The sequence below is a fragment of the Cetorhinus maximus genome, chromosome 8 (genome assembly GCF_964194155.1).
Source record: "Cetorhinus maximus chromosome 8, sCetMax3.hap1.1, whole genome shotgun sequence".
NCBI classification, from domain to species: domain Eukaryota; kingdom Metazoa; phylum Chordata; class Chondrichthyes; order Lamniformes; family Cetorhinidae; genus Cetorhinus; species Cetorhinus maximus.
In genome coordinates, this window is record NC_135886.1 from 54,063,168 (window position 1) to 54,207,346 (window position 144,179).

Here is a 144,179-nt window from a genome sequence, read left to right on the forward strand (position 1 = left end):
GCACGGGGATACATACAAAGAAATGCTCCCTCTACACTGTCCCCATCAACCACTCCCAGGACAGGTACAGCACGGGGATACATACAGAGAAATGCTCCCACTACACTGTCCCCATCAAACACTCCGAGGACAGGAACAGCACAGGGTTAGATACAGGGTATAGCTCCCTCTACAAAGTCCCCATCAATTACTCCCAGGAAAGGAACAGCATCGGGTTAGATACAGAGTAAATCTCGGAAATACACTGTCCCCATCAAACACTACCAGGACAATTACAGCACGGGGTTAGATCCAGAGTAAATCTCCCTCTCCACTGTCCCCATCAAACACTCCCAGGACAGGTACAGTACGAGGTTACATACAGAGTAAAGCTCCCTCTACACTGTCTCTATCAAATGCTCCCAGGACAGGCACAGCATGGGGTTAGATACAGAGTAAATCTCCCTCTACACTGTCCTCTTCAAACATTCCCAAGAGAGGTACATCATGGAGTTAAATACAGAGTCATGCTCCGTCTACGGTCTCCCCATGAAACGCTCCCAGGACAGGTATAGTAGGAGGTTGGACACAGAGTAAAGCTCCCTCTACACTGTCTCCTTAAAACACTCACTGGACAGGTACAGCACGGGGTTAGATGCAGAGTCAAGCTCCCTCTACACTGTCCCCAGGAAACACTCATAGGACAGGCACAGCATGGGGTTAGATACAGAGTAAGGGTCCCTCTACACTGTCCTCATCAAACACTCCCAGGACAGCTACACCATGCTGTTAGATAGAGAGTAAAGCTCCCTCTACACTGTCCCCATCAAACAGTCACAGGACAGGTACAGCACAAGGATATATACAGAGTAAAGCTGCCTCTACACTGTCCCCATCAAACACTCCCAGGACAGGTACAGCACGGGGATACATATAGGTTAATGCTCCCTCTACACTGTCCCCATCAAACACTCCCAGGACAGGAACAGCACAGGGTTAGATACAGGGTATAGCTCCCTCTACAAAGTCCCCATTAATTACTCCCAGGAAAGGAACAGCATCGGGTTGGATACAGAGTAAATCTCGGAAAAACGCTGTCCCCATCAAACAGTATCAGGACAATTACAGCACGGGGTTAGATCCAGAGTAAGTCTCCCACTACACTGTCCCCATCAAACACTCCCAGGACAGGTACAGTACGAGGTTAGATACAGAGTAAATTTCCCTCTACACGTACCTCATCAAAATCTCCCAGGACAGGAACAGCATGGGGTTAGATACGAAGTAAGCTCCCTCTACACTGTCCGCATCAATTACTCCCAGGACAGGAATAGCATGGGGTTAGATACAGAGTAAAGCTCCGTCTACACTCTCCCCATGAAACACTCCCAGGACAAGTACAGCACGGGGTTAGATCCAGAGTAAATCTCCCTCTACACTGTCCCCATCAAACACTCACAGGACAGGTACAGCACGGGGTTATATACAGAGTAATTCTCCCTCTACACTCTCCTCGTCAAACACTCCCAGGACAGCTACAGCACAAGGTTAGATACAGAGTAAAGCTCCCTCTACACATACCTCATCAAACACTCCCAGGACAGGTACAGAATTGGGTTAGATACAGAGGAAAGCTCCCTCTACACTGTCCCCAAGAAACACTCCCAGGACAGGAACAGTATGCTGTTAGATACAAAGTAAAACTCCCTCTACACAGTGCCCATCAAACACTCCCAGGACAGGAACAGCATGCTGTTAGATACAAAGTAAAACTCCCTCTACACAGTGCCCATCAAACACTCCCAGGGCAGATACTGCACGGTGTTAGATACAGAGTAAAGCTCCCTGTACACTGTCCCCATCAAACACTCACAGAACAGGTACAGAACGGGGTTAGATACAGCGTAAAGCTCTCTCTATACTGTCCCCATCAAACACTCCCAGGACAAATACAGCACGAGGTTAGATACAGAGTAAAGCTTCGTCTACACTGTCCCCATCAAACACTCCCCAGACTGGTACAGCATGAGATTAGATACAGAGTAAAGCTCCCTCTACACTGTCCCCACGAAACACTCATAGGACAGGTACAGCACGGGGTTAGATACAAGTAAAGCTCCCTCTACACTGTCCTCATCAAACACTCCCAGGACAGGTACATTATGCTGTTAGATGCAGAGTAAAGCTCCCTCTACACTGTCCCCATCAAACACTCCCAGGACTAGTACAGAACAGGGTCAGATACAGACTAAACATGCCTCTACACTGCCCCCTTCAACCACTCCCAGGACAGGTAAAGCACGAGTTTAGATACAGAATAAATCTACCTCTACACTGTCCCCTTCATACACTCACAGAAGATGTTCAGCATGGGGTTAAATACAGAGTAAATCTCCCTCTACACCATCTCCATCAAACACTCACAGGACAGGTACAACACGGGGTTATTTACAGAGTAAAGCTCCCTCTACACTGTCCCCACCAAACACTTCCAGGACAGGTAAAGTACGAGGTTTAGATACAGAGTAAAGCTCCCTCTACACTGACCCCATCAAACACTCCCAGGACATGTACAGCACAAGGTTAGATACAGAGTAAAGCTCCCTCTACACTGTCCCCATCAGACACTCCCAGGGCAGGTACAGTACGAGGTTAGATACAGAGTAAACCTCCCTCTACAATGTCCCCAGCAATTACTCCCAGGACAGGAGCAGCATGGGGTTAGATACAGAGTAAAGCTCCGAAATACACTGTCCCCATCAAACACTACCAGGACAAGTACAGCACGGGGTTAGATCCATACCGAATCTCCCTCTACACTGTCCCCATCGAACACTCCCAGGACAGGTACCGTACGAGGTTAGATACAGAGTAAGCCTCCCTCTACACTGTCCATTCAAACACTCCCAGGACAGGTACCGTACGAGGTTAGATACAGAGTAAGCCTCCCTCTACACTGTCCCCATCAAACACCCCGAGGACAGGAACAGCACAGGGTTAGATACAGGGTATAGCTCCCTCTACAAAGTCCCCATCAATTACTCCCAGGAAAGGAACAGCATAGGGTTAGATACAGAGTAAATCTCGGAAATACACTGTCCCCATCAAACACTACCAGGACAATTACAGCACGGGGTTAGATCCAGAGTAAATCTCCCTCTCCACTGTCTCCATCAAACACTCCCAGGACAGGTACAGTACGTGGTTACATACAGAGTAAAGCTCCCTCTACACTGTCTCTATCAAATGCTCCCAGGACAGGCACAGCATGGGGTTAGATACAGAGTAAATCTCCCTCTACACTGTCCTCTTCAAACATTCCCAAGAGAGGTACATCATGGAGTTAGATACAGAGTCATGCTCCGTCTACGGTCTCCCCATGAAACGCTCCCAGGACAGGTATAGTAGGAGGTTGGACACAGAGTAAAGCTCCCTCTACACTGTCTCCTTAAAACACTCACTGGACAGGTACAGCACGGGGTTAGATGCAGAGTAAAGCTCCCTCTACACTGTCCCCAGGAAACACTCATAGGACAGGCACAGCATGGGGTTAGATACAGAGTAAGGGTCCCTCTACACTGTCCTCATCAAACACTCCAAGGACAGCTACACCATGCTGTTAGATAGAGAGTAAAGCTCCCTCTACACTGTCCCCATCAAACAGTCACAGGACAGGTACAGCATGGGGTTATATACAGAGTAAAGCTGCCTCTACACTGTCCCCATCAAACACTCCCAGGACAGGTACAGCACAAGGTTATATACAGAGTAAAGCTCCCTCTACACTGTCCCCATCAAACACTCCCAGGACAGGTACAGCACGGGCATACATATAGGTTAATGCTCCCTCTACACTGTCCCCATCAAACACTCCCAGGACAGGAACAGCACAGGGTTAGACACAGGGTATAGCTCCCTCTACAATGTCCTCATCAATTACTCCCAGGACAGGAACAGCATGGTGTTAGACACAGAGTAAATCTCCGATATACACTGTACCCATCAAACACTACCAGGACAAGTACAGTACGAGGTTAGATACGTGTAAACCTCCCTCTTCACTGTTCCCATCAAACACTCACAGGCCTAGTACGGAACGGGGTCAGATACATACTAAACATCCCTCTACTCTGTCCCCTTCAACCACTCCCAGGACAGGTAAAGCACGAGTTTAGATACAGAATAAATCTACCTCTACACTGTCCCCATCATACACTCACATGAGAAGTTCAGCATGTGTTTAAATACAGAGTAAATCTCCCTCTACACCGTCCCCATCAAACACTCCCAGGACTGGTACAGCATGAGGTTAGATACAGAGTAATTCTCCCTCTACACTGTCCCCACGAAACACTCATAGGACAGGTACAGCACGGGGTTAGATACAAGTAAAGCTCCCTCTACACATACCTCATCAAACACTCCCAGGACAGGTACATTATGCTGTTAGATGCAGAGTAAAGCTCCCTCTACACTGTCCCCATCAAACACTCCCAGGACATGCACAGAACAGGGTCAGATACAGACTAAACATGCCTCTACACTGCCCCCTTCAACCACTCCCAGGACAGGTAAAGCACGAGTTTAGATACAGAATAAATCTACCTCTACACTGTCCCCTTCATACACTCACAGAAGATGTTCAGCATGGGGTTAAATACAGAGTAAATCTCCCTCTACACCGTCCCCATCAAACACTCACAGGACAGGTACAACACGGGGTTATTTACAGAGTAAAGCTCCCTCTACACTGTCCCCACCAAACACTTCCAGGACAGGTAAAGTACGAGGTTTAGATACAGAGTAAAGCTCCCTCTACACTGACCTCATCAAACACTCCCAGGACAGGTACAGCATGGGGATACATACAGAGCAATGCTCCCTCTACACTGTCCCCATCAAACACTCCCAGGACATGTATAGCACTAGGTTAGATACAGAGTAAAGCTCCCTCTACACAGTCCCCATCAGACACTCCCAGGGCAGGTACAGTACGAGGTTAGATACAGAGTAAACCTCCCTCTACAATGTCCCCAGCAATTACTCCCAGGACAGGAGCAGCATGGGGTTAGATACAGAGTAAAGCTCCGAAATACACTGTCCCCATCAAACACTACCAGGACAAGTACAGCACGGGGTTAGATCCATACCGAATCTCCCTCTACACTGTCCCCATCGAACACTCCCAGGACTGGTACCGTACGAGGTTAGATACAGAGTAAGCCTCCCTCTACACTGTCCATTCAAACACTCCCAGGACAGGTACCGTACGAGGTTAGATACAGAGTAAACCTCCCTCTACACTGTCCCCATCAAACACTCCCAGGACAGGTACAGCACGAGGTTATATACAGAGTAAAGCTCCCTCTACACTGTCCCCATCAAACACTCCCAGGACAGGTACAGCACGAGGTTATATACAGAGTAAAGCTCCCTCTACACTGACCTCATCAAACACTCCCAGGACAGGTACAGCACGGGGATACATATAGGTTAATGCTCCCTCTACACTGTCCCCATCAAACACTCCCAGGACAGGAACAGCACAGGGTTAGACACAGGGTATAGCTCCCTCTACAACGTCCCCATCAATTACTCCCAGGACAGGAACAGCATGGTGTTAGACACAGAGTAAATCTCCGATATACACCGTACCCATCAAACACTACCAGGACAAGTACAGTACGAGGTTAGATACGTGTAAACCTCCCTCTTCACTGTCCCCATCAAACACTCACAGGCCTAGTACAGAACGGGGTCAGATACATACTAAACATCCCTCTACTCCGTCCCCTTCAACCACTCCCAGGACAGGTAAAGCACGAGTTTAGATACAGAATAAATCTACCTCTACACCGTCCCCATCATACACTCACATGAGAAGTTCAGCATGTGTTTAAATACAGAGTAAATCTCCCTCTACACCGTCCCCATCAAACACTCACAGGACGGGTACAGCACGGGGTTATATGCAGAGTAATTCTCCCTCTACACTCTCCTCGTCAAACACTCCCAGGACAGCTACAGCACAAGGTTAGATACAGAGTAAAGCTCCCTCTACACATACCTCATCAAACATTCCCAGGATAGGTACAGAATTAGGTTAGATACAGAGTAAAGGTCCCTCTACACAGTGCCCATCAAACACTCCCAGGACAGGTACAGCACGAGGTTAGATACAGAGTAATGCTCCCTCTACACAGTACCCATCAAACACTTCCAGGGCAGGTTCAGCATGGTGTTAGATACAGAGTAAAGCTCCCTCTACAATATTCCCATCAAACACTCACAGGACAGGTACAGTACGGGGTTATATACAGAGTAAAGCTCCCTGTACACTGTCCCCATCAAATACTCCCAGGACAGGTACAGCACGAGGTTAAATATAGAGTAAAGCTCCCTCTACACTGTCCTCATCAAACACTCCCAGGACGTGTACAGCACGGGGTTAGATACAGTGTAAAGCTCCCTCTACACTGTCCCCATCAAACACTCCCAGGACAGGCACAGCACGGGGTTAGATACAGAGTAAATCTCCCTCTACACTCTCCCCATCAAACACTCCCAGGACAGGTACAGCACGGTGTTAGATACACAGTAAGGCTCCCTCTACACTGTCCCCATCAAACACTCCCAGGACAGTTACAGCACGAGGTTAGATACAGAGTTAAGATCCCTCTACAGTGTCTCCATCATACGCTCCCAGGGCAGGTACCAGTCATCATCCAGTCGCAGCAGCAAATCACATTGAAATATTCTCACAGACAGCAAACCAAGAAATTGCCAGCACTAATAATTAACCTCTTTAAATTAATTCAGAGAGCAAAATAAAGACTGGGGCATATATAAAGATTGAGCGGTTCAGGAAGAAGCTAAAATGTAATGGACAAACTTTTACAAAATGTTTTTCTAACTATTTGAAAGATCTAGTTCCAAAAATCTTGTAACAAATCATATGTAGACATTAACAACATTCCATAAATAGAAGTTATTTTTTCATGCTCTGATTGGTTTTCAGCAGTAGTTCCTGCTCAGCTCACTGTTAAAAACCTAGTTACACCTTAATGAGCAAGGCCTAAACTCCTTATGGAGTTTGTGACAGCACCAGGGAAGGGGAAAGGGAAGGTCTCACCAGATTTCTCCCATTGTCACACCCGGGGTCGTTGAGAGGTTGGGGGTGGAGGTGGGAAAGGAGGTGGCACAGTGGAGATGGGGGTCCACAGCACAGCCTGTGCTGGAGTAGTGAATGACAGACGACAACTTCAGAGTTTTCATGTTAATCCTCACTTGCAAAAATCCTAAAATATTTAGTCAGGATTAGATGAGTATTGATGGCAAACACTGACACTTTGTCATCAAATAAACACAAATTTTGGCCAATAAATTTGCATTATTAATTCTAGCTCCCTTCACAGCATCGGCTCGAACAAGGAACAATCGAGACCAATGAGAGACTCAAAGATGGAATGAAACTGTGAGTGCTTTGGGATTAATGTTGACCCACAGTCTATCAGAGCCCTTCATCAAATAACTCTTACATATTGGCTCATGATATTTTTCTCTGATTTTCAGACAGATAAGATGGGAAACAGTAAGTCGAGTGTCTCTAATGTACTGCACAAAACCTCCCAGGGTGTGATCGTCATTCAGTCACCCTTAGTAAGTAGCACATTTCATGCAGTATATTCCACTCATTCACTTCCCTGTTGATAACCTCCCCTCCTGATACATAGGAGTTGCACCATGCAAACAAGCCATTCAGTCCATCTAGCCCATGTCCGTGTTTCCCCTCCGCACGAGAAAATAGTCCTAATCACAATTACCTGCTCAACTCCCATACAAAAACAGAATTACCTGGAAAAACTCAGCAGGTCTGGCAGCATCGGTGGAGAAGAAAAGAGTTGACGTTTCGAGTCCAATGACCCTTCAACAGAACAGTTCTGTTGAAGGGTCATTGGACTCGTAACGTCAACTCTTTTCTTCTCCACCGATGCTGCCAGACCTGCTGAGTTTTTCCAGGTAATTCTGTTTTTGTTTTGGATTTCCAGCATCCGCAGTAGTTTTTTGTTTTTATTTTTGCTCAACTCCCATATTCATTTAATGCTTTTTCCTTCAGGCTATCATCTAATCTTGAATGTTGATGTAGTTTCTGCCACAGTCACTGACCCTGGAAGTGTCCACAGCCTCACAGATGTGTGTATGAAGTGCTCTATTGCCCTCTATCCTAAACCTCTTACATTTAATCTTCTCTCTCCCTGTCCCATCCTTTCATATGCACCTCAGGAAAGATATACTGGCCTCATAGGGTGCAGTGCAGATTCACTGGAATGTTACCAAGGCCGAAATGGTTAAATTATGTTGAGGGTTACATATACCTGCTTTATATTCCCTTGAGTAGAGAAGGTTGTGGGGTAATCTAATCAAGGTGTTTACGATGGGGATTTGAGAGGCTAGCTAGAGAGAAATACTTTCCTTTGGTGCGAGAGTCAAGAGGGCACAATCTGAAAATGAGAGCCAGGCTGGTCAGGAAGAAAATCAGGAAGCATTTTTTCTCACATAAAGTGTAGTGGAAATCTGGAACTCTCTCCGCAAAAGGCTGTGACTCTGTGACTGCTGAAGGACAATCAGAACTTTTAAGACTGCCATTGATAAAGTTTTGTTGGGAAGGGTATCGAGGGATATGGAGATATACAGATCAGCTGTGAGCTAATTGAATGTGGAATAAGTTTGAGGGGCTGAATGGCTTCCTCCAATTCCCACATGTTTCTACATTCCTAATCGAGGTTTTGAAAATGATGAAAGGAATTTATAGGTTAGATACAGAGAAACTCTTTCCTTCGGTAGGAGCATCCAGACCAAGCGGACATAACATTAAAGTTAGAGCTGGTCCATTTAGGGGTGAAATCAGGAAACACTTTTTCAAATAAAATGCAGTAGAAATCTAAAAAACTCTCCCCCAAAAAACTATGAATTCTAGGGCACAATTGGAGCTTTCTGTGCTAAGGTTGATATTTGTTGGGTCAAGGTATTGAGGGATATGGAGGTAAGATGAATGTCATTGAGGTGCAGATCAACCATGATCTAATTGAATCTTGATTGAAACCTTTAAGATCCTGAGGGGTCTTGACAGGGTGGATGTGGAGAAGATGTTTCCTCTTGTGGGAGAATCTAGAACCAGGAGTCACTGTTTAAAAATAAGGGGTCGCTATTTTAAGACAGAGATGAGGAGAATTTTTTTCTCTCAGAGGGTCTTTGGAATTCTCTTCCTCAAAAGGCAGTGGAAGCAGAGTCTTTGAATATTTTTAAGGCAGAGCTAGATAGATTCTTGATTAACAAGGGGGTGAAAGGTTATCAGGGGTAGATGAAAGGTTACAATCAGATCAGCCATGAACTTATTGAATGATGGAGCAGGCTCAAGGGGCCAAGTGGCCTACTCCTGCTCCTAGTTCATATGTTCATATGGAGCAGGCTTAAGGTGCTGAATGGTTTCGCCCCTACTCATGTATGAGTCTCTCCTGACCCTGAGTTTCACTTGGTTCAATCACAGAAGTCCTAATGGCAGAAGGTCTCTGTGGGTGAAGTAATTCCAAAAGAGAGTCCTTTTGAAATCTCACAGCTGAAAGATGTGGTAACTCAGCTAATTGTGAATGATTCTTCGAACCTAAATTACTGCCATCACCATGACCTAACATAGTTCTTGTATACAACAGTTGGAAGGATTTAGAACAAGGACATCTTGTTGTGGGGATACAGGTCTACCTCTGTGGCCCTGTGACAAAGCTGGTTGTCCCTTATCTGGTGCCTCAGAATAAACTCCAAACTCTCTTCAGCTATTTAATTCCTTTTGTTTTGCCTCTTCTATTAGATTGTCTTCAAGTTTATTGGCAGCTGTCACACTTCAGAATTATAAGGACACCTTCTTCTAGTTCTGTTCTGAGGCTGCTTTTGGTCTTTATTTCATTCTCTAATCTATTCAAGTCACAGACTATAGTTGCATTTTGATGCCTTGGGACTCTTACTCCGAGATCTCCCTCTTGTACTAATAGAGGCTCTTTCTCCAGTATGTGATCGTTTTCTGACACAATCAGTACTTTCACTGCACATTCTTACTCTCCATCCTTTCACCTCATTCTGCAAATCCATGGACCTCGCTCCTGGGCCATCATTCTGAACATTCACCCAATATTTTGCCAATAGCTTTTCCTTCACATCGTACAACTGTCACATTACTCCATTCACTAGACCTCTTGGAATATGTCACCCGAGTATCCAATCTGGATGATGGACCTTTGGGTGTGATAGCACTGTCCTGTTTGTCATGGTCACTCACATTACCACTGTCCAGCTCTTGGTCGACTTTATTCTGTTCCTCAGGAGCACTTGACATACAAGGTGCATCAGTTACTCTGATCTGTTGCTCAGTCCGACATTTTCTCATTAATTCTGACTAAGCATGAGCCTTAACAGTTTGATTGCCCTGTTTGATAGGCATTTTCTTACCATCATGAAGTATTACCTTACCAGGGCTATTCCATTCCCTATGATCCTCTCTTTTATAATACACAGAATCACCTGAATTAAATTCTGTCTCAAATAGCCTTATACGATGCCTCAGCACTCTCCAAATTTTCCCTGAGACCTCAGCCTTGATGAAAGCCTATCTCGCTGCATGTAAAGCATTTAAATGTGCAGGAAAAGTGAACTAATAGTGGTACCTTCTGGAGTAGGAGGACTATTACACAGAACAGAAGGTAATTATACATTAATTAATAGGACCTAAACACTCTAACCATCTGGGATGAATTCTTTGCATGAATCATCGATTCCAGGAAGGTTTCACCTTGCAGCCTGTTTATCAGCTAAAATATTATGCAGCATTTCATCGATCACCTCAGGACTCATTTTCCTAGAGCCCATTGCTGAAAAGACTTTCAGCTAATGGTGTTCATGACCATGATGTTCATATTTAACACATTTCTCTAAACTCATCATTGGCAAACTACCCTTCACTATCACTCAGAAATTTGGCATTGCCCCAGGCCTGGCCTCTATCCATTTCTCGATGATTTTTTCTATACTAGCCCTTTGGTCTGTATTAAGTAAGAACATAAGAAATAGGAGTAGGCCATTCGGCCCCTTGAGCCTGCTCTACCATTCAATAAGATCATGGCTGATCTGATTATGGCCTTAGCTTCACTTTCCTGCCTGTCCCTCAATAACCCTCAACTCCCTTGTCCATCAAAAATCTGTCTAACTCAGCCTTGAATATATTCAATGATCCATCCTCCACTGCTTGCAGAGGAAGAGAATTCCAAAGATTAATGAAAAGCTGAGAGAAGAAATTCGTCCTCATCTCCATTTTAAATGAGACACCTCTTATTTTGAAACTTTGTCCCTTTGTTCTAGCTTCCCCCACGAGGGGAAACATTCTCTCAGCATCTACTTTGCCAAGCCACCTCAGAATCACCTCAGAATCTTAGATTTTTCAACAAGATCATAACTCATTCTTTTAAATTCCAATGAGTATAGATAGGCCCAACCTGTTCAATTTTTCCTTATAAGACAACCCCTTCATCCCAGGAAGCAGCCTAGTGAACCTTCTCTGAACCACTTCCAATGCAAGTATATCGCTCCTTAGGTAAGGAGACCAGAACCGCACACGGTACTCCAAATGAGAGGGAGGGTGTGGGGGTGTGGTGCCCTGTCCTCTGACTTAAAAGATGGGAGAGAGCCTGCCTCCATATTGCCTCAGAGAGTGAGATTTCCACCTCCATCGGGTAGGAATTCCTTTCTCTCAGAGCTTCTGGCCAATCAAATGGTCAGCAGCTCTGTAGACCTACCGAGCAAGGTCACTGCTGGGACTACAGGCAGTCTCCATGAAAGAGAAACCATGTTGCCGACTCTGAGATAAGTCCAGGTTTTCCCCAGGGCCAGGTTGGCAGGATTCAGGTTCTGCAGGGCAATGGAGAGGGAACAAGCAGGGTAAGGGGATCTACATTGGGTGAGCCTCCATTGGGCACTGAGTTCCCGAGCAGGCAGCACTGCCCCCCAGCCAGCAACAAGGCTGCCAGATTTCATTTGGCAGCCTTGCCATGTGGCCCGTAAAATAGCAAAGGTGGCAGGAGGAGGAGGGCCTTAAGTGACCATCAATTGGCCCACAGGTGAGTGGGCACCCAATGCCTTCCACAGCCACCATTGGTAAAATACTGGCAGTGGCATGTAGCTGACAGGCATGGCATCAGTGCCAAGGTGCTCAATTGTATGCCCCCCTGCCTGTCAGCCTGCTCCAGGGATGGCAGTGGGGAGGGGAGGGTGTTAGTTGGGGAGGTGTAAAATTCAACATTCAATTCATCAATGCCCTGTGCAGTTGTAGCAAGACTTCCCTACTGTTATACTCCATCTCTCTTGCAGTAAAGGCCAACATTCCATTTGCCTTCTTAATGACTTGCTTTTCCTGCGTGCTAACTTTATGTGATTTAAGTATAAGGACACCCAGATCCCTCTGTACCCAGAATTCTGTTCTCTTCTCCATTGTGATAATATTCTGATTTTCGGTTCTCCGACCAAAAGTGGATAACCTGACATTTTTACATACAATATTCCATCTGCCAAATGTTTGCCCACTCTGTCTACACTCCTATCTATTTAACTTACCTATATCCCTCTACAGACTCTTTGGGCAGAATTTTACAGCCCCGTCATGGTGGGGGTAGGACTGTAAAATCCCACTGGTGTAAAATTCCACCCTTTGGGGCAGGATTTTCACCTCGGTGGGCGGACGCATGTCTGACCCGCTCAAGCGTGAAATACCACACGTTGACGTCAGGCGAGCATCCCAATGTCAACACGCACTCGTGCGATAGTTCAGTCGACAGACACAAGCAGGAATTGGCAGCACGCCCACCGACAATTAAAAGGCCTGTTAAGGCCATTAAAGTGTCAATTAAATTAAAGTTGTCACTGCCTGTCCAGGCAGGCGAAAAGGCCAAGCAGCCTTTGCATTTTTTTGTAAACCTCAACCACGGGTGGGATGAGGTTTCCAAAAGCAAATAAAAACAAAATAAAAGTTTTAAAATTTAAATAATAACATGTCCCTGCTTGCGTGTTGGAGTCACATGAGGGGACATGTTTTATAACATTTTTCAAATCTTTATTTTTTTTTAAACTCTTCAGCTCCCTGACGCAGCTCTGTACCTCAGGGACATTCGGAAATGCGCATTCACGTGGGTGCGTGAAGTTTGCACTCGCCCCACTCAATCTCCCCCTCCAAATCCCTGCTGCCGCTGGTGTTGCATGCTGGGTGGGCCTTAATTGGCCCGCTGATCGCGCTTTGGGTCCTTCTCACAACTTGTTTTCCTACCTGTCTTTATGTCATCAGCAAATTTGGCTACAATACATACAGCCCCTTCATCCAAGTCATTAATATGGATTTTAAATAGTTGAGGCCCAAGACTAATCCCTATGGCACTCCATGTGTTACAGTTTGCCAACCTGAAAATGATACATTTATTCTGACTATCTGTTTCCTAATAATTAGCCAACTTATTCATGCTAATGTATTACCCATAACACCATGATCTCTTATCTTGTGTAGTAACTTTTTATATGGCACCTTTTCGAATGTCTTTTGGAAATCCAAATACACCACATCTACTGATTCCCCTTTATCCACCCTGCTTGTTACATCCTCAAATAACTCTAATAAATATGTCAAACGTGATTTACCTTTCACAAAACCATGTTAACTCTGCCTGATTGTATTATGATTTTCTAAATGTCCAGCTACTACTTCCTTAATAATGGATTCCAACATTTTCCCAATGACAGATGTTAGGATAACTGGCCCATAGTTTCCTGCTTTCTATCTCCCTCCTTTCTTGGATAGGGGCTTTGCACTTGTGGTTTTCCAATCCACTGGGACTTTTCCAGAATCTAGGGAATTTTGGAAGATTACAACCAATGCATCCACTATCGCTGCACCCACTTCTTTTAAGACCCTAGGATGCAGACTTGTCAGCCTTTAATTTCATTAGTTTTCGCAGTACTTATTCTCTTGTGACCATGGTAGTCTTAAATACCCTCCTTTTTGCCTCCTGTTTTTCTACTGTTCTTGGGATGCTTTTAGCATCTTCTACTGTGAAGACAGATAAAAAATATTTGTGCAAAGTCTCTGCCATTTCCTTATTTCCCATTATTAACTTCCCAGCCTCATCCTCCAGATGACAAATCTTACTTTAGCTACTCTCTTACTTTTTATATACTTGTAGAAACTCTTCCATTCTGTTTTTCCATTTCTTGTTAGTTTACTTTCATATTCTAAGGTGTCCCTCTTTTATTATTTTTCTAGCTGTCCTTTACTGGTTTCTAAAATTTTCCCAATCCTCTGGCCTGCCACTAATCCTCGCAGCATTGTACACCTTTCTTTCAACTTGAAACCATCCTTAAATTCCTTAGGACAAAAACAAAAATACCTGGAAAAACTCAGCAGGTCTGACAGCATCTGCGGAGAGGGACACAGTTAATGTTTCGAGTCTGTATGACTCTTCAACAGAACTAAGGTTTTTCTTTCTCGTAGATTCTATTTTTTCTCAATAGAAGTTTTATATGTAAAAGGACTAAATCTTTTTGCCATATTTACAAACTATAGAATGAGAATATATTCGCCTTTGCCCCATTTCCTTAGATCCTTAGATGGCAACTACCTTATTAAAGTCAGGTGCCAATGGATAACGGACAATAGGATGTGGCTTTCATCCTCCGATTTCACATTTCTCACTAATCGCTTCCATTAGCCCATGTATGCTTCATCAACTACGCCTGCATCTTTTAGCAGGATTTTTAATCTTTGACAACTTGGGTGAGAAAATTGTCAATGTAACTTTAAGAGAATTTGCTTTTTTCCTCTTTGATTCTCACTGGCTGATGCCATTAATATTCGTTTAACACTCTGATGAAAAACATCAGGCTATGTTAATGGGAGACAATATTGTCCTGACTGGGAAAACTGCAGTTCCAGTGAATTTCCAAAAATAATTGCTTTTTTATGTTTCATGACAAGTTTGGCTTGTGCCTTTTTCTAGGAGGTTTACTCAACAGCATAGGTATCTCAGTAGTGAATATATAAGTACTTATAAAATGGCTTGCTTACCCCAGCTATTTTACATGGAGTTACAACTCTCTTTAGTGACTTCAATGTATTGTCATGGCCAAACCTAAAGCAAGTAATACATTTATATCCTTTAATCTCACTCAGTGAATCAAGTAACAGTTCAACCAATATAAAATAAAATCAGAAAACGCTGGAAAGATTCAGCAGGTCTGACAGCATCAGTGGAGAGTGAAACAGAGTTAACATTTCAAGTCTGTATGACCCTTCTTCAGTTCAACCAATCTGTTTCATATATTGTCAAAGTACAAACATTATCTAGTACAGTTAAACACGTCCACAATTAACACATTCATGACAGAATTAAAACTTCTTCCGACCAGTTCAATTTGTCTGGATTCATCATTATCTTCATTCTCTTTTTCAAGTTTCTCTGCATCATGTGACATATCAAGATCTCTGCCTCTCTGATTTAAGAAGTTCATTACATAATGCTACTTGGATCCACATCTGAAACACCTATTAACCATGCCTTGGGACTGCTGGCACTCATTCTCCTATTACTGCTGATTCAGTTCTGTTTTCTGCTATAATAGTCAGATCTGCTAAACGTGCCTTCATCCTCGCTCTGTCTGTCCATGGCCCTTCCATCAAATTGAAATTTGTCTCCAGTATCTGGATTTTTTGATATTTGGCAACCATTGAATTATTTTTGTCACTGTTCTATGAAGGCTGAAGAAAACAATTGATTCTCCAGGACTTTCAAACAGCAGATATCTGATCCAACAGGATCTCCCTCTCCTAGAACCAAACACCCGTTAGAATCAGGAGTCTGCCCATATGAACAACCTTAGCACAATTCAGCAACTTAAACACCAGTGCTGATCACGGGATCCCAAAGTTGAAGTTTGTCAGTCCTTTTATTCCATTATTCTGTTTTCTGAAACCTATCAAAGTCTGACCATGCTTCATATGCATTTAACAGATCATCTTTCTTGTAAATGTCATCTGAGAACACTAATAGAAGGTCAAAATCTTAATCACCATTGAACTGATGGGCATTCGTCTCATAAAGTATTTTGCTTCTGCTTTTACTTCTGGTAGGAAGCAACAATGCCAATGCCATACTTCTTTGATAGGGATGTAACCCATGCCCACATATCCACTTCATTTTTCCACTGCTCATATGCTTCTGACTTTGGAAATATTGGAGGGTAGTTAGGTGCCCCAACAATTGATCTTACTTTCTGCCATTTGTCGAAATGGCTGCTGGGCTTGTTGCTTTCTGTCTGATTTTTTTTTCTTGGCTTCCAACCTTAACTTTTAGGCATTCATCCTCTGCTACCATGTTATATTCCAGAAAGCCAGTTGGTGAAGGATAGAACTGAAGCCAATCTTTACACACTTTTATATTTATTTACAGAACTACACATTACAAGCATACACCTCCTAACCCAATAACCGCAGTTTTAGTCTGTGTCTATTTATAGGTGTGCAAGTGAGTTTCCATTTAATGCCCATCACCCATAAACAATTAAGCACAATGAACATACAGCTAACTGTATGTGTCCATGCATAGATGTATGTACATGTTTCTATGAATCTGTGCATTTGTTTGTATTTGTGCATGTGTGCACCTATCATGGTCCCTGAAATCTGTTTATTGTTGACATAAGGAGGGCCTGTGCCGCCTCTCCTTTGCCCATTTTTTGGTGATTTTGTCCCATTCTGATCTGAGGCCGTTGGAAACTAATTTTGGATTTTTGCAGCAGTTTGTCCGAATGAGTTTTAGAAAACCATCATTTGTATTTTGTTTATACCTCCAGGAATTGACTAGCGATCTTGTTGACCCCATTCCTGATACTCCACCATCAACAAGCCCGCCTGAAGCCAGCTGTGGAGACCATGAGGTGCCAAAAACATCTTTCATAAATGCGGAGGGATTCAAAAGCATACTTGGAATAGGACCATTAACTGAACTTGCAGAACCAGGCAAAGTTCCTACAGAACCCGAGAAAGTCCCTGCAGCAGCAGAAAAAGTCCCCGTAGAACCAGACAAAGTTCCCCCAGAAACAGGGAAAGTCCCCTCAGAACAAGACAAAGTCCTTGCAACTCCAGAGCAAGTTCCTGCAGCATTGGTGAAAGCTCTCACAGAACAAGACAAAGTTCCTGCAGAACCAGTAAAAGTCCCCACAGCACCGGACAAAGTCCCCACAGCACCAGACAAAGTACTTACAGAACCAGGCATAGTCCCCGCAGCACCAGTGAAAGTCCCTGCAGCACCAGTGAAAGTCCCTGCAGCACCAGTGAAAGTCCCTGCAGCACCAGCGAAAGTCGCTGCAGCTCCAGTGAAATTCCCCACAGCACCATACAAAGTTCCTGCAGAACCAGACAAAATCCCTGCGGCACCAGCAAAAGTCCCTGCAGCATCAGTGAAATTCCCCGCAGAAGCAGACAAAGCCTCCGCAGCATCAGTGAAAGTCCCCGCAGAAGGAGACAAAGTCCCCGCAGCATCAGTGAAAGTCCCCGCAGAAGCAGACAAAGCCCCCGCAGCATCAGTGAAAGTCCCCACAGAAGGAGACAAAGTCCCCGCAGCATCAGTGAAAGTCCCCGCAGAAGCAGACAAAGCCTCCGCAGCATCAGTGAAAGTCCCCGCAGAAGGAGACAAAGTCCCCGCAGCATCAGTGAAAGTCCCCGCAGAAGCAGACAAAGCCTCCGCAGCATCAGTGAAAGTCCCCGCAGAAGCAGACAAAGTCCCCGCAGCATCAGTGAAAGTCCCCGCAGAAGCAGACAAAGCCTCCGCAGCATCAGTGAAAGTCCCCGCAGAAGCAGACAAAGCCTCCGCAGCATCAGTGAAAGTCCCCGCAGAAGCAGACAAAGCCTCCGCAGCATCAGTGAAAGTCCCCGCAGAAGCAGACAAAGTCCCCGCAGCATCAGTGAAAGTCCCCGCAGAAGCAGACAAAGTCCCTGAAGCATCAGTGAAAGTCCCCGCAGAAGCAGACAAAGTCCCTGAAGCATCAGTGAAAGTCCCCGCAGAAGCAGACAAAGTCCCTGAAGCATCAGTGAAAGTCCCTGCAGAAGGAGACAAAGTCCCTGAAGCATCAGTGAAAGTCCCCGCAGAAGGAGACGAGGTCCACTCTGGCCAATATATAGGAGCTGAATCCAAAGTGGTGAGCATAAAAACAATTCCCTCACTCTCGCATGCAACCAACTCAAGCTCAATCACTCAAGCACCATCTAAAAGTTCCCTGAGCTGGGAATCAACTGTTCATACCTCCATCACAACTACAGGGACTGTGTCCCACAAGCTGTCAGTACTGGAGTCCGCAATCTCAGCACCAAACCTGGCGACTCCCAGCAAAACCTTACCTTGGCGAGACGCAGAAGATTTCAGAGAGCCACTTGACTGGGTCCCTGAGGCGGCAGGACCACACCCTCTTATAGCAGCAAGGAACCTAGCAATCTCCAGCTCTGCTCCCCTCCTGTCAAACTCTGAGCAGCAACCCAGTGTTGAGCGGATGGATCAAACCCTGTACGATATCCTGTTCGGCACTCCAATGGCCGTGCCAGATGGGATGCTGGCTAGCATGCCTGAGGAAGATCATGAGTACTGGGGTGTGCTTCACTTCCACGGGCTGGAGGCAGCCCGAGATCTAATAAGGAAACGGAAGGATGATGAGGACAAGAAACTCAAGAAGAGGAGACCAGTTTTATACCCATACTGAGAATGGAACATTTACACAAATTTAAAGAGCACCTCTTACACTGTGGATTGACGTGTATCGCAGGGTGTTCACCAGTTTAAAGGAGGAACAGAGTGCCTTCAATAGTTTGGACTGGGTGTCTGAACCCCAGGACTGACCATTTCCCAGCAGATCTTTGTCAGTTAGCTGAAGAATTCCTGGTCTTAGACTTTGTATTGTTGAGAATGGCACATGTCTCTCTCCCCCTCTCTCTGCGGTTTGGCAGCCTTGAGTCATCTACATTAAAGTGTACAAAAGGATTGATGTATTACAGATGTAAACTCTGTCTCAGAATTCTCCCGTGCTTAAAAATGATCTTCTCTTGCAATGTTTGTCAAATAACCAGGTGGTTTGTGTGTGTCTGTGGTGCTATCTTTTATTTTGAAATAAACAATAAAAGCTCCAATAAAAAACTAGAGCGAGCGCTGCAGGATTAGTTGGTAAATGATGTCACTGTTGAAGACTATGCTTGTCTCTTGTGTGAATGTCAGTGAATGGGATGTCTTTGCTGGAAGCTCGATGATCGGCATTGCAGAACTGTGGGCCCACAAGTCATTGGATATTGGTTGAGAGCAGCCACCCAAACTAACCATGTATCCCCTGTCAGACAACAGTAACATTCTCTCCAGCCTGGCATGATTTCTGGGTTGACAGAGTTGCATGGGGAAAGCCCTAACAAAGCTCCACAGTTTCCACAGATCACACATTGGGCTGACACAATGTACCAGAACACAGGCCTCAGCGAGCTACTGCACTACACTGCACCCACAGGTCCCAGGGTGAAAGGACACTGTGCTGGTGCATGTTGATGTCCCCTCTAACTTCTTCAGTTCCGAGGAACAGTCATACAGACTTGAAACATTAAATCTGTTTCTCCACAGATGCTGTCAAACCTGCTGAGTTTTTCCGGCATTTTCTGTTTTCATTCCTCCTAACCTCTGTTTGTTGTGTGCAGCCAGCTTGCTGCACTGCACTGTCCCTTTAACAAAGACTCATGACCCCATATGCACACGTCAATGGGAATGTTGCTTGTGCTTCCCTAATGGCAAATTCCTGATTGCTGAAAAACTATGCAGCCATGTAGTTTAGAGGGAGCATTGGTCCAAGGAGCTAAAGGGTACTGTGTTGGTGCTGCACAATGTACATCTCATTCCTCTTCTACTGGTTATTTTCCAATCAGAGTTCACACAACATGATTCAAAGTGCAGCAGCAGGCTCTGTTTGGCCCCGTTTCCAGTGCCCTCCATCACCGACGCACATTCACTCTCTCCATCACTGACGCACATTCACTCTCTCCATCACCGACGCACATTCACTCCCGCCCGCACCGACATAGATTCACTCTCTCCATCACCGACGCACATTCACTCTCTCCATCACCGACGCACATTCACTCCGGCCCTCACCGACATAGATTCACTCTCTCCATCACCGACGCACATTCACTCCCGCCCTCACTGACATAGATTCACTCTCTCCATCACCGACGCACATTCACTCTCTCAACCACTGACGTACATTCACTCTCTCAACCACTGACGTACATTCACTCCCTCCACCACCGATGCACGTTCGCTCTCTCCACAACCGATGCAAATTCACTCCCTCCACCACCGACGCACCTTCACTCCCTCCACCACCGACGCACATTCACTCCCTCCACCACAGACGCACATTCACGCTCTCCACCACTGACGCACATTCACTCTCTCCAACACGGACACACATTCATTCTCTACATCACCGAAGCAACATTCACTACTTCCCTCATCGACGCACATTCACTCCCTCCACCACAGACGCACATTCACTCTCTCCACCACTGATGCACATTCACTCCCTCCAACACGGACGCACATTCACTCCCTCCACCACCGACTCACATTCACTCTCTCTACCACGGACGCACATTCACTCCCTCCACCACTAGCACACATTCATCCCCTCCACCACCAACTCACATTCACCCCCTCCACCACCGACGCACATTCATTCTCTCCACCAGCGTCGCACATTCATTCCCTCCACCTCCAACTCACAATCACACACTCCACCACGGACGCACATTGATACTCCACCGCGGACGCATATTCACTCTCTCCACCACCGATGCACATTCACTCCCTCCACCACTGACACACATTCACTCTCTCCAACATGGGCACACATTCACTCTCTACATCACCGAAGCACATTCACTACTTACCTCATCGACGCACATTCACTCCCTCCACCACTGACGCACATTCACTCCCTAAACCACTGACGGACATTCACTCTCTCCAACACGGACACACATTCACTCCCTCCACCACGGACGCATATTCACTCCTTCCAACACCGACTCACATTCACTCCTTCCACCACCGATGCACATTCACTCCTCCATCACCGACTCACATTCACTCCTTTCACCACCGACGCACGTTCACTCCCTCCACCACCGACGCACATTGACTCCTTCCAACACGGACGCACGTTCACTCTCTCCACCACTGACGCACATTCACTCTCTCCACCACTGACGCACATTCACTCTCTCCACCACTAATGCACATTCACTCCCTCCACCACTGATGCACATTCACTCCCTCCACCACTGACGCACATTCACTCTCTCCACCACTGATGCACATTCACTCTCTCCACCACTGACGCACATTCACTCTCTCCACCACTGACGCACATTCACTCCCTCCACCACCGAAGCACATTCACTCCCTCCACCACCGACGATCAATCACTCTCTCCAACACGGACACACGTTCACTCCCTACATCACCGAAGCACATTCACTCTCTCTACCACTGACGTACATTCATTTTCTCCACCAGCGACGCACATTCATTCCCTCCACCACGGACACATATTCACACTCTCCACCACCGACTCACTTTCTCTTCCTCCACCACCGACTCACATTCACTCCCTCCACCACCGACGCACATTCACTCCCTCCACCACTGACGCACATTCACTCCCTCCACCACTGACGCACATTCACTCTCTCCACCACCGACTCACATTCATTCCTTCCACCACCGACGCACATTCACTCTCTCCACCACAGATGCACATTCACTCCCTCCACCACCAACGCACATTCACTCCTTCCACCACCGACGCACATTCACTCCTTCCACCACCGACTCACATTCACACTCTCCACCACAGACGCACATTCACTCCCTCCACCACAGACGCACATTCACTCCCTCCACCACCGACGCACATTTACTCCTTCCACCACCGACTCACATTAACACTCTCCACCACCAACGCACATTCACTCCCACCACCACGGAATCACATTCACTCCTTCCACCACGTACGCACATTCACTCCTTCCACCACCGACGCACATTCACTCACTCCTCCACCGACTCACATTCACTCCCTCCACCACCAACTCACATTCACTCTCTTCACCACCATCGCACATTCACTCTCTCCACCACCGACGCACATTCACTCCCTCCACCACCGACACACATTCACTCCCTCCACCACCGACGCACATTCACCCCCTCCACCACCGACGCACATTCACTCTCTCCACCACCGACGCACATTCACTCCCTCCACCACCGACGGACATTCACTCTCTCCACCACTGATGCACATTCACTCTCTCCAACACGGACTCACATTTACTCCCTACATCACCGATGCACATTCACTCTCTCCACCAGCGACGCACATTCACTCCCTCCACCAGCGACGCACATTCACTCCCTCCACCACCGACGCATTTTCACTCCCTCCACCACCGAAGCAGCTTCACTCTCTCCACCACCGACGCACATTCACTCCGTCCACCACCGACTCACATTCACCCCCTCCACCTCCGATGTACATTCACTCCCTCCACCACTGATGCACATTCTCTCTCTCCAACACGGACTCACATTCACTCCCTACATCACCGATGCACATTCACTCTCTCCACCAGCGATGCACATTCACTCCCTCCACCAGCGACGCACATTCACTCCCTCCACCACCGACGCATTTTCACTCCCTCCACCACCGTAGCAGCTTCACTCTCTTCACCTCCGACGCACATTCACTCCCTCCACCACCGACTCACATTCACCCCCTCCACCTCCGATGTACATTCACTCCTTCCACCACCGACTTACATTCACTCCCTCCACCTCCAACTCACATTCATTCTCTCCACCAGCATCGCACATTCATTCCCTCCACCTCCAACTCACATTCACCACCTCCGCCACCGACACACATTGATTCTTTCCACCACCGATACACATTCACACTCTCCACCACCTGCGCACATTCATTCCTTCCACCACGGACACACACTCACTCCCTCCACCACCGACGCACATTCACTCCCTCCACCACCGACTCACATTCACCCCCTCCACCACCGACGCACATTCACTCTCTCCACCACTGACGCACATTCACTCTCTCCACCACTGACGCACATTCACTCTCTCCAACACGAACACACATTCACTCCCTACATCGCCGAAGCACATTCACTACCTCCCTCACCGACGTACATTCACCCTCTCCACCACCGATGTACATTCACTCCTTCCACCACCAACTCACTTTCTCTCCCTCCACCACTGACTCACATTCACTCCCTCCACCACCGACGCTCATTTACTCCCTCCCTCACCGACGCACATTCACTCCCTCCACCACGGACGCACATTCATTCTCTCCACCAGCGTCGCACATTCATTCCCTCCACCACCGACGCACATTCACTCCTTCCACCACCGACTCACATTCACCCTCTCCACCACCGATGCACATTCACACTCTCCACCACCAGCGCACATTCATTCCTTCCACCACAGACGCACACTCACTCCCTCCACCACTGACGCACATTCACTCTCTCCAACACGGACACACATTCACTCCCTACATCACCGAAGCACATTCACTCCCTACATTACCGAAGCACATTCACTACCTCCCTCACCGACGTACATTCACCCTCTCCACCACCGATGTACATTCACACCTTCCACCACCAACTCACTTTCTCTCCCTCCACCACCGACTCACACTCACTCCCTCCACCACCGACTCACATTCACTCCCTCCACCACCGACTCACATTCACTCCCTCCACCACCGACGCTCAATCACTCTCTTCACCACTGACGCACATTCACTCTCTCTCCCAGCAACGCACATACACTTTCTCCACCACCGTCCTACAATCACTCTATCCGCTACAGATGCACATTCAATCCCTCCACTGCCGACGCACATTCATTCTTTCCACCGCAGACGCACATTCACTCCCTCCACCGCGGACGCACATTCACTCTCTCCACCTCCGATGCACATTCACTCCCTCCACCACCGATGCACATTCACCCCCTCCACCACTGATGCACATTCACTCCCTCCGCCACCGACTCACATTCACTCTCTCCACCACCGACGCACATTCCCTCCCTCCACCACCGTGACACATTCACTCCCTCCACCACCGACGCACAATCACTCCCTTAACCACCGCCGCACATTCACTCCCTCCAGCACCGACGCACATTTACTCTCTCCACCACCACTGCACATTCACTCTCTCCACCACTGACGCACAGTAGCAGCAGTGTGTACCATCTGCATGACGCACTGCAGGAACTCACCTAGTCTCCTTCGACAGCACCTTCCAAACCCACGACCACCAGTATCTAGAAGGACAAGGGCAGCAGATAGATGTGAACACCACCACCTGGAAGTTTCCCTCCAACTCACTCACCATCCTGACTTAGAAATATCTCACTGTTCCTTCTCCGTTGCTGGGTCAAAACCCTGGAGCTCCCTTCCTAACAGCACTGTGGGTGTACCTACACCACAGAGACCGCAGCGGTTCAAGAATGCAACTCACCACCACCTTCTCAAGAGCAGCTCGTGATGGGCGATAAGTGCTGGATGAGCCAGCAAAGCCCACATCCCATGAATTAATTAAAAATGCACCAAAAGCCAATGCTCTTCCCTCAATGTGGGATCTTTATGTGTACAACCTGACTGCACTTCAAATGTAATTCTTTCCAATGTTTTGAGACTTTCGTAAAAGTGATTGAAAGCTGTATAAATGCAAATCTTCTTCTGGGCTAAGTAGAACCTCCTACCCCTCGCATATTTCCGATATGTCCGGACGATGCGTTTGCTATATTTTAAATGCAGCTGCATGTAATAATTTACTTACATGTCTTAATGGGCTCCATCCTGTGCTCAAATTCACCTTTGAAATAAACTCCCCTTCCTTGATATACTAGTTGAAAAATCTGCCAGGGAGATTCCCTACCACAGTCTACCACAAGCCTAGCTTCACTGGTCACTATACATGTCGGGATTTTTACACTTCCACACTATAAAATTGGTCTTATTGGCAACCTCGTAAATAGGGCGTGAGCCATTTGCTCACCATGCAAGCTTGATACTGAACTGGGTGCATCAAAGGCATCCTGCAGGATAATGGCTGCCCTGATCAGATCATTTTGCTCTATAAGTCACACAAACTCATGAACGGGCCCAAGGCCATCATTTTCAGCCCTGAAAAGTGCCCAGTTTACCTCAGATTACCCTGGAAGGGCAAGGTATCTCAAATGTTTGAGCAACAGGTGAAGCTAGCTGTTTCACGCTGCTACTATGCAGTAGCAACACGAGTGATATTCACCACTAACAGGATGCTGCCGTCTGGCCAAAAAGACATTCTGTCTGTCACACAAATGAGTAATGTGGTGTATGAATTTCAGTGCCAGTGTGATGCTAGGTATGTAGGCCGTACGTCCCAAAGACTGGTGGATCGTATCAAACAGCATGTCCCAGCCACTGTTCACAATGGGCAAGGTACAGACCGTACCCAACCAACCCGTGCTTGCAAAACTCAAAACACTGTCAACATTAGATGTGATTCCACGATTCGACAACATTTGCTATATAATCCTCAATGCGCTCAGAATTACACCGACAGCCAATTTAAGTTTGTCATTTGGGCTTACAGTGTGGTACATTTGCGTGTACTGGAAGCTACATATATTAATACACAGGGTCCTGTTCTTTGCAGACAGAAAGAACATGTATACACATTGTGCCTGTTTCAGCTAAACAAAATAAGTGACAGCCATTCACTGGTTCATTCTTCAGGGCAATGCCTTGACCAATCAGAGTCAAGCTGCCTGATTTAAATTTCAAACAATGCTAGGCAGTTAATTGTCAGTCACCATTAACTGGTGCATTCTCCATGGCAACACCTCTACAAATCAGAATCCACTTGCCAACCAGTTAGCACTCTCTTCTCATGCAGTGTAAATTGTTGCTTCCCCTGAAATCAGTATTCATGCGATTGTCCTGATGAGTGCAAGACAAAAGGTTTCAACAAAATGCCTTTTTTCACAACACTCTAAAACTGAAGTGTTATATGTAGCTTAGTGTAAGCGCTCTTGCCTTTCAGGCAGCAGGTTATGCATTCAAATACCACTCCAGAGACTTTAGCATATTATCCAAGCCAGCATTCTAGTGTAACAGTGAGGGAGTTCTGCACTGTCAAAGGTGTCACCTTTTGAATGTTAAATAAAGGTTGCATCTGCCTGATAATTAAACCCTATGGCTTTATTTATAGAGAGTTTGCTCAAGTCCCATCCATTAATTATTATTCAACCAACATCACCAAAGGCAGGCTAACAATCATCTCAGCATTTCTGGGACAGTCACATTTTGGATTTTTTTGCACTATTTTCTTTACAAATAGGATTTAGGTTTGAAGCATGTTTACCTAAAAAAACACAACAAAGAGAATTCCCACAGGTTTGAAGATCCACAGATCATACCACTGGGATGGGGAAGACTGAAGAGTTAATGAGTCAGATGACAGAGAAGTTCCAACAGAGAATGAAAATGTGAGGTTATTTGTTATCTGACCTCCAACAGCCAACAAATATTCCCAGTTGGCAAGGACATTCCTATTTACATAGGTAAAGCATGAGGTATTGGCTGAGAATATACTCTCAAATATGCAGTATGTTTGATATGCCCAATGGTGAATCTCCAAATAGAGGAGTCAATTGTAGAACTCTGAGGTACATGGGGATCTGGGTGTCCTGGTTCATGAATCACAAAAAGTTAGTATGCAGATACAGTAAATGATTAGGGAGGCAAATGGAATGTTGTTGTTTATTGCAAGAGGAATGGAATATAAAAGTAGGAATGTTTTGCTACAGTTGTACAGGATTTTGGTGAGGCCACATTTATAGTACTGTCTCCTTATTTAAGAAAGGATATAATTGCATTAGAAGCAGTTTAGAGAATGTTCACTCGACTGATTTCTGGGATGAGGGGGTTATCCTATGAGGAAAGGTTGGATAGGTTGGGCCTGTACCCTTTGGAGTTTAGAAGAATGAGAGGTGATCTTACTGAAACACATAAGATCCTGAGGGAGCTTGACTGGGGGATGCTTAAAGGGTGTTGCCCCGTGTGGGAGAGACTAGAACTAAGGGACATAGTTTAAAAATAAGGGGTCTCCCATTTAAGACGGAGATGAGAAATATTTTTCTCTCATAGGGTCGTGAGTCTTTGGAACTCTCTTCCCCAGAGAGCAGTGGAGGTAGGGTCAATGAATATTTTTAAGGCAGAGGTAGATTGATTCTTGATCGACAAAAGAGTCAAAGGTTATGGAGCGTAGGAAAGAAAATGGAGTCGAGGTCACAACCAGATCAGTCATGATCTTATCAAATGATACAGCAAGCTAGAGGGGCTGACTGGCCTGTTCCTGCCCCGATTCTTATGTTCATATGTTCAACAGACACCCTGTTTCCTAAGGTCAGAATCTCTGCAGTTTTGAAATGAGAGATTGTGAGCTTGAGCCCTGAATCCAAAGCCAGAAACTAGGCTGCTCAGTTTGCTGCAGGTAGAAACTGACTAGATGGAAAATGAAATCAAAAATAAATGAGTCTGCCAATGAAATGAGCACTGTGTCTGGTTTAAAACAAAAACAGAATTACCTGGAAAAACTCAGCAGGTCTGGCCGCATCGGTGGAGAAGAAAAGAGTCGACGTTTCGAGTCCTCATGACCCTTCAACCTCTTTTCCTTATTTTCTGAGACACAGTAAGATGGAGTAAAGTGAGTGGATTTGTTTTTTTCTGATACTTTGAAGAAAGCAACTTATCAACTTGCCTTTGCACTTGTCTCACTGGAATGTTCCCCTGCCTGCCTACTGTAGGAAGTGACCCATGTGAAACCCCTGACTAATGCTATTCTGTAACTAGATGGGCTGCATCTGGTGGCCCCAACATGGATCCCAACCAGAATAAAATTGATTGGGCCATTACCTGTCAATCACACACTACTATAAATGACTGGGATCGATTTTTTTTGCACATAATTTGTATTGTCTAACTATCTTGCACTCTAATTTGCTTGAGAAATAATCCTGCTTTTCTCAGCAAATTTGATATAGTTTCGATCATGACTTCTGTTTGCTGTAGTTTGTTAAGCCTTTTTTTCTTGAGATTTTTACCTTATTGAATTTTTTGAGGAGGTAACAGTGGATGTAATCTATTTTGATTTTCAAAAAGATTTCAATAAGGTGCACCATAATAGGCTAATGAATAAGGTCAGAGAACGTGGAGTTAGGGAACAAGTGGGAGAGTGAATTACTAACTGAATTCAAGTCAGAAAGCAGAGAGTGAGAGCAAAAGGGTGTCTATTCAGAGTGGCAGAAGGTGGGAAGTGGAGTTCTACAAGGATCAGTGCTGGGGTCACTGCTGTTCACAATTTACATTAACCATTTGTACCTTGGAATTAAAAACACAATTTCTAAATTCGTAGATGACGTATGGGTGGCAGATAATCAATACTGAGGAGGATTGCAACAAATTCAGAAGGACATGAATATACATAAATAAATTAAGGGAAGAGTACAAATACAACAATCACTAAAAGTTGTGCCACAGGTTAGCAAGATCAGAAAAAAAATAAACCAAACACTAGGCTTTATTTCTAGAGGGATAGAATTGAAAAGCAGGGAAGTTATGGTAAACCTTCGGCCACAATTAGAGTATACTCTGTGCAATTCTGGTCACCATATTATAAAAAGGATATAGAGGCACTGGAGAAGGTGCAGAGAAGATTTACAAGGATGATACCAGAAAGCATGAGAATATTAAGAGTTGTGTCAGGGCATGTTTGAAGGCACAAAACATGGTGTTAAGATTTGGAAGGTGAACAAAGTTAGATTTGCAGATGACAAAGCACTTGTAGCAAACACTGAAGAAGGATTATAAGAACTAATAGATAGACTGGTATCAGCAGATGGGAACTTTAGAATGGAAGTGAACATTGGCAAAATCAAAGTGATGCATATCTGAAAATCAGCGAGAAATATTAATATATTCATAAGAGGAAAAGAACTGGAACAGTTGCAAGAATTCCAGTATTTAGGAAGCATCATATCTGCAGATGGAAGATACAACAAAGAAATAAGAACAAGGAGAGTGATGGGAAAGGCCGCATTTGTTAACTGGAAAGCTGAATAAACAAATCAAGAAGTGACTTGTAAAGAGTTTGATTTGGAATGTTGTTTTCTATGGATGTGACACGTGGACCTTACAAAAAGAGACCAACTTATTAAATAGCTTTGAGATGTGGGTTTGGAGGAGAATGGGAAGGATCAGCTGGACAGAAAAAATAACATGAAGTGCTGAGGAGATTGAATGTAGTGATTGTAAATAAAACCTTTCATACCGTTTTGGGGATCATGTGACTGTACAGATGAATCAGCCCGAAGTGTGGGTAATCTTAGGGATGGAGCTTTCCAGCCTTGGTCTTGGTTCAAGCCTGTAGCTTCATCAGGAGCTCTGTAAATAAAGTTTACTGTTTCTAACAAGAAACCTGTCCAGTACTCCAAGTTTATTACAGTGAACAAACAAAGACATTTGCTGAATGCAATTAGGAAAATGCAGAGAGACTGGGCAGGGCAGAGGAAATGGACTAGTGAGAGATGTTGTGGAGAGAAGATTTCAAGGAAAAAAGGAAGAAAGGAAATATCAATGCTGGATGCTTGAACATTGTAGGAAGTTAATGATAAATGAAAAGATTGGCACAGGATAGAGAGACATGGAAAGACTACTATGAGCCAAGGGAACCTGCCTTTGGGCAGAGTACATATGATGATGCTGATGATACATCAGAAAAGGATTGGCAGTCTTGGTCTCTACTCTCTTGAGTAAAGAAAGAGGGGTGACCTAATAGAGATCTTTAAAATTATGAAAGGTTTTGACCGAGTGGAGAGAATATTTCCTCTTGTGGAGAAGAGCATAACTAGAGGCCATCAATATAAGATAGTCACCAAGAAATCCAACAGGGAATTCAGAAGAAACTTCTTCACCCAGAGAGTGGTGAGAATGCAGGACCCACTATCATGGTGTGGTTGAAGTTGTTAGTATAGATGTATTTAAGGGGAAGCTAGACAAGTATATGAGGGAGAAGGATATAGATGGTTATGATGCAAGATTTAGGTGACAAGAAATGGGAAATGACTCGAGTAGAGCATAAACACCAGCATGTACTGGTTGGGCTGAATGGCCTGATTCTGTGCTGTATTGTATAGACTGGGATAGGAGGAGTGCACAAATTATCAAGCTCCACTACTCCCAGGCTGTACCATTAATTTAAATGTTTAATTTTCTCACCAAAATGGCCAATCGTGTACCTGTACCTCTAGTACCCAGAAGAAGAGACTCTGACTTCTTTCCAAAACTCAGAATTTATTTTAAAACAAAACTTCTTTTAACAAGTTGCAAGTTCTGGTTAACACACAATTGTAATCGGGAAATATAACATAAGAACATAAGAAATAGGAGCAGGAGTAGGCCGTTCGGCCCCTCAAGCCTGCCCCGCCATTCAATAAGATCATGGCTGATCTGTCCCAGGCCTCAACTCCTCTTTCATGCCAGCTCCTCATAGCCCTGAACTTCCTGACATTTCAAAAATCTATCTACCTCCTCTTTAAATACTTTCAGTGATCTACCTCCACAAGTCTCTGGGGTAGAGAATTCCAGACATTCGTTACCCTCTGAGAGAAGAAATTCCTTCGCATCTCAGTTTTAAATGAGTGTCCCCTCATTCTGTAACTATGTCCCCTTGTTCGAAACTCCCCCACTAGTGGAAACATCTTCTCAACAGCTACCCTGTCAAGCCCCCTCAGAATCTTGTACGTTTCAATAAGATCACCCCTCATTCTTCTAAACTCTATTGAATAAAGGCCTAACCTGTTTAGCCGTTCCTGATAAGTCAACCCCTTCATCCCAGAGATAAAAACAAAAAACTACTGCGGATGCTGGAAATCCAAAACAAAAACAGAATTACCTGGAAAAACTCAGCAGGTCTGGCAGCATCGGCGGAGAAGAAAAGAGTTGATGTTGGAATCAGCCTAGTGAATCTCTTTTGAACTGCCTCCAATGCCAGTATAACCTTTTTAAATACGGGGACCAAAACTGTACAGTTCTCCAGGTGTGGCCTCACCAACACCCTATATAGTTGTAACAAGACTTCCCTATTTTTAGACTCCAGCCCCCAAGCAATATAGGCCAAAATTCCATGTGTCGGCTTAATTACTTGCTGCACCTGCATGCTAACTTTTTAGCCAGAATTTTGACGTCGGCGTGCATCCCGTCGTCAGCGCGTGTCATTTAGATATTACGTTCGGCGGGCATGCGCCAGAGGCAGTTGCGCGCCCGCCGAACTGTCAGTGGCCTGTTAAGGCCATTAAAAAAACAATTAAAGTAGGTATCAACGCTGCCTGTCCAACCTTAAGGTTGGGGGGCAGGCGAAAAGCCCAAGCGGCCTTCAGGTTTTTCATGAAACCTCATCCACAAGCAGGATGAGGTTTCCTGAAGGTTTTATAAAATTATTTATTAAGTTTTGCACAATTCACAAATGTGTCCCAGCTAATGTGACATTGTCACATGAGGGGACGTGTTTAAATAATTATAAAAACTTTTATTATGTACTTAATCTCTCTGAGGCAGCTCCGTGCCTCGGGGAGATTTCTGCGCTCTTTCGCACTCATGCGTGAAAGAGCGCAGGCCCCGACTCTCCATCCACCCCCCCCCCCCACCCCGCCCCCACAGGTAGCACTGAGCACTACTGGGCGTGCTTCACGCTGGGCGGGCCTTAATTGGCCCGTCCACATTAAATGGCGGCGCGCAGCCGATCGCGGGCGGTGATCGGCTCCGCCCCGCCCGACATGCAGAAAATTTTCCCCCTTGTATTTCATGCTCAAGAACATCCAGATCCCTCTGTGCTGCACTTTTTTGGAGTCTCTCTCCATTTAAATAATAGTCTGCCTTTCGATTCTTCCTACCAAAGTGCATGACCTCACACTTTCCTACATTAAACTCCATCTGCCAAGTTTTTGTCCACTCAACCTATTTATATCCCTTTGCAGATTCCTTATGTCCTCATCACAACATGCCCTCCCACCTATTTTTGTATCATCAGTAAATTTGGATATATTACACTCTGCCCCCTCCTCCAAGTAATTAATATAGATAGTAAATAATTGAGGCCCTAGGACTGATCCTTGTGGCACTCCACTAGTTACATCTTTCAACCTGAAAAAGACCCATTAATCCCGACTCTCGGTCTGCTGTGTGTTAACCAATCCTCAATCCATGCTAATACATTATCCCCAACACTGTGAGCTCCTAGCTTGTGCAATAACCATTTATGTGGCACCTTATCGAATGCCTTCTGGAAATCCAAATGCGCTACATCTACCAGTTCCACTTTATCAACTCTGTTTGTTATATCCTCAAAGAACTCTAGCAAATTTGTCAAACATGATTTCCCTTTCACAAAACTATGTTGACTCTGTTTGATTTTGTTAAGCTTCTCTAAATGTCCTGCTATTTCTTCCTTAATAATGGACTCTAGCATTTTCCCAACAACAGATGTTAGGCTGATTGGTTTCCTGCTTTCTGTCTCCCTCCCTTCTTGAACAGAGGCGTCACATTAGCAGTTTTCCAATCCACTGGGACCAACTGGAAAAATGGGCCAGAAAATGGCAGATGGAATTTAATGCGGAAAAGTGTGAGGTGTTATATTTTGGAAGGTCAAACCAAGGTAGGACATACACAGTAAATAGTAGGGCACTGAGGAGTGCGGAGGAACAAAGGGATCTGGGAGTTCAGATACATAATTCCCTGAAAGTGGCGTCACAGGTAGACAAGAAAGCTTTTGGCATACTGGCCTTCATAAATCAAAGTATTGAGTATAGGAGTTGGGATGTTATGGTGAGGTTGTATAAGACATTGGGTTGAGGCCAACTTTGGAGTATTGTGTGCAGTTCTGGTCACCTAACTACAGGAAGGACATCAGTAAGATTGAGAGAGTGCAGAGAAGATTTACTAGGATGTTGCCGGGTCTTAAGGAGTTGAGTTACAGGGAAAGATTAAATAGGTTAGGACTTTATTCCTTGGAGCATAGAAGAATGAGGGGAGATTTGATAGAAGTTTACAAAATTATGAGGGGTATAGACAGAATAAATGCGAATAGGCTCTTTCCACTTAGATTAGGAGAGTTAAACATGAGAGGACATGGCTTTAGGGTGAAAGGGGAAAGGTTTAGGGGGAACATTAGGGGGAACTTCTTCACTCAGAGAGTGGTGAGAGTGTGGAACGAGCTACCATCTGACATGGTAAATGCGGGCTCACTTAAGTTTTAAGAATAAATTGGATAGATACATGGATGGGAGAGGTCTGGAGGGTTATGGACTAGGTGCAGGTCAATGGGACTAACGAAATAATATTTCGGCACAGACTAGAAGGGCCGAATGGCCTGTTTTCTGTGCTGTAGTGTTCTATGGTTCTATGGTTCTATCTCTGCAGCCACTTCCTTTAAAACCCTTGGATGCAGGCCTGGCAACTTGTCTGCCTTTAGTCCCATTACTTTGTCAAATACTATATCCCTCATGATAGAGACTGTTACAAGATCTTTCCTCCCATTAGCTCCTTGCTTATCTGATATCTTTGGGATGTTTATAGTGTCCTCCACTGTGAAGACTGATGCAAAATATTGGTTTAAATTATCTGCCATTTCCCTGTTCCCCATTATCAATTCTCCAGTCGCATCCTCCAAGGGTCCCACGCTCATTTTAGCTACTCTCTTTCTTTTTACATACCTGTGGGAGTTCTTGCTGTTTGTTTTTATGTTTCTTGCCAATTTACTTTCATAATCAATTTTCTCCCTCTTTATTCGCTTTTTAGTCATCCACTGCTGGTTCCTAAAAAACTCCTAATCCTCTGGCCTACCACTAGTTTTTGGCAGATTCTATGCCTTCGTTTTTGATTGGATACTCCTTGACCATCTTTGTTATCTACGGGTGGTTCATCCTTCTTATCGAGTCCTTTTTGACCGGGATAAATTTTTGCTGAGCTTTATGAAATGTCTGCTTAAATGCTGGCCACTGCTCATCCACTGACCTTCCACTTAGTCTAATTTCCCAGCCCATTTTAGACAACTCTTTCTTCATACCTCTGTAATTGCCCTTATTTAAGTTGAGGACACTAGTTTGAGATTTGAGTTGCTCAGCCTTAAACTGAATTGAAATTCTACCGTGTTGCGATCGCTACCCCCTAGAGGATCCTTAACTACAATATCTCTTATTAACCCCACCTTATTACACATTACTAGATCTAAAATAGCCAGTTCCCAGATAGGTTCTGCAACATATTGCTCTAAGAAATAATCCTTGATACACTCTACAAATTTGTCTTCCATGTTACCCCTGCCAACCTGATTTATCCAGTCAATGTGCAAATTAAAACCACCCATGATAATTCTAGCATCCTTCTTACATGTCTCCATTATTTTCTGATTTACACTTTGTCCTACAATGAGGCAAATCTTCTAGGGCCTATAGATGGCTCCCACCATGACTTCTTCCCCTTGCTATTCCTTATTTCCACCCAAACTGATTCCACATCATGATCTATTGCACTGATATCACCACTCACCACTGCACTGATACCCTCCTTTATTAACAAAGCTACCCCACCTCCTTTTCCTTTTTGCCTATTTTTCCAGAACGTCGAATACCCTTGAATATTGAGTTCCCAGTCTTGGTCACCCTGCAACCACGTCTCTGTAATAGCTATCAAGTCATATCCATTTATTTCTATTTGTGCCGTCAACTCATCAATCTTGTTACAAATGTTGCGTGCATTCAGATAAAGAGCCTTAATGCATTGAATTTTTACCATTATTACTCATTCTGGTTCTGATTTCTGCTGCACTCTTCTGCTTATATTTTCTGCCCCTTCCTGTCACACTTTGTTACCGTTCACCTCTTCACTACCCTGCACCTCTGCTCTCTCGTTTCTTTTTGTTTTTTTTAAACTTCCTTTCAATTGAATCCACCTCCCCATTAATTAGTTTAAAGTCCTATCGACAACCCTAGTTATACGATTCACCAGGACACTGGTCCCAGCATGGTTCAAATGAAGCCCGTCCCAACAGAACAGTTCTCTCCTTCCCCAGTACTGGTGCCAGTGTCCCATGAATCGGAACCCATTTCTCCCACATCAACCTTTGAGCCACGCATTTACCTCTCTAATCTTATTTACCCTAATAATTTGCACGTGGCTCAGGTAGTAATCTGGAGATTATTACCTTTGTGGTTCTGCTTTGTAATTTAGCCCCGAGCTGCTCGCAGTCCCTCAGCAGAGCCTCTTTCCTAGTCCTACCTATGTTGTTGGTACCTACGTGGACCACGACAACCGGATCCTTCCCCTCCCACTCCAAGTTCCTCTCCAGCCCAGAAGAGATGTCCTTAACCTTGGCACCAGGTAGGCAATACAGCCTTTGGGGTGCTCTGTCTATGCTGCAGAGAACAGTATCTATTCCTCTAACTATGCTATCCCCTATTACTACTACATTTCTCTTTTCTCCCCCCACTTAACTGTCGCTCTGTACCACGGTGCTGTGGTCAGTCCGCTCATCCTCCCTGCAGTCTGTGTTCTCGCGCACACTGGGAGCAAGAACCTCATATCTATTGGACAAGGGCACTGGCTCAGGCTCCTGCAAAGCTAAATTCTGGATCCCCATACCCACCTCACTCGCAGTCACACCCTCCTGTCCCTGACAACCGTACAAATTTGATATAATTAATCTAAGAGGTGTGACTGTCTTCTGAAACACGGTGTCCAGGTAACTCACCCCCTCCCTGATGTGTCGCAGTGTCCGCAGCTCAGACTCCAGCTCATCAACTCTGAGCCAAAGTTCCTCGAGCAGCCAACACTTGCTGCAGATGTGGTCACCGTGGATTGCACTGGCGCCCATCAGCCCCCATGTACTACAGCTGCAACACATCACCTGCCCAGCCACCTCTATTCTATTTAGTTAATTAATTTGGATATTAAATATTTTAAAAGTGAATTTCTTAACTGTACTCTTCAGCTGTAATAATGTCTCCTGATTTAAACCACTTGGCCAATCAAACGACACATGGAAGAGATACCCACCAATCACCTACCTGTTTTCCTGTGACATTACGCTTCAGCTCTGACTTTGAAGGGGCTCTCTGCCATTGGTTTTTATCTCCCATTGTCGCTGTCCTTCTCACGCAGGTCTGCTCTCTGTGTGCTCAAGTCCCAGGGTCTTCCTCTTGCACTCTCCTCTCTATCTCTCTATCTCTAATTATCTATCTCTTCCAAAAGAATTCCCCAGCACACACACACACAGGCAAACAAAGGACAAACAGATAGCGTCTCTCCGCAGAGGTGGGCTTTGGAGGATGAGCATTATAAACTAAAGGATAAAGCCCGCAGGGTCTCGACACCGTCGACCTAGAGTTCTCTCATAGAGAGAGGGAGCCAGCCACAGTAGCCTTCCTTTCTCAGTTTGTTCTCCAACAAGGCTGCCTTCAGAACAAGCAAGTTCACAACTTAATTTTTTGTTTCTCATTCCCATGTGATTCCCTTTTTGTCTCCCAGCTTCATTAATTAAAGCGCTTTGCAGTTCAACACAAACAAACAACTCCTTCTCAAGTACCATATTGGTCAGGTGATTTCTGGGAAGAGGCCTGCTTGTTTACAGTTCCAAAGTGAACTTATGACCTTCTTTAAAGAAATCTCAGGTTAGCATCCAGATCATGCCAAATCCTTCCATTTTGTAAAAGAAAACTTTAGTCTTGAGAGATATGATTCTAACAGTATATCCTATGTAATCATATCTATTTAAATAGAGTTTGTTTGTTGTAAAATAGACTGTTTGCTGTGAGTCCTTCCATCAGTCCTGTCCCACCTCCAACTCATTGGCTAACACAGTGGTGTCAATACTAACTTTGAACTAGATATTGGACAGCGTGGGGTGCACTCCTGTATGTAAGAAAATCAGAACTCTCAATCAGACAACTCCTGCTGATGGTGAGAGTCCATGGTACCTGAGGGAATACCTAAGGTGGCCTTCAAACTTGCAACAGGAATCTTTGCAGTGAACTGATTGGCTGCTGTATTTGCCTACATAGCAACAGTGACTCATTCGTTGGGTTTCACGGCATTTGTCATGTGATCCTGTGCTGTATAAGTGTGGGTCTTTCTCGCATGTGATGATTCAAACCCAGTCATGGTAAAACTTGTACAAACCTGCCCACTGCACAGAGCGAGGACATATTGAGAGAGCAGTTAATAAAGCATATCGTATCTTAGGCTTTATTAATAGGGGCATTGAGTACAAGAGAAAGGAGATCATGTTGAACTTGTACAAGACACTAGTTAGGCCCATCTGGAGTACTGCGTCCAGTTCTGGGCGCCATATTTGAAGAAGGATGTGAAGGCATTGGAAAGAGTACAGAGGAGATTCACAAGAATGATTCTTGAAGAGCTGTATCAATGAGGATAGATTGGAGAGGTTGGGACTGTTTTCCTTGGAGAAAAGAAGGCTGAGAGGAGACATGATAGAGGTAGTCAAGATCCTGAGGGGTATGGACAGAGTAAATAGTGAGAAACTGTTCCCACTCAAGGGAGTATCCAGAACTAGAGGACACAGATTCAAAGTAATTGACAAAAGGATGTGTTTGGAGTCTGGAACAAACTCCCTGAGAGGGTGGTGCAGGCAGGTTCGATTGAGGCATTCAAAAGCGAGTTGGATTGCTACCTGAAAAGAGAGAATGTGCAAAGTTAAGAGGATAAGGCAGAGGAGTGGGATTAGATGGAATGCTCTTTCAGAGCCATTACAGACTCAATGAGCTGAATGGCCTCCTTCTGCACTGTAAAGATTCTGTGATTCTGTGAAAATAAATGCCTAGCTAAACATTCAACTGCAGCTCACAAAGTACGGCAATGGAGACAACCAGACACTAAGGGAGTTTTCACAATAACTGGGGATGTTAAATAATGTGATATGTTACCTTTGATGGCCAACTAATACTCATCCCCATTACAGCAAGAACAATCCTATTAACATGGACACAGCACGAGGTGTCTTTGAACAGTTAGTTTGGTTGACAGTCCCGGTGATGAATCCTCAGGGGAAAATGTTAGTGACATGGACCCCCATCCTTGCCCCTTGTTTCCCAGGGTCCCAATTCAGGGGAGCTCAGTGTGATCTTAAAACAGAAGATCGCAAACTAAAGTTTGGTGCTAGAGTCAAGAGCTCAATCTACAGCATATGCCAACTATCTGTGGACATAATGAATTATTGGATCGAACTGTCAGTGATCAACGTAGCTGATGCATTCCTGCACTCCCTACCCCATGTTCAACACCCTCTGAGAGGAATTTAGCTGCAATGTCAGACTCTGGACTCTGGGAAAGTTTGGAACAGCAGGAGGGAAGACAATTTAACCTAAATTGTGATGAGGTAATGTCAGGTTTGGACCTTAACTTTTAGGTAGAAGGAGCTTGCACTGTTTTGATGGCCTGGGGCAGAATGAAGAGGTGTAGGAGATGGTATAAAGAGCCTTGATTTCAGCAGGGTGGGGACTTAGTGGGGGAAGAAGAGTAAGTGCACTTTAGGATGAGGGGGACTGATTAAATGAACATTGCTAAAATAGAATAGCTTGTGACAGAAGACAGGAGTTAGATGTTAATAGCAAGATGTGGCAAAAATCCCATTAACTGATGGGAAAAACAAGACAAAAAATAGACTGAACATAAAAACTCAAAAAAAGAGAATTGGTTAGACTGCAGAGTGGCTCACGCATTGCAATGTCGAACAATGCATCAGATCAGTCCTCCAACTTCACTGGCTGATGTCTTTCATACTTTTATGAATCCACTTTTATTACGATCCTCCAGTGCATGATACGTGTTAAATCAGAGTGTGACCACAGTCCTACCTGACTCTGATGGTTTTGTGCAGCTGAGTTTTAAACATTCATTCATGGGATGTGGGCGTCGCTGGCTAGGCCAGCATTTATTGCCCTTTCCCTAAATGCCCTTGAGAAGGTGGCATTCAGCCCTCTTCTTGAATCACTGCAGTCCATGTAGTGCAGGTACACCCACAGTGCCAAGTCAGGATGGTGTGTGGTTTGGAGGGGAACTTGGAAGTGGTGGTGTTCCCATGCATCTGCTGCCCTTGTCCTTCTAGGTGGTAGAGTTTGCAGGTTTTGGCAGTACTGGCAAAGAAGTCATCACAAGTTGCTGGAGTGTATTTTGTAAATAGCAAACACTGCCTCTACTGCGGTGGAAGATGTGAATGGTGAATGGGATGCTGATCGAGTGGGCTGCTTTGTCTTGAATGGTATCAAGCTTCTTGAGTGTTGTTGGAACTGCACTCATTTATCCAGGCAAGTGGAGAGCATTCCACCACACTTCCGAATTGTACATTGTCGGTCATGGAAAGACTGCAGAATCAGAATGTCTGCCATTTACTGAAGAATTCTCAGCATCTGACCTGCTGTAGTAGCCACAGTGTTTATGGGCTGGTCCAGTTATGTTTCTGCAAGATAGTGGTCCACAGCATGTTAATGGTGGGGCATTCACTGTAATGTCACTGTTTAGAGGAGGTGGTTAGGTTCTCCATTAATGGAGCTGGTCATTGCCTGGCACTTGTGGTGTGCATGTTACTTGCCACTTACAACCCAAGTCTGGAGCTTTTCCCCAATCCTTTCTAACTTCTGTTTTACCAAGGCTCCTTGGTGTCCCGCTTGGTCAATGCTTCTGTCATTTTAAGGGCCGTCACTCTTACTTCACATCTAGAGTTTTACTATTCTCTCCAAATTGTACAAAGGTTGTCTGAAATCTGGAATTGAGTGGTCTTGGCAGAAACGAAACAAAGCATTGGTAATTCTCTTCTGTCTTTTCTCCTCTTTTGCTTCTCTCCCTTTTAACACTTCTTATGGAGTCTCTCTCCATGTCCTCTTCTGTTTCTCTCTGCTTCCCTTCCTTCTTTACTTTCAGAAGGAGGTGATGGATACTAGGATTTAATGTGAAGAGGATTGGACACACTGAAAACCACACGTGGACTGATGTTTTAAGTAAAAAGGGGCCATCTGTATCTCCCTTCATATCTCCCTTTCTCAATCTCATGATTTTCTGCAAACTCTCACATCATCCTACTCTTTTCTCTCTCTTCCATCTTTGCCCCGTCTTACACCCTTCACCCTATCTCTTCCCGTTTCAACTTTCCACTCAACCCATATATCCTCCACTCCTCATTGCACCGTTATCTCTCACCCCAATCACAACTTTCAGCCATTTACCCACCATTCTCGCTAGCTTTCCTCATAGGTGCTTTTGAGAGCCTGAAGACCCCACAGCCTCAGCTGGTTTTCGCTTATTATCCTTTTCTTCTCTTCGCCTCAAAGAGCTTTGCTTTTTTTAAAAAATTCAACTTTTTCACATTTTAAAATCTGTAGTAACTAGGGTTTTATTTAGTGTGTAATGTACCTTTAAGAATAATACTTGTTAGGGCAGATCGCATGATCTGTTGTAACCAATAGGAGAGTAGCGCGGGCTACCTCAGCAGTCAGTGTAGAGATGTAGTTGGGGCAGAATTTTGCCCTTGATGAGCGAGTGGGCCCCACCGGCTTGGCGGCAGGCGGACAGCCAATCGCTGCTTCCGAAACGGGTCCTGTTGCCATTTTAAGTGGGCGGGCCAATTAAGGCCGGTCCAGCCTGACGCCCGACGGGAAGCATTATGCATTTGCTGTGCGGGCAGGGGGGTGGTGGATTCCCTAACTGTCAGAGTGCACTGTTTCACACATGCGCACAAAAGGGCGCACATCTCCCTGAGGCTAAGTGCTGCCTCAGGGAAATTGCTGAAAGGCTGGCAAATATAAAAAATAGAACAATAAAAAATTCATTAACATGTCCCCCTCATGTGAAAATGTCACACGAGATGGGACATGTTAATGAAATAGACAAAAACTTTATTAAACGTTTTTAAAACCGCTATCAAACCTCATCCCGCCACTGGATGAGGTATGTAAAAAAATCACTTACCCGCCTGCCCGTTGGGCCCGTGCGCTGACCCAAAGTGCACACGGACCCCTCAAAATCGTCGATAATTGGCAAGTTAAGGGCCTTAATGAGGCCTTTAATTAATGGCGGGAGCGCGTTCCACTGCATAGCGCGCCTGCCGACCGAAATTTCGCGATGCCACGTGCTGACGTTGGGATGCTCCCGCGATATTTTAAGCGCTGGCGTGCGGAATCCGCCACCCGCACACCAGCCAGAAGATTCTGCCCTTGGAGTTGAAAGCATAAATGTAGCTGCTGCTGAGTATATTGTAAATAAACTTAACATTTCCACCCAAGAATTGTCTGCAGATCAACTCTATCACTAATAGCACAACTCAGCCACCCTACAACAAACAACAAAACGCAGATGGGGTTAATTAATTGGCATCAAAATATTCAAATCATCTTTTTAAATTAATGGGTTGTATATCAACAGCACACAACAAACAGTACACAACAAACAGTACACAACAAACAGTACACAACAAACAGTACAAAACAAATTGCACACAATAAAGAAACAGTCACATAATTACAAAGTGATTGTACGTTATAAAGGTAAATAATGCATTGGCTTACAACACACATTCACACACTCACACAGACCCACACACACTCACTCACACACACTAACTCACACACGCAGACACACATACACAAACTCACACATACTCACACACTCACACTCACATATACACACACACAAATCCACACATACTCACACATGCACACACTCACACTCACATATACACAAACCCACACACTCAGACTCACATACACACACACTCACACAAACCCACACATACTCACACACTCAGACACACAAACCCACACGCACACTCACACTGACACTCACAAACACTAACACACACATAGACACACACGCACACACTCACTCATAGGCGCGTACATACTCACATTCACTCGCACCCACACACTGAATCACGCTCACACTCACACATATACACACACCCACACACTCACTCATGCTCACACTCACTCAAACATACCCACATTCACGCCCATGCACTCACACGCACGTACTCACACTTACTCACACACACTTACTCACGCTCACACTCACTCTGACACACACACTCATATATTTACCAACTTGCATAAACAGGCACTGATTTTGGTTTTGGTAAAGTTATAGAAATGTTGTCTCAAAGGTTTAGAAACTAATGCCTTTGCTTTTCAAAATTATTTCAGGAAAAGTTACCAATGGAAAGTATTCAAAGATAAAGAGGAAATTCCCAGCAATGCATTGACTGGACACTGTTGATAATTCCTAGGCCTGAATCTTCTGGTTGGTGTGTGGGGGTGGGCCCCGCTCACCAACGCGTAAAATGACGCGCGGTGACATCAGGCGTGCGTCCCGACGTCACCGCACATCATTCCGATCCTCAGTTTGGCGGGCATACACCAGAGTCAGCTGTGCACCCACCGAACTGTCAAAGGCCTATTAAGGCCGTTAATAATCTAATTAAGCTGGTTGTCTAGGCTGCCCGTCCAACCTTAAGGTTGGCGGGGGGCAGGCGAAGAGCCCAGGCGGCCTTCACATTTTTCATGAAAGCTCATCCACGGGCAGAATGAGGTTTCATGAAGGTTTTATAAATAATAAAAATTTTAATTAAAATTCATTGCCATGTCCCAGCTCATGTGACACTGTCTCAATGGATTGTCTCAGCTGCTGTGGTGGAATTTGTCACAGCTGTCAAAAAGTGAGTAGAGTTTTCAGAGCAGCTTGTTGGATATGGATTGACCTGAAGCCTCCTCAGTGACGTGGAAACTCTTAATAAAAAGATGTCATTTTTCAGCTTTGTGGTTACGGAACATCAACCCAGACAGGGAAAAACTTAAAGGAAGGTCTGAGTAATTGTCATAACATTTACACAGCGTGATGGAGGTATGCGCTTTACTGAGTACCTATGAACATACGAACAAGGACCAGGAGTAGGCCATTTAGCCTACATCACTCGCTATAAATGGGGTGTTTTAAGAATTTTATTTTATTTAAACTTTATTTTGATCAATTAAGCAACAACCTGACATAGTCATCCTCACGGAATCATATCTTACAGATAATATCCCAGACACCACCATCACCATCCCTGGGTATGTCCTGTCCCACCAGCACGTGTCGGTGCAGACTCGATGGGCCGAAGGGCCTCTTCTGCACTGTGATTCTGTGACAGACCCAGCAGCGGTGTCGGCACAGTGGCATACAGTCAGGAGGGAGTTGCACTGGGGGTCCTCAACATTGACTCCAGACCCCATGAAGTTTCTGGCCATCAGGTCAAACATGGACAAGGAAACCTCCTGCTCATTACCATGTACAGCCCTCCCTTCAGCTGATGAATCAGTGCTCCTCTTTGTTGAGCACCACTTGGAGGAAACACTGAGAGTGGAAAGGGCACAGAATGTACTCTGGGTCGGGGGGGAGGGGGTGGGGGACTTCAATATCCACCACCAAGTGTCACTCGGTAGCACCACTACTGACCGAGCTGGCTGAGTCCTAAAGGACATAGCTGCTAGACTGGGTCTGCGGCAGGTGGTGAGGGAACCAACAAGGGGGACAAACATACTTGGCCTCATCCTCACCAACCTGCCTGCCGCCGATACTGTCCATGACGGTATCGGTAGGAGTGACCACTGCAGTTGTTTTGGAGACGAAGTCCCAGCTTCACATTGAGGATACCCTCCATCGTGTTGTGTGGCACTACCACTGTGCTAAATGGGATAGATTTCAAACAGAACAAGCAAGTCAAGACTGGGCATCCATGAGGTGCTGTGGGCCATCAGCAGCAGCAGAATTGTACTCGAACACAATCTGTAACCTCATGGCCCGGCATATCCCCCACTCTACCATTACCATCCAGCCATGGGATCAACCTTAGTTCAATGAAGAGTTCAGGAGGGCAGGCCAGAAGCAGCACCAGGCATACCTAAAACTGAGGTGTCAACCTGGTGAAGGTACAGCACAGGACTACTTGCATGCCAAACAGCTAGTGATAGGCAGAGCTAAGTGATCCCACAACCAACAGATCAGGTCTAAGCTCTTGTCACATCCAGTGATGAATGGTGGTGGACTATTAAACAATTCACTGAAGGAGGAGGCTCCACAGATATTCCCATCCTCAATGATGGGTGAGCCCAGCACCTCAGTGCAAAAGATAAGGCTGAAGCATTTTCTACAATCTTCAGCCAGAAGTGCCGAGTTGATGATCCATCTCAGCCTCCTCTGGGGGTCCCCAGCATCACAGATGCCAGTCTTTAGCCAATTCGATTCACTCCACGTGATATCAAGAAATGGCTGAAGGCACTGGATAGTGCAAAGGCTATGGGTCCTGACAATATTCCAGCAATAGTACTGAAGACTTGTGCTCCAGAACTTGCTGTGCCCATAGCCAAGCTGTTCCAGTACAGCTACAACACTGGCATCTACCCAGCAATGTAGAAAACTGCCCAGGTATGTCCTGTACACAAAAAGCAGGACAAATCCAACCTGGCCAATTACTACCCCATCAGTCTAGTCTCAATCGTCAGCAAAGTGATGGAAGCGGTCATCAATAGTGCTATCAAATGGCGCTTGCTTAGCAATAACCTGCTCATTGACGCCCAGTTTGGGTTCCATCAGGGCCACTCAGCTCCTGACCTCATTACAGCCTTAGTTCAAACATGGACAAAAGAGCTGAACTCCCGAGGTGAGGTGAGAGTGACTGCCACATGAAGGCCACATTTGACCGAGTGTGGCATCAAGGAGCCCTAGTAAAACTGGAGTCAATGGGAATCAGGGTGAAAACTCTCCGCTGTTTGGAGTCATACCTAGCATAAAGGAAGATGGTTGTGGTTGTTGGAGGTCAGTCATCTCAGCTCCAGGACATCACTGCAGGAGTTCCTCAGGGTAGTGTCCTCAGCCCAACCATCTTCAGCTGCTTCATAATGACCTTCCTTCCATCATAAGGTCAGAAGTGAGGATGTTCGCTGATGATTGCACAATGTTCAGCACCATTCGTGCCACCTCAGATACTGAAGCAGTCAATGCCCAAATGCAGCAAGATCTGGCCAATATCCAGGCTTGGGCTGACAAGTGGCAAGTAACTTTCACGCCACACAAGTGTCAGGCAATGACCATCTCCAAGAGAGAATCCAACCGTCGCCCCTTGATGTTCAATGGCATTACCATCATTGAATCTCCCACTATCAACATTCTGGGGGTTACCATTGACCAGAAACTGAACTGGGCTAGCCATATAAATACTGTGGCTATAAGAGCAGGTCGGAGGCTAGGAATTGTGTGATGAGTAACCCATCTCCTAACTCCCCAAAGCCCGTCCACTATCTACCTACAAGTCACAAGTCAGGAGTGTGATGCAATGCTCCCCACTTGGCTGGATGAGTGCAGTTCCCACAACACTCAAGAAGCTTGACACCATCCAGGAAAAAGCAGCCCACTTGATTGGCACATCCACAAACATTCACTCTCTCCACCACTGACGCACAGTAGCAGCAGTGTGCACCATCTACAAGATACACTGCACAAATTCATCAAGGCTCCTTTGACGGCACCTTCCAAACCTACGACCGCTACCATCTAGAAGGACAAGGGCAACAGATAGATAGGAACACCACCACCACTGGGAAGTTCCCCTCCAAGTCACTCACCATCCTGACTTGGAAATATATTGCCGTTCCTTCACTGTTGCTGGGTCAAAATCTTGGAACTCCCTAACAGCACTGTGGGTGTACCTACACCACATGGGCTGCAGCGGTTCAAGAAGGCAGCTCACCGCCACCTTCTCAAGGGCAAATACAGACGGGCAATAAATGCTGGCACAGCCAGCAAAGCCCACATCCTCTGAATATTTTTTTTTTAAATTAAAAGCTCAAGAGGAAAGAATGGCAGATGAAAGAAGCAGGGAGAATTTTGAGCAACTTACAGAAATTTGGTTGTCAGATTGCCCAATAATAGGGTGATATACTGACAATCAAATAGCAGTTATTTTGGCTGTGGTCTGAAAGCTTTATAAAATACATAAAGTTTATATGCGTTAGGTATGTAAATTCAATACAATAAGTATTAGTGAGCATTATCTAAATTCTTTTGCAAAATTTTTCCATTTACTCCTTCCTACAGTCAAGCATGAATTGACTAAAACCCTGTTTTGAAATGTTAGCATTGACATTCTTGGCTTGGAGAATATAAAGTGGAAGTCTTTGAGCAACACCAAGGAACCGGTGCAGAAACAGAAAATATGCAACAAGTCCTTTTGGGAGCAGCTCCTTTGCTCTGCAGTTGGTTAGTAGGACAGGGTCTCTCTTATGGAGGTATCATCTACAGAGTCAAGGCAAGAAAGATGGATAGAGCAATGGGAGTCCGCATGTGCTGCCACTTCACCTCCCACCACAGAGCCAGCCCTTGGCTCAGTGGTACCATTCCTTCCTCTAAACAGGAAGATCTACGCTCAAACCCCACTCCAGAGGGTGCTGGCAAATAATGACTGGACATCTGGATCTGAATTCCAGGTTGATATCCAGTGAGATCTGGTGTGGGTGGCCCCACCTCACTGTATGGGGCGTGGGAGCTCTGAAAACGCTCCTCCAGCCTGGGACTAACCCCAGCCCTTTTCAGCTGATAAAAAGATGCCTACGGACAATGGACAAGCCAGTCAAACTATGAATTTGCTTACAAAAGAATTCCCACAGGCAGCTAAGCATGAGCAGCCTGCTAATAAAATGCTTCCCTGTTGCTCAAATGGCTGTGGATTTATTCTGGAATTGCACAATTTGTGGCTGCAGGTGGTATTATATTATATTTAAACCATTATCATGGTCCTGTGGGCAGCAACCACCACTCGTTTCAATATTTACCAAATCCATAACAAATAAATTTTTTGTGATTCAGGAGAGCTAAGAGGATGGCTCATACTCTCCACTTGCCTGGATGAGTGTGGGTCCAACAACACTCAAGAAGCTCAACAACATCCAGGACAAAGCAGGCCACTCGTTCGGTACTCCATCCACCAACTTAAACATTCACCACCGACGCACAGTGGAAACAGTGTGTTCTAGATATAAGATGCACTGCAGCAACTCAACAAGGCTCCTTTGACAGCACTTTCCAAATCTGTGACCTCTACCACCTAGAAGGACAAAAGCAGCAGACTCAGGGAACACCACCACCAGCAAGTTCCCCTGCAAGCCACACACCACCCTGATTTGGAAACATATCACTGTTCCATCACTGACTGTGGATCAACATCCTGGAACTCCCTCCCTACCGCGCTATGGAAGTACCTACAAGGGCAATTAGAGATGGGCAACAAATGCTGGCCTTGCCAGGAACACCCACATCCCATGAAAGAATAAAGGAAACAGGCTTTTGACTTCATCCACTTTCAACTCCGGATTTAAGCATACTTTGTTGATAAAACTCCCTAATGTCTTTTTGAATTTGTTCTTGGGAATGTGAGCAACATGATGCCATCTACAGGATGTATGCAGCAACTCACCATTTATTGCCCATCCCTAGTTGCCCTAATGTTGGTAGTGGTGGGCTTCCTGAACCATTAAGAGTCCCTATGGTAAGGTACTTTCACACTGCTATTGAAAAGGGCATTCCTGAACTTTGGCCTAGCAATGATGACGGAATGACCTGATGTGCAATTTGCAGGAGAACTTGGTGGTGGTGATCTCATGTGGCTGCTGCCCTTGTCCTTATAGTTTGCAGGGGAAGGAATGACTGTCAAAGTAACCTTGGTTATTTGTGGCCTTGTACCCTATAGGTAACACACATTGCAACCACAGTGAATAGTAAGTTCCATAGCAGAGGTGCTAATGACCAAACTATTCTGTCCTGGATGATGTCCATGTTGTTGTGGCTGCATCCATTGAGAGGCAAGTGGTGAGTATTCCACCACAACCCTGTCTTGGGTCTTGTAGATGTAGAGAGGCTCTGAGGGGTCAGGAGACTCATCACAAAGTGACCAGCCTCTGCTCTTGTAGCCCCAGTGTTAAAATGAGACGTCCACTTCAACTTCCAACCTGTGGTTGTTGATGGTAAGGGAACTCGGTGACAGTTGTGCCATTGAATTAGTGCAATACTCGGTTGAAGGCTGCCTTGGTGTTAAAGGCAAGCAACTCACACCTCTCATCTGGTAATCAGATTGGCAAGAGGAATGGCTAGCCCTGGTGCAAAGGTCTTCAGCACTACAGTTGGAATATTATCAGGGCTCATAGCCTTTGTTATGTCCAGCATGGTCAGCTGCTTATCTAGTGCAGTGAACCAAATTGCCTGGACACTGTTAACCATGACAAGAGAATTGTCCATTTAAACCTGTGGCTAAAGATACAAAGGATTCAGACACCCCCATCCCAAGCCCATGAAGAATAAAAAACCACACAAAAAGACAGGATGGAATTGAGTTATATTTAATTATAAAAAGGCACACAGTGTGAAAAGTGTCAATGCATTCAACATTGCAAATTCAGTCACAGTATTGAAATCCTTCATTTGATTTTCATTCCTGATGAAAAAATACTTTTCTACCACTCTTTATAATTTAATAATCTTCTCCAGGTTAATATAAAGATTTTTTTTACATAAAGAAAATCCATTGAAAATTAAATTAAGCAAAAGGAAACATTTGAACATGATAATTTATACACAGTATTGCACATAAATAATAAATAGTGATGCTGCTTTCTCTTCCATTAATAATTAGCCAAGGGACCCAGTGGAGTTCTATAAATCAACCCTCTGGGTAGCCAGTGGTGTGTCCCAATCTCACACAAAACTTTGCTGAATCACATGTTCAGGGGCCTAAATCACTTCGCTAAGACTGTCATATATTTTACTTACCCTGGCCAAGTGTATATTAGCAGACCGCAAAGTCAGGCCACTGTAGGTAAGTTTAAGATGTTTCTAAAATACTGTTTCTTGAATTGGTCAACTTTTAAAAATTTTTGAAGTGTTTTTGTAGCATCACTGAAGCACATGAATTTCTAATGTCACAAGGTGAAGATGTACACCATGGGTCATGAATGGTGGAGATATTCCAGGCATGAGGCACAAGAGGGTGGATTCTCCAAAAGTGTCCTACCATCGGAAACCTCATCCACTGGCTGCTCACAGACCACAGAGTCATCACCCTACCCCATGAAGACAGCTCCCCATTGCAGGCATGCAGTCAGAGAATTGGCCCTTATGTAGATCAAAATGATCTTGGTGGGGAGACCAAGTGGAGAGATGGTGTGGGATTGTGGTCCATGAGGTCTAGATAGCTTGTGACATAGTCAGAGAGATAGGGATATAGAGAGAGATCCTCTGAAAGGAAGCAGTCATAGGTTTCAGTACAAGCCACTCATACTCTAGCTTATTAAAGTGTGTTGCTCACTCACTCTGATTTCAAATACACTGAAATCTCAGTCATAGCACTCAGATATACAGAGAACATAAGCTAATGAGGTCTCTGTTAAGTTAGAAAAAGTGCAATGTCCATCATCCAAAGGCTGACCTTGCATTCAGGTTTAAAGTCACACCATGGTTTCCTTGGCAGATGGCCGGTATACAGCCTGCATTCTGGAGGCTAGTGCTTGCTGCAGGTCTGTCAGAAGATCATGATACCTCTCTGTCTGGCTCTGCACCAGCTGTTGGAAGGAGTCCTGCTCTAGTAAAGGCAGCATATTCTTGAGGAAATATCCACTGCAGTAGGAGACCAGCTCATTGGCCTTGAGAACCTGCACAATATAAGATCAGATCTTCAGAAGAAAGTATCATATGGCATTGAAGGAGAACATTTGGTCCTTTCTGTCAATTCAGGTTCTTTGAGAAAGCAATCCAATTAGTCCCACTACCCTGCTCTTTCCCCATAAAACTCTTTAGTGCAGGAAGTCAGTAAAGACAGAAAACCATGAGAATGGTCCATAGGAAGTCCATATTTGATGGCAGTCACAGGCAGGGAAACCCTCCACAACCTGATCCATCTTGGACCGTGAACTAAGATAGGAATTTACCAGTACAGCTGGGCTCTGTGTACCTGAAGGATCCCCCTACCGCAACCCCCACCACCCCTTCCCAGTTTTTATGACATTGGGCAGTGCAAACATAGAAATCCAGTCACTGTGGCTCCCACATGAAGAATAAGCACTCAGCTGAGGTTTGAGAAGACATTTTTTTTTCCCTTTATTCATTCTTGGGATGTGGGCATCACTGGCAAGACCAGTATTTGTTGCTCATCCCTAATTGCCCTTGAACTGAGTGACTTGCTCGGCCATTTCAGAGGGCAGTAAGGAGTCAACCACATTGCGGTGGGTCTGGAGTCACATGTCGGCCAGACTGGGTAAGGACGGTAGATTTCCTTCCCTAAAGGACATTAGTGAATCAGCTGGGTTTTTACAACAATTGATGATAGTTGTCGTGGTCACCATTACTGAGATTAGCTTTACATTCCAGATTTATTAACTGAGTTTAAATTCCAAATTTAAATGGCTGTTGTCTCTGGATTACTAGTCCAGTGACATTACCACTACACCACCTAGATGGTATATGCCTATCTCACCAAGAGTCTTCACTACGGAGGGGAGAAAGAAATAATTGATGCGAATGAGGAGGAAATGATTAGGTTTCAGCTGTGGCTCAGTGGGTAGCTTTCAGCTCAAGGCCAGATGGTTGCAGGTTCAAGAAATGTAGCAGCCAATTTGTGTGCAGCAAGAAAGATTGTTAACATCAAACTGCCCAGGTTATCTCTTTTTAGTAAGGGTAGTTGAGGGATAAATATTGGCCAGGACACCAGTGGTAACTCCTTTGCTCTTCAAACAGTGTCACAGGATCTTTTACATCCACCCGAGAGGGCAGGCATCGCTTCTGTTTATTGTATTATCCAAAAGATGACATGTCCGACAGCGCAGTGCTTCCTTGTCACCGCACAGGAGTGTCAGCCTCGAATATTTAATCCAGAGAGCTGATTGTTCACATGTTACAGAACCCGGCTCATTTTCACTCTAATTATTTCAAAATTTATCCCGTTAATTGATTTTGGGTGCTTATGCTATGCTCAGTGCTAACTCAGAACACTGTTATGTTGCATGGAAATCAGGGCAATATCCAACAACATGGCTGACCTCTTCTCACCTTGGCCTGTTGGTATGTGTGTAGGCTGTCAGCAAGTGTCAAGTTCCTTGAACAGACGACCTCACAGTGACGTGTTAGAGGTTTTAGTTTGAAGATGCTTGAAGCTGAGAGAACCTGGAATAGACAGAGTTGTAAGCACTGCGTAAATGAGTCAAATCTCTCCATCCCATCAGAAGCACTCCACCACTCTATCCTATCATGGTCTCACCCTAGTCTTGCAATCTCACCCAACATGCCATGTACTTGTGTATTGTGTAGCCTATCATGGAGTCTAGTTCAGACATGTAATCCCCTCCCACAGCTCATGCACACTCTATGCTACCATTGATTGTATGCCACACAGTTTACTTTTAATGTAACCTTCTCCAAGTCTTCACCAAAGAAATGTCAGAAAACAAGCAAAAATGTAGACCTGTCTCCTCATAGCCCACCCAGCCACCCATCCGCAGCAAGTGTTGGTGGACAACAATTAAGATTGAGATTGCTCACTGGATTTTCCCAGTGACAATGAAGCTAATTGTACACGCTGCCCTTTTAATGTACCATTAACACCTGATTGATTGGGAAAAAATAGATTGGGACCTGGCAAAAGACTGCGGAATACAGACAGCAATCACATAGGAAAAGACAGCTTACCTGCAGGGCTTGGTTTTTACTGATGTCAAGTCGCTCTGTCCCTCCGTCATAAATATACTGAACCAGGCACTGCCAAGAAATCACAGAACCAGGATGAGACACTGCACAAGACTCTAATATTAATCTGCTGACTGAAAAAAAAAACATCTACAAATGAAGACTTGTATTTCTATAGTGCTTTCTATACCTTCAGGTTATCCCAAAGTACTTTACAGTCAATGAAGTGCTTTTGAACTGTTCTGCAGACACATTTCACAAAGTCCCACATAATCAACAACGGGATGAACTACCACTTAATACAATTTTGGTGATGTTGGTTTGGTGATATACCAGCAGCTGAATTCTCTGGTCAGCGGGCGGGGGCGGTGCCCACTCGCCGACATGTAAAATGAGGCGCGGTGATGTGGGGCGGGTGCCCTGACGTCACCGCACGTCTTTTAGACTTTCATTTCGGCGGGCACGCAGCCGACGCAACTGAGCGCCCACTGAACTGTCAAAGGCCTATTAAGGCCTAATTAACTCAATTAAATGAGCTGCCCTTCCAACCTTAAGGTTGGCAGGCAGGTGAAGAGCCTAGGCGGCCTTCGCATTTTTCATGAAACCTCATCCACGGGTGGGATGAGATTTCATGAAGTGTTTTAAAATCTAATAAAAATTTTTACATTAATTCTTTGACATGTCCCAGCTCATGTGACAGTGTCACATGAGGGGGCATGTTTTACAAGTTTTTTTTCTCCTTTATTTAAATTTACACGTCAAACCGATCTCCCTGAGGCACCTCCGAGGGTCAGGGAGATTTCTGCGCTCTTCCACACGCATGCGCGAGTGAGCACAGGGAAACGACTCAGGGAATCCACCCCCCCACCCTGCCCGCACAGGGAGCGCTCAGCACTTCCGGGTGCGCATAACGATGGGTGGGCCTTAATTGGCCCGCCCACATAAAATGGCGGCGCGGCCCCAATTGGGGGCGGCAATCAGGTTCACACCCGCCCCTGCCCGCCCCGTACAATCCCCCCTACCCCACCCCTGCCCCACCCCCAACAGTGGGAAAGTTTTTCCCCAGGTGTCTATGGGGTTAACTGGTTACCTGGTTAGAACAGGCATTTGTTAATTCGCTCTTACCTCGAATGTGCTGTACTTGATGTCCTTGATCTCAATGGGACCGCAGGTCTTGGCATCAGCAGAAGGGCAGTTTGTAATAAGATTTTTGAACCTTAAGAGTGAGAAAAACATCCAATTAAGTAATGAGCCCAGAAAGGGTCCTGTATAGATAAGACATTCATTACTACAATCAAAATGTTGTATCCCATTTAAAATGTTGCTGTATTTCATTTCAAAATAACCCTCAAGCAATGCAAACTGGACAGAGAGCAGGAGTCAGAAAGCCCACTCACAAAGACTGCCCACCCGGGAAAATCCTGTCCACTGACACTCACAGGAATCCTTCTCACTTGGGTTGGTCAGTGAAATGTGGGAAACCTCATGCTGAGATTAACGTAAAAATAGAAAGTTTTCATCAATCTGTGATGAGGGCCGCAGGTCACTGATTGTACCCAGAATGTACAGACAGCAGCTTCTGCACAGTCGGAGGTACAGGTTACTGATTGCACCCAGAATATATAGACAGCAGCTTTTGCACAGTCGGAGGTACAGGTTACTGATTGTACCCAGAATATATAGACAGCAGCTTTTGCACAGTCGGAGGTACAGGTTACTGATTGTACCCAGAATATATAGACAGCAGCTTTTGCAGTCGGAGGTACAGGTTACTGATTGTACCCAGAATATACAGACAGCAGCTTCTGCACAATCGGAGGTACAGGTTACTGATTGCACCCAGAATATATAGACAGCAGGTTCTGCACAGTCGGAGGTACAGGTTACTGATTGTACCCAGAATATACAAACAGCAGCTTCTGCACAGTCAGAGGTACAGGTTACTGATTGTACCCAGAATATACAGATACCAGCTTCTGCACAATCAGAGGTATAGGTTACTGATTGTACCCAGAATATACAGATACCAGCTTCTGCACAATCAGAGGTATAGGTTACTGATTGTACCCAGAATATACAGATACCAGCTTCTGCACAATCAGAGGTACAGGTTACTGATTGTACCCTGAATATACAGATACCAGCTTCTGCACAATCAGAGGTATAGGTTACTGATTGTACCCAGAATATACAGATACCAGCTTCTGCACAGTCAGAGATACAGGTTACTGATTGTACCCAGAATATACAGATACCAGCTTCTGCACAGTCAGAGATACAGGTTACTGATTGTACCAGGAAAAAAAGACAGCAGCTTCTGACACTAATTTAGTGGCACTTTCACCCTGCAGTTGCTGCAAAGCTTCTTGGCTTCAAAGATCAATTCACAATTCATTAACACAATGTGTCATAGAGTCATAGAGGTCTACAGGACAGAAAACAGCCCTTCGGCCCATCGAGTCTGCACCGGTCAAACAAGTACCTAATGTGATTTGGATTGAACCAATAGGATCCCATTGCTTCAGCATTCTGTGTTATTCTGGGAATGTGTCAAACTGACTAGCTCAGGGTTTGATGAAGCACAGGATCTTACCGGGGTGAAGCAGCTGACAGCAGTGCCCGATGACCGTAGAATGGCTTCCCCTCCACCAGAAATGTGATGTCTGACTGTTCCCGGTTATTCAGTAGAATGGGCTCTGCAGGAAGAAACCATCAGGGAGTTAAATCTACAACCATCCGTCCTCACCCCAGCCCATTGGAATGGCCCTGACCTAAAAGATTTGCATTTCAATAGTGCCTTTCATAATCACCCAGTCTTTCAAAACGCTTTACAACCAATGGTGTGTAGTCGCTATTGTAATGTAGAAAATGCAGCAACCAATTTGCGCACAGCAAGCTCCCACACACAGCCATATGATAATGACCAGATAATGTGTTTCAGTGATGTTGATTATGGGATAAATATTGGGCAGGACAACAGGGATAACTCCCTGCTCTGTTTCAAAATAGTCCCATGGGATCTTTTATATCCACCTGAGGGGGCAGACAGGGGCTTGGTTTAAAGGTCTCATCCAAAAGATGACACCTCTGACAGTGCAGCACTCCCTCAGTACTGCAATGGAGTGTCAGCCTTGATTTTTGTGTTCAAGTCCTAGAGGTGGCACTGGAACCCAGAACTTACTGACTCAGGAGGCGGGAGTGCTACTAACTAAGCCATGGCTGACACACACACCCGCTCTGTGATATCCCAGGGGATTGGCCTTGACCTAAAGAACGTAGTCCAACCTGAGGCTCCCCAGGGAAAGGGCAGTCTAATGCAAAGAGCTTTCATCTAAAGTGGAATATCAAAGAAAAGGCTCCAAGATGCTCAAAATGACACAACCTACAAAGTCTCCTGCATTAGGAATACACTATATATACTTGACATTATATATACTTGACATTACCAGGTTGGAATGCATTGTGGAGATCAGGACCACTCCCATGGGGTATAAGAATCATCCAATCCTCAAGATGCAAAACATTGAACCTGCCTGCATTCTCCACCCAACCTGAAACACAGTCTGCAGGTTGCCCTTTGGTCTTCTGTGTCAACACCTCTGCATTCCAGACAGTGAGGACAATATTTTGTTCAGAAACTTGTTATAAAATAATAAAGGGTCTTCCAAAACTAGAGTGGGCTCATTTATTTTCAAGTACAGAGTCCACTGGGGCTACAAGCTAGCTTCATTTACCAACACCAGTGGGAAGGAATTGCAATATTGATATTACTACTGTGGATCAGGCCACCATCTACTTATATCTGGTTGAGGGGACCATGCAATGCTCACCAGCTGCAGCCTTGATCTTCTTGTCACTCTCCTGGATCACAGGAATGGGGTAGGGCCCATAGCAATAGCTAAAGATGGCTGCCAGTTGTCGAGTAATAGCATTGTTCTGAAAATGCAACACAAAAACACCACACATCAAGTCAATCAACTGGTGCATGTGCAGCTGGTTCAACACTTGGCAGAGTCACTCAGCTCCCAAAAAAATCTCAGACTCATTTCATTTAAAACAGTCAAACTTTTAAAATCCTGTATTCTTCATCACACAAGCAATGTTCCAGCTCACTGTTACAAATATAGAGAGACAGTAACACTCCAAATGGATTTTGTTACTGTAATGTGTTTCAGCCATTACAGTCAGGTACTTAATTGGTTGGAGCAGTGGGTTAATATTTAGATTTCTCATCCTCAGAGAGCAGTGGAGGCTGGGTCATTGAATATATTCAAAGCTGAGTTAGACAGGTTTTTGATTGACAACGGAGTCAACAGCTATGGGGGGCAGACAGGAAAGTGGAGTTGAGGCCACAAACAAAACAGCTATGATCTTATTGGATGGCGAAGCAGGCTCGAGGGGCCGAATGGCCTACTCCTGCTCCTATTTCTTCTGGTCTTATGGGTCTGCAATAGGAGTTGGTTACAATGAGATTTGCAATATCAAAGTTTGTTAGTGTGAGAGTGAGATTAATACCATCACATTGTACAATATAAGGTCAAGGAACTCACATTTTATAATCAGAGTCTGCTAAACTGGGGCCTGTAATAGCAGGGATGGTTAGATTGGGACCTGTAATAGCAGAGGCTGTTAGATTGGGACCTGTAAAGCAGAGGCTGTTAGATTGGGACATGTAATAGCACGGATGGTTAGATTGGGATCTGTAATAGCAGAGGCTGTTAGATTGGGACCTGTAATAGCAGAGGCTGTTAGGTTGGGACCTGTAATAGCAGGCTGTTGGATTGGGACCTGTAATAGCAGAGGCTGTTAGGTTGGGACATGTAATAGCAGGGATGGTTAGATTGGGACCTGCAATAGCAGAGGCTGTTAGATTGGGACCTGTAATAGCAGAGGCTGTTAGGTTGGGACCTGTAATAGCAGGCTGTTGGATTGGGACCTGTAATAGCAGAGGCTGTTAGATTGGGACCTGTAATAGCAGAGATGATTAGATTGGGACCTGTAATAGCAGAGTCTGTTAGATTGGGACCTGCAATAGCAGGGATGGTTAGATTGGGACCTGTAATAGCAGAGGCTGTTAGGTTGGTACATGTAATAGCAGGGATGGTTAGATTGGGACCTGCAATAGCAGAGGCTGTTAGATTGGGACCTGTAATAGCAGAGGCTGTTAGGTTGGGACCTGTAATAGCAGAGGCTGTTAGGTTGGGACCTGTAATAGCAGGCTGTTGGATTGGGACCTGTAATAGCAGAGGCTGTTAGATTGGGACCTGTAATAGCAGAGTCGGTTAGATTGGGACCTGCAATAGCAGGGATGGTTAGATTGGGACCTGTAATAGCAGAGGCTGTTAGATTGGGACCTGCAATAGCAGGGACGGTTAGATTGGGACCTGTAATAGCAGGGATGGTTAGATTGGGACCTGTAATAGCAGAGTCTGTTAGATTGGGACCTGTAATAGCAGGGATGGTTAGATTGGGACCTGTAATAGCAGGGATGGTTAGATTGGGACCTGTAATAGCAGAGATGGTTAGATTGGGACCTGTAATAGCAGGGATGGTTAGATTGGGACCTGTAATAGCAGGGATGGTTAGATTGGGACCTGTAATAGCAGGGATGGTTAGATTGGGACCTGTAATAGCAGGGATGGTTAGATTGGGACCTGTAATAGCAGGGATGGTTAGATTGGGACCAGTAATAGCAGGGATGGTTAGATTGGGACCTGTAATAGCAGGGATGGTTAGATTGGGACCTGTAATAGCAGAGGCTGAGAGAGGATAATGCTGGTCATACGAGGAGCAGATTGCACAGTGCTGTACCTTGCTCAGGTGGAATATGTCAAACATGAGCGTCAGTCCCCAGGTGATCATTTCTTGGCTGTACACATCGTTCACAGTATCAAAGTCCTTGAGCAGGTATAGAGTAATGGACCACCGATGCTGGATCAGAGAGTTTTCCAGGGACTTCAGCCAGGAATACAGAGTCCAGGGGACACCTTGGGGTGTAAAGAACAGACTTTTGTGAGAAAAAAGGAGCTAACATCCAACAGTGATCCCCATTCCACCCCACCACTGAAAGAGCAAGGGGGTGTATCTGAGGTACAAGGATATTTGACCTGTATATAATTCACACATCCAGAGAACAGGCGTGCTGCACTGTCACCAGTCCTGTCTTTAGGATGAGACATTAAAACAACATCCTGTCTGTCCTTAGGTGGGCAGAAAAGATCCCGTGGCATTATTCGAAAAGCAGCAGAGGACTTATGCCTGGTGTCCCGCCCAATATTTATCCCTGAACCAACATCACTAAACATCTGGTCATTATCATATTGCTGTTGGTGGCACTTTGCTATGTGCAAATTGGCTGCCACATTTCTGAATTACAGCAGTGACTACACTTCAAAAGTACTTCATTGGTGTAAAGCACTTTTGAATGTCCCAAGGTTGTGAAAGGTGCTCCGGTGATGCTTTGAGGATCTACAACTTCCTCTAAAAATACCAAACAGGAGTTTGGTATTTTTTTTGGTATCCCGAGCTCCCAGGAGGAGCGTACACCATCAGTACCTGTGATTGCCAGCAGAGGTCTCAGGCACATTATAAACAAGTGATGTTACAGATGATGGATGGGGAATTTCAACATTGGGAGATCTGAGAGCAGCAAGCCTCAATTTAATTCAATAGCAAACATTCTGAATGATTGCTCCCTCCAAGACATGAGGAACATACGCTCCGACCACCAGATTAATGATTTCAATATCAACACAACAGACAGTGAATAAGATCCCCCAGGTTTGATGGCAGTTATCATTGAGCAAAGGGAGACACAAGGGATCACTATGAGGGGTCTGCTGCACATTGGTGAGGTAGATTTTTTTTATTCATTCATAGGATGTGGGCATTGCTGGCTGGGCCAGCATTTATTGCCCATCCCTAATTGCCCTTGAGAAGGTGGTGGTGAGCTGCCCTCTCGAGCCGCTGCAGTCCATGTGGTGTAGGTACATCCACAGTGCTGTTAGGAACGGAGTTCCAGGATTTTAACCCAGCGACAGTGAAGGAACGGCGAGATATTTCCAAGTCAGGATGGTGTGTGACTTGGAGAGGAACTTGCAGGTGGTGGTAGATGAAGCAAGAACGAGAAGATCTGGGTCAGGAATTGTCCCAGATCTGGGTCAGGAATTGTCCCAGATCTGGGTCAGGAATTGTCCCAGATCTGCTGCTGTAACTTTACACATTCAAGTGAGGTTTCCGTAACATTTCTGGAAAAGTTACAGCATCAGAACGGGGGCAGCTCTGATGGGACTGCCCATCACTGAATGAGATGGGTGATGGGGTGACTGGGAAATGGGAACACTGAAGAATGAGAGATGATCTCAAGGAAGCTTACAAAATTCTTACAGGGTGTGACAGGGTAGATGCAGATAGGATGTTTACCCTGGCTGGATGGTCTAGAAAAGTTTGAGCAACAGGTGAAGCTAGCTGTTTCATGCTGCTACTTTGCAGTAGCAACACGAGTGCTTTTCGCCACTAACAGGATGCTGTCATCAAGCCAAAAAGGCATTCTGCCTATCACACAAATGAGTAATGTGGTGTATGAATTTCAGTGCCAGTGTGATGCTAGGTTTGCAGGCCTTACGTCCCTAAGACTGGCAGATTATATCAAACAGCATGTCCCAGCCACTGTTCGCAACAGACAAAGGTACAGACTCTACCCAACCAGTCCGTGCTTGCAAAACTCAAAACACAGTGTCCAACATTAGATGTGATTCCATGATTGAGGGTTATTTAGCAAATGTTGTCCAATGTGCTAAGAATTACACTGACAACCAATTTAAGATTGTCAGTTGGGCTCGCAATGTGGCACATTTGCAGGTACTGAAAGCTATGTATATTAATACACAGGGCCCTGTTCTTTGCAGACAGAAAGAACATGTACACACCTTGTTCCTGTTTCAGCTAAACAAAATAAATGACAGCCACTCACTGATTCATTCCTCAGGGCAATGCCTTGACCAATCAGGGTCAAGTTGCCTGGTTTAAATTTCAAACAATGACAAAAAGCTTGGACATATCTCTTTTTACAGAAATACTCAAATTTCTGTATTTCCAAACGACCATATGGGGATAGTGCAGAAAAATGGCATAGGGGTAGATGATCAGCCATGATCTGTTTGAATGGTGGAGCAGGCTTTATGGGCCAAATGGCTACTCCTGCTCCATGTTTCTGTGATGGATTACTGAGGTCACTGAGTGCTGCCCCATAGAGGTCATCTGTGGAACTGCAAACACTACCCCTACAATGCTGGTTCCTTGATCTGAGTGGGAAAGCGTTAACCACAGGACAGGGTACCCTAGGTCAGAGCCTGAATCTAAGCTGAGCCCAAACCACTTTGCACAGGGAGGGGGACAGTTAACCACAGGGCACCCTAGTCCCAGTCACAGGCTCCTCCACACAGAGAGGTGTGGAGTTACAACACAGGGCATGGGTCCCTGGAGCTAGGCTACAGCCCAGTTGTCAGTCCACACTGAGATGCGCCATTACAGTCACTGACAGAGACTAAGGAATGTGTTGTGAGTGTTTAAAGGGAGCTTACCATGGTAGCATGTGGTGAAGTGCTATACTCACCGAGATTGTGCAATTCTACAGTGATGTCGAGGTAGCTGTGCTCAGCACTCTGATAGAGGGCATCCTGCATTGCTCTCCTTTGGGCTTTACTGCTGCGGTTTAGCCTGGGTTTTGGAAGCTGCTGGTTGCTGTCCTCTGTCCCCTCAGCCAGGATGTCCTCCAGGGACATGATGTCACTATTCAGGGTGTCTGGCTGGGACAGAAGCTTCTGCAGCACATTCCTGAGCAATCATTAAAAAGAGCGTGCATTAACAAAAAAAAACAATGAACAATATAACTGAGAACAACAGCGCATTCCAGTCAGTGAAAGAGATCAGTGCATCTATCATTGCAAACGATCAGTACCCAGGGTGAGCCATTCACAGATACATACCCTGCCCCCCACCGTCAATAAAAGGTTCCCCTGTTATAGCCCTCTCTCTGTCTCACAGCACAATCAGTATAAGACTCTCAGTTATAACACCCTATCCCACCCTGTTGACAGTATAATACTCTCAATTGCAACACCCTCTCCTACAGCAATCGCAGAAGGCTCTCAGTTAATAAAAAGCTCTGTAACCTACCCCACCCCCAATACAGGTTCTCAGTTACAACAGTCTCTGTTACCCAGACTCAGTATAAGACCTGAGGTTGCTCTAATCTCTCACCTGTGTCCGTGGGCAGCAGCCTGGCTGAATGGGTTAGTAATTCCTTGCAGAGATGCAGTGACTCCATTTTTACCAATGGATCCAGCCAGGAGATCAGCTCCTTTCTCCAATAACAGACTGACCAGATCTAGGTGTCCTGGGAAAGATGGGGCGAGAGTGAGAGAGGCACAGTACATAGAAGAGTACAGAATAGGGGTCAAGCTGCAGCAAGAGTGCATATTATTTATTGGTAAAAGGAAGAGGTATCTTATACACTGTGTGTCTTATAGGGAAGGGCATCTTATACAGTGAATGATATAGGGAAGGGTATCTTATAGAGAGACTAATATAGGGAAGGGCATCTTATACAGTGAGTGATATAGGAAAGGGCACCTTATAGAGTGAGTGATATAAGGAAGGGTATCTTATACAGTGACTGATATAGAGAAGGGTACCTTATAGAGCGACTGATATAGGGAAGGGTACCTTATAGAGCGAGTGACATAGGGAAGGGTACCTTATACAGTGAGTGATATAGGGAAGGGTATTTTGTACAGTGAGTGATATAGGGAAGGGCACCTTATGGAGTGAGTGATATAAGGAAGGGTATCTTATACAGTGACTGATATAGGGAAGGGTACCTTATAGAGCGACTGATATAGGGAAAGGTACCTTATAGAGCGACTGATATAGGGAAGGGTACCTTATAGAGCGACTGATATAAGGAAGGGTACCTTATAGAGCGACTGATATAGGGAAGGGTACCTTATAGAGTGAGTGATATAGGGAAGGGTACCTTATAGAGCGACTGATATAGGGAAGGGCATCTTATACAGTGAGTGATATAGGGAAGGGTATTTTGTACAGTGAGTGATATAGGGAAGGGTATTTTGTACAGTGAGTGATATAGGGAAGGGCATTTTGTACAGTGAGTGATATAGGGAAGGGTATTTTGTACAGTTAGTGATATAGGGAAGGGTATTTTGTACAGTCAGTGATATAGGGAGGGGTATTTTGTACAGTCAGTGATATAGGGAAGGGTATTTTGTACAGTCAGTGATATAGGGAAGGGTCTTTTGTACAGTGAGTGATATAGGGAAGGGTACCTTATAGAGTGAGTGATACAGGGAAGGGTACCTTATTGAGTGAGTGATATAGGGAAGGGTACCTTATTGAGTGAGTGATATAGGGAAGGGTACCTTATGGAGTGAGTGATATAGGGAAGGGCATCTTATACAGTGAGTGATATAGGGAAGGGCATCTTATACAGTGAGTGATATAGGGAAGGACATCTTATCCAGTGAGTGATGTAGGGAAGGGTATTTTGTATAGTCAGTGATATAGGGAAGGGTATCTTATACAGTGAGTGATATAGGGAAGGTATTTTGTACAGTGAATGATATAGGGAAGGGTATTATACAGTGAGTAATATAGGGAAGGGCATCTTATACAGTGAGTGATACAGGGAAGGGTATTATAGAGTGAGTGATATAGGGGAGGGTATTATACAGTGAGTGATATAGGGGAGGGTATTATACAGTGAGTGATATAGGGGAGGGTATTTTCTACAGTGAATGATACAGGGAAGGGTATTATACTGCGGGTGATATAGGAGAGGGCATTTTATACAGTGAGTGATATAGGGAAGGGTATTTTGTACAGTGAGTGATACAGTGAAGGGTATTTTGTACAGTGATTGATACAGGAAAGGGTATTTTGTACAGTGATTGATACAGGAAAGGGTATTTTGTACAGTAAGTGATACAGGGAAGGGTATTTTACAGTGAGGCAGGAAATGGCTTCTTATACACAATGTGTAAGAGAGAAAAGAGCAAGTTATACACACAGTGTGATTTAGGGAAGGTATCTGATGCACACTGTTTTTTGTATTTGTTTGTGGGATATGAGCCCCATTGATAAGGCCAGCATTTATTGTCCATCTCTAATTGACCTTGAGAAGGTGGTGATGAGCTGCCTTCTTGAACTGGTATAGCCCATGTGGTGTAGGTGCACCCACAGTGCTTTAGGGAGGGAGTTTTAACCTAGCAACAGTGATGGAACGGCAACATAGTTCCAAGTCAGGATGGTGAGTGACTTGGAGGGGAACTTGTTGGTGGTGGTGTTCCTATGCACCTGCTGCCTTTGCCCTTCTAGGGGTAATATTTGGAAGGTGCTGTCAAAGGAGCCTTTGCTGCGGTGCATCTTGTAGATGGTACACACTGCTGCTACTGTGCCTCGGTGGTGGGGGGAGTGAATGTTGAAGGAAGTGGATGGGGTGCTGATCGAGCAGGCTGCTTTGTCCTGGATGATGTCGAGTTTGTGCCTTGTAGATAGTGGACAGGCTTTGGGGAGTCAGGAGGAGTCACTACAGAATTCCCTACATCTGACCTGCTCTTGTAGCCACAGTATTAAATGGCTAAGTTAAGTTTCTGGCCAATGGTAACCCCCAGGATGTTGATAGTGGAGGATTCAGTGATGATAATGCCATTGAATGTCAAAGAGAGATGGTTTGATTCTCTCTTGCCGGAGATGGTCATTGACTGGCACTTGTGTGGCACGAATGTTACTTGCCACTTTTCAACACAACCTGAAGGTTGTCCAGGTCTCGCTGCATGCATACGCAGACTGCATCAGTATCTGAGGAGTCCCAAATAGTATTGAATACAATGTAAACATCCCCACTTCTGACCGTATGATGGAAGGAAGGTCATCAATGAAGCAGCTGAAGATGGTTGGGCCGAGGGCACTAATCTGAGGAGCTCCTGCAGTGATGTTCTGGAACTGAGATGATTGACCTCCAACAACCATAACCATCTTCCTTTGTGCTAGGTATGATTCCAACCAGTGGAGAGTTTTCCCCTGATTCCCATTGACTCCAGTTTTGCTGGGACTCCTTGATGCCACACTCGGTCAAACGCTGCCTTGATGTCAAGGGCAGTCACTCTCACCTCACCTCAGGAGTTCAGTCTTTTGTCCATGTTTGAACCAAGGCTGTAATGAGGTCAGGAGCTGAGTGGTCCTGGTGGAACCTAAACTGAGCGTCAGTGAATAGGTTATTGCCGTGTAAGTGCAGCTTGATAGCACTGTTGACGACACCTTCCATCACTTTGCTAATTATCGAGACTAGACTGATAGTGGGGTGGGGTTATTTGGGCGGGTTGGATTTGTCCTGCTTTTTGTGGACAGGACATACCTGGGCAATTCTCCATATAGCCAGGTAGATGTCAGTGCTGTAGCTGTACTGGAACAGCTTGGCTAGGGGTGCAGCAAGTTCTGGAGCACAGATCTTCAGTACTATTGCCGGAATATTGTCAGGGCCCATTGCCTTTGCACTATCCAGTGCCTTCAGATGTTTCCTGATAACATGTGGAGTGAATTGAAATGGCTGAAGACTGGCATCTGTGATGCTGGGGACCTCCGGAGGAGGCCAAGTTGGATCATCCACTCGGCACTTCTGGCTGAAGATTGTTGCAAATGCTTCAGCCTGATCTTTTGCACTGATGTGCTGTGCTCCTCCATCATTGAGGATGGGGGTGTTTGTGGAGCATCCTGCTCTGGCCAGCTGCTTAATTGTCCACCACCATTCACAACTGGATGTAGCAGGACTACAGAGCTTTAATCTGATCCATTGGTTGTGGGATCTCTTAGCTCTGTCTACAGTATGCTGCTTATGCTGTTTGGCATGCAAGTAGTCCTGTATTGTAGCTTCACCAGGTTGACACCTCATTTTTAGGTATGTCTAGTGCTGCTCCTGGCATGCCCTCCTGCACTCTTCATTGAACCAGGGTTGATCCCCCACTTGATGGTAATGGTAGAATGGGGTTATGCAGGGTCGAGAGGCTACAGAATGTGGTTGAAAACAATTCTGCTGCTGCTGATGGCCCACAGCACCTCATGGATGTCCAATTTGAGCTGCTAGAACTGTTTGAAATCTAACTATTTAGCATGATGGTAGTTCCACACAACACCACGAAGGGTGCCCTCAGTGTGGAGATTGGACTTCATCTCCACAAGGACTGTGTGGCGGTCGCTTGTACCAACATGGGCATGGACAGATACATCTGCGACAGGTAGATTGGTGAGAACGAGGTCAAATAGATTTTTCCCCTCATGTTGGTTGTCTCACCACCTGCCACAGGCCCAATCTGGCAGATATATCCTTCAGGACTGGCCAGCTCGGTCAATTGGAATTTAGGGGAGGGCATCTTCTACACTGGTAATGTTGGGGAGAGTATCTTAAGAACAGAACGTCATTTCTTTTTGATGTGATCTTTTTAACAGAACAAAAAACTGTGATGATTAGTTTAATTCCAATTTACGTCACATGCATTTATAAATTAATTTAAAATTTTCAGGTGAACTTTTTCCATGTCTCTGAACTCTGATCTATTGCTAGGCCACAGGCTTGAATGTTTATACTGACTATAGCTCAAATTAAAAAAAATGCAGTGTCAGTCTGTTGAAGTACTCCTATCATCAGGGAAACCGATGTTGTCCGATAAGCCAGACCCACTCTCACAACACCCACCCTTGTCCTAGCTGTTGTGTACCTGCTGCGGCTGCGAGCTGCAAAGGAGTTTCTGACCAGCTTTCTCCACTAACACAGCCTTCGACATGGGCCCCGGCATCCAATAGCAACTGTATAGACAGAGAGGGAATGTCACACAGAGGAGAGCATCGTAATCTTGCATTTAATTACAGCCATAGAATTACATTTAATTACACACGGATATAGTATCTACAGACAGAAACAGGCCAGTCTGGCCTCTATGCCTGCCTTTAGTCCAGTTGAGCCTCCTCCCACTTTAATGGCTTCTGTTCCCACTCTGCCCCTTGTGTCCCTCTATTCTCACCCATCCCAAGTATCCCTCAATTCTTACCCAGTCCCTCTTCCTCTCATGCTATTCTGCCAATATCTCCCTGGTTCCACCCTGCCCCCACCCATATTATTAGGGAGATGGTGGTGTAGTGGTATTGTCACTGGACTAGTAATCCAGAGGCCCAGGCTAATGCTCTGGGGACACGGATTCAAATTCCACCATGGCAGCTGGTGAAATTTGAATTCAGTTAATAAATCTGGAATTGAAAGCTAGTCTCAGTAATGGTGACCATGAAACTATCATCGATTGTCGTAAAAACCCATCTGGTTCACTAATGTCCTTTAGGGAGGATATCTGCATCCTTACCTGGTCTGGCCTACATGTGACTCCAGACCTACTGCAATGTGTCTGACTCTGAACTGTCCCTCTGAAATGACCCAGCAAGCCACTCAGCTCAAAAGCAGCGACACCCACATCCCATGGAAGAATAAAGAAGAAATGGCCTTCTCCAATATGCATGCAGGTTGATCCAATTGAGGCATTTAAAAACTATAAAGGGAGCAATTGGGTCAATAAAGAGAAATTCTTTCTCTTTTCGGGGAGTGTAAAATAGGAGGAATAACCATAAAATTAGAGCCAGGTCTTTCAAGAGTGAACCAGGAGGCTCACTTTCATACCAAAGATTTGGGAAATCTGAAGCCTCCAAATGCTCTGGGTGCTGGGGTTCAAATGAAATTTTGGGCTGAGATCAATTGTCATATTCAACAAAAATTTGCGATAAGGATCAGCCATGAATGGCAGAACAGGTTCGAAGGAGTGAATGGTTCAGTTCAGTTTCTGCTCATTGGTAACTCCTAGGATGTTGATAATGGAGGGTTCAGCAATGGTAATGCTGTTAAATGTCATAGGGAGATAGTTACATTCTCTCCTGTTGGAGATGGTCATTGCTTGGCAATTGTGTGGCACAAATGTTGCTTGACAACTTATCAGCCTAAGCCTGAATGTTGTCCAGGTCTTGCTGCATTTGGATATGGACTGCTTCAGTATCTGAGGAGTCGCGAATGATGCTGAACATTGTGCAATCATCAACGAACATCCCCACTTCTGACCTTATGATGGAAGGAAGCAGCTGAAGATGGTTGGGTTTAGGGCTGGGCAGAATTCCACTGCTTTTCTTTAAAATATTGCCATGGAATCTTTTATATTCACCTGAAAATTTTTCATCCAACATGCAGTAGAGGCAGTCCATGTGATACTCCCTCAGTCCTGTGCTGGAGTGTCAGCTCTGGGGCAGAATTTTACATTGACCCACCGGCGGGTTTGTGGGCAAGGGTTGGCCGTAAAATTCCTCGAATGGCCGTCCCACCAGGTTCCTGCCTGGCCTGACGTCTCCGCAACTTGACACTGGGACAGGCAACACTTGGTCCGGCTCGCCCTTCCTTGCCCCAGTTGAGACCCTTAAGTAACCAATTGTTGACCACTTAAGGGCCATTTCCAGGCTGGTGGGGGCAGGGATTGAAGCTTGGAAATGAACCGCGCTCAGGCATCAGGCAGGAAAGTGGGGTTGCCCTCCATCAGCAGTCTCCTTTTAACATCGGGTTCCTTCCCCCCCACTCCAAAAAGACTGGCCCCTACAGGACCACCCTCCCCCTTCCAGCCTCTCCAACAACACCCCCGCCCCACTCTGCCCTCCTTGCTGAGCCTCATCTCTCCATCCCACCCTGAGGCCCCCAAAACTTACCTGGTCCTGGACTCTCAGGGCTTAGGCTCTGGGGACTGCTTGTAATCCCAGTCCTGTACACTGCAGCTACTGATGCTGCAGGGACTAGAGAGTTGCCGACCAATCAGATTGGCCGACAGCTCTCTGAGGCAGGATTTCCTCCAGAGTGAGGGGTGGGAGTCCCCGTCTCCAGTCAACTAACACTTGTTGGCATGTTAACTGGCAGTGGGGCAGATAGTATCGGCGGGGATGTGTTCTCCGCAGACTCCTTGGATGGTGGTAAGGGAAACCCCGCCCTTCTAAATATCCTGGCCAAGTCTCTAGAATGGGACTTGCACCCACAAACCTCTGACTCAGATGAGAGTGCTGCCCAGAGACATGCTTGACAACATAGAGACAATGGACGGAAGGAATTTGATATGGGAAGATGTGTTAGATCCACAGAGAGCAATAGGCTTTCTATGCCTAATCAGCTTGAGTGGTGTCTGAAACCCCTGAGGTAGCTCAAAGCCTCTCGAGCAGCGACACAGTCCCCAACGTCTAGTGCCATCCTTCACCAAGCCATGGGAAGTGGGAAGAGCTCAACATTTATTCAACTAAACTGACCCACTCCTGTACCTGTGTGACTGACAGATGGCCAAATGCGACGGCGAAAGTGAGAGCGGTCCAGTGTCGCGCCTCTGCATGGACAGATGAGCACTGCTGGGAATTACCTGGCACCTGCAAATCAAGCACAACGCTCAGGAGTTTCTCAAACTTAGCAAGTCAGTTTTCAAATTAATCAATATTTAATCTGTTTGAATGCTGGATCATTCAAACATCGTTTGTGTATAGGCACCCCAGCTTAAACCAGGTCTGACACATTATGTTAAATACCATGCAAATCAGATGTTAACAGTCAAATATTATTGAGAATTATTGTGGCACTGTGTCTGAGTCCACACGTTACAAATCCCACATTTGTATCAGGGTCCATTTGTTACAGGTTCACCCTGTAGGATACTCTTATGGAATGCAGTGATATATTTGAAAGCACTTCATGTGAAGACTGTGTCAATAATCAATGTCTTACCTGAATATCAATGTCTGCTCCAGAGGTCACCAGGACCTGGACCATGGCCTCATCCCCACTGCTAGCTGCATACATCAGTGGAGTCAATCCCTGAGGAGAAGAAATAGCATTTGAATGCTCCAGGTAAATAATCAGCTCTGAGGTGGTGATCCCTCTGAGACCATGGGCCTCACAAATAAGGGCAAAGGTTGGAGGTCACCCTCACATATTGAGTGACGAGTGGAGACTAAGTGGCTATTAGCATTGCCTTCTGTTATGATCCTTGGCCCGACCCCGGGATGTAGGGAAGATCCGGTTAGGGACCAATAATGTTTTGTTTAAAGTCGATGAAGGTTGAGATTCAAGAAACTTACTAAATGAATAAAGGCACAAGATTCCACGGGTTTTGAACAAATAAAAATAAACTTTACGACACAAGTTCAGAAAGATAAAACAATTTGCAATATGTATCTTATACTCTAACATTCAGGGTAAATATGAGATACATGTGTATTAACAGATGAACAGTGGTCGAACACACCACACTACAGAGTAAATGACAGGTGCAACCAAGACAGAGCCCATGGATTTCTCAAAAACCCACCCAGATGTCAGTAAACAAGTCAAGCAATCTCATTGAAACTCTGTCTCATGAGGGATTCCCAGCTTCAACTTCAAAGATCTCTCCTTGGAATTTTAGAATTCTCTCCAAAAGTTGCTCCCACTCAGATGGCTTTAACAATGGCCCACTTCACAGGGTTTCAATCTCGCCTTTCGAGATCCCTCCTCCCTGGATTCCTGAGTACACTGAAACACTAGCTCACAAGCACACTTATAGATCTATGGCTGTGCCAATCAGAACATCACTGCTCCAAAGGGGTATCTTTTCCACAACTGCCCTCTTTACTTAAAGTCTGCTCCCTGCAGCTCTTTCATTAACTTAACTAGGATCTGGTTCTGTCCTTTTTGGCTTTGTAACACATGTTGGCTGGCAGACTACCTCAAATTGACTGCCTCAAGAAATTTCCACTGCCCCTTGAACTGATTGGGTGACCTATCAAACTCCCAGAGGGCCCCTAATAGCCTTTGCTATTAGGCAGAAACCAATGTAACAAGCATTGAAACATCTTGTACCTTAAAGGTTACAGTCTCCACAGACTTTTTATTTAACGCTCAGGGACACACAGATCAATTGATTTCATGACACTTCTAAATTGTTATGAAGGATGTTTCACCCAGTACACAGCGGTAAGTTGATGAATATAACCCAATGCTTATTCCTGTGAGGCATAGATTTGTGCTGAGACTTATTATTGTATAATCCATACGCTAGGAGAGGTTTGAATCAACCACTTCCCAGTACATGGCAGCCATCCCTCTTGGCTTCCTGTCACATGGGGTGCCTTTTTTCTCAGTTTCCTGTCACATTTGTAGCTTGCCTCCCTCCCTTTCCCTCCTTCTTGCTGAATATTACTTTAGTTTATATTGCACTAGTAAAATCACACCCAGGGTTGTTGTGCACCAACCACAGTCGAAGTGAAGATGGCTGAAGGAACATCAATGTGTTTGAACACTGGGGCAAACAAGAGAACATCAGTCGACAGCTGCTAATGGTTTGAGATGTAATTTAGAAAAATGGTAGTGTCAATTGATCAATGGTATGAGACATTGTGCAGGAGATATCTTCAGTCTCAATAGACACCTTGCATCATACTTTATGAGAATATGTTCTGCTTGTAGTAAACTGCACAGAAATATGTAAATGCAGCATTTGCAAAGAGTTGAATACAATCTGCAATCATCAGCTCATCCTGATATAAATCTCTACAACTAGGGAAGGATAATCCTGGGGTAGTGATTATTAGATGTACAGAGACTTCTGGTGTACAGCATGACATCCAGTCTCTCCTCCCCTCCACTCCTTGGGCAGAATTTTACATTCCTTCACTGGCAGGTTTGAAGGTGGGGTTGGTGGGGGCTTGTAAAATGCAGCAGGGGGAGATCCAGAGCAGGTGGGGAACCCAGCAGCTTCTACTGGGCGAGCTGATGTTGGGAAAGAGTTGGGGGGCACATTCTTTGGGGTTCCCCTGTGCCTATCGAGGCACCCCTCCCCCACACAAGGTCATACCGCACCCCCCCCCCCCCCCCCCCCCACCCCCACCCCCCACTTTAGCCTTCCTCCCTGGCCTGTCAGACTTGGCCCCACAACCCCTCACCACCAGCCCCCATCCCCTCACTGGGGCTTGTCAGCCAGGCCCGGCCGATGCCCCGGACTTACCTGAAGTCCAGCCTCCATTAGCTCCTCTTCTTCGGGAATTGGCTGAAGTCCCAGCAGTGTCCACCACCTCAACCAGGCATTGCTGAGACTACAGAGCAGCCAGCCAATTGGATTGGCTGACCAGAAGCTCTCTAAGGTGGAGCTTCCTCCCCAGTTGGGAGCAGAAGTCTCACCCTGAGCCAAGCGATGCCCCCCACACACCCTGCCCTCCAATGAGTGCAGGGCAGCCAGTCTCAGTGCAGATGCGTTCGCCGTTGACACTTCAGGTGGAGGGCGGGCAATCCCACCATCTGAAAAATCCTGCCCCGCATGTGTGAATGAGCTTCCTCTCCATCTTGTCTCTTGGACTTCTGTAGGATTTTGTCATCTTTCCCTATTTTTTAATCTCAAATACAAGATTGAGGACAAGGAAATGTCTGATTTATACTTACTAAAGTATTAAATATAGACAATTATATAACAGAACACAAGCCCTAACATACAACATGTTAAATTTTAGGTTTGAATGCACATCCAAAATATGTGTTCAACATATGACTTTATTAATTGAAGTCTCTGCAAACTCAGTTGGAGACAACATTAATAGAAGTGAACAAGTCAAATCTACAAACAGTTATTAAACAGTTGCCCGATTTCTCATGTTTGAAACATTTGGATGTGTTCAGATGTTGTCTCCTGTTCTCCCCAAAGTGACAAAATGAACAAGAGCTTTGTACCCCTTTTATAGTAACTTCATTGCCAATATGTGGAGAGGTTTGTGACTTTACAGTTCACTTAAGTCATTGAGTTTTAGGTTATCAAATAATCATAAAGGCCTTAGCTTTAATAATACCCTTTTCAGCAACCTTCACTATTTATGAATTATGACATTACTCGGGAAGGAGTGGCATTGTAATCAAAGACAGTATTTGCAAGCACCGAGTTAAAACCAATTCTAACCCACTAATGTGCTTTAACCATAATCCAACATCAGTTGTTCTGACCTCGTTCCATATTAAAAACAATAAATCTATATTCCTGTGAGGCCTCTCCCCTACCTGCTCACTAAGAGCATCGAGTCCCTCTGGTCCCAGCAACGCAGCAGCTGCATGTACCAAATCAGTGCGGCCGGAGTTCAACATCTGAAAGCCCAGGTTCTGTCTCAGCTTCAGCTCGGCCTGCTTGGCATCCAGTCCACGGGATGTGCATAAAGTGCTGTTAATCCTACAAAACAGAAAGAGGTGGATTCATTTTGACTTCTTAAACTTCTGCCAAAGAAAATATTTGTGGTCAACTGCCCAGCCTCCTTTCACCTCCAGCCTCGAATTTTAAACTGGGCTGAACTTCCACAAGATCTATGTAACCTTACTATTCCAATGTCCCATCAGATAGTGCTTCATACATTAGCCATGGCTCAGTTGATAATACGCTCACCTCTTCAGTCCAGAGATTTGAGCACATAATCCAGACTGACACCCTAATTCCCTACTGAGGCAGTGCTGCGCTGTCAGGGGTGCCATCTTGCACTCCAGGCATTAAACAGAGCCCCTGTCTGCCCCCTCAGGTGGGCGCAAAAGATCCCAAGGAAGAAGAGCAGGGAGAGTTCTCTCCATCCAGTGTCCTGGGCAACATCAATAAACACCATTAAAAGTAGGTTCCTAGTCATTTATCTCATTGTTGTTGCTGGGATCTTGCTCTACACAAAATTGGCTGCCACATTTCCAATGGCAATGTGACTACACTTCAACAAGTACTTCATTGGCTGTGAAGAGCTCTGGGATGCCAGGAGACCATGAAAGTCACTGTAAGATGTCTATCTACAAAATGACTCTCAGAGACTGAAGATTACAGTTTGTTTCCATTATAAGTGGGTATTCATTACATAGCAACAAGACCGTTGCTCCAGCAGACAGGTTGGGAACCAGAGGAACAGGGTCATGATGAATAAAATGGATCTCCATGTCAAGTATCAGTGGGCCCCAGGATTGTCTGGGCTCTACTGAAAGTTTAACATATGAACAGGGGTGGTTCCATTCAACCTCTCAAATCTGCTCCCTTATTCAATTAGATAATGGTTTCTTTGTATTGCAACCCATTTAGCTCCATATCCCAAATTAACAATCCCGAACAATTCCTCAAAAGGCAAAGTAACAGAGAGTAGCTTTGCAGAGGTTGAGATAGTAAAGCTTTGCTCACCTGAGTTGCCGGGGTTCACAATCTACGCCCGGAAGCAGAAGTCTGGCAGCCTGTCGAAGGTCACTACTGTCCACTGTGAGACTGTGCCTGTGTTCCGCCTGTGCGATGCACACCCTGATCCACTCAACCACTGGCGGGAGAATCTCGTACGGCCTGAAGGGTGTTTGAGGTCAGGGGCAGGATGGAAATGCAGAAAGACAACAAGAACAATGAGAACATGGATACACATTTGACCTGGACTTCTCCCATCTTCAGAAACCATTACTTAGACATTCAGTCAGCACCCTCTTATCATGACATGTTAGAATGAATCTTCAAACATGCATGTTGTGTATTTGCATGTGCACTGGCTCCAGGTCTGCACAATATATATACAGGAGGAACAGTGAGGATTTTAGGAAAATAATTCTGTTTAATCCTGCCTAAGTTATTTCAGTGAATTAGAACAAAGCACATCACCACCTGGTAGGAGCAAGTTCAGCTAACCTCTGCCTGCTGACAATGCCCCCCCCCATGTAACACTCCACCTCCCAAAGCTTTAGTCCCAACAAAAAAACATGTCAAAACCTGTTGGTCTATCGCCAAATCCTATTACAGTCCACACTGAAAGATCAAAGGTGGGTTTTCCCCTCTCCTCCTCCTCCTCATATGAAAGCTGGGAAATTTTGTAAGCTGACTGTACAGTTTGAAACCGCATGGTTCAAGATGCATAAATTTAGATAAGGATCATCACTTCTCTTCACATGCACCAAGTCAATGGTTACCATAATCTGCATCAAGCCAACACCAGGGACTTTACACTTCCTGCAGCCATCATCATTCAATAAGGACTCGGCGAGTACTTGTATTATTATATCACTAGATGATATTTTAACCGTAACAGATTGGGCTCACTGATACTGTCAATGATACTGTCTAATCTATGCTGCATCTGACAATCTTGCCAACCAAGCATCGTTTCTTTTTCACAGTGAATCACAGCTTATTGTTATCAAAATAATAATATAGCAACCTACAGAAACAGTAAGCTGCTCAATGTCTACCTTGGTTTGTTGGTAACTCTCTCAGCCTATATGTGAATGGGGCTATAAGGCTGACAGTAGAGATTGGGCTTGGGCCAGACTTGGGTTTGTATCATGCTGGAAGAGGCTGGAGCTCTGCCTGCTCCGTTCAGGACTCTGAGGTGAAGCGGCAGAAGATTTAACATCCCTCTTGTTTCTTCATGTGGTACAAGATCCCCTAAAGCGTGTGAAACTGGAAGTGTTCAAATTATCAAAAGCCCTGTGGACGATTTGGTGCTTTCCTTGAATGACTCAACTCAGTAAGTTGTAGAATGAATCAGTTTGGTCAATATTTGAGAAGCCCTAGTTGCAATGATCTCACCTCTCACTGCTCAGTTTTACTCTCGGTGGCTCCTGGCTGGGATTCTCCCACTCCAAATGAGGGCAGTGCATGTAGTAATAGAGACCATGTAGAGCCTCAGGCTCCCAGGAATACGGCCCCTTTTTGAAGTGCAGCTGAAATCCCTTCCCGTGGTACTTGGCACCAAATTGTTGGAAGTAATACATTGCTTGAGAGATCAGGTCACCTGTGGAATAAATGCAGAACAGTTAGAACCAATTTCCCGTGACATTCAATGGCATTGCCATTACTGTATTCCCCACCATCAACATCCTTTGGGGCAGGGGTGGGTGGCATTGTCATTGACTAGAAACTCAACTGAAACAGCTATACAAATGTTGTTGCTACAAGAACAGATCAGAAGCTGGGTATACTGCAATGAGCATCCCCTTTCCAGCATCCACAAGGCACAGGTCAGCAATGTGAATTCTTACCACTTGGCTGAATGAGTGAAGCCCCAACAACACTCAAGGAATTCACGACTATGCAGGGCAAAACAACTTCTTGTAAAGACTCCATCCCATTCTCTCAGTTCCTTCGCCTCCGTCGCATCTGTTCTGATGACGCTACCTTCAAAAACAGTTCCTCTGACATGTCCTCCTTCTTCCTTAACCGAGGTTTTCCATCCACGGTCGTTGACAGGGCCCTCAACCGTGTCCGGCCCATATCCCGCGCATCCTCCCTCACGCCTTCTCCTCCTTCCCAGAAACATGATAGGGTCCCCCTTGTCCTCACTTATCACCCCACCAGCCTCCGCATTCAAAGGATCATCCTCCGTCATTTCCGCCAACTCCAGCATGATGCCACCACTAAACACATCTTCCCTTCACCCCTCCTGACGGCATTCCGTAGGGAGCGTTCCCTCCGGGACACCCTGGTCCACTCCTCCATCACCCCCTACTCCTCAACCCCCACTTATGGCACCTCCCCATGCCCACGCAGAAGATGCAACACCTGCCCCTTCACTTCCTCTCTCCTCACCGTCCAAGGGCCCAAACACTCCTTTCAAGTGAAGCAGCATTTCACTTGCATTTCCCCTAACTTAGTCTACTGCATTCGTTGCTCCCAATGCGGTCTCCTCTACATTGGAGAGACCAAACGCAAACTGGGCGACCGTTTTGCGGAACACCTGCGGTCTGTCCGCAAGAAAGACCCAAACCTCCCTGTCGCTTGCCATTTTAACACTCCACCCTGTTCTCTTGCCCACATGTCTGTCCTTGGCTTGCTGCATTGTTCCAGTGAAGCCCAACGCAAACTGGAGGAACAGCACCTCATCTTCCGACTAGGCACTTTACAGCCTTCCGGGCTGAATATTGAATTCAACAACTTTAGATCTTAAACTCCCCCTCCCCCCATCCCCACCCCATTTCTTCCCCCGCTCCCCACCCCCCTTTTTTTTCAATAATTTATATAGATTCTTCTTTCCCCACCTATTTCCATTATTTTTAAATCTAAACTAAAACCTTGTTAGTCTTTCCACCCCACCCCCACTAGAGCTGTACTTTGAATATCCTGTCTTCCATTCTTAATTAGCACTTTTCTCAGACAAATGTCACCACCTTCGACACCTCTTTGACCCTTTTGTCTGTGACATCTTTTGATTATCTGCTCATCTCCACAATCACCACACCCTCAATGTCTCTCTCTACCCCCCCCCACCCCCGCACCCACCTTAAACCAATTTATATTTCTCCCTTCTTCTAACTATGCTTCAGTTCTGCCGAAGGGCCATGAAGGCTCGAAACGTTAACTGATTTCTTCTCCGCCGATGCTGCCAGACCTGCTGAGTTTTTCCAGGTAATTCTGTTTTTGTTTTGGATTTCCAGCATCCGCAGTAGCTTTTAGCTTTTTGTTTTTATCTTTGTGTGATTGTCACCCTTGTCCAGCACCTTAAACATTCACTCTCTCCACAACTGACACATGGGGGCAGCAGTGTGTATCATATACAAGATGCACTGCAACTCACCAAGGCACCTTCCAAACCTATGGCCTCTACCACCTAGAAGGACAAAAGCAGCAATCCCATAGGAATATCAGCACCTCCAAGTTTCCCTCAAAGTCATGTACCATCCTAACTTGGAAATATTTGCCATTCCTTCACTGTCATTGAATCAAAGTCCTGGAATTCCTTCCCAACAGCAGTCTCTTAAACACATGGACTGCAGCAGTTCAAGACAGTGGCTCAGCATCACCTTCTCAAGGACAATTAGGAATGAACAATAAATGTTGGCTTTGTCAGGGGTAACCCAAGAACGAATTAATAAAAAAAATACTGCATAAGGCCGGAGGCGAGTTTGAAGCTTCAGCTGAAGCTAGAATCAATGGTGCTGCCCAGAGACATATAGACATCTCTGTAATCAAAACCACCAGCTCGAGAGCAGGACAATAGCTGGATTAACTGTTCAATAGAGGTAACCAGCATTTAACAGTACAAAAACTAACGCCCCTCGGCCTTACATTCTCAATGGATTTTATAATGGTTAAATATGCAAACAATTATCTAAATATTACAGTACAGGCCATTCAGCTCAGTAAATACTGCTGGATTTTATCCTCCACATGAGCAATATCCTAATGATCCACCCTGATCCTATATCACTTGATTCCTTGATTCCCCCTCTCCTACAACCACCTGTCTAATCTATTCTTAAATGTTTATATGATCTCTGCTTCAATCTGTAACTCCTGTCCTGTACTCCACAGCCCACAACTCTCGTATAAAACAAATCTTTTCCTCTCTATCCTAACTCTGTAAAGTGCTATAAAAACATGCTAGGACTTAATTTTTTAGGCTTTTCCATTTATAACCCAAAACATACATACCTCAAAACATGTATACCCCAATTAATATAAATACCCTCTCACTCATGCACACAGAGTTAATGGGAAGGGATAAGGGTTAAGTGTTACTGACTGAGTTCAGCGATGGTGCCCACACAAGTTGCCAGCATAGCCTGCTCCAAGTTCCTAAGGTCAGAGTGATTGTACAGCTGCCGGTGGTTTGGTTCTACACTGTGATAGTGCTCCGTGTACAGGCTGAGGTAAATCGGAAGGCAAGGCACACCTGAGGTCACAAGAAATACAAAGATTATTTGATTAGTGGTGAGCTAAGAAAACACATTCAGTGATAGAAAGGTGAAATCCAAAATGCTATACAATCCAAAGAGGCCTTGCTCCACTTAACTCCAATAAAAGGTACACACAGCAGGATCCCACACAGCAAATAAGATAAATGATCATTTAATCTTTTCTTCTTTGGAATAGCATTGTGGGATCTTTCAAGTCCACATGAGGTGGGGATCTGAAAGGTGTCACATCTGACACTGCAGCACTCCAACTGTACTCTACTGGAGTTTCAGATAATGTGCTCTAGTCTCTGGAGTGGGGCTTGAACCCATAACCTTCTGATTCAGAGGCGAGAGTGTCACTCACTAAGCCTGACTGGCACCATTTTATTTTGAAATTGAGTCATCAAGGGGTTGATGGAGTCTCTGTTCAGGAACTGTCGGTTTGATCTTCAGCCTCTGTAACAGTTTCCCTGGGACCTGCTGTCTGATGATCTAATGACTTATCTGAGCAAAGGTGTGGCTGTATTCTCCACTCCTGGTTCCTCATATAACTAATTCCTTCCTTTCTGGATTAATCATTACTGAAATTCTTCCAAATGAACTCTCCCTCCCCAGTTTCACTGCTTCCAGTAATATTTAAGGAATGAAAATGTATGCTGAAGATCCTCCTGATGTTGACTACCACAAGCTGCCTAATCAGATGTTAGTCTTTCGTTTAATAGTACAGGTACACAAAAACTGATTAATTACAGTGCCTCAGCTCCGGTCAGGAACTGTTCTGACTGCCGCTCTGCAATATTGTCAGTCAAGACTCAGTGAAGTCCCACTCCAAAGTCAAGCTGTGGGTTTAATCCTCACTACAAAGACGTAAGTACATAAGCCAGGTTGAATTTCCAATGCAATACTGAGGGAGTGCAGCACTATCAGAGGTGGAGTGCTGTTAAAAGGAAGGCCCCGCTTGCGGCCCCGCTTCTCGGGCAGGTGTACAAGGTCCTACAAAACTGTGTCAAAGAAGAAGTGAGGAATTCTCTCTAGGTATCACCAGAAACCTTCCCCCAGCAACAACAATTAAACAGATGATCTCATTGCTGTTTGTGCTGCATTTCCTACATTACAACAGTGACTACACTTCAAAAGTAGATTGGATGGAAAATGCTTTGGGTCACCCTGAAGGTGTGAAAGACACAATATAAATGCAAGCTTGTTTTTTTATTACATGCCCCCTTTCCTCAGCCACCCTGCCATTCAGAGATGAACATGCTGGAAAAGGCAGAGGCAGAATGCCTGGGCCTCAGTTTCCCATTTCAATCCGTACCAATGTGAACAACAGCTTTCTGTTTCAGTGGACTCCTGTGACTTTAATATGCAGCTCAGCTATCTCTTTAACCCTGTTCCCACTAACCCCACTCCAACTTGGACAATATGAAGCACAATGATTCCACGCAGTCATGCTGATCTACTCCCTGCAAGACTTCCCCAGCGCTGGATTTTTCGACGTGACTTTTGAGCTCATGGCAGCTTGCGTCAAGTTCCTGAAGGTCTTTGAGGAGAAGAGAGACCAACCGGAGATGAAGATCCTGATGGTGGAGCCGCTCTTTGCTCTGCCGTTGCAACGGGACCGTGTGGTGACTGTGCATCTCTACAACCCCTACATCCCTGCCGCCGATGTGTTCACCTTCCTCGCCGGGTACATCGGCAAGGTTGGGAGCTGCACCGAGGTTAGAGACACCTTCGGGATTTGGACATGCAAACGCCAGGTTAAGGTCACGCTCAAGACCGATGGTAAGGGAGCCATCTTCCACTCTCCTTCCAGCTTCGCTATCAGGGGAAGCTGTGGCTACCTTGTCTACGCTGGGCAGCCCAAACTTTGTCGCTCATGCGGCAAGTCTGGTCATGTGGCGGCCGACTGCAGCGCCGCCCTCTGCAAGAATTGCAAGCAGGAAGGGCACCAGACAAAGGACTGCAAACAGACTAAGTGCTGCAACCTGTGTGGCGAGGCAGGCCACCTCTACAGGACCTGCCCCAAACGCTGCCTCACTTATGCAGAGGCAGCCAAAGCCAACAAGGGGGAAGCAGAGGAAATGCTTCGTGTCACTACTACCAAGGACACTTGCAACCCTCCAACCACCAAGGCCCCCAGGGAGAACAACGGAACAAAGGAGGGCACAGTGAGAGACAAAGTGGAGGAAAAGATTGAGGCAGCAGACAGCCAATCAACAGCACTGCCCCCTGAACCCCCCACTCCTCAGGAGAGCGAATCAATGGAGGAGGAAGCAGCGGAAAATCAGCAGGGGGAGTGGCAGCTGGTGAAGAGAGCCAAAAGGAAGAACGGGCTAAGAAGGGACCAAGTCACTTCCCAGACAAGTGGCAAGAGGTGTCTCCCATCTGACACGGATGACAAGGGCAGCTGCTCTTTGGATGAAGAAGTGCAAGGGCGGCACCTACAGAAGAAGCGGCAAAGCTCTAGGGAGTTGGAGGACGAGACACCCAAGCTCCAGAACATTGGAGACAATGAGGAGACCAGCGCACCCCAACTTTGCCCACAACCCAAAGAGGCCAGCACACCCCAGCCCCAGGAATCTGAGAGCAGTAAAGCGCTCAGTGCACCCCAGCTCCGGGAAGCCGGGAGCAGCAATGCCCCAGAGGGGGAGAGGATCGGAAAGACTTCTCCAGAGGACATTTCAAATCCCGTTCTTTGCACGAACCCCCAGATGCCACCTGAGCGGCACATCTCCAATGGGGTGGTTCAGGACAGTTTCCTCAGCCCATCCAAAGTGAGGCAATTTGTGAACGCTATGGGTATGCAGGAGCAGACCAAAGGTCTGGGACTCTCAGAGACAACAGGTTTGGTAAGAGACTAAATGCTTTAAAATGGGCGTAAAGATTGTATCCATAAATGTGCGTAGCATTAAATCTACTACGCGATGTGTTGCGACCTTGGACTACCTAGCCAAGGTCAAAGCTGACCTGCTGTTTCTGAAGGATTGTGCGATACCGCACCTCAGCTCCTACAGGCAATGGTCACAATGGTGGTCCCATGGGCCATCGATCTGGTCGGAAGGAAATGACTCTCGTTCCTCCGGCCTTGGTATTGTGCTGTGGGGAGGCAATTTCACCGTCTCCGAGGTTAAGGAGATGGTGGGCGGGTGCCTCCTCGTAGCAGACGTAATGTACAAGAATGCTCCACTCCGGTTAATTAACTTGTACGCCCCTGCACAAAAGGGCGAGCGGCTGGCGGTCTTTCAGTAGCTCCCATTGCTGCTGGCGACCTCCAGGCCGCTCATTCTGGGCGGTGACTTCAACTGCATCATCAATGCGGCTGGACGATCCAGCAGGGCCGACAGCAGATTGGACGCTACGTCCAGATCCCTGATGGAAACAGTAAAGGATGCCAAGCTGCACGATGTCTTCAGCAACCCTGCAGACGGAGCGCAGCGTAGATACACCTGGACGCGGCCAGATGGGTCCATCCGTTCCAGGATAGACTTCCTGTTTGTGTCCCGTGTGTTCGCAGTCAGATCCACCGACGTCAAGCCGGTGTTCTTCTCTGACCACTGCCTCCCACTGGCTGAATGTCACTTAGAGGAAAACCAGAGGGTGGGCAGAGGGGCATGGAAGCTGAACGTGCAACTGCTGACCCCAGAGAACATTGAGGAACTCAAGAGGGATTACAAAGGTTGGAGAACCGTGAAACCCCTCTAAGTCCCTGACACACTGGTGGGAAGTGATCAAGGAGAACATCAAGAGGTTTATCATTCTCAAAGGTGCCCAGAAAACTAGAAAGGAACAGAGGGAAATGTCCAGACTCCAGAAAAACATGAAGGATCTGCTGCGGCTGCAGTCGATGGGGATCGATGTCAAGGAGGAACTCCAAGAGGTGAAGAGCCAGCAAGCCTTGCTCTTTGCCTTGGAGGCCTCCAAGATCATCCTCCGTTCCAGAGTCCGTTCCGTGGAGCAGGATGAGACTTGCTCGCGTTTCTTCTTCCAAAAAGGTACACAGAGAGAGCTCTGTGATCAGCAGCCTGAAGGAAGAAGACGGCTCAATAAAGTCATCGCAGTCCGACATTTTGAGGGTCAGCAAATCCTTTTATGCCGGATTGTATGACGTGAAGCCCACAGGCAGCACGGCCTCCCAATCCTTCCTGTCCTCTATCAAGGAGGTCTTAGACGACAGTACACAGGAGAGTCTGGACAAACCGCTAACTCCTGATGAACTGACTAAGGCCCTTGAGTCCTTCAAGAAGAGTAAAACTCCCGGAAGTGACAGCTTGCCGGCGGAGTTCTATTCGGCTCTGTGGGACTGGATCGGCCCAGACCTGCTAGAAGTGTACGAGAGTATGCTTCTGGCCAGCAGCATGTCAGAATCCATGAGGAAAGGCATCATCACCCTCATCTACAAACGGAAGGGGGAAAGTGAGGAAATTAGGAATGGGCGACCCATTTCACTGTTGAATGTGGACTATAAGATTCTGTCCAAGTCTTCGCCAATCGGGTCAAGTCCGCTCTGGAATTGGTGACCCACCCTGACCAGACCTGCACTGTGCCGGGCAGGAAGATCTCTGACAGCCTCGTGCTGCTCAGGGATACGATTGCCTATGTGCAGGACAGGGGTGTGGACACCTGCCTCATCAGCCTGGATCAGGAGAAGGCTTTTGACAGAATATCGCACACCTACATGATGGATGTGCTCTCCAAAATGGGATTTGGGGAGGGAATTCGCAATTGGATCCAACTGCTCTACACTAACATCAGTAGCGCAGTCTCAATCAATGGGTGGGAAACAGATAGCTTTCCAATTAAATCTGGAGTCAGGCAGGGCTGCCCTCTCTCCCCTCTCCAGTTTGTATGTTGCATAGAACCTTTTGCTGAGTCCATCAAGAAGGATCTGGGCATAAGAGGAGTGACAATCCCAGGCAGTGGAGGCACTCAGGTCAAAGCCTCCCTGTACGTGGACGATGTCGCCGTCTTCTGCTCGGATCCGCTGTCGGTGCGCAGACTGATGCACATCTGCGACCAGTTCGAACTGGCCTCGGGAGCCAAGGTAAATCGTGGGAAGAGCGAGGCCATGTTCTTTGGGAACTGGGCTGACCGATCCTTTGTCCCCTTCACCGTCAGGGCTGACGGCCTGAAGGTGCTGGGGATATGGTTCGGAGGGACCGGGGCATGCGTTAGAAACTGGAAGGAGCGAGTGTCTATGGTGCAAAGAAAACTGGGCTTGTGGGAGCGACGCTCCCTCTCCATTGCGGGTAAGAACCTGGTCATCAGGTGTGAGACACTCTCTCTGTTGCTGTTTGGGCGCAGGTCTGGCCCATTCCAGACTCCTGCGCGATGGCGATCACCCAAGCCATCTTTCACTTTATCTGGAGGTCGAAAATGGATCGTGTCTGCAGGGACGTGATGTACAGGCCTCTAGATAAAGGGGGAGAAAACGTGCCCAACATCACCCTCATACTGATGGCCACCTTTGTGTGCGGCTGCATCAAGCGGTGCGTAGACCCTCGGTATGCAAACACCAAGTGTCACTACGTGCTGAGGTTCTACCTGTCCCCGGTGTTGCGAAAGATGGGTCTGGCCACGCTGCCGCAGAACGCTCCAAGTAGTTGGACCGTGCCGTACCACCTGTCCCTCGTGGAAAAATTTATGCAGAGAAACACCTTTGACCACAAGTCCATCAGGCAGTGGTCGGCACATAACGTCTTAGAGGCCCTGCGGGAAAAGGAGAGGGTGGATCCTGTGGGATGGTTCACTGAGCAGACTGTCAAAGTCATTTGGCAGAATGCCTCATCGCCAGAACTTTCCAACAAGCACCAAGACGTAGCTTGGCAGGTGGTGAGAAAGGCCCTCCCCGTCAGATCCTTCCAACACGCCAGGAGTCTCACCCCCTCTGCACATTGCCCTCGAGGTGGCTGTGGTGGGGACGAGACCGTTGTTCACCTCCTTGTGGATTGTGCCTTTGCAAAGAAGCTTTGGAGAGATATGCAGTAGTTTCTGTCAAGGTTCATCCCGAGCAGTTCTGTGACACAGGACTCTGTGCTCTACGGGCTGTTCCCAGGGACACACACCGAGACAAACACCAACTGCAGCTGGAGGATCATCAATTCAGTGAAAGACACTCTTTGGCCTGCCCAAAACTTGTTGGTTTTCCAGTGCAAAGAGTTGTCCCCGACCAAGTGTTGCAGACTGGCATATTCCAATGTCCAGGACTACGTGCTGAGGGACGCACTAAAGCTTGGGGCAGCTGCTGTAAAGGCGCAATGGGGAAAGGTCGCTGCCTAAGACCTTTCTGCCACAGTGCACCGAGGGGCTGGGAACTGTTGAGAGCCCCTCGGGCTGTACAGCTCAAAATGAATGTATGCATTGACTACTAATTGTATTATAATTGTATTGAAGCACCTCAGAGTGCAACATGATGTAAGTTGATAACTCCAATACCATTGTCTGATTGTCTGCATTGAACATATTGAAATGATTGTAATATTCATTGATTGTATTGATGCACCTTGTGATCCATGTGTAAAAGTTGAATCTGACTGTGCTTTTGTGACGGTGATTTTGAAATGTTTTGGAATGTTCTTCCAGATATTTTATGAATAAAGTATATTTTTCAAAAAAAAAGTCATGCTGATCTCCTTTTCAACAGCCCTCTTTGCCTTGATAGCCACACTCACATTGATCTGCACACTATAGGAATGATATTCAGGCTTTAGAGAGGGTACAATGCAGATTCACTAGGATGCTGCCTGGTATCAGGCAACACTAATACAAAAATTGAAAAAATGGATCTCTTTGTTAAAACACCACAGATTATTATATGTTAAAGATGGTTTAAAATGACAAGAGGATGCACATGGTAGATGGAAGTAGAATGTTCCCAGTAGTTGAGGGGTCTCAAACACAGAGCCATAATAGCAGAAGATTTAGAGCTGAGAGCAGGAGACACCTCTTCAGACAGAGAGCTGCGGAATCCACTTCCAGGGTGAGTAGTTGAAGCAGAAACTATATTAACACCCAAGATTAGATGAGATAGGTTTTCAGGCCAGACTTTTCTTTTAAACATTGGCTTCATTTTCAACAACACTTTGTGGAAAGATCAAAAATGACTGAAGGTCTCTTTTCTCGCCACACTCAGTCCTGATCACTGACTCTCAGCTTATGCATTAATACAAAATCCCAAATAGTTAATGCAGCCAGAGCAATGAGAATGGAAATTATGGTATCACAATGAAATCACTGACTTACTGCTGTGTAGAGAACTTTCCAACTATTCAATTCATTAAAATTAACCATAATGATCAGATCCGCTAACCCTACAACTCACTCTGTTAGTCAAAGAGAGTCAGTCAATCTTGTTGGTTAGTTTGGACTATCCCACAGACACTAATCAGTCCCATCTATAGGCCCGCCCCCAATAACACATTGGGGAAGTACCACACCAGACAGAGTGCTGTCCCCAGTAACCCATTGGGACCATATGACATCAGTCAGAGTGCTATCCCCAATAACCCATTGGGACCATATGACATCAGTCAGAGTGCTGTCCCCAATAACCCATTGGGACCATATGACATCAGTCAGAGTGCTATCCCCAGTAACCCATTGGGACCATATGACATCAGTCAGAGTGCTGTCCCCAGTAACCCACTGGGACCATATGACATCAGACAGAGTGCTGTCCCCAATAACCCATTGGGACCATATGACATTGACAGAGTGCTGTTCCCAATAACCATTGGGACCATATTATACCAGACAGAGTGCTGTCCCCAATAACCCATGATCTTAAACTGAAAGCAAATCAATTAGGGTTAACCTTATCCCTTGTACATACATATGTGTATTTCAATATGTACACAGCCTGTGTGTGTGTGCATATGTGTTCCTTGTGACATATTATGAAACACACAGTTCCCGTTACACCGTCTCCAAGCTGCAACATATAACTCTGTACTCACTGTCAACGGTCTGAAGTTATTTCTAATGGAGTGTGGTGAGGTTGTAATCTACATCCTGCAATGCTGCTAACCTACGCAGTGCGGTGAGAAGACGTTGTTATGTCGAAGAGGGACAAAACGCAGTCGCTCAGCTCCCCTGCGCTGGGCTGATTGACAGAAGCCTGATGAACAGGAAACTGACAGCGACAAAATCTCTTCATGTGGAAAATGAGCTAAATTTCGTTGCTTCACAACCTGCTTGTGGCTACAGAAAGAAACATGAGAGCACTGACAGGAAGTGTTTGGGTCTCAAGTTCTTTTCTAACAGAGGCAAGTATACAGATACTTGGCATGTCACAATCTGAGCTGTCAAAACAGCAGTGACTACAATTTCAGAAATTCAGAAAGAAACAGGGACAACAGAGAAAGATATAAAGTGAATAAAATCAAATTAGATTTAGAAAGAATAATACAGAAAGAGGGAAAGATACATTGGGATTAAAAGAGAGAAAAAAATACTGAAAGGAGTAATAAGAAGAATAATACGAATTGTAACAAGCTCTCCAACAGCAATTTTTACTACCTGTAGGAATGAGACTCCACTGTTTAACTTGTTCTCTTTGTGGGACAGAGAGGTTCAATAGAATTGCAGGAATGTGAATCTCCTTATTAAAAAGGTACTTGTACAATAAAATAAAAGCAAAATACTGCGGATGCTGGAAATCTAGAACAAAAACAAAAATACCTGGAAAAACTCAGCAGGTCTGACAGCATCTGCGGAGAGGGATACAGTTGAGGTTTCGAGTCCACATGGCCCTTCATCAGAACTAAGACATATAGAAATGAGATGAATATAAGCTGGTAGAAGGGGGTGGGACAGGAGAGCTCGATAGGGGGCCAGTGATAGGTGGAGGTCAAGAAGAGACTGCCAAAGATGTCATAGACAAAAGGACAAAGGGGTGTTGATGGTGGTGATACTATCTAAGGAATGTGCTAATGGGGACATTAAGGGAAGCAAGCAGGACAAGCTAGTGGCAGATGGCCCTAGTGGGCATGGGGTGGGGGGGATGGGATCGAAATGGGCTAAAAGGTGGGGATGAAACAATAGATCGAAATAAATTTAAAAATAGGAGGAAAAAGAAAAAATTATAGTTGAAAAAAATTATAAATTATTGGAAAAAGGGGGTGAGGATGGAGAAGAGAGTTCATGATCTGAAATTGTTGAACTCAATATTAAGTCCGGAAGACTGTAAAGTACCTAGTCAGAAGATGAGGTGCTATTCCTCCAGTTTGCGTTGAGCTTCACTGGAACATTGCAGCAGGCCAAGGACGGACATGTGGGCATGAGAGCAGGGTGGTGTGTTGAAATGGCAAGCGACAGGGAGGTCTGGGTCATGCTTGCGGACAGACCAAAGGTGTTCTGCAAAGCGGTCACCCAGTCTGCATTTGGTCTCTCCAATGTAGAGGAGATCGCATTGGAAGCAGCGAATGCAGTAGACTAAATTGAGGGAAGTGCAAATGAAGCGCTGTTTCACTTGAAAGGAGTGTTTGGGACCTTGGACAGTGAGGAGGGGGGGAAGCAAAGGGGCAGGTGTTGCACCTTCTGTGGTTGCATGAGAAGGTGCCGTGGGAGGGGGTTGAGGTGTGGTGGTTGATGGAGGAATGGACCAGGGTGTCCCGGAGGGAACAATCCCTGTGGAATGCCGCCAGGGCGAGGTGAAGGGAAGATGTATTTGGTGGTGGTATCATGCTGGAGTTGGCGGAAATGGCGGAGGATGATCCTTTGAACACAGAGGCTGGTGGGGTGATAAGTGAGGACAAGGGGGACCCTATCATGGTTCTGGGAGGAAGAGGAAGGTGTGAGGGCAGATGCGTGGTAGAATAATAATTAAACTGTACAAAAAATACTGGCTCTAAATTTCTGTAGTGAGTTAATTGGTTAATGAATGCAGCAATTTCATGAAATTCACATGGAGGTTGAGGGCAAGGGGCAACTTGTAGCAAACCAAAACTCACAGGGTATCTTTTCCTGACCACAAGTTGTCAGACAATTCACACATTAATAATGGCAAACGTCAATAAACTCGCCGTTATTTTCCAGCAAAGTCTGGGCCAGTGTCTCTGGCAGTAAGTGCCTGGGTCTCTCTTAACTTCTTTTCTAACATATTAGAAACACTGGGTGTCACAAGCCTGTCCAAACAATTGTCCCCGGTTGCAATTATTAAATGTTTCACATAACTGCAAAGTTTATTGTTAAGCCCCTTGAGGTGAGAATGTAAGATATTAGTTTCACATTCCCTTTGCGGTGGAGACTATGTCATGCTGTAAAGTTTAGACAACCAGGCACCCCCGCCTTAGTTGATGCTGTTTGGTTAATGTGTTGACTGTGGAAAGTACAGGTACATGAACTACATAACCACAATGTCAGCAGCATTTCAGACAAGCACAAGCATGGTTCTCCTTTACTGGAAACTAATTGGATGAAAGTCACTGGTGACCCACAACTGTGCTTTCATATCCCCATAGTGTTGTGCGTCACGGATACTCGGTGTAATCACAGCAAAAAACTGAACACAGAAACTACAACACAAAATCAGGACATTTGACCCGACATGTTATGGATTACCCTTGCACATGGTCGGATGGTCCTAGTAAAAAAGGAACAAGAGAGTCGATCATTCAGCCCCTCAAGCCTGTTCTCCCATTCAATTAGAAATCTCAACTTCATCTACCTGCCTTAGTTTTATATCTTTTGCTGCCCTTTCCCAAAGAAAATGTGTTAATACAAAAGCAAAATACTGCAGATGCTGGAAATCTGAAATAAAAATCTGAAAATGCTGGAAAAACTCAGCAGGCTTGGCAGCACCTGTGGAAAAAGAAACAGAGTTAATGTTTCAGGTCGACCCAGAACATTAATTCTGTTTCTCTCTCGAAAAACCTGTTAATCTCAGTTTTAAAAATTCCAATTGACTTTTAACATCAACAGTGATTTTGAAGAGAAACTTCCATTTTCCACTATTCTTTGTAAAAATGTTTCCTGACATCACACTTGAACAGCCTAGCTCTAATTATAAAATCATGTCCCCTTGTTCTCCACTCCCCCACCAGAGTAAATAGTTTCTCCACCCTATCAGATAATTCTAACGTTTGAAACAAATTTACCAACCCTCTTTCCATAAACCTTCAGTAGCTTGTGTGCCCAGATTGGCAAAGGTAGCCCGGAAAATGAGTTCATAGAGTGTATTTGGGACAATTTCTTAGAGCAGTATGTTCTAGAGCCAACCAGAGAGCAGGCTATTCTGGTCATGGTAATGAGCAATGAGGCATGATTCATCAATAAAGGAGTCTTGAGGTGAGAGCGATCATAACAGATAAAATTTCATGTTCAGTTTAAAGGGGAGAGTGGAGGTCTAAGACTAGTGCTTTAAACCTGAATAAAGGCAATTATAAGGGTATGAAGGTAAAGTGAACTGGGAAACTAGGTTAAAAGGTATGATAGTAGAGATGCAGTGACAGACTTTTAAGGATATATTGAATAATTCTCAGCAAAGATTTATCTCCGTGAGGAAGAAAGACTCTTTGAGAAGGATGCATCATCCGTAGTTGAATAAGGAAGTTAAGAATTGTATCAAATTGAAAGAAACACTCTATAATTCTGCAAAGATTAGTGGTTGGTCAGAAGATTGGACAGACTTTATGAACCAGCAAAGAATGACTAAAAAAAATAAAGAGGGAGAAAGCAGAGTACAGGAGAAAGCTGGCTAGAAATATAAAAACAAATAGCAAGAGTTTCTATAAGTATTTAAATAGGAAAAGAGTAACTAAAGCTCATGTTAATCCTCTAGAGAGAGAGTCTGGGGAATTGAGAATGGAAAACAAGGATATGGCAGAGGTGTTAAACAGATATTTTGTGTCTGTCTTCACTGTGGGAGACTTAGAAAACTTCCCAAAGATACTTGAAAATCAAGAGTTGAACGAGAAGGAGGAATTTAAAACAATCACTGGCATGAGAGAAAAGGTGCTGGGAAAACGATTAGACATAAAGGCTGACAAGGCCCCAGGGCCTGATGACCTGAACCCTAGGGTCTTAAAAGAAGTAGCTGCAGAGATAGTATGCATTGGTTATAATCTTCCAAAATTCCTTAGATTCTGGAAGGTTTTTTTCCAGGAAAATAGCTAATGTAACACCTTTATTCAAGACAGAAGGGAGATAGAAAGTAGGAAACTACAGGCCAGTTAGCCTAACATCTGTCACAGGGAAATTGCTAGAATCCATTATCAAGGAGGTTATAGCAGGGTACTTAGAAAATCACAATTTGATCAGGCAGAGTCAACATAGCTTTGTGAAAGGAAAACCGCGTTTAAATAATTTATTCGAGATTTTTGAAGGAGCAACATGCAAGGTGGATAAAGGGGAACCTGTAGATGTGATGTACTTGGATTTCCAGAAGGCATTTGATAAGTGCCACAAAGGTTACTACACAAGATAAGATTACATGGTGTAGGGGGAAGCATATTAGCATGGATAAAGGATTGGTTTACTCACAGGGAAGAGAGAGGAGGGATAAATGGATCTTTTTCGGGTTGGCAAGCTGTATCCAGTGGAGTGCCACAGAAATCAGTGCTGAGGCCTCAACTATTTATAATTTTCACCTTAGATGAAGGGACTGAATGTATGGTAGCTAAATTTGCTGATGACACCAAGATAGATAGCAAAGTAAGTTGTCAAGAGGTAGAAAAATCCTGTGAAAGGGATATAGACAGGTTAAGTGAGTGGGCAAAATATTTGGCATAATGTGGGAAAATGTGAACTTGTCCACTTTGGCAGGAAGAATAGAAAAACAGTGTACTATTTAAATGGTGAGAGATTGCAGAACCCTGCGGTACAGAGGGATCTGGATGTCCAGGTGCATAAATCACAAAAAGTTAGTATGCAGGTACAGCAAGTGATTAGGAAGGCAAATGGAATGTTGACTTTTCTTGCAAGTGGAATGGAACATAAAAGTTTTACTGCAGCTGTACAGGGCCTTGGTGAGACCACAGGCAGAATTTTCACGGGCCACCATTTTACGTGGATGGGCCAATTAAGGCCCGCCAAGCGTGACGTCCGGCAGGAAGCGCTATGTGCTTCCTGTGCGGGCGGGGGGGGGAGATTCCCCAAAAACGAGAGTGCGCTCTTTCGCGCATGCGCACAAAAAAGCGCGCATCTCCCTGAGGCTAAGTGCAGCCTCAGGGAGATCGCTTAAACTTTTAAAAATATGAAAAATAGAAAAAAGAAATTCCCTAACAATTTCACATGAGATGGGACATGTTCATAATTTACATCATAAGTTTATTAAACTTTTTAAAACCCGCCATGAAACCTCATCCCGCCAGTGGATGAGGTTTCATGTTTTTTCTATTGCCCGCCGGGGCTCCTGGCCTGCCCGCCAACCTTAAGGTTGGACGGGCGGGTCCTTTAATTGTTTAAATGATCCTGTCAATGGCCTCAATTGGTCATTGACAGGTCGGCGGGCACGCAGCTTGTTTTGCTGCACCCCCTCCTTCCTGAAAATTTAAATGGGGCACAGTGACGTCAGGGGTTCCGCCCGACATCATTTTACGCATTGGCGAGCGGGCCCTGCCCCCTGCTCGCCGACAGCAAAATTCTGCCCCACATCTGGAATAGTGTGTACAGTTTTGGTCTCATTTGAAAAATATATATAATTGAGTTAGAAGCAGTTCAGAGAACTGTTCCTGGGAAGTTCCCAGTTCCCAGAAGCAGTTCCTGGGATGAGGGGCTGATCTTATGAGGAAAGGTTGAACAGGTTGGGCCTGTATCCATTGGAGTTTAGAAGAATGAGGGGTGATCCTATTGAAACATAAAAGATTCTGAGGGGACTGGATAGAGTGGATACTGGTTGGATGTTTCCACCTGTGAGGTAGACCAGAACTAGGGGACACAGTTTAAGAATAAAGAAACTCCCTTTTAAGACAGAGATGAGGAGAATTAGTTTTTCTCAGAGGGTCATTAGTCTGTGGAATTCTCTTCCCCAGAAGGCAGTGGAGGCTGGGTCATTGAATTTATTCAAGGCTGAGTTAAACAGATTTTTGATAGACAAGGAAGTTGAGAGGGGCGGGGTGGGGGAGGTAGGCAGGAATCTGGAGTTGAAACCACAACCAGATCAGCCATGAGCTTACTGAATGGTGAGCAGGCTCAAAGGGCAGAATGGTCTCCTACTGCTTCAAAGTCCTATGATGGTCTGCTGAGGTCTAGCTCACAGCAGTTATTCGATAATGGTGGGGGTTCTGGATGGATGTGAGGGCCTACCATGCAACTATACACCACACATTCAATAAAACATGCAGAGACTGCACAATGCAGTCCTGTACTCTCCTATATTGCCTCTTTGAAGCCTCAACTGCAGAGCATTTGTAAATCATAGAGAAGTTGTGTCATTGCCTGGACTGGACCTGGACTGCAACCCCTGGGACAGAGACACAATACAGAAGAGTCAGAGCTTACAGGCCTCAGTTCCATGGAGAACATTGAGCCCATGGATGCATGTCCAAGAAGAGCAGCGAGGGTTAGCAATACACAAGCCAAAGCTACCAGAGTCCTCAGACATACAAGGAGCTGCTTGTCTCTCTTGCAAAATAACTTGTCAATCTCTTTGATGTTGAAGAAATAATTGTTTTTGTAATGCAAGTGGCTACAAGTCTAGACTGCTTCAGCCTTCCCCTGAACATTCACCAGCATAGCAGCTGTGCTTTCAATATTTCAGGTAAGCTGTTTTCAACTGCAAGTATAGTCTCTTACAGTAAACTGTCAAAAGGGAAAATGCTTTATATTCTATCGTATGCAAGAGAAAATAATCCATTGGCATCAGCAGTCTTCTGGCACTTCAACGTCATAGCATTGGCTATTCCACTATAGACACTATCACACCCAAGCTCAATCCAGCTCTTATCCTGATGCCTGAGACCAGCGTCACTGTCACTGCCTCCTGTACAGTCAAAAACCCTGTCACTGTCACTCTACACTCTGTACATCCAGGCCTGGTATCATTTTCACACTGCATCCTTTACGTGACAAAATAATAGTTGAAACTCATGCCGTGGTTAGGTGGCATTTTGCTCTGTTAGCAATTCATTGTAATTCTTTGATCTTTGCAGCTATGTTGGAACTTTGGGAGTGAACAGTTTAATCTCTCAGCTGCCCATGTGCTCTCTCTCTGTGATCAGCCATATTTTAATTGATCATCGGGTGACACTAATTTGAGGATTAGAAAGCACATTATGGGACAGTCTGGGAGCAGGAGGCTGAGTTATTCCAACATTAGCCATAATCATCCACAGGATCCTTAATCCCTTTAGCCCTGACAGATTTACACACGTGATTGGGGAATATTTGATGTGAGAAATATTTTGATAAAAGGTGCACTGTCATTACAAAATTGTGCAACATTTTTTTCATTGCAGAAAGGAGAAAAGAACCCAGTTGATTTGTTACAATGATGTCACCCTTGAGTAGTGTGTTCCCACGCCATTTAGACATAACGAGAAAAGGTTTGTCAAACAAGTTTTAATCTGACTGCAGCTCTTTAATCTCACTGATCAAAACAACTCTATTAATCACAGCTGAGAAAAGGCACGCCCATCACCTCTCCTTTCAGTCACAGGTTTTCAGGATCACTTCCCTTTCTCCTCAAACACTGCAATTTGGGATTGGTATATTGGCCTTGGAAGAAGTGAAGCACAAATTCACCATGGATTAAAGGTGAAAATACAGACTGTAAGGACTTATCTTCCATTACCCTTAGAAGGTTGATGGTGATATCAATATCTCCTTGAGGGATTTGATGACCAATTTTGTCTGACAATGCTCCTGTGAAAATACCTTGGAATGTTCTTAACATGTGAACGGCACTATATAAATGCAAATTGCCATTGCTGCTGATCTGGCCGAGATTTAAAATGATAAATGGATTCAATGGCATAGATGGGAGAAACTGGGGGGTCCAGTTCCTAGGCCAAAACCTTAAAATTAGTGTTAGGGCATTCAGGGCGAAATCGGAATGCACTTGTTTATACAAAATATCGTGGAATGGTTACACCACGGGATGCCATTCAGCCCGTCGTGTCTGTGTCCGCTCTCTACAAAAGCAACTTGGCTAGTCTCACTTCCCTGCCTTTTCCCCACTGCCCTGCACATTTCTTCTCTTCAGGTAGTAATCCAATCCTCTTTTGAAGGTCTTGAGTAAACCTGCTTCCACTACACTTGCAGATAGTGCCTTCCAGATCCTCAACGTCACGTAAAAAAGCCTTTCCTCCTGTTGCTGCTGCTTCTTTTACCAATCACCTTAAATCTGGGCCCTCTGGTTGATCTTTCCATCAATGGAAACAGTTTCTCCCTATCTACTCTGTCCAGACAATTTTGAACTCTATCAAATCTCCTCTTAATCTTCACTTCTCCAAGGAGAACAATTCACCAAGTCTCGTTCGACAGCTTCCAAACCCAAGACCACCACAATCTAAAAGGACAAGGGCAGCAGATAGATGGGAACATCACCACCTGGAAGTTCCCCTCCAAGTCACTCACCATCCCGACTTGGAAATATATCGGCCGTTCCTTCACTGTCGCTGGGTCAAAATTCTGGAACTTCCTTCCTAACAGCACTGTGGGTGTACCTACACCACATGGACTGCAGCGGTTCAAGAAGGCAGCTCACTATCACCTTCTCAAGGGCAACTAGGGATGGGCAATAAATGCTGGCCCAGCCAGCGACGCCCACATCCCATGAGTGAATTTAAAAACTCCAGCTTCTCCAATTTATCCAGGCAACTGAAGTTCCTCATCCCTGGAAATATTCATGTAAATCTTTTCTACACAATCCTTCCTGTACTGTGGCACCCTGACTCCAATGGAGGCTGACGCAACATTGTATAAAGGTTCACTATAACTTCCTTGCTTTTGCACTGTTTGCCTCTATTTATAAAGCCCAGGATCCCGTATGCCTTATTAACCGCTTTCTCAACCTATGCTGCCACCTTCAACAATTTGTGCACATAAACTCCAGGGTCCACCCGGTGCAGGGGAGGGAGAGGGGGAGAGGGAGGTAGGCAGATCAGCAGACCTCCTTGTTAGCCTGCTCCTGGGCCTGGCCAATGTGGCCATTGACAGGTCCAAGCAGCGGATAATTCAGAACTTCTCTTTCACGGTTACGTCCATGTCTAGGTGGCTGTCCACCGGTACGCTTGAGGCCTTCAGCAACTAGTGGGCGCTGCAGGGGCTGGAGTAATGTCAGCCCCAGGAACATTACACTAATTTGATAGGATTTTTAAAAAGTTTTGGTTTTCGTTACAATGCCCTGTTAAGGGTGGGTGGGGGTGGGGGGGGGGTGTCTTCAGTTAATTAGTTTGGTTGTTTAAATGATATACTCAAAAGAGTATACTCTTTGGTGTCTCTGTTTCTGCACTCACTTAGAATTGTATCCTTTATTTTAAAATATATATCTTCTTTTCATAAATTGAATACTTATTCACTGGTACTGGACTCACTTCGAGTCCTGAACCCATAAAAATATAATGAACCCATAACTCAGGCAGACATTTCAGTTTCTTCTCAAATAAGTAACTGCAGTTGGAGCTATAAATTAACAGATAAGCTTACTTAACAAGATAAAATAATAGCCTTCCTTGAATTATACTCTTGTTAGGCTTGTTTCTCACTGAAAGTTTAACAATATGCCCAGCGTATTATTTATCATCAACGAACGCCACCAAAACAAATTAACTGATTAATTGCTGCTTTGGGTTCCTGCTGTGCATAAACAGGTTTCTGTGCTTGCCTGTATAACAACAGTAATGACACTAAAAAAGTAACTCATTGGATGTAAAGAGTTTTGTGATGGCCTAAAAATATGAAGATCCCCACAGAAATTTGGTCAAAAATTGATAACAATAAAAGAAAAAGAAGTAGTTGCATTTGTATCACGTACAGCAATCTCCCACAACAAGCAATGAGATAATCTCCCACAACAAGCAATGAGATAATGGCCAGGTAATCTGTTTTAGTAATGTTGGATTGAGGGATAAGTATTGTCCGTAACACTAAGGAAGAGCTCCCTTGTTCTTCTTTGAAAATTGTGCCACGGAATCTTTCACAAACTCCTGAAAGGGCGGGCGGGGCCTTGGATTAATGTCTCACTGAAATTAGCACCTCTGACAGTGAAGCACTCCCGCAGTGCTACACTGGAGAATCAGCCTTGGCAATCTGCCCCAGTTACTGAAGTGTGACCTGAACCCATGATCTTCTGACTCAGAGGCAAGAGTGCACTCAGTCATAGTTGATACCTGGTTGACGTTTCATTTGGACCATCCAAGAAGTATACTTGAAGTGCAAGTGAACAGAAACAGAAATGTTTGGATTTCCCTGAACTGCTGATCTTAACCGTGAACAGAAATTGAGCACAGGTCAGATGCTCCCTTGAACCACAGGAATCAGCCAGACTCTGGATCATCATTGGTTCGAGCTGGGCTAGAAACCAGCACTGCGGAGAAGTAGAGGGCAAGTGGACCTACTCTATGCCCGAGTAAGTGTAATGCATCACTAGAAAGGGAAAGGAAGTGGAGGGCAAGTGAAATTGTTCTACAAAAAGACACTTCTCCACCTTCCACCCCTCTCCCCATCCTCCCTTTGGTAATATATCGTAATGTTCAATATGACAAAGTAAACCAGAGAACTGCATGGAACAGAATTTAGTTTCATTTGAAGTATTTCCTATTTGTAACCCTCCCTTCCCCCAAACAAGTTAACAAGACTCTCCTATAAGGAGTGTCAGTGATTAACGTGAGAAAACTAGAGGAAGAGAAATATGCCATTGAATTTGGTTAATAGACAGAGACAGGTCCAGCGAGTTAGAAACTATCCTGAAGCAAAACACTGTAGATGCTGGAAACCTAAAATCAAAGTAGAAAGAGACCAACACCACTGGATCTGGATTTGAATCCTGTCCTCACTGACAGAATAAAACACTCCCCCCTCTTTGTTTGTCCAACTCTCTCTTCTGTCTGTGTCTTTTTCTCTTGATTTCTTAGCCTCTAATTCTCTCTCCTTGCCTCTGTCCCTGTCACTGGGTCTCTTCCTGATACTTTCTCACTATCTGGCTGTGTCTGTTCTGCAAAGGGATTAATGGGAACTGAGTTCTCAATCTGGGTCCTGGTTAAAGATGCCAAAAGCACAAAACTGCCTAAAATTTGGCTCACCTTGGCACTTGTGTGGCAATGTCACCAGCAGGTCAGAGGAGATTTCCAGCATTACCATTTATACTCTAGGGCTTCAATCCTTCTGTAAGATCACCTGGACCTTCTCCTTCCATGTAAATACTGCCCAGCTATTACCACCACTCCTGATAACAAGGGCTACTAATCCCAGCCAGCAGTCCATGTGTCTTTAGGCTACACCTTCTCCGCAACCTGTGTCTTTCTCATAGTATTGTACCCAAGACTCCAGGTGAGGCTGGACCAGCTAACCCAATGCTATTTCTAATGTAGAAACTGGAAGCATCTTCACTAACTAGCAGTGAAATGATTCCTGCAGAATTTTAAAGACTTGCACATTAAGCTGAATCCAAAAGCTTTGTAGAAGGATACTGACCACAAGATATCAGAGATTGTGTGGTGTTGCTATGGGCTCAGTGGTATCACTCTTGCTTCTGAGGCAGGCTTGCAGGTTCCAGACCCACTCTGGAGATTTGAGCCGTTAGCCTAGGTTGACACTATGGGGTAGGAGTGTGGAGAGATCGCCTTGGGGTCCTTGGGGTTAGCTGGTCCTGGCTAATAACTATCCATTAGCCGACATCATTTGAAACATATTCTGTGGTCATTATCATATTGCTCCTTGTGGGATCTTGCTGTGCACAAATTGGCTGCTACACTTCCTAGTTTACCACAGTTCAAAAGTAGTTAATTTGGCACTTTGGGATCTCCTGAGGTCGGGAGAGGGTCTCTCCTCTTAAACCCAGCTTACCGTAAGCGTTCCTGCCGCAGATCAGATGCTCATAAGGTTGGAACAAGCCCCACAGATCCGGGTCGTTGCTGATCATTTGCTCCAGGGCCTTGTCCACGGCCTCAGGCGGTTCTGTCCCTCGGGAGTGTAGGCTGTCCAGCAGCTTGAGGTGCACCTCCTCCAGGATGTTCTCCAGGCAGGCTGCCAGGTAGATGGCTGCATGCTGATGGATGCGGCTGGACAGCCGGCTGTCCACCATCCACCGAAAGAAGCGGCCAACCGAGAAGACGATCTTACACTGGGAGCTCTTGCTGCTGCTGAGCTGGTCCCCGGAGTTCATGTTGTAGACGGACAGCGCCTTGACCGCAGCCGCCATGCAACTCTGAGACAAGGACCAGGACAGGACCAGCTTGGCCGAACTTTGGATTTCGTGCTTGCTGCACTGGGCACTCTGCACACACAGTCTCTGCGCCTCCTTCCCTATCCGGAGCAGCGCCCGGCTCAGGTACCTGGAGACTTTTTGAACCAAGCCCCCAGGTGCAGACTGCCCGAATTCCCCGGGACAGCATCTCCTCAGCACCTCCTGAAGCTCCTCCTCAGTCCACGGGACGTGCTCCAAATGGGGCAGTTTAGGACAGTAGTCCAGAGCCTCCAACCCTTCGGAGCTCTCTGCCAGCTCAGTGTCCAAAGTGTCACAGCTGCCCATGTGTCTCCTCCCTGTGCCCCTGGGAAACGAGCCCCAGGTCCCTCCTGAGCGACACAGCGATAAACTGGACGATCTACACGAGGTGGCGGTACCTCCATAACCAGAATCCAAAGTCAAATTCTCCAAGTTCCTGGCTGTTGTTTTATTAAGTCCAGACATGGCCAAGAAACAGCCAGCGGGACCTGGTGAACACAGATCCCTGTCGGCCTCAGCTCCCCCAGTCCGAACACGGTTCCCCCTCTTTCTCCCGTTGCACTGGGCCGTCCCAGAGCAGCTCCGCTCCCAGTGTTCACACTCAAACTGCGCTTCCCTGACTGAGCGAGGCAGCAGCCGTTCACTGTCCGCCTCCTCCCCACCCTCTCCCCGCCCCTCTCAGTGAAACACGCCCTCCCGTCCCAACAGCAACCCAGAAACCGGACAGCCACCAATAATTTTCAGAGGAGGCCTTTGAAACCCAGGAACGGACAGAGAGAGACCCGGGGGTGGACAGAGAGAGAGAGAGAGAGACCCGGGGGTGGACAGAGAGAGAGAGAGACCCAGGGATGGACAGATAGAGAGAGAGAGAGACCCGGGGATGGACAGATAGAGAGAGAGACCCGGGGATGGACAGATAGAGAGAGAGAGAGACCCGGGGATGGACAGATAGAGAGAGAGAGAGACCCGGGGATGGACAGATAGAGAGAGAGACCCGGGGATGGACAGATAGAGAGAGAGAGAGACCCGGGAATGGACAGATAGAGAGAGAGAGAGACCCGGGGATGGACAGAGAGAGAGAGAGAGACCCGGGGATGGACAGAGAGAGAGAGAGACCCGGGGATGGACAGAGAGAGAGAGAGACCCGGGGATGGACAGATAGAGAGAGAGACCCGGGGATGGACAGAGAGAGAGAGAGACCCGGGGATGGACAGATAGAGAGAGAGACCCGGGGATGGACAGATAGAGAGAGAGACCCGGGGATGGACAGATAGAGAGAGAGACCCGGGGATGGACAGAGGGTGAGAGAGAGACCCGGGGATGGACAGATAGAGAGAGAGACCCGGGGATGGACAGATAGAGAGAGAGACCCGGGGATGGACAGATAGAGAGAGAGACCCGGGGATGGACAGCTAGAGAGAGAGACCCGGGGACGGACAGATAGAGAGAGAGACCTGGGGATGGACAGATAGAGAGAGAGACCCGGGGATGGACAGATAGAGAGAGAGACCCGGGGATGGACAGATAGAGAGAGAGACCCGGGGATGGACAGATAGAGAGAGAGACCCGGGGGTGGACAGGGAGAGAGAGAGAGAGACCCGGGGATGGACAGATAGAGAGAGAGACCCGGGGATGGACAGATAGAGAGAGAGACCCGGGGATGGACAGAGAGAGAGAGAGACCCGGGGATGGACAGAGGGTGAGAGAGACCCGGGGATGGACAGATAGAGAGAGAGACCCGGGGATGGACAGATAGAGAGAGAGACCCGGGGATGGACAGAGAGAGAGAGAGACCCGGGGATGGACAGAGGGTGAGAGAGAGACCCGGGGATGGACAGCTAGAGAGAGAGACCCGGGGATGGACAGATAGAGAGAGAGACCCGGGGATGGACAGATAGAGAGAGAGACCCGGGGATGGACAGAGAGAGAGAGAGACCCGGGGATGGACAGAGGGTGAGAGAGAGACCCGGGGATGGACAGCTAGAGAGAGAGACCCGGGGATGGACAGAGGGTGAGAGAGAAAAGCAAAAAGCTGCGGATGCTAGAAATCCAAAACAAAAATAAAAATACCTGGGAAAACTCAGCAGGTCTGACAGTATCTGCGGAGAGGAACACAGTTAACGTTTCCAGTCCGTATGACTCTTCAACAGAACTGAGGAAATATAGAAATGAGGTGAATTATAAGCTGGTTTAAGGGGAGGTTGGACAGGTAGAGCTGGATAGAGGGCTAGTGATAGGTGGGGACAAAGAAGAGATTGCCAAAGATGTCATAGACAAAAGGACAAAGGGTTGTTGACGGTGGTGGTATTAGCTAAGGAATGTGCTAATGGTGACATTAAGGGTGGAAAGCAGGACGAGCAAGTGACAGATAGCCCTAGTGGGGGTGGGGGGAAGGGATCGAAATAGGCTAAAAGGTAGAGATAAAGCAATGGATGGAAATACATTTTAAAATAATGGAAATAGGTGGGAAAAGAAAAATCTATATAAATTTTTGGAAAAAGGGGGATCGGAAAGGGGGTGGTGATGGAGGAGAGAGCTCATGATCTAAAGTTGTTGAACTCAATATTCAGTCCGGAAGGCTGCAAAGTGCCTAGTCGGAAGATGAGGTGCTGTTCCTCCAGTTTGCGTTGAGCTTCACTGGAACATTGCAGCAGGCCAAGGACGGACATGTGGGCATGAGAGCAGGGTGGAGTGTTGAAATGGCAAACGACAGAGAGGTCTGGGTCATGCTTGTGGACAGACCTGGGGATGGACAGAGAGAGACCCGGGGATGGGCAGAGAGAGAGAGAGAGAGAGAGAGACCCGGGGATGGACAGAGAGAGAGAACAGGAGAGACTCAACGATGGACAGAGAGAGAGAGAGACCCGGCGATGGACAGAGAGAGAGAGCGGGAGAGACTCAACGATGGACAGAGAGAGAGAGAGACCCGGGAATGGACAGAGAGAGAGATAGAGAGAGAGAGAGACCCGGGGATGGACAGACAGAGAGAGAGAGAACCGGGGATGGACAGACAGAGAGAGAGAGAGAGACCCGGGGATGGACAGATAGAGAGAGAGAGAGAGACCTGGGGATGGACAGAGAGAGAGAGAGAGACCCAGGGATGGACAGAGAGAGAGACCCGGGGATGGACAGAGAGAGAGAGAAAGAGAGAGAGAGACCCGGGGATGGACAGACAGAGAGAGAGACCCGGGGATGGACAGACAGAGAGAGAGAGAGACCCAGGGATGGACAGACAGAAAGAGAGAGAGACACGGGGATGGAGAGAGAGAGAGACCCGGGGAGGGGCAGAGTGTGAGAGACCCGGGGATGGACAGTGTGCATGACCCAGGGTTGGACGAAGTGTGTGATCCAGGAATGGACTGTATTTGAAACCAAGAATAGAGATTCAGGGATAGGCAGAATGTGTAACCCAGCGATGGACTGTGTATGTGTCCCCGAGATGGACAGAGCATATATCTCCCCCAGAGTGTTAGCTGGCTACACAACTGTGCTCTATTCTGCCTTGACCTAGTATGCCACAGATGCCAGGTCAACAGGGGTGAGTGGAACTCTGATCAAGATGGGAATTTCAGCTAATTCTCATTCTCCTCAAATCTGGGAACCCAAGTCACATTCTGTTTGCACCACAGACTCTGTGCTATAATTTCCAAACTTAGTGCTGATGAGGAAATGAACTGAACCATGTGTTTTAACGTCTTCATCTTGTAGTGTAATTTCCTGCTAAGCAATGGGAAAGCCTAACCATTTCTGCTTCTAATTTCCTTTGAAAAATGTTGCCTAGGTCCTAGGTCCATGTCCATGTCCTAGGTCCCTTAACCTTCTTTAAACACTCTACAGTTAAACAATTTTTTTATTCACATGACCTAATCCTGCAATAGGATGTGTCACAACACAAGTACCGTCTAAATGCAAGAAGGTGTTTTTATAAATACTGTCTACTCTTTTCCTTAATCCAGAACACTTCAGTGGAAACTAACTGGACCCACCTCCCTCAGTTCTGCCAAAGGGCCATGAAGGCTCGAAACGTTAACTGATTTCTTCTCCGCCGATGCTGCCAGACCTGCTGAGTTTTTCCAGGTAATTCTGTTTTTGTTTTCCCTCAGTTATTAGCCATTTAATTTGCCAATCCCTGTTTCTCCCAGGTCTATCTGGGTTTATAGCACATAGCATGTATGCCATGTAGCCTGAGTCACTTTATGGTTCACGCACCCACAGACAACAATCAACACATACACATGGGCACACACAAATGCATGTACCTGCAGACATGTGGGAGTGCACATAACCATATGCCAACATAAACATACACTCATGGACAATCATTTGTGGACATGCATATATATACACACGCATGTAGGTGAGGACACACAGACATGTAAACACATGCACACACATATGCCTCCACAGACAAGAACATTCATACACTTATGCATATGCATTCATGCACATATACACATTCATACACACACTCATAAACATACATGCACTCATGATATGCTAGGCAGATGGTAGAGTAGTGGTAATGTCACTGGACTAGTAATCCAGAGGCCCAGACTAATGCTCTGGGGACACGGGTTCAAATTGAATTTAAATTCAATTAATAAAATCTGGAATTGAAAGCTAGTCTCAGTAACTATGACTGTCATTAAAATGTTCTTTAGGGAAGGAAATCTGCCATCCTTACCTGGTCTGGCCTACATGTGACTCCAGACCCAATCACAGCAATGTGATTGACTCTTAACTGCCCTCTGAAATAGTATAGCAAGACACTCAGTTCGAAGGCAATTAGGGATGGGCAACAAATGTTGGACCTGCCAGTGATGTCCACACCCTTTGAAAGAATAGAAAAAACTTTTGTGCATACAATTTCCTTGGTTTGTTTCAAAGAACAGATGGAGTTGGCAATCTTGGGAAACAAAAGCATCTTACGACTTTTCAATCTCTCTGAAGTACAGAGCTGAGTTATAGCACACTCCTTGGACATTTTCAATGTGGTGTTCATGGCCCTGCATGCACTAGGTTTCCAATTAATCCAGAATTCTCCTGGACTCGCCTGGATTAAAGGTTAATCTCCTGGAAACTGCTGGGAGCAACATTGCGGAAAATTCATAGGGCCATTGTCTTCTCCACTTCCATTCCGGTTGTACTCAGAACAAGCAGTAGGCCTGCAATGTGACCAGAATGCAACGTGGCCCTGGCACACGCTCACTAAAATCACACAATGGATAGAGTTGTTTCTGGAGTGCAGAACGTTGTGGGTATTATAGCCGCCATTGCCAAGAGGGCATGTCTTGTGACCAGGGGTGAAGTATGGGGCAGGGCAGGTAAAGTTCAAAGTGAATTAACGGCACAGAATCAGGCCATTCATTCCTCTGGGCTACACTGGTGTTTAGGCTCCACATTAGGCTTCCTCATATCCTCCTTAACCTCAACATATCCTTCGATTTCTTTCTTCCTCATGTACTTACCTAGTTTTGCATTAAATGTGTCTATGCTATTCACCTCAATTGCTTCTTGTCCAACATTCTAATCACCCTTTGGGTAAAGAAACAAGTTGATGAAATCTCAGAGAATATAATCCAGCCTGAGACGAAAGCCTTGGCATTCAGGGCTCATGGCACAGGACCATGAGTGACAGGTGATTCATTTTGGGGGGACTAACAGGGCAAGGGAATACACAATGAATGGTAGGACCCTAGAAAGTGCAGAGGATCAGAGGGACCTTGGTGTACATGTCCATAGATCCCTGAAGGCAGCAGCACAGGTAGATAAGGTGGTTAAGAAGGCATATGGGACACTTGCCTTTATTAGCCGAGGCATAGAATATAAGAGCAGAGAGGTTATGTTGGAGCTGTATAAAATGCTAGTTAGGCCACAGCTGGAGTACTGTGTGCAGTTCTGGTTGCCACACTATAGGAAGGATATGATTGCCCTGGAGGGGGTGCAGAGGAGATTCACCAGGATGTTGCCTGGGCTGGAGCGTTTCAGCTATGAAGAGAAACTGGATAGGCTGGAGTTGTTTTCCTTAGAGCAAAGAAGGCTGAAGGGGGATCTGATAGAGGTATACAAAATTATGAGGGGCATAGATAGGGTAGATAGGAAGAAACTTTTTCCCTGAGCGGAGGTGTCAATAACCAGGGGGCATAGATTTAAGATAAGGGGCAGGGGGTTGAGAGGGGATTTGATGAAAAAATCTTTCACCCAGAAGGTGGTTGGAATCTGGAACCCTCTCCTGAGGGGGCAGTAGAGGCGGGAACCCTCACAACATTTAACAAGTATTTAGATGAGCACTTGAAATGCCATAGCACACAGGGCTATGGGCCAAGTGCTGGAAAATGGGATTAGAATAGATAGGTGCTTGATGGCTGGCACAGACATGATGGGCCAAAGGGCTTGTTTCTGTGCTCTATAACTCTATGATTCTATGACACACAAACAGTACTTCTACACCTTTATGCCCAATCTTGCGTAAGACAGTCCAGTCTCACAGTATCACTATAAGGAAGATTCACACAGGACAGCTGTATGTTTGTGTTAACTTTGTCGATGCAAACAATCAGCCCTCACTCCCAGAGTAAACATGGATCATTTGCTTCAGTGAATTGTAATATGTCTCATCCTTTCCGGTTATAAATCTCACTCCCGATGAGTACATCTCCAGGTGTGTATGGGCAGGTCTGGGTTTTAATGTATCATCAGGTGTTTTTGTGTCATTGTGACTCAATTTTTATCCACCAATCTAAGTCAGTAATCAGTTTCAGGATTTGCAAGTCCATCTTTAAGTATTTTTCTGGATAAGAATGCATTGAGTCTGTCCATATTCTAGCGATACCATCAATTCAATGTGTTTGCAGATGAGCATCACTATGTCTTTGCATTACCATTTTATTGACCAGTTAGTATTGATATTTATAACTGAGTCAAGATGTATCTGTATAAATATATGAGTGATTCTATATAGATCAGTGAATGTACTTCTGTGTATGTCAGTATGTATCTCATTTCATGTGTCTGTGTGTGTGTCAGTGTATGTTTACCAGTCAGTTTGTATATCTATGAGCATCTGTATGTTGGTAGGTGAGTGTATCACCTCAGTTTCTGTATGTATCAGTGAGGATATTTGTGTTAGTTTTTGTATGTGTGCCAGTGAGTGTGTGGCTCTGTACCTGCGTAAGTGTGTGTCTGAATGCAAAGTGTATTAGTCAATGTGTTATGTCTGTATTTGTGTGTATGTGTTAATATGTCTCTGTACTTGTGTCAGTACATGCCCCTATTGGTTGTGTGTCTGTCTATGGTCTGTACTTGTCAGTGTTTCTCTGTGCTTGTGTCAGTGTGTCTGTATGTGTGTCCCTGTACAAGTATCAGTATGGGGTGAACTTTACACTTTTGAGTGAGAGGCCAACCTGGAAGTGTGCAGTCCTCCAACTCCCACCCCCACCGCTTATACACATTGAATAAAGCTTTGCAAAGGAAATTTCATTTTTTTCCATAATATTACTGTGGGATATAGAAGCAGGAGTGTGTGTTATGTGTGTGACATAGTCATCCTCACGGAATCATATCTTACAGACATTGTCCCAGACACCACCATCACCATCCCTGGGTATGTCCTGTCCCACCAGCAGGACAGATCCAGCAGAGATGGTAGCACAGTGATATACAATCAGGAGGGAGTTGCTGGGAGTCCTCCACATCGACTCCGGACCCCATGAAGTCTCACGGCATCAGGTCAAACACGTGCAAGGAAACCTCCTGCTGAATACCATGTACTGTCTTCCCTCAGCTGATGAATCATTGCTCCCCCATGTTGAACACCACTTGGAGGAAACGCTGAGGGCGGCAAGGCTGCAGAATGTACTCTGGGTGGGGCACTTCAATGCCCACCTCCAAGATTGGCTCGGAGCACCACTACAAGCTGGGTGAGTCCTAAAGAACATAGCTGCTAGACTGGGCCTGCAGCAGGTGGTGAGGGAACCAACAAGAGGGAAAAACACACTTGACCTCATCCTCACCAACCTGCCTGTTGCAGATGCATCTGTCCACGACAGTATCGGTAGGAGTGACCACCGCACAGTCATTGTGGAGACGAAGTCCCGTCTTCGCATTGAGAATATTTTCCATCGTGTTGTGTGACACAAACACCGTGCTAAATGGGATAGATTTCGAACAGATCTAGCAACGCAAGACTGGGCAACCATGAGACACTGTGGGCCATCAGCAGCAGCAGAATTATACTCGACACAATCTGTAAATTCATGGCCTGGCATATCCCCCAATCTACCATTATCATCGAGCCAGGGGATCAACCCTGTTTCAATGAAGAGTGCAGGACGGCATGCCAGGAGCAGCACCAGGCATACCTAAAAATGAGGTGTCAACCAGGTGAAGCTACAACACAGAACTACTTGCATGCCAAACAGCATAAGCAGCAAGTGATTGACACAGCTAAGCGATCCCTCAACCAATGGATTAGATCTAAGTTCTGCAGTCCAGCCACATCAAGCCACGACTGGTGATGACAATTAAACAACTCACTGGATGAGGAGGTTCCACAAATATTCCCATCCTCAATGATGGAGGAGCCCAACACATCAGTACGAAAGATAAGGCTGAAGCATTTGCTACAACCTTCAGCCAAGGGTGCCAAGCGGATGATCCATCTCAGCCTCTTCCAGAGGTCCCCAGCATCACGGATGCCAGTCTTCATCCAATTTGATTCACTCCACGTGATATCAAGAAACCGCTGAAGGCACTGGATACTGCAAAGGCTATGGGCCCTGACAATATTCCAGCAATAGCCGCACACCTAGCCAGGCTGTTCCAGTACAGTTACAACACTGGAAACAAAAATTGCCCAGGTGTGTCCTGTACACAAAAAGCAGGGCAAATCCAATCTGACCAATTACCGCCCCATCAGTCTACTCTCGATCAGCAGTAAAGTGATGGAAGGGGTCATCAACAGTGCTATTAAGCGGCACTTGCTTAGCAATAACCTGTTCACCAATGTTCAGTTTGGGTTCCGCCAGGGCCACTGATCTCATTACAGCTCCTGATCTCATTAAAGCCTTGGTTCAAACATGGACAAAAGCAATTTCTTTTTTTTATTCATTCATGGGATGTGGGCTTCGCTGGCTGGGCCAGCATTAATTGCCCATTCCTAGTTGCCCTTGAGAAGGTGGGGGTGAGCTTCCTTCTTGAACCGCTGCAGTCCATATGGTTAGGTACACCCGCAGAGCTGTTCGGAAGGGAGTTCCAGGATTTTGACCCAGCAACAGTGAAGGAACGGCGGTATATTTCCTAGTCAGGATGGTGAGTGACTTGGAGGGGAACTTCCAGGTGGTGGTGTTCCCATCTATCTGCTGCCCTTGTCCTTCTAGATGGTAATGATCATGGGTTTGGAAGGTACTGTCGAAGGAGCCTTGGTGAAATCCTGCAGTGCATCTTGTAGATAGTACACACTGCTGCCACTGTGTGTCAGTGACGGAGGGAATGAATGTTTGTGGCTGTGGAGCCAATCAAGCGGGCTGCTTTGTCCTGGATGGTGTTGAGCTTCTTGAGTGTTGTTGGAGCTGCACTCATCCAGGCAAATAGGGAGTATTCCGTCATACTCCTGATTTGTGCCTTGTAGATGGTGGAAAGGCTTTGGGGAGTCAGAAGGTGAGTTACTCGTCGCATGATTCCTAGCCTCTGACCTGCTCTTGTAGCCACATATGGCTAGTCCAGTTCAGTTTCTGGTCAATGGTAACCCCCAGGATGTTGATAGTGGGGGATTCAGTGATGGTAATGCCATTGAATGTCAAGGGGCGATGGTTGGATTCTCTCTTGTTGGAGATGATCATTGCCTGGCACTTTGTGGCGTGAATGTTACTTGCCACTTGTCAGCCCAAGCCTGGATATTGTCCAGGTCTTGTTGTATTTTGACATGGACTGTTTCAGTATCTGAGAAGTTGCGAATGGTGCTGAACATTGTGCAACCATCAGCGAACATCCCCACTTCTGACCTTATGATGGAAGGAAGGTCATTGATGAAGCAGCTGAAGATGGTTGGGCCGAGGACACTACCCTGAGGAACTCCTGCAGTGATGTCCTGGAGCTGAGATGACTGACCTCCAATAACCACAACCATTTTCCTTTGTGCTAGGTATGACTCCAACCAGTGGAGAGTTTTCCCCCGATTCCCATTGACTCCAGTTTTACTAGGGCTCCTTGATGCCACACTCGGTCAAATGTGGCCTTCATGCCAAGGGCAGTCGCTCTCACCTCACCTTCGGTGTTCAGCTCTTTTGTCCATGTTTGAACCAAGGCTGTAATGAGGTCAGGAGCAGAGTGGCCCTGGCGGAACTCAAACTGGGCATCAGTGAGCAGGTTATTGCTAAGCAAATGCCACTTGATAGCACTGTTGATGACCCTTTCCATTACTTTACTGATGATGGAGAGTAGACTGATGGGGCGGTAATTGGCCAGGTTATATTTGTCGTCCTTTTTGTGTACAGGACATCCCTGGGCAATTTTCCACATAGCCAAGAAGATGCCAGTGTTGTAGCTGTACTGGAACAGCTTGGCTAGGGGCGTGGCAAGTTCTGGAGCACAAGTCTTCAGTACTATTGCCAGAACATTGTCAGGGCTCATAGCCTTTGCAGTATTGAGTTCCATCAGCCATTTCTTGATATCATGTGGAGTGAATCAAATTAGCTGAAGACTGGCATCTATGATGCTGGGATCCTCCTGAGGAGGCCAAGATGGATCATCCACTCGGCACCTTTGGCTGAACATTGTTGCAAATGCTTCAGCCTGGTCTTTTGCACTGATGTGCTGGGCTCCTCCATCATTGAGGATGGGGATATTTGTGGAGCCACCTTCTCCAGTGATTTGTTTAATTGTCCACCGCCATTCATGACTGCATGTGGCAGGACTGCAGAGCTTAGTTCTGATCCATTGGTTATAGGATCGCTTAGCCCTATCTATCACTTGCTCTTTATGTTGTTTTGCATGCAAGTAGTCCTGTGCTGTAGTTTCACCAGGTTGACACCTCACTTTTAGGTATGCCTGGTGCTGCTCTTGGCATGCCCTCCTGAACTCTTCATTGAACTAGGGTTGATCCCCTGGCTTGGTGGTAATGGTAGAGTGGGCGATATGCCGGGCCATGAGGTTACAGACTGTGTTCGAGTACAATTCTGCTGCTGCTGATGGCCCACAGTGCCTCATAGATGCCCAGTCTTGAATTGATAGATCTGTTTGAAATCTATTCCATTTAGCACAGTGGCAGTGCCACACAACACAATGGAGGGTATCCTCAATGTGAAGGGAGGACTTCGTCTCCACAATGACTGTGTGGTGGTCACTCCTACTGATACTGTCATGGACAGATGTATCTGCGGCAGGCAGGTTAGTGAGGATGAGGTCAAGTATATTTTTCCCTCTGGTCGGCTCCGTCACCATCTGCCACAGACCCAGTCCAGCAGCTATGTCATTTAGGACTCGGCCAGTTCATCAGTGGTGGTGCTACCAAGCCACTCCTGGTGATGGACATTGAAGTCCCCCACCCAGAGTATTCTGTGCCCTTGCCACGCTCAGTGCTTCCTCCAAGTGGTGTTCAACATGGAGGAGCACTGATACATCAGCTGAGGGAGAGTGGTACGTGGTTTCCTTGTCCATGTTTGACCTGAGGCCATGAGACTTCATGCGGTCCGGAGTCAATGCTGAGGACTCCCAAGGCAACTCCCTCCTGCCACCTCTGCTGGGCCTGTCCTGCCAGTGGGATAGGACATACCCAGGGATGGTGATGGTGGTGTCTGGGACATTATCTGTGAGGTATGATTCCGTGAGGGTAACTATGTCAGGCTGTTGCTTGACTAGTCTGTGAGACAGCTCTCCCCAGATGTTAGTAAAGAGGACTTTGCAGGGTCAACAGGTCATTGTCGTTTCAGCTGCCTAAGTTGATGCCAGGTGGTCCGTCCGGTTTCATTCCTTTTTTGTGACGGTTTGTTACAACTGAGTGGCTTGCTCGGTCATTTAAGAGTCAACCACATTACTGTGGGTCTGGAGTCACATATAGGCCAGACCAGGTAAGGACGACGGGTTTCCTTCCCTAAAGGGCAGTAGTGAACCAGATGGGTTTTTACAACAATTGACAATCATTAGACTTTTAATTCCAGATTTTTATTGAATTCAAATTCCACCATCTGCTGTGGCAAGATTCGAACCCAGGTTCCCTGAGCATTACCCTGGGTCTCTGGATTATTAGTCCAGTGACAATACCACTATGGGTGTCCCTACACCACATGGACTGCAGCAGTTCCAGAAGGCAGCTCACCACCACCACCTTCTCAAGGACAACTAGGGATGGGCAATAAATGCTGGCCCAGCCAGTGAAGCCCACAACCCTTGAATCAATAAAAAAAATGTAATTAAACTGATGACAGTCAGACAGCAAGGTTTAACTCATCAAAGGGTTTAGGTGTAAGCAGGTATTTTGAAATGAAAATGGATGAGCTAACATTTGTATTTATAGATAAGTTGAGAGGTTGTTTGAATTTCAAAGGGGAATTAGAAGGTGACAAGGAAAATAGGTGCATCTTGCAGGAGTTCATAGGTAAACAAGCAGTGGGGATATCATGTTTTATTGACCCAAAAGCAAAGACAAGAGGGAAACATGAAAGATTTTTATATTCTTGGAAAAGTAACTTCCAAAGAAAGGTTGAAACAATGGGATTTAAAGATCAAAAGGGGAGAAAATATATTTAAAGAATGATGAAAGCTGTATGAGGTGTGGCCATGTGAGATCTTGAGGAGTGTATTGTAAAGTATCAGCTTCTACCACCCCAGAGAAGTGCTTGCTTGTTCCAGAAAGCAAGGTTTTGTTAAAAGCCTTGGAATTCCATTGTCAAGTATAAGGAAGAGAGAAGCTCTGAAATACCTTCCTTATAGCAACAGTAGGTTCCTTGTGGTAATATTACTGGATATTTTATAAATTAATAATCTATTTGACTGTTGCCTGGGAGAAGGGTGTTCATTTGGGAGCCTAACTAAGTAGAAATCTTTTGGAAATGCTGTAAGACTAAATTTAACTGTGCAACTGTAATCTTGTCTAAGTTTTCTTTTATTTTGTTAATAATTGTTTTAATTTAATCTTTAAAATCTCCAATTGTTATAGTGGACTCTTTACTTTTGACTTCAGTGTACATACCTTCTTGTAATAAAAATACAAATCGTTGTGATAGCTTGGCCAAATTTCCCTTTGGGATTTGGTCAGCCTGGCAATTACCACCTGCCATATCACAACAACCTGTTGTGGCCAACTAGCAGCTGCCCATGTGGAAACCAGCCAACTAGGTGAGGGAAACGTGGGCAGTGCACACAATTGGGCCTCTAGGGAGGGAAGTCCAGTGGGAGAGAGGTCAAGTCATGAACTGGAAGTCGGTCATGGCCACTCACTTAAAGGCACCCTGGTATGAATTAGTGGCAGCCGCAGGAGAGGTGTTCAAAAATAAGGGCATTGTCAGAAGACTGTTTCGGAAGCCATGGAAGCATCGGAGAAGTAAGAGGTAAGAGCAATTTTTGGTGACTATTGTGCCAGCAGTTTCCCATTCAGGACCCTTGCCAGAGATATAAGAACATACCTGTCCCATTCCCCTTCTGAATAACAAGCGTTCAGAAAAATACTCATTTTCCACCTTTTACCTCTGTTTTTCTCTCCACAGAGGAGGAATCTCAACCTATACCTTCTCCAGTTGTACATCTGCTAGAAATAATGGAGGAAGGGCAGATGGAGGGACCCCGACCAAGGACAGCCCCATGGTTTGACAGTGACTCGCTGAGAGCCCTTCTCCAGGCTGTGAGTGATTGGCAGGAGATGCTTTTGCCAGATGATGGGAAGAAAAGGCTTCCTGCCAGACCAAAGAAGCCTGGATGGAGGTGGCAGAGGAGGTCAGCAGCTGTAGGATCATTCAAAGGATGCTGTTGCAGGACTGTAAGAGGCTCAATGACCTCTTACAATCTGCCAGGGTGAGCGTACATTTCACAGATGGATCTATATGTGAGGATGTGATGTGCGTCAAGTATAGGATTGCCTTGTGTCTTGGCCAAGTGCACAAGACAGCATGAAGCAGGCATGCCACACTGCATGGCACCAGGGGATTGTGGGGGTGGGGGGAGGGGGTGGGGGGGCGGGGTGGGGTGGTGGGTGCCGTGCTTCTGAGGTGCCAGACACGTTTGTTAGCGAGGATCATTGTGAAGTGTTGACCGCTGATAATGGACACGTTGAGTACAGAAACGAAAGCTGCAGGAGAGGAAGGTACATAATACCCGAGAGAGGGCAAGGAATGGGAGGTGGATTTGCAAACCTGGCCATTTTCACTCTGTTGGAGGAGGGAGGAGCAAACCAATGGAGTTGACTATTGGTGGGATGAGGTTGGAGGACGGCCCCGGGGTAGTGAGATTCAAAGACAGTGGCGGGATGGAACATTAATGGGCTTGACTCACAGAGCCTGGGGAGGAATGTGTGTCTCAATTTTGAAGGGGATGAGGTTTCAAGCCTGGTTACCATCTCCCAATGGCAAGTCTGTGTGTGTGTGCATGGGAAGGGAGGCATGTATCTCTGAAGTCATCGCAAATGAAGATAGTGACCTTCATAATCCTTGCTTGTTTCCCCCACAGGAGAAACCTCTGCAGCCGCAGCCACCAGCCCTGAGGGTGGACTGTTAACCTCTGAGGAGGAGGGAACCTCAGAGGATGCTCCAACACATGCTTGTGCAACACCTAGCCCCAGCACAGATGCACACGCCTCAGTAGGTATGCACAACCTGGCTAACGGGGACCCACACCCTGGTGCAAGCACGTCACAGTCGCAAGACCAGCAATCAGAGACTTAGTTAGTGCAGGCCTCTGACACTCGGAAGAGTGCTGGAGGCAACCTAGATGTTGAACCCCATTCTGATGACAAGCCTCTAGAGTTGTCCATCAGGCGGCAGACACAGCACAAGGCACGTGGAGATGTGGAAGAGCTTCCAAGCAGGCCTAGTATTGATACCTGAGAGAGATGATGAAGCAGCGAGTATGGCAAAGAAGGTCACGTAGAACGAATTGCACATTACTGAGTAAATCTTTGTATTATTAGAGACTTGCGCACCCCTCTGACACCCCGCACCTCCATGCACTTGCCTTCACAGCTGGCTCACTCTCCTCATTTCAGACTTCTCTTCAGACTCCTCCCCATCAGAGGATGCAGCTCGGTCTATTACATCCTCCTCTGCCAGGTAATCCTCTCTCTGGAGTGCCAGGTTGTGTAACGCGCAGCAGACCATGACTTCTGGTGACACACGAGCAGGTGAATATTGCAGTGCACCACCTGAATGACCCAGGCATATTAATCTCATTTTGAGCAGACCAATGGCAATGGTGGAAGTGTAACTCTCATTATATCCCCTCAGCTTCTGTACACAGGTGTCTGACTGGGGTTATAAGTCGTCTCTTGTGAAAGTATCCTTGTCTCCCAGAAGCCAGTGATCCAAAGCTTTGGGTGAGCAGAACGTCCCTGGCACCTGGGAGTGCCTAAGTATGTAGGAGTCATGACAGCTCCCGGGATACCGTGCACATACCTGCATGATCCTTTGCCTATGGTCACAGACAAGCTGCAGATTGATGGAACCGAAGCCTTTTCGGTTCACAAAGGCCCCTGGCTGTCCCATTGGTGCTTTGATTGCCACAGATGTGCAATCTATGACCCCTTGCACTTTTAGGAATCCAGCAATGGTAGCACAGCCTCTGGATCTGTCTGCCTGACTGGTGTTTACTGTGTCGAATGAGCTGAATACATGGGCACACATGAATATTGTTTCTGTGAGAACCTTGTCACAATGATGGGCCAGCTGCTGAGAAATTCCACAAGGGTCTCTGGCTATGCCTGGGAGGACCCATAGGCAGAAAAAGTTCAAAGCCCTGTAACCTTCAATGCTACGTAGGGTGGCCACCAACACAATTTGTCTCCAGTCAACATGTCACACAGTAATGCGGCTGTCTCCCTGGGGATGCAGTTTTCTAAGACACTGGTACTCTGATGATAGGTCATCCTCACCCAATAAAATGTTGGCAGGATAGCCCTTTTACCTACCTGTGCCTGCCTGCTGCTGATATCTCCCCTGTGCAAGCTCTTACGCAGTAGCAGCTTCTTCACCTCGCTGGACCACAAGGCACACCTGTCCCCGGCCATCCTCCTTCTCCTTTTTCTACTCTCTTGCTGACTGGAGGAAGAGCCATCTCCAGAATGGACAATGCCCATGGGGACAGCCATCTCCGGGTCCAATACTGGAGTCTACAAACTTAAATTTATCTCTGTCTGTAGGCCCCATTCCCTGACTATTGCAGGCTGAAAACGATTATTAAAGGAAAGCACCGGGAAACTCTCCCACCTTCACCAGCAGACTCTTCTGCTGAAGGCAACCATTGTCCCGCTTATAGCCTTTCTATCTGCTTTTGCAATGCCTCCTCATACTTGGCATAAAATACTCCGAGTGTTTTTCACATGTTGCCCAGGACACTTTTCGGTGAGTATCTAAAATATCTGTCTATTGGGTTGTTAACAAATTTTATAGCTTATTAATTAGTTTTTTGAAAAATGGCGGTGTACTGCGAAACTTGGTGCCCACCTCACTTTCCATATTATCAGAGACCGTTGTGATGAAGTCTGGTTGCTGAAGAACAGGGGAACAGTGTAAAATTCACTGCTATGTGTCTGTGTGTCAGTACATGTTTCTGTGTTTCTGTGTCTAGGTGTCAGTCCGTGTTTCTATGTCTATGTGTCTATGTGTCAGTACGTGTTTCTGTGTCTATGTGTCTATGTGTCAGTACGTGTTTCTGTGTCTACGTGTCTATGTGCCAGTATGTGTTTCTGTGTCTATGTGTCAGTACGTATTTCTGTGTCTATGTGTCTATTTATCAGTACGTGTTTCTGTTTCTATGTGTCTGTGTGTCAGTACGTGTTTCTGTGTCTATGTGTCAGTACATGTTTCTCTGTCTATGTGTCTCTGTGCCTGTATGTGTTTCTATGTCTATGTGTCTCTGTGCCTGTATGTGTTTCTATGTCTGTGTGTCTCTGTGCCTGTATGTGTTTCTGTGTCTATGTGTCTCTGTGCCTGTATGTGTTTCTATGTCTATGTGTCTTTGTGTCAGTACGTGTTTCTGTGTCTATGTGTCTATGTGTCAGTACGTGTTTCTGTGTCTACGTGTCTATGTGCCAGTATGTGTTTCTGTGTCTATGTGTCAGTACGTATTTCTGTGTCTATGTGTCTATTTATCAGTACGTGTTTCTGTTTCTATGTGTCTGTGTGTCAGTACGTGTTTCTGTGTCTATGTGTCAGTACATGTTTCTCTGTCTATGTGTCTCTGTGCCTGTATGTGTTTCTATGTCTATGTGTCTCTGTGCCTGTATGTGTTTCTATGTCTGTGTGTCTCTGTGCCTGTATGTGTTTCTGTGTCTATGTGTCTCTGTGCCTGTATGTGTTTCTATGTCTATGTGTCTTTGTGTCAGTACGTGTTTCTGTGTCTATGTGTCAGTATGTATTTCTGTGTCTATGTGTCTATTTGTCAGTATGTGTTTCTGTGTCTACGTGTCAGTACATGTTTCTGTGTCTATGTGTCTGTGTGTCAGTACGTGTTTCTGTGTCTATGTGTCAGCACATGTTTCTGTGTCTATGTGTCTCTGTGCCTGTATGTGTTTCTATGTCTATGTGTCTCTGTGCCTGTATGTGTTTCTATGTCTATGTGTCTCTGTGCCTGTATGTGTTTCTGTGTCTATGTGTCGCTGTGCCTGTATGTGTTTCTGTGTCTGTGTGTCAGTACGTGTTTCTGTATCTATGTGTCTCTGTGCCTGTATGTGTTTCTGTGTCTGTGTGTCAGTACATGTTTCTGTGTCTATGTGTCAGTACATGTTTCTGTGTCTATGTGTCTCTGTGCCTGTATGTGTTTCTGTGTCTATGTGTCTCTGTGCCTGTATGTGTTTCTATGTCTATGTGTCTCTGTGCCTGTATGTGTTTCTGTGTCTGTGTGTCAGTACGTGTTTCTGTATCTATGTGTCTCTGTGCCTGTATGTGTTTCTGTGTCTGTGTGTCAGTACGTGTTTCTGTATCTATGTGTCTCTGTGCCTGTATGTGTTTCTGTGCCTGTGTGTCCGTACGTGTTTCTGTATCTATGTGTCTCTGTGCCTGTATGTGTTTCTGTGCCTGTGTGTCAGTACGTGTTTCTGTATCTATGTGTCTCTGTGCCTGTATGTGTTTCTGTGTCTGTGTGTCAGTACGTGTTTCTGTATCTATGTGTCTCTGTGCCTGTATGTGTTTCTGTGCCTGTGTGTCAGTACGTGTTTCTGTATCTATGTGTCTTTGTGCCTGTATGTGTTTCTGTGTCTGTGTGTCAGTACGTGTTTCTGTATCTATGTGTCTCTGTGCCTGTATGTGTTTCTGTGTCTGTGTGTCAGTACATGTTTCTGTATCTATGTGTCTCTGTGCCTGTATGTGTTTCTGTGTCTGTGTGTCAGTACGTGTTTCTGTATCTATGTGTCTCTGTGCCTGTATGTGTTTCTGTGTCTGTGTGTCAGTACGTGTTTCTGTATCTATGTGTCTCTGTGCCTGTATGTGTTTCTGTGTCTGTGTGTCAGTACGTGTTTCTGTATCTATGTGTCTTTGTGCCTGTATGTGTTTCTGTGTCTGTGTGTCAGTACGTGTTTCTGTATCTATGTGTCTTTGTGCCTGTATGTGTTTCTGTGTCTGTGTGTCAGTACGTGTTTCTGTATCTATGTGTCTCTGTGCCTGTATGTGTTTCTGTGTCTGTGTGTCAGTACGTGTTTCTGTATCTATGTGTCTCTGTGCCTGTATGTGTTTCTGTGTCTGTGTGTCAGTACGTGTTTCTGTATCTATGTGTCTCTGTGCCTGTATGTGTTTCTGTGTCTGTGTGTCAGTACGTGTTTCTGTATCTATGTGTCTCTGTGCCTGTATGTGTTTCTGTGTCTGTGTGTCAGTACGTGTTTCTGTATCTATGTGTCTCTGTGCCTGTATGTGTTTCTGTGTCTATGGGCAGGATCTTCCGGTCGGCAAGCGGGAGGCGGGGCCCGCTCGCTGACGCGTAAAATGACGCAGGATGATGTCGGATGGAACTCCCGAGGTCACCCCGCGTTATTTCCATTTTCAGGTTGGCGGGGGCGTAGCTGAGTCAGCTGTGCGCCCGCCGATCTGTCAACGGCCTACTGAAACCATTGAAAAACTAATTAAGGTCATTAACGGACCTGCCCATCCAATCTTAAGGATGGCGGGCAGGCCGGGAGCCCTGGCGGGCTTCGGAAAAAGCATGAAACCTCATCCACGGGCAGGATGAGGTTTCATGAGGGTATTTAAATTTTTATTAAATGTTTCAATAAAAGTTGTGGACATGTCCCAACTCATGTGACAGTGTCACATGAGGGGACATGTCAGGGAAATTTTTTTATCATTAGTATTACAAATTTTAATTCGGAGCCAATCTCCCTGAGGCAGCACTTAGCCTCAGGGAGATTTGTGCACACTCCCACCTGAGGGAATCCTCCCCCACCTGCATAGGGAGTGCATAGTGCTTCCTGGCGGACGTCACACTGGGCGGGCCTTATTTGGTCGGCCCACATAAAATGGCGGCGCCACCCCAATCGGGGGCACCGATCAGGGGCCACGCCCGCACCCATTAAGCTGTCTCTGCCACGTGCATCCCTTCCCCTAGTCCACCAGGCCAGAGTTCTCTTAAGGTTGCTCCCTTCAGTAACACTCAACTCAAATCATTCCCTATTCGTCCCCAAATTCATCTTGTCCATGAGATACACCTGCTCTGCTGAACCTGTTTCCATCAAACTGCTAGCCATCCAACTTCCCTTCCTGATTCCCATGTTAGCTGATATTGTTAATGGTTCCCTCTACTCAGGTACGGCCCTCTCCCCTTCAAATATGTCATCCTCCTCCTCCAGGTACCATGCCCTAAGAGGGCACTGGCAACCAAGGACTTCCATTGGATTGGTCCATGATTATGCTTGACAAAGTACTGCAGTGGTTTTCCGCTGCCTTCTGCAGGAGAGGAGAATGTGAGAGGAGGACCCTGGGACAGGCAGTCAGCAGCACCTAGAGGGGAGTGTGAGTGGTGGTCCCTGGGATAGGCAGTCAGCAGCACCTAGAGGAGAGTGAGAGATGAGGACCCCAAGCCAGGCAGTCAGCAGCACCTAGAGGAGAGTGTGAGAGGGCTACTTACATTTAAGTAAGAAACAGAAGCACTGCCGTACTTACGCACAGGCAGCCAAAGCCGACCACGGGGAAGCAGAAGAAATGTTCCGTGTCACTCCAACCACCAAGGCCCCCAGGGAGCTCAACGGGACAAAGGAGGACACAGAGAGAGACAAGGTGGAGAAAGAGATTGAGGCAACAGAGAGCCAATCAACAGCACTACCCCCTGAACCTTCCAGTCCTCAGGACAGCGAATCAATGGAGGAGGAGGCAGCAGTGGAAAAGCAGCAGGGGGAGTGGCGGACGGTGAAGAACAAGAAAAGTAAGAGGGAGCGAAGAAGAAGCAAAGGCGTTTCCCAGAGAAGCGGCAAGAGGCGTCTCCCATCCGACACGGATGACAAGGGCAGCAGCTCTTCGGATGATGAAGTGCCAGAGTGGCACCGACAGAAGAGGCGGCAAAGCTCCAGGGCGTTGGAGGACGAGACACCCGAGCTCCAGAAAATTGGAGACAACAAGGAGACCAGCGCACCCCAACTTTGCCTGCAACCTGAGGAGGCCAGTGCACCACAGCCCCTGGAATCTGGGAGCAGTGAGGCAATCATCGCACCCCAGCTCCAGGAAGCCGGGAACAGCAACCCCCCAGAGGGGGTGAGTTTTGGAGAAGCTTCTCCAGCAAAGGTCATCTCAAAACCCGCTCACTACGTGAACCTCCAGATGCCACTGGAGCAGAACACGGCCAAGGAGATCTACCTCAGCCCGTCCAAAGTGAAGGAATTTGAGCTCACTACGGGTATGAAGGAGCAGACTAAAGGTCTGGGACTCTCAGAGACAGTGGGTTTGGTAGGAGAATAAATGCTTTAATATGGGTTTAAAGATTGTATCCATAAATGTGCGTAGCATTAAATCTACTACGCGATGTGTTGCGACCTTGGACTACCTAGCCAAGGTCAAAGCTGACCTGTTGTTTCTGCAGGAGTGTGCGATACCGCACCTCAGCTCCTACAGGCAATGGTCACGATGGTGGTCCCACGGGCCATCGATCTGGTCGGGCGGAAACGACTCTCGTTCCTCCGGCCTGGGTATTCTGCTGCGGGGAGGCAACTTCACCGTCTCCGAGGTCAAGGAGGTGGTGGGCGGGCGACTCCTGGTAGCAGACGTAATGTACAAGAACGCTCCACTCCGGTTAATTAACGTGTACGGCCCGGCACAAGGGGCTGAGCGGCTGGAGGTTTTTCAGCAGCTCCCACTGCTGCTGGCGACCTCCAGGCCGGTCATTCTGGGCGGGGACTTCAACTGCATCATCGATGCGGCTGGACGATCCGGCAGGGCCGGAAGCAGATTGGACGCTACGTCCAGATCCCTGATGGAAACAGTTAAGGATGCCAAGCTGCACGACGTCTTCAGCAACCCTGCAGACGGAGCGCAGCGTAGATACACCTGGTCGCGGCCAGACGGGTCCATTCGTTCCAGGATAGACTTCCTGTTTGTGTCCCGTGCATTCACAGTCAGATCCACCGACGTCAAGCCGGTGTTCTTCTCTGACCACTGCCTCCTACTGGCGGACTGCCACTTGGAGGAAGACCTGAGGGTGGGCAGGGGGGCATGGAAGCTAAATGTGCAACTGCTGACCCCAGAGAACATTGAGGAGCTCAAGAGGGATTACAAAGGTTGGAGAACCGTGAAACCCCTCTTTGAGTCCCTGACACACTGGTGGGAAGTGATCAAGGGAAGCATCAAGAGGTTTTTCATCCGCAAAGGCACCCAGAAAGCTAGAAAGGAACAGAGGGAAATGTCCCGACTCCAGGAAAAGATGCAGAATCTGCTGCGGCTGCAGTCGATGGGGGTCGATGTCAAGGAGGAGCTCCAAGAGGTGAAGGGCCAGCAAGCCTCGCACTTTGCCTCGGAGGCCTCCAAGATCATCTTCCGTTCCAGAGTCCGCTCCGTGGAGCAGGATGAGACGTGCTCACGTTTCTTCTTCCAAAAGGTACACAGAGAGCGCTCTGTGATCAGCAGCCTGAAGGAAGAAGACGGCTCAGTAAAGTCATCACGGTCCGACATTCTGAGGATCAGCAAATCCTTTTATGCCGGTCTGTATGACGTGAAGCCCACGGACAGCACGGCCTCCCAGTCCTTCCTGTCCTCTATCACGGAGGTCTTAGACCACAGTACGCGGGAGAGCCTAGACAAACCGCTAACTCCTGACGAACTGACTAAGGCCCTCGAGTCCTTCGAGAAGAGTAAAACCCCCGGAAGCGACGGCCTGCCGGCGGAGTTGTATTCGGCTCTGTGGGACTTGATCGGCCCAGACCTGCTAGAAGTGTACGAGAGTATGCTCCTGGCCGGCAGCATGTCAGAATCCATGAGGAAAGGCATCATCACCCTCATCTACAAGCACAAGGGGGAAAGGGAGGAAATTAGAAATTGGCGACCCATTTCACTGTTGAATGTGGACTATAAGATTCTGTCCAAGGTCATCGCCAACCGGGTCAAATCCGCTCTGGAATTGGTGATTCACCCTGACCAGACCTGCTCTGTGCCAGGCAGGAAGATCTCTGACAGCCTGGCGCTGCTCAGGGATACGATTGCCTATGTACAGGACAGGGGTGTGGATACCTGCCTCATCAGCTTGGATCAGGAGAAGGCCTTTGACAGAATATCGCACACCTACATGGGGGATGTGCTCTCCAAAATGGGCTTTGGGGAGGGAATTCGAAATTGGATCCAACTGCTCTACACTAACATCAGTAGCGCAGTCTCAATCAACGGGTGGGAAACAGATAGCTTTCCGATTAAATCTGGAGTCAGGCAGGGCTGTCCTCTCTCGCCTGTCCTTTTCGTGTGCTGCATAGAACCCTTTGCCGAGTCCATCAGGAAGGATCCGGGCATAAGAGGAGTGACGATCCCAGGCAGTGGAGGCACTCAGGTAAAAGCCTCCCTGTACATGGACGACGTCGCCGTCTTCTGCTCGGATCCGCTGTCGGTGCGCAGACTGATGCACGTCTGCGACCAGTTCGAACTGGCCTCGGGAGCCAAGGTAAATCGTGGGAAGAGCGAGGCCATGTTCTTTGGGAACTGGGCTGACCGATCCTTTGTCCCCTTCACTGTCAGGGCTGACGGCTTGAAGGTGCTGGGGATATGGTTCGGAGGGACCGGGGCATGCGTTAGAAACTGGAAGGAGCGAGTGGCTATGGTGAAAAGGAAACTGGGCATGTGGGAGCGACGCTCCCTCTCCATTGCGGGTAAGAACCTGGTCATCAGGTGTGAGGTACTCTCGCTGTTGCTGTACGTGGCGCAGGTCTGGCCCATTCCACACTCCTGCGCGATGGCGATCACTCGAGCCATCTTCCGCTTTATCTGGAGGTCGAAAATGGATCGTGTCTGCAGGGACGCGATGTACAAGCCTCTAGATAAAGGGGGAAAAAACGTGCCCAACATCGCCCTCATACTGATGGCCACCTTTGTGTGCGGCTGCATCAAGCGGTGCGTAGACCCTCAGTACGCAAACACCAAGTGTCACTTCGTGCTGAGGTTCTACCTGTCCCCGGTGTTGCGAAGGATGGGTCTGGCCACGCTGCCGCGGAACGCTCCAAGTAGTTGGACCGTGCCGTACCACCTGTCCCTGGTGGAAAAATTTATGCAGAAAAACACCTTTGACCACAAGTCCATCAGGCAGTGGTCAGCACGTAACGTCCTAGAGGCCCTGAGGGATAAGGAGAGGGTGGACCCTGTGGGATGGTTCCCCGAGCAGACTGTCAAAGTCATTTGGCAGAATGCCTCATCGCCAGAACTTTCCAACAAGCACCAAGACGTAGCTTGGCTGGTGGTGAGAAAGGCCCTCCCCGTCAGATCCTTCCTACACGCCAGGAGTCTCACCCCCTCTGCACGATGCCCTCGAGGTGGCTGTGGTGGGGAAGAGACCGTTGTTCACCTCCTTGTGGATTGTGCCTTTGCAAAGAAAGTCTGGAGAGAGATGCAGTGGTTGCTGTCGAGGTTCATCCCGAGCAGTTCTGTGACACAGGACTCTGTGCTCTACGGGCTGTTCCCAGGGACACACACCGAGACAAACATCGACTGCAGCTGGAGGATCATCAACTCGGTGAAAGACGCGCTTTGGTCTGCCCGAAACTTGTTGGTCTTCCAGCACAAAGAGTTGTCCCCGACCGATTGCTGCGGACTGGCACAATCCAAAGTCCAGGACTACGTGCTGAGGGACGCACTAAAGCTTGGGGCAGCTGCCGCAAAGGCGCAATGGGGAAGGGTCGCTGTCTAAGACCTTTCTACCACAGCGCACCGAGAGACTGGGAACTGTTTAGAGCCCCTCGGGCTGTACAGATCAAAATGAAAGGCTGTAAATGATTGTAATATTGTTTGTACTGATGCACCTGGTGATACATTTTGTAAAAGTTTAACCTGGATTGTACCCTTGTAATGTTGTTTTTGAAATGGTTTTGAATGTGATTGAAGGTTTTTTATGAATAAATTATATTTTTACAAAAAAAAAAAGAAACAGAAGCACTCTCTAAATGTGCAACTGCTGACCCCAGAGAACATTGAGGAGCTCAAGAGGGATTACAAAGGTTGGAGAACCGTGAAACCCCTCTTTGAGTCCCTGACACACTGGTGGGAAGTGATCAAGGGAAGCATCAAGAGGTTTTTCATCCGCAAAGGCACCCAGAAAGCTAGAAAGGAACAGAGGGAAATGTCCCGACTCCAGGAAAAGATGCAGAATCTGCTCCGGCTGCAGTCGATGGGGGTCGATGTCAAGGAGGAGCTCCAAGAGGTGAAGGGCCAGCAAGCCTCGCACTTTGCCTCGGAGGCCTCCAAGATCATCTTCCGTTCCAGAGTCCGCTCCGTGGAGCAGGATGAGACGTGCTCACGTTTCTTCTTCCAAAAGGTACACAGAGAGCGCTCTGTGATCAGCAGCCTGAAGGAAGAAGACGGCTCAGTAAAGTCATCACGGTCCGACATTCTGAGGATCAGCAAATCCTTTTATGCCGGACTGTATGACGTGAAGCCCACGGACAGCACGGCCTCCCAGTCCTTCCTGTCCTCTATCACGGAGGTCTTAGACCACAGTACGCGGGAGAGCCTAGACAAACCGCTAACTCCTGACGAACTGACTAAGGCCCTTGAGTCCTTCGAGAAGAGTAAAACCCCCGGAAGCGACGGCCTGCCGGCGGAGTTGTATTCGGCTCTGTGGGACTTGATCGGCCCAGACCTGCTAGAAGTGTACGAGAGTATGCTCCTGGCCGGCAGCATGTCAGAATCCATGAGGAAAGGCATCATCACCCTCATCTACAAGCACAAGGGGGAAAGGGAGGAAATTAGAAATTGGCGACCCATTTCACTGTTGAATGTGGACTATAAGATTCTGTCCAAGGTCATCGCCAACCGGGTCAAATCCGCTCTGGAATTGGTGATTCACCCTGACCAGACCTGCTCTGTGCCAGGCAGGAAGATCTCTGACAGCCTGGCGCTGCTCAGGGATACGATTGCCTATGTACAGGACAGGGGTGTGGATACCTGCCTCATCAGCTTGGATCAGGAGAAGGCCTTTGACAGAATATCGCACACCTACATGGGGGATGTGCTCTCCAAAATGGGCTTTGGGGAGGGAATTCGAAATTGGATCCAACTGCTCTACACTAACATCAGTAGCGCAGTCTCAATCAACGGGTGGGAAACAGATAGCTTTCCGATTAAATCTGGAGTCAGGCAGGGCTGTCCTCTCTCGCCTGTCCTTTTCGTGTGCTGCATAGAACCCTTTGCCGAGTCCATCAGGAAGGATCCGGGCATAAGAGGAGTGACGATCCCAGGCAGTGGAGGCACTCAGGTAAAAGCCTCCCTGTACATGGACGACGTCGCCGTCTTCTGCTCGGATCCGCTGTCGGTGCGCAGACTGATGCACGTCTGCGACCAGTTCGAACTGGCCTCGGGAGCCAAGGTAAATCGTGGGAAGAGCGAGGCCATGTTCTTTGGGAACTGGGCTGACCGATCCTTTGTCCCCTTCACTGTCAGGGCTGACGGCCTGAAGGTGCTGGGGATATGGTTCGGAGGGACCGGGGCATGCGTTAGAAACTGGAAGGAGCGAGTGGCTATGGTGAAAAGGAAACTGGGCATGTGGGAGCGACGCTCCCTCTCCATTGCGGGTAAGAACCTGGTCATCAGGTGTGAGGTACTCTCGCTGTTGCTGTACGTGGCGCAGGTCTGGCCCATTCCACACTCCTGCGCGATGGCGATCACTCGAGCCATCTTCCGCTTTATCTGGAGGTCGAAAATGGATCGTGTCTGCAGGGACGCGATGTACAAGCCTCTAGATAAAGGGGGAAAAAACGTGCCCAACATCGCCCTCATACTGATGGCCACCTTTGTGTGCGGCTGCATCAAGCGGTGCGTAGACCCTCAGTACGCAAACACCAAGTGTCACTTCGTGCTGAGGTTCTACCTGTCCCCGGTGTTGCGAAGGATGGGTCTGGCCACGCTGCCGCGGAACGCTCCAAGTAGTTGGACCGTGCCGTACCACCTGTCCCTGGTGGAAAAATTTATGCAGAAAAACACCTTTGACCACAAGTCCATCAGGCAGTGGTCAGCACGTAACGTCCTAGAGGCCCTGAGGGATAAGGAGAGGGTGGACCCTGTGGGATGGTTCCCCGAGCAGACTGTCAAAGTCATTTGGCAGAATGCCTCATCGCCAGAACTTTCCAACAAGCACCAAGACGTAGCTTGGCTGGTGGTGAGAAAGGCCCTCCCCGTCAGATCCTTCCTACACGCCAGGAGTCTCACCCCCTCTGCACGATGCCCTCGAGGTGGCTGTGGTGGGGAAGAGACCGTTGTTCACCTCCTTGTGGATTGTGCCTTTGCAAAGAAAGTCTGGAGAGAGATGCAGTGGTTGCTGTCGAGGTTCATCCCGAGCAGTTCTGTGACACAGGACTCTGTGCTCTACGGGCTGTTCCCAGGGACACACACCGAGACAAACATCGACTGCAGCTGGAGGATCATCAACTCGGTGAAAGACGCGCTTTGGTCTGCCCGAAACTTGTTGGTCTTCCAGCACAAAGAGTTGTCCCCGACCGATTGCTGCGGACTGGCACAATCCAAAGTCCAGGACTACGTGCTGAGGGACGCACTAAAGCTTGGGGCAGCTGCCGCAAAGGCGCAATGGGGAAGGGTCGCTGTCTAAGACCTTTCTACCACAGCGCACCGAGAGACTGGGAACTGTTTAGAGCCCCTCGGGCTGTACAGATCAAAATGAAAGGCTGTAAATGATTGTAATATTGTTTGTACTGATGCACCTGGTGATACATTTTGTAAAAGTTTAACCTGGATTGTACCCTTGTAATGTTGTTTTTGAAATGGTTTTGAATGTGATTGAAGATTTTTTATGAATAAATTATATTTTTACAAAAAAAAAGAAACAGAAGCACTCTCTAAATGTGCAACTGCTGACCCCAGAGAACATTGAGGAGCTCAAGAGGGATTACAAAGGTTGGAGAACCGTGAAACCCCTCTTTGAGTCCCTGACACACTGGTGGGAAGTGATCAAGGGAAGCATCAAGAGGTTTTTCATCCGCAAAGGCACCCAGAAAGCTAGAAAGGAACAGAGGGAAATGTCCCGACTCCAGGAAAAGATGCAGAATCTGCTCCGGCTGCAGTCGATGGGGGTCGATGTCAAGGAGGAGCTCCAAGAGGTGAAGGGCCAGCAAGCCTCGCACTTTGCCTCGGAGGCCTCCAAGATCATCTTCCGTTCCAGAGTCCGCTCCGTGGAGCAGGATGAGACGTGCTCACGTTTCTTCTTCCAAAAGGTACACAGAGAGCGCTCTGTGATCAGCAGCCTGAAGGAAGAAGACGGCTCAGTAAAGTCATCACGGTCCGACATTCTGAGGATCAGCAAATCCTTTTATGCCGGACTGTATGACGTGAAGCCCACGGACAGCACGGCCTCCCAGTCCTTCCTGTCCTCTATCACGGAGGTCTTAGACCACAGTACGCGGGAGAGCCTAGACAAACCGCTAACTCCTGACGAACTGACTAAGGCCCTCGAGTCCTTCGAGAAGAGTAAAACCCCCGGAAGCGACGGCCTGCCGGCGGAGTTGTATTCGGCTCTGTGGGACTTGATCGGCCCAGACCTGCTAGAAGTGTACGAGAGTATGCTCCTGGCCGGCAGCATGTCAGAATCCATGAGGAAAGGCATCATCACCCTCATCTACAAGCACAAGGGGGAAAGGGAGGAAATTAGAAATTGGCGACCCATTTCACTGTTGAATGTGGACTATAAGATTCTGTCCAAGGTCATCGCCAACCGGGTCAAATCCGCTCTGGAATTGGTGATTCACCCTGACCAGACCTGCTCTGTGCCAGGCAGGAAGATCTCTGACAGCCTGGCGCTGCTCAGGGATACGATTGCCTATGTACAGGACAGGGGTGTGGATACCTGCCTCATCAGCTTGGATCAGGAGAAGGCCTTTGACAGAATATCGCACACCTACATGGGGGATGTGCTCTCCAAAATGGGCTTTGGGGAGGGAATTCGAAATTGGATCCAACTGCTCTACACTAACATCAGTAGCGCAGTCTCAATCAACGGGTGGGAAACAGATAGCTTTCCGATTAAATCTGGAGTCAGGCAGGGCTGTCCTCTCTCGCCTGTCCTTTTCGTGTGCTGCATAGAACCCTTTGCCGAGTCCATCAGGAAGGATCCGGGCATAAGAGGAGTGACGATCCCAGGCAGTGGAGGCACTCAGGTAAAAGCCTCCCTGTACATGGACGACGTCGCCGTCTTCTGCTCGGATCCGCTGTCGGTGCGCAGACTGATGCACGTCTGCGACCAGTTCGAACTGGCCTCGGGAGCCAAGGTAAATCGTGGGAAGAGCGAGGCCATGTTCTTTGGGAACTGGGCTGACCGATCCTTTGTCCCCTTCACTGTCAGGGCTGACGGCCTGAAGGTGCTGGGGATATGGTTCGGAGGGACCGGGGCATGCGTTAGAAACTGGAAGGAGCGAGTGGCTATGGTGAAAAGGAAACTGGGCATGTGGGAGCGACGCTCCCTCTCCATTGCGGGTAAGAACCTGGTCATCAGGTGTGAGGTACTCTCGCTGTTGCTGTACGTGGCGCAGGTCTGGCCCATTCCACACTCCTGCGCGATGGCGATCACTCGAGCCATCTTCCGCTTTATCTGGAGGTCGAAAATGGATCGTGTCTGCAGGGACGCGATGTACAAGCCTCTAGATAAAGGGGGAAAAAACGTGCCCAACATCGCCCTCATACTGATGGCCACCTTTGTGTGTGGCTGCATCAAGCGGTGCGTAGACCCTCAGTACGCAAACACCAAGTGTCACTACGTGCTGAGGTTCTACCTGTCCCCGGTGTTGCGAAGGATGGGTCTGGCCACGCTGCCGCGGAACGCTCCAAGTAGTTGGACCGTGCCGTACCACCTGTCCCTCGTGGAAAAATTTATGCAGAAAAACACCTTTGACCACAAGTCCATCAGGCAGTGGTCAGCACGTAACGTCCTAGAGGCCCTGAGGGAAAAGGAGAGGGTGGACCCTGTGGGATGGTTCCCCGAGCAGACTGTCAAAGTCATTTGGCAGAATGCCTCATCGCCAGAACTTTCCAACAAGCACCAAGACGTAGCTTGGCTGGTGGTGAGAAAGGCCCTCCCCGTCAGATCCTTCCTACACGCCAGGAGTCTCACCCCCTCTGCACGTTGCCCTCGAGGTGGCTGTGGTGGGGAAGAGACCGTTGTTCACCTCCTTGTGGATTGTGCCTTTGCAAAGAAAGTCTGGAGAGAGATGCAGTGGTTGCTGTCGAGGTTCATCCCGAGCAGTTCTGTGACACAGGACTCTGTGCTCTACGGGCTGTTCCCAGGGACACACACCGAGACAAACATCGACTGCAGCTGGAGGATCATCAACTCGGTGAAAGAGGCGCTTTGGTCTGCCCGAAACTTGTTGGTCTTCCAGCACAAAGAGTTGTCCCCGACCGATTGTTGCGGACTGGCACAATCCAAAGTCCAGGACTACGTGCTGAGGGACGCACTAAAGCTTGGGGCAGCTGCCGCAAAGGCGCAATGGGGAAGGGTCGCTGTCTAAGACCTTTCTACCACAGCGCACCGAGAGACTGGGAACTGTTTAGAGCCCCTCGGGCTGTACAGATCAAAATGAAAGGCTGTAAATGATTGTAATATTGTTTGTACTGATGCACCTGGTGATACATTTTGTAAAAGTTTAACCTGGATTGTACCCTTGTAATGTTGTTTTTGAAATGGTTTGGAATGTGATTGAAGATATTTTATGAATAAAGTATATTTTTACAAAAAAAAAGACACCATGATCCATGGCAGACTGCGTCCAGCTCCTGAGGGTGTTCGAGGAGAAGAGAGACCTGCCGGAGATGAAGATCCTGACGGCGGAGCCGCACTTTTCTCTGCCGTTGCAACGGGAACGTGTGGTGATGGTGCATGTGTACAACCCCTTCGTCCCTGTCGCCGACGTGGTCACCTTCCTCACCAGGTACTTCGATAAGGTGGGGAGCGGCACCGAGATTCGAGACGAGTTGGGGATCTGGACAGGCAAACGCCTGTTTAAGGTCACGCTAAAGACCGATGGTAAGGGAGCCATTTTCCACCCTCCTTCCAGTTTCGCTATCGGGGGAAACCATGGCTACCTGGTCTACGCTGGGCAACCCAAGCATTGTCGCTCATGCGGCAAGGCTGGTCATGTGGCGGCCAACTGCAGCGCCTCCCTCTGCAAGATCTGCAAACAGGAAGGGCACCAGACAAAAGACTGCAAACAGGCCAAGTGCTGCAACCTGTGTGGCGAGGCAGGTCACCTCTACAGGACCTGCCCCAAACGCTGCTGTACTTACGCACAGGCAGCCAAAGCCGATGAGGGGGAAGCAGAAGAAATGTTTCGTGTCACTCCAACCACCAAGGCCCCCAGGGAGCTCAACGGGACAAAGGAGGACACAGAGAGAGACAAGGTGGAGAAAGAGATTGAGGCAACAAAGAGCCAATCAACAGCACTACCCCCTAAACCTCCCAGTCCTCAGGACAGCGAATCAATGGAGGAGGAGGCAGCAGTGGAAAAGCAGCAGGGGGAGTGGCGGACGGTGAAGAACACCAAAAGTAAGAAGGAGCGAAGAAGAAGCAAAGCCATTTCCCAGAAAAGCGGCAAGAGGCGTCTCCCATCCGACATGGATGACAAGGGCAGCAGCTCTTCGGATGATGAAGTGCCAGGGCGGCACCGACAGAAGAGGCGGCAAAGCTCCAGGGCGTTGGAGGACGAGACACCCGAGCTCCAGAAAATTGGAGACAACAAGGAGACCAGCGCACCCCAACTTTGCCTGCAACCTGAGGAGGCCAGTGCACCACAGCCCCTGGAATCTGGGAGCAGTGAGGCAATCATCGCACCCCAGCTCCAGGAAGCCGGGAACAGCAACACCCCAGAGGGGGTGAGTTTTGGAGAAGCTTCTCCAGCAAAGGTCATCTCAAAACCCGCTCTCTACGTGAACCTCCAGATGCCACCTGAGCAGAACACTGCCAAGGAGATCTACCTCAGCCCATCCAAAGTGAAGGAATTTGAGCTCACTACGGGTATGAAGGAGCAGACTAAAGGTCTGGGACTCTCAGAGACAGTGGGTTTGGTAGAAGAATAAATGCTTTAAAATGGGTTTAAAGATTGTATCCATAAATGTGCGTAGCATTAAATCTACTACGCGATGTGTTGCGACCTTGGACTACCTAGCCAAGGTCAAAGCTGACCTGTTGTTTCTGCAGGAGTGTGCGATACCGCACCTCAGCTCCTACAGGCAATGGTCACAATGGTGGTCCCATGGGCCATCGATCCGGTCGGGCGGAAATGACTCTCGTTCCTCCGGCCTGGGTATTCTGCTGCGGGGAGGCACTTCACCGTCTCCGAGGTTAAGGAGGTGGTGGGCGGGCGACTCCTCGTAGCAGACGTAATGTACAAGAACGCTCCACTCCGGTTAATTAACGTGTATGGCCCGGCACAAGGGGCTGAGCGGCTGGAGGTTTTTCAGCAGCTCCCACTGCTGCTGGCGACCTCCAGGCCGGTCATTCTGGGCGGTGACTTCAACTGCATCATCGATGCGGCTGGACGATCCGGCAGGGCCGGAAGCAGATTGGACGCTACGTCCAGATCCCTGATGGAAACAGTTAAGGATGCCAAGCTGCACGACGTCTTCAGCAACCCTGCAGACGGAGCGCAGCGTAGATACACCTGGTCGCGGCCAGACGGGTCCATTCGTTCCAGGATAGACTTCCTGTTTGTGTCCCGTGCATTCACAGTCAGATCCACCGATGTCAAGCCGGTGTTCTTCTCTGACCACTGCCTCCTACTGGCGGACTGCCACTTGGAGAAGGACCTGAGGGTGGGCAGGGGGGCATGGAAGCTAAATGTGCAACTGCTGATCCCAGAGAACATTGAGGAGCTCAAGAGGGATTACAAAGGTTGGAGACCCGTGAAACCCCTCTTTGAGTCCCTGACACACTGGTGGGAAGCGATCAAGGGAAACATCAAGAGGTTTTTCATCCTCAAAGGCACCCAGAAAGCTAGAAAGGAACAGAGGGAAATGTCCCGACTCCAGAAAGACATGCAGAATCTGCTCCGGCTGCAGTCGATGGGGGTCGATGTCAAGGAGGAGCTCCAAGAGGTGAAGAGCCAGCAAGCCTCGCACTTTGCCTCGGAGGCCTCCAAGATCATCTTCCGTTCCAGAGTCCGCTCCGTGGAGCAGGATGAGACGTGCTCACGTTTCTTCTTCCAAAAGGTACTCAGAGAGAGCTCTGTGATCAGCAGCCTGAAGGAAGAAGACGGCTCAGTAAAGTCATCACAGTCCGACATTTTGAGGATCAGCAAATCCTTTTATGCCGGATTGTATGACGTGAAGCCCACGGACAGCACGGCCTCCCAGTCCTTCCTGTCCTCTATCACGGAGGTCTTAGACGACAGTACGTGGGAGAGCCTGGACAAACCGCTAACTCCTGATGAACTGACTAAGGCCCATGAGTCCTTCGAGAAGAGTAAAACTCCCGGAAGCGACGGCTTGCCGGCGGAGTTGTATTCGGTTCTGTGGGACTTGATCGGCCCAGACCTGCTAGGAGTGTACGAGAGTATGCTCCTGGCCGGTAGTATGTCAGAATCCATGAGGAAAGGCATCATCACCCTCATCTACAAGCACAAGGGGGAAAGGGAGGAAATTAGAAATTGGCGACCCATTTCACTGTTGAATGTGGACTATAAGATTCTGTCCAAGGTCATCGCCAATCGGGTCAAATCCGCTCTGGAATTGGTGATTCACCCTGACCAGACCTGCTCTGTGCCAGGCAGGAAGATCTCTGACAGCCTGGCGCTGCTCAGGGATACGATTGCCTATGTACAGGACAGGGGTGTGGATACCTGCCTCATCAGCTTGGATCAGGAGAAGGCCTTTGACAGAATATCGCACACCTACATGGGGGATGTGCTCTCCAAAATGGGCTTTGGGGAGGGAATTCGAAATTGGATCCAACTGCTCTACACTAACATCAGTAGCGCAGTCTCAATCAATGGGTGGGAAACAGATAGCTTTCCGATTAAATCTGGAGTCAGGCAGGGCTGTCCTCTCTCGCCTGTTCTTTTCGTGTGTTGCATACAACCCTTTGCCGAGTCCATCAGGAAGGATCCGGGCATAAGAGGAGTGACGATCACAGGCAGTGGAGGCACTCAGGTAAAAGCCTCCCTGTACATGGACGACGTCGCCGTCTTCTGCTCGGATCCGCTGTCGGTGCGCAGACTGATGCACATCTGCGACCAGTTCGAACTGGCCTCGGGAGCCAAGGTAAATCGTGGGAAGAGCGAGGCCATGTTCTTTGGGAACTGGGCTGACCGATCCTTTGTCCCCTTCACTGTCAGGGCTGATGGCCTGAAGGTGCTGGGGATATGGTTCGGAGGGACCAGGGCATGCGTTAGAAACTGGAAGGAGCGAGTGGCTATGGTGAAAAGGAAACTGGGCATGTGGGAGCGACGCTCCCTCTCCATTGCGGGTAAGAACCTGGTCATCAGGTGTGAGGCACTCTCGCTGTTGCTGTACGTGGCGCAGGTCTGGCCCATTCCAGACTCCTGCGCGATGGCGATCACTCGAGCCATCTTCCGCTTTATCTGGAGGTCGAAAATGGATCGTGTCTGCAGGGACGCGATGTACAAGCCTCTAGATAAAGGGGGAAAAAACATGCCCAACATCGCCCTCATACTGATGGCCACCTTTGTGTGTGGCTGCATCAAGCGGTGCGTAGACCCTCAGTACGCAAACACCAAGTGTCACTACGTGCTGAGGTTCTACCTGTCCCCGGTGTTGCGAAGGATGGGTCTGGCCACGCTGCCGCGGAACGCTCCAAGTAGTTGGACCGTGCCGTACCACCTGTCCCTCGTGGAAAAATTTATGCAGAAAAACACCTTTGACCACAAGTCCATCAGGCAGTGGTCAGCACGTAACGTCCTAGAGGCCCTGAGGGAAAAGGAGAGGGTGGACCCTGTGGGATGGTTCCCCGAGCAGACTGTCAAAGTCATTTGGCAGAATGCCTCATCGCCAGAACTTTCCAACAAGCACCAAGACGTAGCTTGGCAGGTGGTGAGAAAGGCCCTCCCCGTCAGATCCTTCCTACACGCCAGGAGTCTCACCCCCTCGGCACGTTGCCCTCGAGGTGGCTGTGGTGGGGAAGAGACCGTTGTTCACCTCCTTGTGGATTGTGCCTTTGCAAAGAAAGTCTGGAGAGAGATGCAGTGGTTGCTGTCGAGGTTCATCCCGAGCAGTTCTGTGACACAGGACTCTGTGCTCTATGGGCTGTTCCCAGGGACGCACACCGAGACAAACATCAACTACAGCTGGAGGATCATCAACTCGGTGAAAGACGCGCTTTGGTCTGTCCGAAACTTGTTGGTCTTCCAGCACAAAGAGTTGTCCCCGACCGATTGTTGCGGACTGGCACAATCCAAAGTCCAGGACTACGTGCTGAGGGACGCACTAAAGCTTGGGGCAGCTGCCGCAAAGGCGCAATGGGGAAGGGTCGCTGTCTAAGACCTTTCTGCCACAGCGCACCGAGAGACTGGGAACTGTTTAGAGCCCCTCGGGCTGTACAGCTCAAAATGAAAGGCTGTAAATGATTGTAATGTTGTTTGTACTGATGCACCTGGTGATACATTTTGTAAAAGTTTAACCTGGATTGTACCCTTGTAATGGTGTTTTTGAAATGGTTTGGAATGTGATTGAAGATATTTTATGAATAAAGTATATTTTTGCAAAAAAAAAAGAAACAGAAGCACTAGGGAGATAAAGTTAAGTAAAGGCCAGGCAAAATAAAGTTGCATAAGTAAAGCAAAGTATAATAAAGTTAATGTAAGGGAAGTAAATTGAAGCCATGGCAGGACAGCTTGGTCAAGTGGAATGTGCGCCTTGTAATATGTGAGAAGTTGTGGACACTGCCAGTGTCCTGGACGACCGCATGTACAAGCAGTATCACCAGTTGCAGAACTTTGAACTCCGGGTTTCGGAACTCAAGTGATGGCTAGAGTCGCTGTGGCATATCCGCGAGGCTTAGAGCTACGTGGATAGCACATTCAGAGAGGTGGTCACACCGCAGCTCAGGAGCCTGGAGGCAGAAAGAGGATGGGTGACTGTCAGGCAGTCCATGAAAATTAGGCAGGTAGTGCAGGAAACCCCTGGGGTCCAGCTCACCAATTGGTTTTCCCTTTAGATACCAGCGAGGGCACTGGTTCCTCAGAGGAGTGCAGTCAGGGCCAAGTTTGTGGCACCACAGGCAGCTCTGCCTTACAGGAGGGGAGAAAGAAGAGGGGAAGAGCAGTAGTAATAGGGGTTTCATTACTTAGGGGAACAGACAAGCATTTCTGTAGATGTTGCCGTAGACATGACTCCAGGAAGGTATGTTGCCTCCCTGGTGCCATGGTCAAGGATGTCACAGAGCAGCTGCAGGACATTCTTCTGGGGGAGGGTGATCAGCCAGAGGTTGTGGTCCATGTTGGTACCAATGACTTAGGTAGGAAAGGGGATGAGGTCCTGAAAGCAGACTTTAGGGAGCTAGGAAGGAGATTGAAAAGCAGGACCTCTAAAGCAGTAATCTCAGGATTACTCCCAGTCACACGAGTATAGAAATAGGAGAATTGAGCAAATAAACACATGGCTGGAAAGCTGGTGTAGGAGGGAGGGCATCAGATTTCTGAGGCATTGGAACCAATTCTGGGGAAGGTTGGACCTGTACAAGCAGGACAGTCTATACCTGAACAGGACTGGGACGAATATCCTCACAGGGAGATTTGCTTGTGTTGTTGGGGGGTGGGAGGGTTTAAACTAGATTGGAAGGGGGATGGGAACCTGAGGGCAAATTCAGAGCAGGGAACGGGAGATAGAGAATTAGTGAGTGACTCTGAAAGACAGAAGCAGCACGGGTTAAAAAGTGTACAGCACAGGAATTTGGCAGTGTTAAAAGGTATATGTGTAAATGCAAGGAGCATAGTAAATAAAGCTGCTGAGCTGAGGACACAGATAGACACATGGCAGCAAGATATCATCGCTATAATGGAAACTTGGCTTAAGGAGGGGCAAAAATGGCAGCTCAACATCCCTGGATATAGCGTTTTCAGACAGGATAGGGAGGGGGATAAAAAAGGTAGGGGTGTAGCATTATTGGTTAAAGAATCAATTACAGCTTTGAGGAGGGATGATATACCAAATGAAGCATTAAATGAGGCCACATGGGTTGAGCTCAGAAATAAAAAAGGGGCAGCCACACTATTCCCAAATATGGAAGGGAGTTAGAAGAGCAAATAGGTAGATGGATTTCTGAGTGCAAAAACAATAGGGCAGTAATCATCGGGGACTTCAACTAACCTAATATCAATTGGGATACGAACAGTATGAAGGGCACAGAGGGCACAAAATTCTTTAACGACATTCAAGAGAACTTTTTTAGCCAGCACATAACAAGCCCAATGAGAGGGGGCACAATTCTAGATTTAGCCTTAGGAAATGAAGCTGGGAAAGTGGTTGAAGCCGGGAAATTAAGCTGGGGGATCTTGATAGACTGGATGTGGAGAGGATGTTTCCTCTTGTGGGAGAGTCTAGAACTAGGGGTGACTGTTTAAAAATAGGGGGTTGCCCATTTAAGGCAGAGATGAGGAGAAATGTTTTCTCTCCAGGGTCGTGGGCCTTTGGAACTCTCTTCCTCAAAAGACAGTGGAAGCAGAGTCTTTCAATACTTTTAAGGCAGAGCTAGATAGATTCTTGTTAAGCAAGAGGGTGAAAGGTTATTGGGGGTAGGCAAGAGGTTATAATCAGATCAGCCATGATCTCATTAAATGGCAGAGCAGCCTTGATGGGCCGAATGGCCTACTCCTGCTCCTAATTTGTATGTTTGTAAGAAGCTGAAGCACTTTACATGCAAGTGTCTCAGTGGAAAGAAGGAAAACAATCCTATAAAGATGGTTACTGGAGAAATGTTGGATGACGATACTGAGCATCTACACTTGGAACAAGTTGGTGTCATCATGTCTCAAGATAAAAAATGGCTTGTGGCTTGGAATCTTGACTGAAAAAGGAGAGCATCAAGTGAATGTGAAGTGTCAGATACTGGTGCTATATGCAACATCATGAGTTTTGTAGACCTATGTGAAGTTGCTCAAGATGGTGACCTGAAAATTAAGCTGTCAAAGGTAAAGTTGAGGTGAAAACAAAAATGCTGGAAATACTCAGCAGGTCAAGTAGCAGCTGGTTCTGAGCCAGTTCTGATGACAGGTCATCGACCTGAAACATTAACCCTGTTTCTATCTCAACAGATGCTGCCAGACCTGATGAGTATTTCCAGCATTTTCTATTTTTATTTCAGATTTCCAGCAGCTGCAGTATTTTGCTTTTGTATGAAGCTAAAGCTGAAGCTCTATGATGAAATGAAGCTCAGCCCAAGATGATTAACTGAGCTGAGGGTCCAATACAACAGGAAGAAAGAAGATCTGAGTTTCAGATAATGGACATAATCCAAACTCCCTCATCTCAGCGACAACAAGTCAAAAGCTTGAACCAGTAACCTCCGCATTCGAGAAGAGTTTTGCAGTGTTTTGTATGACACCAGGCCATTGACTGCTGAACAGATCCTCACAGACAAACATCTTGCTCAGTTAAGCAAACTACACAACGAGGTGCAACTCTTCAAATGTTACAGGAAGTTGTGATGAAAGGATGGCCTGAAATCATCAGGAACACACCTGTTGCTGAATGAGCGTATTGGGCAGACAGAGGTGAAGTGATTGTACAAGATGGCATCTTGTACAAAGGAATTCAGGTCATCAGCAGAGATGCTGAAGCACATCCATCAAGGAACTAAATCGAGTCCAAGGAAGGTAAGAGAAGTGCTTGGAAAAACTCAGCAGGTCTGGCAGCATCGGTGGAGAAGAAAAGAGTCGACGTTTCGGGTCCACATGACCCTTCAACAGAACTGAAGTATAGTTAGGAGAGGGGTGAAATATGAGCTGGTTTAAGGTGGGGGGCGGGGGGAGAGAAGTTGAGGGTGGGGTGGTTGTAGGGACAAGCAAGCAGTGATAGGAGCAGCTAATCAAAAGATGTCACAGACAAAAGGATCAAACCGTTAAGAGGTAAACGGGTGGGGTCCGCGCAGTCCGCCCGGAGGATTCAACTCGGTGGCTCGGGCCGGTCGCGTCGGGGCGTGGCGGATCTCCTCTGCTTGGGACCGCCTCCCGCGCGGGCACGGCTGCCGCCTGCTTGCTTGTCCCTACAACCACCACACCCTCAACTTCTCTCCCCCCACCCCCCACCTTAAACCAGCTTATATTTCACCCCTCTCCTAACTATACTCAGTTCTGTTGAAAGGTCATGTGGACCCGAAATGTCGACTCTTTTCTTCTCCACCGATGCTGCCAGACCTGCTGAGTTCTTCCAGGTAATTCTGTTTTTGTTTTGGATTTCCAGCATCCGCAGTAGTTTTTTGTTTTTATAAGAGAAGCGCTTGACTGGCCAAACATGAGCAATGAGATTGAGACCTACACAGCCGGTGCTGTGCTGCTAAGCAAGCTAAAGAGCCAATCATGACTCAGGACATCCCGGACAGGCCATGGCTGAAGTTTGGTGTAGGCTTCTTCGCTCTCACTGGAACTGACTGTCTCATCACCATTGACTACTATTCAGATTAGTAGGAGTTAGACCAGCTGGTCTCAATGGCTACCAGTGAGATTGTAGAATGCCTGGAAGTAAACTTCAGAGGTTATGGCATTCCCAACATTGTGATGAGTGACAATGGCTCTCAATTCACAAGTGAAAATTCAGGCGCTTCATAAATGATTGGGAAATTCAGCACTACACATCATCTCCACACTATCTCCAGTCAAATGGAAAGGCTGAGGCAGTGGTGAAAATTGCCAAAGGTATCATCAAAAATCGACTAGATCCAGCACATTTGTATACAAGGCAATCTTAGAGTGGAGAAACACACCTACTGAAGGCATGGAACATTGTCCAGTCCAGCGACTAATGTCACATGACACCCAGACTACTGAAGCCCGAAGTAGTGACAAGAGTGGGCGACAAGATCAAAGTAAAATGACAGGAAGCACTGAGAGAGCTGCCAAATCATTGGCAGAGCTAAGAGTTGGAGAGCTGGTCAGAGTTCAAACATTCAACACACTCAACAAAAGTCAACTCACTTGGCAGCTTCGGGCCTGTGTAGAGAAGTTGTCACCTCGATCGTACACGGTGAAAGTGAATGTGCAGATTTAATGTCCCAACCACAGACATCTATGTGCAAAGGGAGAAGCTGCTCCTTCACAGCAGACAGCTGATGAGGCAAAACAAAAACAGAATTACCTGGAAAAACTCAGCAGGTCTGGCAGCATCCGCAGTAGTTTTTTGTTTTTATAGCTGATGAGGCAGATGCGATTTCACTAATTGAGCAAGGAGCTAAATGACCATCAGACCCAGAGGTCAACTGTTCACCAACAAATGCAATGGATCAGCAGCAACAATTACCACAGCAGCAACACTTACCATGGCAACAAGATTCCCCAGAGAAGCAATGTCACCTCAGGAACCAGCAGACATTTGGTGGACAGACAGCAACAACTCACACATGAACCATAAAAAGACCTGAATACTTTAAATATTATTGGTGGAATCTTGTGTCCTCCCCCATGGTGGGTTTGGTGCCGTGGGACATTTAATCAGGTGGGTGGGTGGTGGGTGGGGATCCCACTGCCTTCCTGCCTCAACCCCGATTAAATCCATGATGAGGAGTTCCCTGGACCACCACCTTTTGAGTCCCTTAGGTGGCCAATTAATGACAACTCAAGGGCCTCGTCACACTGCAGGTATTTACCCAGCAGGAGGCTCACCATGCAGGGTGCACAACAAGTAAACCCCTGGCATGTTTGCTTGCAGGCTTCAGGGAGGGAGGGTTGGGAGGTGGTGGGAGTCCCTCGTTCAAAGGCACTCAGTGCCTGACCAAGGGAACCTGGCCTCAGGAAGGTGGGGGCCTGGTGAGAGCCACACCGCTGACCTTGCTGTGTGTTCCCTCACACCACCCCTCTACCCCACCCACCCCCCATCACTCACCTGTTTATCCGGCAGCTCTCGTCGCCTCCACAAGACTCTGCCTGCGTGTGTGCACTGCATGTGCATTGTGGTGTGCACTTCTTGTGTACACTGTGTGTGTGCACTACGTGCATGCACTGCGCGAGTGCACTGTGTGCACTGCATGTGTGCACTATGTGTGTGCACTGCACGTGTGCATTGCATATGTGCACTTTGGTGTGCACTGCATGTGCAGGGACAGATGAAATTAGAACAGATTAGAAAGAACATTTTCTTTACGAACTATGTATGTGAAGTAGGTTGCAAATGATAGTTCGTGCAATTTGTTTTCTTTTTTATGTAAAGGGAATGTTTGGATAAAATACATTGTGGCTTGCCATATTCATGTGACCTCTGATGTCCTTATATGTAAATAAAGGTTTTAGTGCAGTAGCCATTTTCCCCACCACATGGAACCGCCTTTTCCCGACTCTGAAAGGGTTTCCTCTGAACACCTTCTGCACTGATTTTTTGTCTGCAAGAGACGTGGGCAGGATTATTGCACAGTTTATAACTGCTGACTGGGTGCAGTCTGGAGTTGGGGGAATGGAGGAGGTCGGGTGCAGAGGCGGGTGTTTCCTGTGCTGGATCCTATGAAAAGGCAGTTAACAGCACCCTACACAACGGTGTCCCTGGAAACGACCCTGAGAGGACCGGGACACAAACTCTGACCTTTGCACTGTAAGTGATGTTGATGTAGCTCATGGCTAAAATTGCCCTGTGTGAGCTGGCCCATTGATTGCTTTCCCTTAGTCTAACCAAGGGCTATTGCTATGTGCACTGTTCTCAGCCAATGTTGATACTCTAGCCGATCCTCTGAGCACCATGCTGCACCAATCTTTTGACATTCACCCCCTGATAGTCACTGGCTGGAACTTTCCACACCTGTTAGCGTCAGGCATCATGGCCAGCGTGAGCGGACATATGGCGGGAAGGCCAAAAATTGATTTTATGCCATCGTGAAACCAGTTTGCGATTGTCTGCTCTGCCCGTCAATGGTGGGCTGCCTATCCTGCCATCTAACATCAAGAACAATACAGGGGAAGATCAAACAGAAAAAGAAGGTGTACAACAGGCACAAAGAACCAAGCACTGCAGATAGCCTAGACGAATGTAGGAAGTGCAGGGACGAAGTAAAAAAGGAAATAAGGAAATCAAAGAGAGGGCATGAGAAAAGATTAGCAAGTAAAGTTAAAGATAACCCAAAGATGTTTTACCAATACATTAATGCTAAAAGGTTAGTTAAGGAAAAAGTGGGACCTATCAGAGATGAAGATGGAAACTTATGTGTAGATGCAGAGGCTGTGGGAAGGGGTTGGAATGAATATTTTGTCTCCGTGTTTACAAAGGAAAGGGAGGATGTAGATATAGTTGTCCAGGAGGAACACTGCGAGATATTGGACGGGATATTCATAAAGAGAGAGGAAGTACTCGAATGGTTGAAATCCTTGAAAGTCGATAAGTCAGCAGGGCCAGATGGATTGCTTCCGAGGCTGCTGAAGGAAGTCAGGGTAATGTGGCAAACTGGATAAAAAGTTGGCTTTGTAACAGGAAACAAAGGGTTATGGTCGATGGATGCCTTTGCGAATGGAAAGTTGTCTCAAGTGGTGCTCCACAGGGCTCGGCGTCGGGACCCTTGCTGTTTTTGTTATATATTAACGATTTGGACGTGAACGTGGGGGGCACGAATGGGGAATTTGCAGATGACACAAAGATTGGCCGAGTAGTGGATAGTGTACAGGATAGCCATAATCTCCAAAACGATATAGATGGGTTTGTGGAGTGGGAGGTAAAGTGGCAGATGGATTTTAACATAGAGAAGTGTGAGGCCATACATTTAGGGAGGTCAAACAGTTACAGGGATTACACAATAGATGGGAATATACTAAGAATGGTAGATGAAATGAGAGATCTTGGCGTACAAGTACACAGGTTCCTTAAAGCAGCAGTTGAAGTAGACAAGGTTGTAAAGAAGGCATATGGAATGCTCTCCTTCATTGGCAGAGGTATAGAATATAAAAGTAAGAATATAATGTTGGAATTGTATAAAACACTGGTGAGGCCACAACTGGAGTATTGTGTGCGGTTCTGATCACCACATTTCAGGAAGGACGTAATAGCTCTGGAGAGAGTGCAGAGGAGGTTTACAAGAATGTTGCCAGGGTTAGAAAAGTGTAGTTACGAGGAGAGATTGGATAGGTTGGAGTTATTTTCCCTGGAACAAAGAAGGCCGAGAGGTGACTTGATTGAGGTGCACAAAATTCTGAGGGGAATAGATAGAGTGGACAGGATAAAATTGTTTCCCTTGGTGGAGAATTCTAGAACCAGGGGACATAGATTCAAGATAAGCGGCAGAAGATGTAGGGGGAACATGAGGAAGAACATTTTTACGCAGAGGGTAGTGGGTGTCTGGAATTCGCTGCCCAAGTTGCTGGTAGAGGCAGAAACTCTAAACTCTTTTAAAAAGTACCTGGATCTGTACCTTAAGTGTTGTAAACTGCAGGGCTATGGGCCGGGTGCAGGAAGGTGGGATTAGAAAGGGCACCTGGGTGTCCTCGGGCTGGCATGGACAAGATGGGCCGAATGGCCTCCTTCTGTGCTGTAACTTTTCTATGGTTCTATGGTTCTAACATAATTTCAATGCATTCGCAACTCATCACAATTCCTGCCCACCACAATCATCCCCCCATGCTGAATGATCTGGGCATGTTGCATGGTTTCACAACAGCATTTACAAGGCATGCACCTGGTGAGCTGAACTTCGAGGGGAGCTCGGAGATGAGTGCTCACTAACGTTGCGCAGCGCTTGTGAGAGTCGCCTGTTTGACGTCAAGTAAGAGGCGCCGCACGTTCAGACGAGGGCACGGGCAAGTCACTTTTTCCCAGCTGGCTGACAGTGCGGGGCTGGGGCAAGGGGGTGGGCAGGGTAGCACGGCCTGATGGCGCTGCACAAGCACATGCAGGGGGGTGGTTGGCGGGTGAGGGAAGCGGCCATGCTTTAGGGAAGCCTTTTATAAAGTGAGCATTCTTCCGCAGCTGAGACAGTTCAGGCACAGCCACATTGATAAGCTTGTAGTCGGGCCTCTGGCTTATCTGTCCACTCTAGCAATGCAGAGGCATGAAATTGCCACCAAATGCACCAGAGCTTTTCATCCCTTAGGCACAGACTGAAAATTAATGAGCGTTTTAATGGACTGCAAAACAATTGGACGACTGGGCGCATTGTACAATCTCCTTGCGAAAGCTGGTCATGGAGCAGTCACTGGTGGAGGTGCTCACAGCCCCTTGCAATGTCAGCATCCTGGTTTGGACCAGTCTCCCCCATGGTTCAAGCTAACAGTGCAGCCTTGCAGTGTGGGTTAGGAGAATGCCTGTGCCTGATCTGAGAGCACAGCAGGCAGTTCAGTGGGCAAAGCTGCTGCCAATCGGTCAGGTGGAGTGGAACGGAGGTGGGTGGGGTTTTGGGCAGCCATGCAGCGTGCTAAACTCTGGCCATGCAAGTGGTGGCCAACACTTTCTGGGATGCATTGAGGGGCCTTCAGACTTAACCAAGAGAGGTTCTTGGAACACTCAAACTAACCCACTTGTCTCTCTCTTTCATCCTGCAGGAGGAGTATATCAGGAGCACGGAGCCTGGAGCCTGCTGACCCAGCTGTGCACCTCTTGGCTTACAGGGAGCGGAGATGAAGGAGAAGAGAGCAACAGAGGAGCCTGGCTGGGCAGAGGAGGGAGCAGTCCCCTCAGGAAGAAGGGGCGGCTGGGGCTCCAGTGCACACCGCTGAAGAGCCACAGCGAGCCGTTGCTGGTTGGCGTCTAGCTAGACCCAGGGTCCACGCACTGCACTTGTCATTCCTGCAGATGTGCAAGAACCAGTGTTGCTGAAGACTGCGCATGTCCAGGGAACTGGTCGGTCACATCTGCCACCTGCTGCAGGATTTGGCACAACGGGCACTTGGAGGGCACCCACTGCCAATGTCCGTGAAAGCTCAATTTTTATGCCAGTGGCTCCTTCCAGCTCTCCACAGGTGAGCTCTGCAGGATCTCACAGGCCTCCACACACAAGTGCATCCAGAAAGTCATGGCCGCCATATTCGTGAAGGTACATAACGTTATGCACTTCGTCCGGGATCAGGGACAATAGGAAGCAAGAGCGCTGGGATTTGCGCAGATCTCTGCTTTTCCACAGGTTCAGGGTGTCTTCGACTGCTCTCACATGGCACTTGGATGTATGTGGCAGCAAGCAGTTCACTACATCAACGACACAAACTTCCACTCGCTGAATGTGCAGCTGGTGTGCGACCATCACAAACACATCCTGCAGGTCTGCGCACGATTCTCTGGGGGTGTCCACGACTCCTACATTCTCAGTAGGTCTCAGATCTTTGACATCTTCCAGGGCCCACAGAGGCTGCAGGGATGGCTTCTCGGGGACAAGGGCTACTCACAGAGGATGTGGCTGATGATGCCCGTGTGGCGGCCTCAGACTGTGGCAGAGTGAAGGAATAATGAGGCTCATGCTGCAACTTACAGCTTGGTGGAGCAGACCATCGGGATGCTGAAGATGAGGTTCCGGTGCCTGGACCGATCTGGTGGAGCCTGCAATACAGTCCACAGAGGATGTCACGCATTGTCATCGTCTGCTGTACCCTTTACAACCTGGCGCTGCAACGGGGAGAGGAGCTGGCTGAGGAGGAGATTGAGAACCTGCACGTCTCCTCCAATGAGGAAGACATCGATAGGAATGAAGGTGAGGAGGTCCTCGAAGGTGAGAATAATGGCGATGAGGCCATCGCGTTGTCCAGATGAGGCAGGAACGCTCGGGAGGCCCTCATAGCCACTAGACTCAAGGAGGATGATGACAACATGCAGTGAGGATGCTTCATAGATCCTCACATTGCATCTGTGAACATTTGACTCCAGTCTGGCTGATGGCAATGCACAAATCCTCAATGATAAGACTCCTGTCATGGAGATGCAGTGGATGCCCATAGTCCCTTCATTCCAGGAGGATGATGATGACATGCAGCGAGGACACTCCATAGATCCTCACATACCTTATCTGAACGTCTGACTCCTGTCTGGCTGATGGCAGATCGCTTGCACTCTGTGAACAGGATCATATCATGGAGATACAGCAGGGAAACTTTAACTTCTGATTCTATGGCATCCTTTGTGATCTGAA

At 46.9% G+C, this 144,179-nt stretch overlaps 1 protein-coding gene across 1 annotated transcript; it reads right to left on the reverse strand.

Moving 5' to 3' along the window:
• Nucleotides 1-48,708: 48,708 nt before the first annotated feature.
• LOC144683636 (ankyrin repeat- and BTB/POZ domain-containing protein 3-like) lies at nt 48,709-98,756 on the reverse strand. The gene is made up of 17 exons (XM_078546870.1): nt 97,754-98,756; nt 77,659-77,808; nt 74,727-74,931; nt 73,344-73,496; nt 72,206-72,371; nt 68,912-69,001; nt 68,458-68,559; nt 65,850-65,937; nt 61,321-61,456; nt 60,674-60,894; nt 57,871-58,046; nt 55,890-55,995; nt 54,653-54,755; nt 53,185-53,275; nt 52,063-52,131; nt 51,427-51,540; nt 48,709-50,033 (listed from the first exon to the last, which is right to left on the reverse strand). The coding sequence occupies exons 1-17, from the start codon at nt 98,595-98,597 to the stop codon at nt 49,830-49,832; spliced, it is 3,018 nt and encodes a 1,005-aa protein (XP_078402996.1). The 5' UTR covers nt 98,598-98,756; the 3' UTR covers nt 48,709-49,829.
• Nucleotides 98,757-144,179: the final 45,423 nt, after the last annotated feature.

Coding starts and splice junctions, on each gene's coding strand:
- LOC144683636 (XM_078546870.1), bottom strand. CDS start 98,597: ATGTCTGGACTTAATAAAACAACAGCCAGGAACTTGGAGAATTTGACT. Junction 68,560..68,911: donor GAGCAGACATTGATATTCAG/GTAAGACATTGA, acceptor CTTGATTTGCAG/GTGCCAGGTAATTCCCAGCA. Junction 52,132..53,184: donor TCAAGTACAGCACATTCGAG/GTAAGAGCGAAT, acceptor ATTTCTTGGCAG/TGCCTGGTTCAGTATATTTA.